Source organism: Salmo trutta, chromosome 26 (assembly GCF_901001165.1).
Source record: "Salmo trutta chromosome 26, fSalTru1.1, whole genome shotgun sequence".
NCBI lineage: Eukaryota > Metazoa > Chordata > Actinopteri > Salmoniformes > Salmonidae > Salmo > Salmo trutta.
In genome coordinates, this window is record NC_042982.1 from 852,633 (window position 1) to 996,811 (window position 144,179).

The 144,179-nt window shown below is 42.4% G+C and overlaps 2 protein-coding genes, 1 long non-coding RNA gene and 3 other non-coding genes across 8 annotated transcripts in view; all 6 read left to right on the top strand.

Moving 5' to 3' along the window:
• Positions 1-9,616: 9,616 nt before the first annotated feature.
• atg16l1 (ATG16 autophagy related 16-like 1 (S. cerevisiae)) lies at positions 9,617-72,959 on the top strand. Of its 3 annotated transcripts, XM_029714291.1 has the most exons (20): positions 9,617-9,927; positions 15,055-15,166; positions 15,290-15,383; positions 15,761-15,866; positions 28,542-28,615; positions 38,424-38,675; positions 39,220-39,285; positions 39,746-39,832; positions 43,554-43,616; positions 43,897-43,941; positions 45,273-45,375; positions 52,165-52,270; positions 57,957-58,027; positions 60,901-60,972; positions 63,198-63,318; positions 63,527-63,632; positions 65,237-65,386; positions 65,766-65,813; positions 66,110-66,211; positions 69,912-72,959. In XM_029714291.1, exons 2-20 carry the CDS (start codon positions 15,061-15,063, stop codon positions 70,003-70,005), a joined length of 1,866 nt encoding a protein of 621 aa, XP_029570151.1. In that variant the 5' UTR covers positions 9,617-9,927; positions 15,055-15,060; the 3' UTR covers positions 70,006-72,959. The 3 variants fall into 3 exon arrangements, with proteins under 3 accessions (XP_029570151.1, XP_029570153.1, XP_029570154.1); XM_029714293.1 differs by lacking the exon at positions 43,897-43,941 and having other exon boundaries at positions 9,618-9,927; XM_029714294.1 differs by lacking the exons at positions 39,746-39,832; positions 43,554-43,616; positions 43,897-43,941 and having other exon boundaries at positions 9,618-9,927.
• Positions 45,499-45,767, top strand: LOC115164005 (small Cajal body-specific RNA 6). The gene has a single exon (XR_003869864.1).
• On the top strand, positions 52,319-52,586 carry LOC115164006 (small Cajal body-specific RNA 6). The gene has a single exon (XR_003869865.1).
• On the top strand, positions 62,717-62,981 carry LOC115164007 (small Cajal body-specific RNA 6). The gene has a single exon (XR_003869866.1).
• Positions 72,960-104,339: 31,380 nt separating the features above from the next.
• On the top strand, positions 104,340-108,918 carry LOC115163947 (uncharacterized). The gene is made up of 3 exons (XR_003869837.1): positions 104,340-104,914; positions 106,654-106,699; positions 108,839-108,918. It is a non-coding gene; the product is annotated as an uncharacterized LOC115163947 (long non-coding RNA).
• A 21,561-nt stretch (positions 108,919-130,479) lies between these two features.
• Positions 130,480-144,179, top strand: part of LOC115162854 (S-arrestin) — a 23,133-nt gene continuing 9,433 nt past the window's right edge. The window contains exons 1-8 of the mRNA XM_029714295.1: positions 130,480-130,557; positions 130,973-131,038; positions 131,274-131,334; positions 131,457-131,501; positions 131,735-131,934; positions 140,185-140,244; positions 140,319-140,386; positions 142,196-142,331. Coding sequence (XP_029570155.1) covers positions 130,991-131,038; positions 131,274-131,334; positions 131,457-131,501; positions 131,735-131,934; positions 140,185-140,244; positions 140,319-140,386; positions 142,196-142,331 — 618 coding nt within the window. The 5' untranslated portion in view covers positions 130,480-130,557; positions 130,973-130,990. The remainder of the gene's footprint in view (positions 130,558-130,972; positions 131,039-131,273; positions 131,335-131,456; positions 131,502-131,734; positions 131,935-140,184; positions 140,245-140,318; positions 140,387-142,195; positions 142,332-144,179) is intronic.

Sequence of the window (144,179 nt, forward strand, 5' to 3'; positions counted from 1 at the left end):
TTGAAGTTGGTGGTAGAAAAAGACCGGTTGGTTTTTTTCTTAGTATTTTCTTCTACCAGATCTATTGTGTTATATTCTCCTACATTCAATTCACATTTCCACAAACTTCAAAGTGTTTCCTTCCAAATGGTACCAAGAATATGCATATCGTTGCTTCAGGGCCTGAGCTACAGGCAGTTAGATTTGGGTATGTCATTTAGGTGAACATTTTAAAAAAGGGGGCTATCCCATAAAATTATTATAATATTATTTTTAATGCCTAAGCAAATTAATTTCCATGTGTCCTATCTGTGACTAGAGGTTGCCAAATTTAACCCAAGCTAGAAGAGTTATTAAAAGTCTTATTGAAACATATTTTAAGAACATTATTTAATTACCTTCAAATAACCTAGAATTTCCATTCTTAGAATGTTAATAAAACCCTTCAGGAAAACGTTCAGGGAACTATAGTAAAATGTTCTCAGAACCTCCTCGCAACCAAAAAATGTACGTTCCCAGAATAGGCTAAATTTTCACTTCCATTATCAGACGTTTAACCCTTTCCTGCAATGTCGCATTTTTGTGTGGACCGTGACCTCGGTGTGCATAATGAGACATTTGCTGGTGTCAAACCTTATATGAAAACATTAAATATATTTTAAAATCTGAGAAACATACAATAGCATCACGTCAATCAAATTGTAATCAGTCAAGAAAAAACACCTGTGAAAATGTGTATCTTAACGAAAATCAATGCTTTTCTCCCCAAAAAACAGCCATTTACCAAACGTTCTAATGATGAGAGAGAAAAACTGAGAATTTTGAGTCTTCCTTATTTTGAAAGCATTGATCATCTGAAATCAGAATACCTTTTTTCTCAAATTCTATGGAATGCTTTGCGATCAGATACTTTATTTGAATTGTATATTGAATACGCACCTCCACTAACATAAATTACAAATAGGATTTAGTCTTACATATGATAAGGAAAGACATAAACAAGTGATATAATATTAATAAAACAATAACTTTATTGTAAGAACAATCTTAGGGGAATACATTGTCTCATTCAAACCTGAAAATGAAAACATTGAAATCGCTATCATAACCAACTAACGGGACTTTGTCACGCCCTGACCTTAGAGAGTCTGTTTTATTGTCTATTTGGTTAGGTCAGGGTGTGACTTGGGTGGGCAAATCTATGTTTATATTTCTTTGTTGGCCTAATATGGTTCCCAATCAGAGGCAGCTGTTTATCGTTGTCTCTGATTGGGGATCATACTCAGGCAGCCCTTTTTCCCACCTGAGATTGTGGGATCTTGTTTTTGGTACTGTGCTGTATGCCCTACTGAACGTTACGTTTTCGTTTGTATTTGTTTTGTTTTCGATGTTCATTTAATACATTTAAAATGTACGCCTACCACGCTGCACCTTGGTCCGATCCTTCCCTCAACGAACGTAACAGAAGATCCCACCACAAACGGACTAAGCAGCATGGTCAGGAGGAGAGGACATGACGCAAACCCGAGAGGCAGACCCCCCCAAAATTTGGGGGGGCAGATGACGTGGGCGTTGGTGCTGAGGGGTGAGTCCGAGACCAAGGAGGAATTCTTGGATTGTTTGAGCGAGGAGTGGTTGGCAGTGGAGAGGGACGAAAGAGCTTGGAGGGGTTGGAGTCTGGAGCAAGACAGTTGCTTTGAGGAGTGTGTGACCTTTCAGGCACCATGTTTTGCGGAGATACGCAATGTGTCTCCAGTGCGCATCCACAGTCCGGTGCGTTCTGTGCCAGCTCCTCGCACTTGCCTTGCTAAAGTGAGTATCCAGCCAGGACGGGTTGTGCCGGCTCAGCGCTCCTGGTCTCCAGTACGCCTCCTCGGTCCAGGATATCCTGCGCCGGCTCTACGCACTGCGTCGCCAGTGCGCCTTCACAGCCCAGTGCGTCCTGTGCCAGCGTCCCGCACTTGCCGGGCTAAAGTGAGCATCCAACCAGGACGGGTTGTGCCAGCTCTACGCTCCAGACCCCCAGTACGCCTCCATGGCCCAGTATATCCTGTGCCAGCTCCGCGCACCCGGGCTCCAGTTCGTCTCCTCAGCCCGGTACGACCTGTGCCTGCTCCACGCACCCGGCCTCCAGTTCGTCTCCCCAGCCCGGTATGACCTGTGCCTGCTCCACGCACCTGGCCTCCAGTGCGTCTCTCCAGCCTGGTATGCCCTGGGCCTGCTCCACACACCTGGCCTCCAGTGCGTCTCTCTAGCCTGGTACGTCCTGTGCCTGCTCCACCCACCAAGCCTCTAGTGATGATCCATGGCACGAAGTCTGCAGTGAGGATCCATGGCCCGAAGCCTCCAGTGATGATCCATGGCCCGAAGCCTCCAGTGATGATCCATGGCCCGAAGCCTCCAGTGATGATCCATGGCCCGAAGCCTGCAGTGATGATCCATGGCCCGAAGCCTGCAGTGATCCATGGCACGAAGCCTCCAGTGATGATCCATGGCCCGAAGCCTTCAGTGATGATCCATGACCCGACGCTTGCAGTGATCCATGGCACAAAGCCTCCAGTGACGATCCATGGTCCAGAGTCTCCAGCGACGGTCTGCAGTCCGGAGCCTCCAGCGACGGTCTGCGGCCCGGAACCTCCAGCGACGGTCCCCGGTCAGGAGCCCCCAGCGAGGGTTCCCAGGCCGGAGCCTCCAGCAACGATCGGTGGTTCGGTTCCTCCAGCAGTGATCTACGGTCCGGAGTTCGATGTTCATTTAATAAATTTAAAATGTACGCCTACCACGCTGCACCTTGGTCCGATCCTTCCCTCAACGAACGTAACAGACTTCCCCGGGAGAGACCCCTACCGAAGAGGACTATGGTACATTCGTTTGTTGGAACCTTTACCGCTTGCTGATAGTAAAGAATGATTCATTTAAGTTTGACTTTGAGTCCCTGGTGGTAATTTCCACCACAATTTGCCTTCATGAACAGGTTTATTGATACTGCCTGCGGAGCTTTCCAATGACGGTCTGCGAGGAAAACTGGTGGCGCATTTTATGAAGTGTGAGGGAAATTCCTGTCTGCCCAAAAGACAATGAGGACCAAACCAGACCTTTACTGTGAGCTGCCCAGGAGACACATCATCCGCGAACAATTGGCAATTGGCGTCTTCCCTGTGGCTCAGTTGGTAGAGCATGGTGTTTGCAACGCCAGCATGGTGTGTGCAACGCCAGGGTTGTGGGTTTGATTCCCACGGGGGGCCATTACAAAAAAATATGCATGAAATGAAATGTATGCATTCACTACTGCTCTGAATAAGAGTGTCTGCTAAATGACTAAAATGTAAATGTAAACAATTGTGGAACAGAGCAACTACACTTCAGTAAGTTAATTTAAATTAATTTGTATACATTTTTTTAAAGAAATTATAAAACCAATAAAACTAAACATAAAAATGAAGGAAATAACGTCTATGTGGTCTGGGACTACTAGAAAGATACCATAGTCTCTGGGAGGCTAGAGTAGTCTGGGAATACTAAGTGAGGGTAGAGAAGCCCCACCAACAGCTGTCTATAGGCATTTCTTTAGGCATTTCACAAAATGTAGTACTATTTCTGGGACCACTGTAGTCTGGGACTAAGGTAGTCTGGGACTACTGAGTGGGTTTCGGAATAGTACTAAATTGTGTGAGTGTGATTGAAATAAAATAAAAAATGTAACCAATGTGGACATTACTTGTTAAGCTGAAATGTCCATAGTGGTCCCTTTATGGATCATTTGATAAAGATAAGATCAAAGTATTGTATGACTGTCTAAATGGTCTGGGGAAATAAAGTCTCAAACAAAGATTGACACATTTTCTATGCTTTTAAAACAGCTTTTAACTGAAAAAATATAATTGCCACATTAATCAGAGTCTTCATCAGAAATTAAATTAAATTAACCAGCCACTTTAGGGATGCCCCTTAGGGGAAACAAAATCTTTGGTACAGCAATGCCCACAGGTAAAAGTAGATTAACCTGGCCTAAACATTATGGTTGGTAGATACGAGAGCCACTATATCCACTTTTGGTTAAAGTATGGGACCTGATTTACCCCTAACCAATAAAACTATAAATGCTTATGGGATTTCCGCCACCGCGGTAATGCATTTTGAAACAAAACCCATGCCCTTTTAAATTGAACCAATGAATGTTGAACATGTAGAGACTTGTTAACTAAACTTAAGGCCCAGTCTATCCTGTCTCAGGTGCCAGACTTATTATGGACAGAACACTCCATCTACAGTGGACTGATCGGTAGTGCTAGCCTAGTTATAATACTCTAGTCTTGAGAACTACCTCAAAAAGTAAGCTCCCTCCAAAGTTTCTCTTCCCTTCTGATTTGGCTGATGTATTTTATAAATTTGGTGCATTACATGTTCATCTTAAAATAATAGTGTGAAGCTGAAAGTGAATACAGAAATTGGTAATAAATACATAGAGTAACATTGTTAGGGTAGATTAGAATGAAAACAATGCCTTCCAATAAGGAGGAAGTTATCATGTTTGTTTTGTTTTATTTTTAAACCTTGAAATAGGGGTAAAAGCAGGACATTGTTTGAGAGTCATGTGTATTAGCAGTAGTGATGGATAATGTTTTTTTCTGCTGGAAATTTTAGAAGGGTTTTAGTTGAAGGAAACAGATATGGAGACTTGTGAGAGGAACAAGGACATTGATAAAGAAGGTAAAGTGGAAAGATTAATTTACATTTACATTTACATTTAAGTCATTTAGCAGACGCTCTTATCCAGAGCGACTTACAAATTGGTGCATTCACCTATAATATCCAGTAGAACAAATTAATGGTACGATCTATCAGTTGATGTCAAATGTAATAAGTGTTGCCAGTATGTGAATGGTAATATGTTATTAGTGGCTTTCAGATATTTTAGTAATTTAAAAATGCTGAGATTTTAATACAAGGTCACATGACGAACAGAGGGATTGAGCCTTGGGACTGATATTAAATTAGAGCCCGCCATCTGGTGTTTGGGTTAGAGATAAGCTTCCTGTGGGCAAATAGATAAGCCGACAGTGAAAGTGAGTGGTACTCACTGAACTCAAGCAGACTGTAAGTGACACAGTGGGACATTTGAGACAGAGGTATGAATAATTGAATGAGAGATGTTTTTGACCATTTTCAATTATTATTACTCAATTCTATAGTTTGGGTAACACCAGTGATTTAAGTAAGAAGGTAATGTAATCTAAAACAATAATATCATTACATTACGTGGAACTGTGTCCAAAATTGAAGTAGATCCAAGTAAATGCTTTTAGTACTGAATATTGAGCTGATAAGCCAGCACCAACATTTTGAAAGACCTAGTAGAGTTGTTCAACAACAGGTTTCATATTATGACTAGTTGATGTCGCAGGGACAGTCCGTACAGAACATATGTCAATGCAACAGGTAAAAATGATAAGATTACAAGAAAGGGGCTCTGGGATTGTTTACATTAGAAGGTGCCTATTCCGCTTAATGGGACACTGTATCATCTGATGTGTCTCATGTATGATTCTGGATACGCATGGTTTTGTCAAGACATCATGCCCAAAGATGCAGTAAACTCGATTAAGAATTTTTAGGACTGATTAAAATGAAGAAAACTAAGTACATGTTTATTTTATTTATTCCAGGACTGATGGAATGTCCACTACCAAATTTTCTGATACGTTTACCAATGATTCTGTATCTCTCCCTTTGAAAGGCGTCCTGAGGCAGGAACAGTATAAAGGTACCCAGATCTGGCTGTTAAGGGAGCTCCAAAATTAAGTAAGGCCAGGCCATTTTGTTTGTTTTTACCCTACATTTTACCACACACGACAGCACCTACACACAACCCACCTGTTATGAATATTTGTTAGTGATGTTAATACTGTGTTTGATTTATTGTGTGGGGTCTTTTTATTTGGTTTTAGTGTTTTTTTTCATGGGTTAGAAAGGATGCACCTTAAAGGGCACACAAATAATATTTTATGAAGTATCTATTGTGCGAGTTTTGCTTGCACACATGTAAAGTCTTTTGATCAGAAATGTACTGAAAAACCCAATGTAAACCTGGTACACAAAATGTTTGAAATGTCTTTAAATAATGAGTCTGAGGTACAGGGAAATAAAGGGGAAAGAAACACTCACTTAATGGGGTTGAATGACCTCTGACCTCTGTTCTGACTTTCTGGTGAGGCCTGATCACCCTCACTAGAAAGGCTAGAGACATTGGGTGAGATTTAAATGTAGCGCTGATACATAGGAAGAAGTTTATCATTTATTAATAGTCCTGTGTGATTCGGGCCACGAGAAGGACAGAGAGCATTGCCCCTGAATGAGGGACACCTGTCTCTAGTCTATTTCACTATTTCTTGAATTACCTTTTGGGATACAATTATTTCCTTATGGAGTTATCAAGAGTTGTAATTCAAATTGTATTTGTTATTCTGATTCATAAATGTTTTATTTAGGCAAGTCGTCCAGGTCTTGAGGCAGCAAAGCATCCCCAAGCCATCACACTACCACCACCATGCTTGACTGTTGGTATGAGGTTCTTACTGTGGAATGCAAGGTTTGGTTGTCGCCAGGCATAATGGGACCCATGTTGTCCAAAATGTTGACTCAAGTTTGCCAAAAAGCACTCAGAAGAATGTTCTATGGACAGATGATTCAAAAGTATAACTTTATTTTACATGTTTTATGCTTTAGTGTTAAGATGTCCCTTCACTGTAACTAAGGGCCCTAGCCTGAACCATGAAAACAGCCCCAGACCATTATTCCTCCTCCACCAAACTTTACAGTTGGCACTATGCATTGGGGCAGGTAGCATTCTCCTGGCATCCGCCAAATCCAGATTCATCTGTTGGACTGCCAGATGGTGAAACGTGATTCATCACTCCAGCGAACACGTTTCCACTGCTCCAGAGTCCAATGGCTACAAGCTTTACACCACTCCAACTGACGCTTGGCATTGTGCATGGCGATCTTAGGCTTGTGTGCGGCTGCTCGGCCATGGAAACCTATTTCATGAAGCTCGCAACAAAAAGTTATTGTGCTGATGTTGCTTCCAGAGGCAGTTTAGTACTCGGTTTCAGCACTTGGCGGTCCTGTTCTTTGAGCTTGTGTGACCTACCACTTCGCGGCTAAGCCATTGTTGCTCCGACACATTTCCACTTTGCAATAACAGCACTTACATTTGACTGTGGCAGCTCTAGCAGTGCATAAACTTGACAAACTGACTTGTTGGAAAGGTGGCCTCCTATGACGGTGCCATGTTGAAAGTCTCTGAGCTCTTCAATAAGGCCATTCTACTGCCAATGTTTGTCTATGGTGATTGTATAGCTGTGTGCTCGATTTTATACATCTGTCAGCAACGGGTGTGGTTTAAATAGCCAAATCCACTAATTTGAAGGGGTGTCCACATACTTTTGTATATATACTGTATTAGCTACTTCTAGAATTGACCAATGGGAACACTTTTATTGGCATAGACAACACCGTTCAATCAAGAATTTCTAACCAGTGCACTTTTGATACACCCACTCCTTTTGACACACCCACTACTCCGAGACTAGTCCGGGATGCAGCTAGAGTACCTACCAAGGAGCATCGGTACATTGTGGAAAAGATGGCAGAAGCGGACACTGAAGTGGATTGTGAATCTAATGACGCTAGAATCAAGGAGAATTGGAGTATTGTTCAAAAGAATGGAAAATGGAGCACAGTGCTGAAAATGTCCCTTCGTATCTTGTACAAGCATGGTTTGTTAATGAGAAGCAGCTGATTGAAATACCAATCTTGAAGAACCAATTTGAGCTATCCAAACTGTTGGAGAGAGTAATGGGTGAAGTGAAGGCTGTGAGGATCATGAGAGGCGGACTGATCTGATTTTTGTAGTTCTGCGGATCAGAAGGAACATGTGTTGTGTCTCACCCGATTTGATAAGTTTGACGTATCGTATGTGTCTTTTCGGAACGGGTCACCCCTCAAGGGGTTAATATCTGGCGTCTCGTGGGAAGTCAATGTTGAAGACATGAAAAATATTAATTCCGGGAGTGATGATGCACGTTGGATGAATCGTGTGGTGAATGATGAAAAAGTGAAGAGTTTATCTGTTTAGTTTTTTGAAATGGAGTCTCTCCCTACTCAAGTGCAGTTGGGGTATATCAACTACAGAGTCAGAGCATTTATCCAAAGATCAATGCAGTGTGATCATTGTAAAGCTTTTGGTCATGTTTCAAGTGTTTGCAGAAGGAAGAAACTGAGATGTCCAAGTTGTGGAAAGAATCATATCATAGCTTCCCTGTGGCTCAGTTGGTAGAGCATGGTGTTTGCAACGCCAGCATGGTGTGTGCAATGTCAGGGTTGTGGGTTTGATTCCCACGGGGGGCCAGTACAAAAAAAATAAATGCATGAAATGTATGCATTCACTACTGTAAGTTGCTCTGGATAAGGGCGTCTGCTAAATGACTAAAATGTAAATATCATGTGTTATAAAAGTGATGAAAATGTAACATGTTGCAATTGTGGTGGGGACCATGAAGCCACGTCTTTTGAATGCCCGACAAGGGTGAAAGAAAATGACGTGGCCAAAGTTAAGGTTGTCCAGAGCATTTCATATGCAGCAGCTGTTAAAAGGGTTGAATGTTGCTCCTGGTATGTCCATGGTGGTGGATAGGCCTTCATTGCAGGCTGCAGGCAGTGGTGGATTTAGGTAGAGGCAACATGGGCAGCGGCACGGGGCGCCCGCACAAAACATTTCGGAATGGTGACATTTGCGTGATCTGTTTTCTATCGCTCTTTTGCACGTCACGTCAATGATATCATGTCACCATGTGGGACTGTGGGTCAATTTACCTTGTCAGAGTGGGCGCCCTGATTCTAGTTTGTGAACAAGACAGGCTACTGCCTGGGAAGGTCTCCCACTCAGAAGTACAAGATGGGGCGGGGGTAGGTTGACCTCAGGTCTCCCCACTGGAAGCCCGAGGTAGGGGGAGCGGGGGAATCTATCAAATAGCGCACCTCTAACTTTGTACAGTACTAACGCAATTAGTAAAATCAGTCACACTACGAAATGCTACCAAATAAACCACAATTCATTCATAGTTTCACAGACATATTGTTGTATTTTTTTCTGGTTTGTGCGGAATTGTTAGGAATAATATAAAACCAGTCTGCACACCACCAACGTGAATTGGTTTAGTCTTGACTCTTGGTTGACAGTGTTGGGGGATGGGTAATGTATTGATGCTCGAGTACCAAATCAACACAAATTAGTTTCTATTTGTCTTTGTTACTTATTTTTTATATTTATGAGTCTTATTTTTGCATATGTTTTTATATTTATATAGTTTTAAATGTTAAGATTATTTATTTGGGGGGGAGGGGGGGTTATATGGAATATTGTCACAAGCCGTACCACCCTCTCAGGCCCTACAGCCCGAGAAGGGAGATATGGAGATTTGAAAGAAGGAAGAATTGGGAGTTTTGTTTTGGTCAATTTACAATTTTTATTTGGATGGATTAAGTTCGTTTCTCTATCACGTATGGATTCGATTTTTTCCCCTTTCTTTTTTTAAACCCGTCCAGTTGGTGGCGCCAATACATATTTTTGGGATGTAGTCCGCCATAAAACCCACAGAAGAAGAAGTAGTACCTACACCTGGTTATTTGTGACCAAAATGTGCAATCCGAGATGATTTTCTGCTTATTTTATAAATAGTTTTGGCTCTCGGCTGATGAATGTCGACTGTCTTAATTCGCTACCGTTTGCTAGCTGGCTGTTAGGTATCACAAGCTAGCTATGTCGTTTAAATAGGAAAACTTTTTTCAAAACATCAACTAACGCCAATTTAGCACAAGTAAGCAGCTGAAAACTACTAAATGTCATGATCTGAGTGGATGTGGAACTACCTACGCTAGCTAGCGAACGTAAGTTAACATTTTCCATTCCTCTTGATGCTATCTATCACGCTAGCTAATGACTGCGTGTTTGAAAACATAGCTACATAGCTTGCAAGCTAGCTATCGTTAGCAGATAGACTGCTAGCTAGCTTGTCGTGCTATAGACGAAACGTACAACTTTGTAAAATTAAAACTATAAATATGTATCGTTAGCTAGCAAACATTAGCTACATAAACTAACGTTAGATATATTTAACTAGCTGGCTAATCGCTAGTTAATGTAGGAGGCATTTGTGGCGTAATTTTAGCTAGTTAACGTTAGCTTGCTAACAAGATCCTAGCTAGACCAGAGCGGGCTACCATAATCTTCAAAGTTGACAGGTTAATTAGCTGTTTATGATTGTGCATGACTGCGCAAGCAAGTACTAATCGGAAGGCTATGCCTTTCACCAACACCAATGACGTTGTTACTGCTCTGGCAAATGATTTAGCAAGCCGAGCTCCCTGCCATCCAGGACCTCTAATTTACCAGGCTGTGTTAGAGGAAGGCCCAACATTTTTTTCAGACTCAAGTCACCCAAGCCATAGACTGTTCTCTCTGCTACCTCATGGCAATTGGAACCAACAGTACCCTAACAGCTTCTACCCCCAAGCCATGAGACTGCTAAACAAGACTGCTAAATAGCGAATCAAATGGCTACCCGGACTGCCTGCATTTACCCTTTTTTGCACTATTTGACCTACTCTGCACACACACTGGACTCTACCCACACACTCGCACATACTGACCCAACCACACACACTACATGAGCCCGCACACATGCATACTGATGCCTCACACTTTCACACACGCTGCTGCTACTGTCTTATCTATGCAGTTGGGTAGTCACTTTAACCCTACCTAAACTCAGCAAAAAAAGAAACATCCTCTCACTGTCAACTGTTTATTTTCAGCAAACTTAACATGTGTAAATATTTGTATGAACATATGATACAACAACTGAGGCATAAACTGAACAAGTTCAATAGATATGTGACTAACAGAAATGTAATAATGTGTCCCTGAACAAAGGGAGGGGGGGGGGGGGTCAAAAGTAACAGTCAGTATCTGGTGTGGCCACCAGCTGCATTAAGTACTGCAGTACATCCCCTCTTGATGGACTGCACCACATTTGCCAGTTCTTGCTGTGAGATGTTACCCCACTCTTCCACCAAGGCACCTGCAAGTTCCTGGACATTCCTGGGGGGAATGGCCCTCGCCCTCCGATCTGACAGGTCCCAGACGTGCTCAAGGGGATTGAGATCCGGGGTCTTCGATGGCCATGGCAGAACACTGACATTCCTGTCTTGCAGGAAGTCATGCACAGAACGAGCAGTATGGCTGGTGGCATTGTCATGCTGGAGGGTCATGTCAGGATGAGCCTGCAGGAAGGGTACCACATGAGGTAGGAGGATGTCTTCCCTGCAACGCACAGCGTTGAGATTGGCTGCAATGACAAAAAGCTCAGTCTGATGATGCTGTGACACACCGCCCCAGACCAGGACAGACCCGCCACCTCCAAATCGATCCCGCTCCAGAGTACAGACCTCGGTGTAACGCTCATTCCTTCGACGATAAACGCGAATCCAACCATCACCCCTGTTGAGACAAAACCGTGAAGAGTGAAGAGCACTTTTTGCCAGTCCTGTCTGGTCCAGCGACTTTGTACCGATCCTTTGCAGGTGTTACTAGAGGTCGACCGATTATGATTTTCCAAGCCGATACCGATTTTGTTGGAGGACCAAAAAAAAGCAGATACAGATTAATCGGCCAATATTTTTTATATATATGCAATGATGACAATTACAACAATACTGAATGAATAATGAACACTTATTTTAACTTAATATAATACATAAATAAAAATCAATTTAGTCTCAAATAAATAATAAAACATGTAAAATTTGGTTTAAATAATGCAAAAACGCAGTGTTGGAGAAGAAAGTAAAAGTGCAATATGTGCCATGTAAAAAAAGCTCCCGTTGCTCAGAACATGAGAACATATGAAAGCTGGTGGTTCCTTTTAACGTGAGTCTTCAATATTCCCAGTTAAGAAGTTTTAGGTTGTAGTTATTATAGGACTGTTTCTCTCTCTACCATTTGTATTTCATATACTTTTGACTATTGGATGTTTTTATAGGCACTTCAGTATTGCCAGCCTAATCCCGGGAGTTGATAGGCTTGAAGTCATAAACAGCACTGTGCTTCAAGCATAGCTAAGTGCTGCTGGCAAATGCAGTAAAGTGCTGTTTGAATGAATACTTACCAGCCTGCTGCTGCCTATTTTTTATTTTTAACTGTTGGACAAGGACCCGTAAGTTACCATTTCTATGTTAGTCTACACCCGTTGTTTACGAAGCATGTGACAACTGTTTTTTAATCGTGCCTTCCAACCAAAGCAGTTTGGTTTTGAGAGATACAGGCTTTGAATTCAACCTTTGACCGTGGTAATATAGCTAGCTATAGCAAATATGATCTACTATATTGTCAAGATGGTCAAGTGACCGCTCTAACATTAGAAATGCATGTCCTCAAAGATGGGAGGCGAGATCAGGTGGGACCTTTCTAGACATTGAGAGGGCAGTTGAAGTCGGAAGTTTACATGCACCTTGGCCAAATACATTTATACTCAGTTTTTCACAATTCCTGACATTTAATCCTAGTAAAAATGCCCTTTCTTAGGTCAGTTAGGATCACCACTTTATTTTAAGAATGTGAAATATCCAAATAAAAGTAGTGATTTCTGCTTTTATTTATTTTATCACATTCCCAGTGGAAGTTTGGAAGTATGCTTGGTCATTGTCCATTTGGAAGACCCATTTACAACCAACCTTTAACTTCCTGACTGATGTCTTGATGTTGCTTTAATATATCTACATAATTTTCCTGCCTCATGATGCCATCTATTTTGTGAAGTGCACCAGTCCCTCCTGCAGCAAAGCACCCCCACAACATGATGCTGCTACCCCTGTGCTTCACGGTTGGGATGGGGTTCTTTGGCTTGCAAGCCTCCCCCTTTTTCCTCCAAACATAACAATGGTCATTATGGCCAAACAGTTCTATTTTTGTTTCATCAAACCAGAGGACATTTCTCCAAAAAGTACGTTCTTTGTCCCCATGTGCAGTTGCAAACCGTAGTCTGTCTTTTTAATGGTGGTTTTGGGGCAGTGGCTTCTTCCTTGCTGAGCGGTCTTTCAGGGTATGTCGATACAGGACTCGTTTTACTGTGGATATAGATGCTTTTGTACCTGTTTCCTCCATCTTCACAAGGTCATTTTGCTGTTCTGGGATTGATTTGCCCTTTTCACACAAGTACGTTCATCTCTAGGAGACAAAGCATCTCCTTCCTGAGCGGTATGACTGCTGTGTGGTCCCATGGTGTTTGTACAGATGAACGTGGCACCTTCTGGCGTTTGGAAATTGGATCAGGACATTTTATTTTTCCTGAGTTCTTGGCTGATTTATTTTGATTTGCCCATGATGTCTAGCAGAGAGGCACTGAGTTTGAAGGTAGACCTTGAAATATATCCACAGGTACACCTCCAGTTCACTCAAATGATGTCAATTAGCTTATCTGAAGCTTCTAAAGCCATAACATAATTTTCTGGAATTTTCCAAGCTGTTTAAAGGCACAGTCAACTTAGTGTATGTAAACTTCTGACCCACTGAAATTGTGATACAGTGAAATAATCTGTCTGCAAACAATTGTTGGACAAGTTACTTGTCATGCAGAAAGTAGATGTCCTAACTGACTTGCCAAAACTTTGGTTTGTTAACAAGAAATTTGTGCAGTGGTTGAAAAGTGAGTTTTAATGACTCCAACCTAAGTGTATGTTATCTTCCGACTTCAACTGTACCTGTTTGAACAACAGGCACAACTCTGATATAAGTACATTTTATTCCATTGACGAATTGCCACGTGAGTCCACAGTGCATTCTTAACCATTACTTAACTTCTATTAGATCAAATAGCAAATTGGCATTTCCGTTTTTTGTCGACTTAATTTGACACTCATTGACCGCCATACAAAAACTACTCAGTTCGTGGTCTTAATTTCGTGGACTGATTTTTGGGCTTAGTAAACCCTGTTGCTTCGCCTCTTTTTCTCTGGCTCTAGTCCGTTTATTTTTTAGTGTTAATTTTTTTTGTATTCCACCTAACATGCTGACCAGATGCGTCACTTGCGCGAGCGTTGAATTACATGCATGTGTACATTTATTTTGCACTCATTGCACCCACGCTACTCGTGGGCATCAGCGCGCGTCTGGGTGGCCCGGCGCTAAAATTGAAATCTGTTTTTTGTGACACGCAACGAGCTGCATGTCCGGCCTCTCCCATCTCCTCATTGGTTTTTAGGAGCATATACCCTCGTGGTTGATTTCTGGACCGCCATCACCTCTAATGCAGACAAGTTTTCTTACAACACCAATGCCCACTTCTAAATTATCCTCTAGGCACTCGAGTAGATCTGAAAGGATTGGAGCGGATAGGTATAAGCAAAAGATGATGGTCCACACTCCGGTAGGTTGTAGTAATGCTTTAGTTGTTTGCCAACCTCCGTATTAAGTCCAAAATAAGCCTGAAGGAGGAGAGATGACGAGAAACAAAATCGGTTTACTGTTTTATCTGTGGATTAATTGTCGGAATTGAGGACCTTGTGCATTTCAGGTAAAATAACAACCCAATGTTCATATCCCAGGACAAATTAGCTAGCAACAGCAAGCTAGTTAACTAAATTGCCATCAATCTTTAATGCTTTTTGACCTGTCCCCAAATTAATATAAGTCAGTTTGTTTTGATATTTCAACATGCATGTCCTGATCGTGTCTGGTGTGGGGGTATGAAATCAAAATGCGTGTGAGTGGTTTGGTCAGCATGTATGGCATTTTTGAAAGATTTCAGAATCAAATGGAACAAGAATTTATTCAATCAAGGATGACGCAGCTGTACTTGCCTTGCCCATTTATTCTTATTAGACTTGGCTTCACTTGATATATTATTACTTAATATTGGAAGCTTAGATGCTTTTGCCAGTAATTTCTCTTGAAATGGGTTCACGAGACAGAGTGTGACAGATGTATTAACTTCTTGGTGGGTGTGTGTGTGTGTGCAGGTGGTGATGGCAGAACGTCGTGTGGAGTGCTCATGGAAGAGGCACGTCGGAGAGCAGCTGAAGCAGAGGGACCGTGTGCAGAGGCAGGCCTTCGAGGAGATCATCCACCAATGTTAGAGCCACATACCATGTCTCAGTGCTCAAGATGCTATTGATTGACTGGTTTTTAGTTCTGCTGCCTGTGCAGTTATCCCAGAAAGTGTGTTTTTAAAGTACCTTTTTGTGTTTGTCTCAGATAACCGTCTCTTGGAGAAGTCCGACCTACAGGCTGTTCTTTCAGAGAGATACCAGTCGGACAAATATGACTTTCAGAACAGACATGACGGCAGGTAGGCCTCACCAGGATTTGACCTTTGAACTTGTTTGTGTGTGTTGCGAAGTCAAGCTACTACCATATTGCTTATACCTATCCACTCCCGTCCTTTCAGATCTACTCGAGTGCCTAGGGGATAGAGGTTAATTTAGAAGTGGTCATTGGTGTTATATGAACCGTTGTTTGCATTAGAGGGGATGGTGGTCCAGAAATTCCTTGCTTGTGAGAAAGTCTAAATGGGATCCTTGGGGCGTTCAAATCTTAGTCGCCTCATTGACGTTGAAACGGTTAGGTAAGGGTTATGGTTGGTTTAGGGTAGGGATTCCCCAAGAATCCCGGATAGCACTAACCTTGCTTGTGACCTTGTCTAACCATTTGTGTTTGGTTCCTCAGCCCGGGGGCGGACTCGAGTCGCAGCGACAACCTACAGCAGGAGATGGCCCAGATGCGAATCAGGCACCAGGAGGAGCTGACAGAGCTTCATAAGAAACGGGGCGAGGTTAGTGTGTTTATTTTTCCTGCCCGTCCAACGTCCAGCTCAAATCTTCCTCTGGAGAACTACACTGTTGGCTTTCGCGCCGACCCTAAACTGGCACAGTTGACTCAGCTTATTGAGGTTCTGGGGAGCAGCTAATTAGTACAACTGGGTGTGCTAGATTAGGGTTGGGGCGAAATCTGGAGGGTAGATCTCCAGAATGAGGGTTGGTCACCCCATGTCTGTGTCTGAAAATGTTACTAGATGCCAAATCCTTGCTTCCTCATTTCCTCTCAAAACCAACTGGCCCTGTTTTGAGGCAAAAATAGAACAGGTTTAAATTAACAAACCACTTCATACACAGAGCAAAAATATAAACTCAATAATCAACAATTTCAAAGATTTTACTGAGTTAACCTGTTAAGGCTAGGGGGCAGTATTTACACGGCCGGATAAAAAACGTACCCGATTTAATCTGGTTATTACTACTGCCCAGAAACTAGAAATATGCATATAATTATTGGCTTTGGATAGAAAACACCCTAAAGTTTCTAAAACTGTTTGAATGGTGTCTGTGAGTATAACAGAACTCATATGGCAGGCCAAAACCTGAGAAGATTCTGTACAGGAAGTGCTCTCTGACCATTCCTTGAGCTTCTTGACTCTGTTTATTGGAAACTTAGGATCTTTGCTGTAACGTGACACTTCCTACGGCTCCCATAGGCTCTCAGAACCCGGGAAAAAGCTGAATGATGTAATTCCAGCCCCTGGCTGAAAAACATTAGCGCCTTTGGTAGTGGTTTATCAGAGGACAATCAGACTGAGGCGCGTGCACGAGGCGACCCCATGTTTTTATTTTCTCTCTCTTTGTACTAAAACACAGATTCCCGGTCGGAATATTATCGCTTTTTTACGAGAAAAATTGCATAAAAATTGATTTTAAACAGCGGTTGACATGCTTCGAAGTACGGTAATGGAATATTTAGAATTTTTTTGTCACGAAACGCGTCACCCTTATTTACCCTTCGGATAGTGTCTTGAACGCACAAACAAAACAGAGGATATTTGAACATAACTATTTTAACCAAACCAACATTTGTTATTGAAGTAGAAGTCCTGGGAGTGCATTCTGACAAAGAACAGCAAAGGTAATAACATTTTTCTTATAGTAAATCTGACTTTGGTGAGGGCTAAACTTGGTGGGTGTCTAAATAGCTAGCCCTGTGATGCCGGGCTATCTACTTAGAATATTGCAAAATGTGCTTTCACCGAAAAGCTATTTTAAAATCGGACATAGCGAGTGCATAGAGGAGTTCTGTATCTATAATTCTTAAAATAATGTATGTTTTTTGTGAACGTTTATCGTGAGTAATGTAGTAAATTCACCGGAAGTTTGCGGGGGGTATGCTAGTTCTGAACGTCACATGCTAATGTAAAAAGCTGGTTTTTGATATAAATATGAACTTGATTGAACAAAACATGCATGTATTGTATAACATAATGTCCTAGGGGTGTCATCTGATGAAGATCATCAAAGGTTAGTGCTGCATTTAGCTGTGGTTTTGTTTTTTGTGACATATGCTAGCTTGAAAAATGGGTGTCTGATTATTTCTGGCTGGGTACTCTGCTGCCATAATCTGTTTTGCTTTCGTTGTAAAGCCTTTTTGAAATCGGACAGTGTGGTTAGATTAATGAGTCTTGTCTTTAAAATGGTGTAAAATAGTCATATGTTTGAGAAATTGAAGTAATAGCATTTCTAAGGTATTTGAATAACGCGCCACAGGATTCCACTGGCTGTTACGTAGGTGGGACGATTTCCTCCCACATATCCTAGAGAGGTTAAAGTTCATTATGGAATTCAGTCAATTGAATTAAATTCATTAGGCCCTAATCTATGGATTTCACATGACTGGGAATACAGATGGTTTAAGAAAATAAAAAGTAGGAGCGTGGATCAGAAAACCACTCTGTATCTGGAGTGACCACAATTTACTTCATGCAGCGTGACACATCTTCTTTGCATAGAGTTGATCAGGCTGTTGATTGTGGAATGTTGTCCCACTCCTCTTCAAAGGCTGTGCGAAGTTTCACGGTATTGGCAGGATCTGGAACACGCTGGTGTACACGTCGCTCCAGATCATCCCAAACATGCTCTGTGGGTGACATCAGGTGAGTATGCAGGCCATGGAAGAACTCGGACATTTTCAGCTTCCAGGAATTGTGTAGAGATCGTTACGACATGGGTCTGTGCATTATCGTGCTGAAACATGGTGATGGTGGCGGATGAATGGCACGACAATGGGCCTCAGATCTTGTCATGAGATCGCTGCATTCAAATTGCCATCGATAAAATGCAATTGTGTTCGTTGTTCGTAGCTAATGCCTGCAAATACCATAACCCCACCGCCACCATGGGGTACTCGTTGACGTCAGCAAACCGCTTGCCCACACGATGCCATACTTGCTGTCTGCCACCTGCCTGGTACAGTTAAAACTGGGATTCATCTTTGAAGAGCACACTTCGCCAGCGACGGTGAGCATTTGCCCACTGATGTTGGTTACGACACCGACCTGCAGACAGGTCCAGACCCTGGTGAGGACGATGATCACTCAGATCTTCCCTGAGACGGTTTCTGACAGTTTGTGCAGAAATTCTTTGTTTGTGCCAGATGTGGAGGTCCTGGGCAGGCATGGTTACACATGATCTGCGGTTGTGAGGCCAGTTGGACATACTGCCAAATTCACATTTTTATATATTTTTTGGGACATGAAAAGAAATACAAACAGATACATCCCTTATATACTTGTTGAAACACCTTAACAACAAAAGCAACATGCATATTTAACATTTAAGTCATTTAGCAGACGCTCTTATCCAGAGCGACTTACAAATTGGTGCATTCACCTTAAGATATCCAGTGGAACAACCACTTTACAATAGTGCATCTAAATCTTTTTTTTGGGGGGGGGGTTAGAAGGATTACTTTATCCTATCCCAGGTATAATATATATAAATGTACATACATTACCAGTCAAAAGTTTGGACACCTACTCATTCAAGGGTTTATCTTTTTTTAAACTATTTTCTACATTGTAGAATAATAGTGAAGATTATAACTATGACATAACACATGTAATCAGTGTTAAACAAATCAAAATATAATTGATATTCAGAGTAGCCACCCTTTGCCTTTATGACAGCTTTGCACACTCTTGGCATTTTCTCAACCAGCTTCATCTGGCTACTTTTCCAACAGTCTTGAAGGAGTTCGCTCATTTTATTTAACCTTCACTTAACTAGGCAAGTCCGCTAAGAACATTCTTATTTACAAAGACTGCCCATAGGCACTTGCTGCCCTGTGGGACTCCCAATCACGTCCAGATGTGAAACATCCTGCATATATGCTGAGCACTTGTTGGCTGCTTTTCCTTCACTCTGCGGTCCAACTTATCCCAAACCATCTCAATTGGGTTGAGGTCAGGGGATTGTGAAGGCCAGGTCATCTGATGCATCACTCATCACTCTCCTTGGTCAAATAGCCCTTACACAGCCTGGAGGTGTGTTGGGTCATTGTCCTGTTGGAAAACTAATGATAGTCCCACTAAGCCCAAACCAGATGGGAGGGGGTATCGCTGCAGAATGCTGTGGTAGCCATGCTGGGTAAGTTTGCCTTAAATTCTAAATAAATCACTGACCGTGTCAGTAGCAAAGCTCACCATCACATCACCTCCATGCTTCACGGTGGGAACTACACATGCAGAGATCATCTGTTCGCCTACTCTGCGTCTCAAAGACAGGGCGGTTGGAACCAAAAATCTCACATTTGGATTCATCAGATCAAAGGACAGATTCCCACCGGACCAATTTCCTTTGCTCGTGTTTCTTTTGAAACATACCAAACCCCTTTCGCCACAAAACAAACCTGGTCGAGTTTGGAGGATAAAAAGAGGTCTGTTACAAATAGGGCTCAGAAGAGAAGGGGCAGAAAGTCTAAAATGTTGACACAATTGTCTCCAGATCTTCAAAGTAGAGAGCACAATGGGGTTTCCAGTATAATTTCAAGGAAACAAGGACAGTGGGGCACAAGTAAGAGCAGAAAGGGAGGATAATTGGCAGGAGTGTGCTTCTAATGACCGCCAGTTGGTACTTGGAGCATTACACCAGACAATAATTTTGTGTATTGGCTTCCCAAAAGTAAAGCAAAAAATTCTTTGAAGTATTACTCTACGTATCCTAGGTGATTTGCCTGACCAGATAAAATGACAACCTATCCATCTTGGTATAAAATAATTTCGGCAGAATGATTGGATGACATTGAAAAAGGTATAGAAACCTAGGTAAAATGCTAATTTTAACAGATTGGATTCTGCCAGCTAAGGAGAGAGGCAGAGTCTGCTTTAACTTGTGTGACTGGACTTGCAAAGGCAGTGCTCCAGGGGGAATTTGCTTGGCAGCGGGGTTGATCGAAAACGTTCATTTTGTAACCAGAGTGATCCAAGTGTGTTTAATATGCTGTATGTTATTGACAGAGTTCACAGGGTTAGTGATTTATAATAGTAGATAATCTGCATACAGTGACACTTTTCTTCATTAGCTTGGTGGATTCCAGTGAATGATGAGGATTTTAAGGCCAAGGAAAGTGGTTCTATCGCAAGTGCAAACAGGAGCGGGGACATAAGGCACCCTTGACGGGTCCCTCTGGAGAGGGAATTATTTTCAATGTTGAGTCAGTGTGTACGCTATCCGTAGGAGTAGAATAGAGCAGATGTATCCATGAGATGAAATTGGACCCCAAATCTTCCCGAAATCTTAAATTAATAATCCCACTCCACCCGGTTGAAAGCCTTCTCCGCATCAAGAGAAACAATGATTTTGGCGTATAGGGAGAGAGTATAATGTTCAAAAGACGGTGTACATGGGAAAACAGTTGTGGGCCTTTGAAACCCGTTTGATCATCAGATATGACATCCTGAAGGCAGGGTTCCAACCGGCATGCTAGAACCTTAGCTAATAGTTTAACATCCGCAATCAAATGTGAAATGAGCCGATATCCACCACATTCCACTAGATCTTTATCTTGAGTATTAGGGAGATAGAGGCTTGAATTGGCATCGGGGGGGAGAGAGAGCCCTGTGCTATTGGGTCGGTGAACATATCTAATACTAATAGGGCAAGTTGATCGGATAATTAAAAAAAAATGGAAGGGCAAGCCATCAGGGCCTGCGGCCTTGCCACTTTGCGTTAACTTTAGACCCTTTTATCTCATCTAGATGCCGAGGGTTATCCAGAACTTTACTCATGTCCATAACTTAGATATCAGTGGATGGAATATCTAAAAAGTTGTCCATAGCTGTATTATCTGATGGTGGTTTGGATTTGTGGATGTTGGAATAAAATGACACAAGTTATATTAATATGAGGGATCACTTGTAATATTATGGGAAGAGTCATATACCTGAGAAATAAGATGAGATTTTAAGCGTTTTAAGTTGGTGTGCCAAAAGGCGGTTGGCCTTGTCACCATGTTCAAAGTACGTCCCCTTTGTTCGTTGCAACAGAAACTCTGCTTTCAGTGGAAAGCAGGTTAAATTGAGTTTGAAGTGTTAGCCTCTCTGCGTATAATTCAGGGAATGGTGAAGTTGTATATTGGAGGTCTATTGCCAGGATTGAGTCCAGTAGTTCTTGAAGTTTCAGTTCTTTGTTTCACCATAATGAGCATTGTAAGAAATTCTTTCCCCGTAATACACCTTTGGAACTCTCCCAAAGAAGAGATGGAGAGGTGTCGTCATGAATACACCTGTTGGTTGAAATAAAGTCACAAAATTCTTGTTAGACAATATGGTCCTGCTAAATCTCCAATTCTACAATTTTCTTGTGTTCGGAGTAAGAGTTTAGGCATAATGTGGGGGGGAATGGTCCGAAATTACTATAGTTGAATATTCTGTAGTCTTAACTGAGGGGAGAAAGGTTCTATCTAAAAAGTAGTCTGTGCACGAGTAGGCTTGATCAACATGAAAAAAGTAGAAGTACAATGTGACCGGGTGGTGAAAGCACCATGGATCAACACAACCCATTTGTGTCATGAATGTAGAAAGAGCTTTTGCCTTCCCGGAGGTCCCAGCCAACGATGAGGCGGTGGGTGTTAAGATTAGGGAGAGGCTAAAATATGTCATAAATCTAGTAAAAGGGATCATCACCAACTAAGGCCAACGTAAATCATGGTAGTTCAGAATCTCCATTAAAAAAAAAATGTAACACAGCAAGCAGACCCCAAATTTAAAAATGTGCATTTGGAAAATATTTAGATCCCTTTTTCCTAATTTCGTTAAAGCCTTATTCTAGAATGGATTAAATATTTTTTTCCCCCGTCATCAATCTACACACACTACCCCATAATGACAAGGTAAAAACAGAATTTTAGACCTGAAATATCACATTTTACATAAATATTCAGACCGTTTACTCAGAACTTTTTTGTTGAATCACCTTTGGCAGTGATTACACCCTTGAGTCCTGGGTATGACGCTACAGTCTTGGCACACCTGTATTTTGGGAGTTTCTCCCATTGTTATCTGCAGATCCTCAAGCTCTGTCAGGTTGGATGTGGAGCGTCACTGCACATCTATTTTCAGGTCTCTTCAGAGATGTTCGATTGGGTTCATGTCCGAGCTCTGGCTGGGCCACTCAAGGACTTAGAGACTTGTCCCGAAGCCACTCCTGCGTTGTCATGGCTGTGTGCTTAGGGTCATTGTCCTGTTGGAAGGTGAACCTTCGCCCCAGTCTAAGGTTCTGAGCACTCTGGAGCAGGTTCTCATCAAGGATCTCGCTGTACTTTGCTCTGTTCATCTTTGCCTTGACCCTGACTGGTCTCCCAGTCCCTGCGGCTGAAAAACTTCTTCACAGCATGTTGATGCCACCGCCATGCTTCACTGTGCCAGGTTTCCTCCAGACGTGACTCTTGGCATTCAGGCCAAAGAGTTACATTTTTGTTTCATCAGACCAGAAAATCTTTCATGGTCAGAGTCTTTAGGTGCCTTTTGGCAAACTCCCAAGTGGGCTGTCAAGTGTCTTTTACTGAGGAGCGACTTTCGTCTGGTCACTCTACCATAAAGGCCTGATTTGGTGGAGTTGTGTATTTATTTTCAAAATATTCTTACAACGCAGAGGACTAAAATTCAAGCGTACTAACGATCAATGGAAATAGTGGTTTGTCTGTAATAGGGGATTAATGATCAATGATTGGTCAGAGACATGGGAGGAATTTCAGTCCTGGAGTCATAGCTACATGGCAAGCTCTCATTGGTCCAAAATGTTTATGAACCTGAAATAGGATACTTGTTATTTGGCCGTTGGCCCAGTTTTATTGCAAGGAATTCTAATTGGTCAATCACAGGCTAGGGCTGGGTTATAAAACTACATCCTATCCCTTTGTTCTGTGGAGAGAAGCACAGGGGAGAATGAACATCTACCTCCCCGCATGATTTGTTGTCTTTGAATAAACCTATTTTCCTCCCCCTGATTTGCTTTGGGGTCTGTGTTATTGAAGAGTAACATCAACTGCTAAGAGTGCTTCAGAGATGGTTGTTCTTCTGGAAGGTTTTCCCATCTCCACAGAGGCATTCTGGAGCTCTGTCGGAGTGACTATCGGATTCTTGGTCACCTCCCTGACCAAGGCGCTTCTACACTGATTGCTCAGTTTGGCCGGGCAGCCAGCTCTAGGAAGAGTCTTGGTGTTTCCAACTTCTTCCATTTTTAAGAATGGAGGCCACTGTGTTCTTTGGGACCTTCAATGCTGCAGACATTTTTTTTATTTTTTGGTACCCTTCCCCAGATCTGTGCCTCGACACAATCCTGTCTCTGAGCTTTACGGACAGTTCCTTTGACCTCGTGGCTTGGTTTTTGCTCTGACATGCACTGACATGCACTATCAACCCTGGGACCTTTTATATAGACAGGTGTGTGCCTCACCAAATCATGTCCAATCAATTGAATTTACCACAGGTGGACTCCAATCAAGATGTCGAAACATCTCAAGGAGGATCAATGGAAACAGGATGCACCGGAGCTAAATTGAGTCTCATAGGAAAGGGTCTGAATACTTATGTAAGGTATTTCTGTTTATTTTTACTAAATTAGCTGAAATTTCTAAATTTGTTTTTGCTTTGCAATTATGGGGTATTGTGTGTAGATTGCTGAGGACTTTTTAAAAATGTAATCCGTTTTAGAGTAATGCTGTAACATAGCAATGTAGAAGTCAAGGCATCTGAATACTTTCCTAAAGGACCATTATCATGCACATGTCTTGAAACGGGGGCAGCAGGGGAAAATGCATGTCATCTAGGCGCTTACAGTGAATGGAGGACGCTTTTCCCGTGGTTAATTTTTATGCCAGCCAGGTAGGCTATAATCCTGTTGTAAAGATTAACCTGTTATGGCTAGGGGGCAGTATTTTCATGGCTGGATAAAAAAACGTACCCGATTTAATCTGATTATTACTCCTGCCCAGAAACTAGAATATGCATATAATTATTGGCTTTGGATAGAAAACACCCTAAAGTTTCTAAAACTGTTTGAATGGTGTCTGTGAGTATAACAGAACTCATATGGCAGGCAAAAAGCTGAGAAGATTCCAAACAGGAAGTACCCTCTCTGACCATTCCTTGAGCTTCTTGGCTCTGTTTAACAATGTGCTTTAATATTAGGAAATTCAAGAAATAAATAGTAGGGCTAGCCTATAGAAAGCTGATGGGATCCTCTTTTTAGTAGAGGCCATCACTCCTTTTTTCTCGCGCTATTGCATAGCCTATAGAAATGTGGTGCAAAATGAGCTCATAGGCTTTCATGAAGTGTTTGATTTTCGAACACATTTGTATTGATGTCAGTGATTGGAGGGAAAATAAAGTGCTGAGTACCAGGCAGTTAGCAAGTTTGGTAGGCTACTAATGACCATCAGCTTTGAGAAGCCTAATTACCATGATTAAACGTTCACGTGGAATTTGACTGCCTTCGTGACTCGTGACCTCTAGTGTGGTGGTAATATGGTTGCCGCAGCAGCCAGTGTGGAGTATTCAATGTAGGCCTACATTCCATGAGGCTTTTGGAAAAAAAACATGCTGGGCTTGACATTAACCTGTTTATGCACTCGCCCTTCAGACAAGGTGACTGAAAATGTTGTGGTTGTTTGATGCAAAAAACACTTTACAAAGTAAAATGCATTATTGTTCCCGTAACATTATTACAGAGAATCAGACATCTTATGCTACCCTCTGCCTATTGGCTACTTAGCTTACTCAAGCCTGTCTCAAAATACATCACTCATGACTCGCTTTTCAAAGATGTTTAGAAATGTACGCATTTTGTGCTCTTGTAGGAAGCATTCACTCCCCTATTGTTGACTACAAATTATCGTTAACTGGGCTAATAACTTGCAAATGATATTAACAAAATGTTCTCACTTGGCTACATGCAGCTCTCGCTTTGATCTCAAAACAAGCGCATCTGCTCACGACCACTCATGCTGTAAACAGTCCACCATGAAAAAAATCTACCAGATGCTTATTTTAACAGCCAAAATATTTTTTTGCCCCCCCTGCAATAAAAAAAAAACTGATGGCCATGCTTTTAATGTTTTTTTTTATTTAAAAAAATTATAATTTTTAAACAAATGTATTAGATGTAATGTGGTATATTGTGACCTAACATGCTGACCAGATCGAACGCGTCACGTGTGCGAGAATAAATGTTTACATGTTATTCAATCATTGCACCCGCACTGCTCGCGAGCGTCTGTGTAGCCAGGCACTAAAATAGAACTTGGTTCTAGATGCAAGTCCTGCCTCTCCCATCTCATTGGGTTTTTAGGAGCATATACCTACGTGGGTGATTGAAAGAAGAACTGAGGTACAGAATCCAGTCGGTTGTGATAACGCACCTTAAAGTTGGTTACCAACCGCCATATAAAGAATGAAGAAGCCTGAAGGAAGGAGGAGAGATGACTTGAAATGAATTCGGTTTATGGTTTTTAAACTGTGTATAAATTGTCAGCGTAGAGGATTTTGCCTTTCAGGTAAACTAACATCCCAATGTTTATATCCCAGGACAAATTAGCTAGCAACAGCAAGCTAGCTAGCTAAATTGGCATAAATGTTTAATGCTTTTTGACCTTTCCCCAAATTAATTTAATTGTTTCAGACTTTTTGATATTTCAACCTGTGTCCTGATCGCGTGTGGGTTGGCCAGACTGCGCAATGCATGCGGTCTGGTCAGCATGTAAGTCTTTTAACCAAAATATCAGCTTTACAGGGACTACGGTGGTCTGTAATACAGACTCGGTCAGGGAGAGTTTGAAAATGTGGGTGAAGACACTTGCCAGATGGTCTGCGCATGCTTTGAGTACACGGTAATTCGTCTGGCCCCGAGGCTTTGAATGTTGACCTGTTTAAAGGTCTTGCTCACATTGGCTATGGAGCGTGATCACAGTCGTCCGGAAAACCTGGTGCTCTCATGCATGCTTCAGTGTTGCTTGCCTCGAAGCGAGCATAAAAGGCTTTTTGCTCGTCTGGTAGGCTCGTGTCACTGGGCAGCTCGCGGCTGGCTTTCCCTTTTGTAGTCAGTAATATTTTTCAAGCCCTCCCACATCACACGAGTGTCAGAGCTGGTGTAGTAGGATGCAGTCTTAGTCCTATATTGACCCTGCCTGTTTGATAGTTCGTCTGAGGGCATAGCACGATTTCTTTTAAGCGTACGGATTTGTATTCCGCTCCTTGAAAGCGGCAGCTGTAGCCTTTAGCTCGATGCACATGTTGCCTGTAATCCATAGCTTCTGGTTGGGTTATGTGCGTACAGTCACTGTGGGGACGATGTCGTCGATACACTTATCGACCACTTCCGCATTGAGCGAGTCACTGGTACCTCCTGCTTTAGTTGGTGCTTGTAAGCAGGAATCGGGAGGATAGAATTAAGGTCAGATTTGTCAAATGGAGGTTGAATGATAGCTCTGTGTGTGGGGTAAAGGTGTTCTAGAGTTTTTTTAAATATTTATTTATATATAGATAGAGATTTTCTTTCTCTTTTCCTCTCTAGTTGCACGTGACATGCTGGTAGAAATGAGGTAAAACCGATTGAAGTTTCCTTGCATTGAAGTCCCCGGCCACTAGGAGCGCTGCTTCTGGATGAGCATTTTCTTGTTTGCTTATGTCCTTGTACAGCTCGCTGAGTGATCTTAGCATCGGTTTGTGGTGTTTAATTGATGGCTACGAATAATATAGATGAGAACTCTCTTAATAAATTGTCATCAGGCATTCTACCTCAGGCAAGCAATACCTCGAGACTTCTTCAGTATTAAACATCGAGCACCAGCAGTTATTGACAAATAACCCGCCCCTCGATTTACCAGACATAGCTGCTCAGTCCTGATGCACGGAGAAGCCAGCCAGCTCTATATTATCCGTGTCGTCGTTCAGCCACGTCTCGGTGACATGTAAGATATTAGTTAATATCTCATTGGTAGGAAAGTCTTTTTAGTTCTAGATCGTTCACATTTTACTCTTTAAAGATAAAATCTTTGTCCAGTTTGAGGTAAGTAATCGCTGTTCTGATGTCCATAAGCTCTTTTCAGTCATAAGCAGTAGCAGCAACTTTGTGTAGAAAATGAGTTACAAATAATGCGACAAAACAGAATGGCACAGGTGGTTAGGAGCCTGTAAAACCGCAGCCATCCTCTCCGGCGCCATTATATATAATTGATGTCTTCACTATTATTCTACAATGTAAAAATATAGAGAAACCCTGGAATAAGTAGGTGTGTCAACTTTTGACTGGTAATGTATATAATTGAGGCAGTCCAACTGAGTCAGAAGTTCCCAGTTATAAGCAGGGGTATGTGCTGCTCCACTGCTTATAAATTTAAGATTAACTATAAGAAATCTTAAGATGTCAAATTATATCATGCTTAGGGCTCCAGCTATGCATTTGGTTTGCTAACTTGCTAGCTAAGTGGCTAGATGTCAAGATCAAGTTTCTTGGTTACATCAAACATTCAACCCCCTTGGCTCAAGACCCCTGTTGCCTAACTTTGTTTTGTGTCAAAAAATAGAAATGGCGCCCCTTGTGTTTCAGTAATACTGTATACTCCGGTATGAAGTGATTATACGCAATGGCAACTGAAAAAGTGGGTATGTGGCGTACGCCTGTGTACACCCTCCACTAAATCACTGTGGATGGGGCAGGAGTGGGACAGAGGACAAGAATCAAAGGCTCCATTGTTTTTGACTTTGTCATTGGCCTCATTGCCTTAACTGACAAGACTTATGTAGCCCTGTCCCCAAAGATCCGGTGACTGATGGCTGGAAAATAAAGGATTGCTCATGATCATGAGTCATGATCGATCAAAAGTGTGAAATTTGTATAAGTCTCGTGTTAACCACGTAGCTAGCTGTGATTTCAAAGTAAGCTTGTTCCTCAAATGACTTTTTTTACCTGACAATATCTGAAGCGCATACTACTGTTGGTTAGCTACTTAATTTGATTCAAATATGTCTTAAAATGTCTGCGACTAGGTAATTTGGAGCAAGGTCTGGATTTAAGACCTTGGCTTTCCATTTGTTTATAATTGGGTTTGTTTTGTAACCAACTTGCCATCAGTTGTGAATGTTTTGACTGAATGTCTTTCTCTTCTCTCTTGCTCTGCTTTCATATAGCTGGCCCAGAGTGTGATTGAGCTGAACCACCAGATTCAGCAGAAGGACAAGGAGATTCAGTGCAATGAGGCCAAGTGAGTCTACTCTCTACATGTTATTGATCTCTGTGCCTGATTGGGCCTCTTTGTACTTTCCAACACTTCAGCTATATTGTTACCTACTGATGTCGTTCCCATGAACCAGAGGTATGGTTTCTTCCTGATATGATTTCTGACCATCCTATTCACTCTGAACAATGGTGTTTCATGAGCTGAAATTAACGACCCCATAAAATGTCCATATGCACAAAAAGCTTATTTCTTTCATTTAGTGCACAAATTTCTTTACATTCCAGTTAGTGAGCATTTCTCCTCTAACAAGATAATCCATCCACCTGACACGTGGCATATCAAGAAGTTGATTAAACAACATGATCATTATACTGATGCACCTTGTGCTGGTGACACAAGGCACCTGTAAAATGTGCAGTTTTGTAATAATGCCACAGATGTCAGAAGTTAAGGGAGCATGCAATTGGCATGCTGACTGCAGGAATGTCCACCAGAGCTGTTGCCAGATAATCGAGTGTTCATTTCTCTACCATAAATCTCTTCAATTTGGCAGTACGTCAAACCGGCCTCATAACAGACCACGTGTATGGCATCGTGTGGGCGAGCAGTTTTCTGTTGTGAACGGAGTGCCTCATGTTGGGGTTATGGTATAGGCATGAATAAGCTACAGCCAACAAACACAATTGCATTTTATCGATGGCAATTTCAATGCACAGAGAGACCGTGATGAGATCCTCATTGTCGTGCCATTCATCCACCACCATGTTTCAGCATGATAATGCACGGCCCCATGTCGCAAGGGTCTGTGCACTATTCCTGGAAGCTGAAACTGTCCCAGTTCTTCCATGGCCTGCATACTCACCAGACGTGTTACCCATTCAGGCTGTTTGGGATGCTCTGAATCAGGGGTTCTTAAACTTTTTCAGCCTTGGACCCAAAACAGAATTTCTAGTTTCCTGGGACCCAGGAAGACCTGCAACAAAATGTAAATATGGGTACATTACATTGCCCTTACGCCAAAAACAAATGCAATATAGACAACTAAAAACAATTAAATTTAAATACTCATAAATAGCTATTCATGTTTGATCCTCATTTTAAAAACGCTTACATATCTGTCTAGGTTTGAACTGTTGCTGTTAATTCAATAAAGTATTTTTATTCTGAACAGGAATAAACTGATTTGATCACGTCTAACAGAACACACAAGCTAAGTTTTTGATAGTGCAACCCTAAGTAACAATACTGATGTACAGTAGGCCTGAGCATTTTTCTTCTTACTTAAAAAAGTATAGGTTGGAACTGTGACTGTTAAAATACCATTTTTATTATGAACTGTAATCTGATCACATCACACGGATGTAGACCAGAAAACACAAACACGCAATCCTAATGAGAGTTGTTTGGCTGGTTGACGGTTTAAACAAGCAGGTCTATTCTGGCCGCCATTTTTGACTGCAACCCTGATGTCATATGCAGCGTTGATTCTGTACTTGTTAAGGGGTAAAAGCACTTATTTTTTCCACCCCCAATTTCATGATATCCAATTGGTAGTTAGTCTTGTCCCAACTCGGGAGAGACAAAGGGTTGAGAGCCATGCATTCTCCGAAACACATCCCTGCCAAGCCGCATTGCTTCTTGACACACTGCTCGCTTTACCTGGAAGCCAGCCGCACCATTGTCGGAGGAAACACCGTCCAGCTGTCGATTTGAAGTCCGTCCTGCCGCAAGTAGTCGCTAGAGCGTGATTGGACAAGGGAATCTCTCCCCTAGCCTGGGCAACGCTGGGCCAATTGTGCGCTGCCTCATGCGTCTCCCGGTCATGGCTGGCTGTGACACAGCCTGGGATCGAACCTGGGTCTGTAGCGATGCTGCAGACCCCGCTGCGCCACTCAGGAGGCCCTGTACTTGTTTTTTAAGTATGCAAGAGTTGAGAACACTGACTCGTATAGGTATGTGGTGCCAAACTGGATCAGAACATCTACTGCTATCTCAGTCAGGCTGGAGACTGCTTCCTGCTGTACCAGTAGATGAGCAACCCAGAACTGTGAGTGTTTGCCTCAAAGCTTCTTGCTTCAGTTTATTCCAGTTCAGAATAAAAATTATTACTTTTCTTTTAACAGCAACAGTTCCAACCTAGACGTGTTTTCAACAGTATCATGTACAGTAGGCCTGGATTTTTCATCTGTACTGTTACTTAGGGTTGCAGTATCAGTTTTTAGCTAGCTTGCTTTGGTTAACGTTAGCTAGCTAGCTGTTAGCTGTGTACAAGGTGATTGTTTGAAAGAGAAATTCACCGTATAGTAATCCCTTATTTCTGCTTACAGTACCATCACCTATTATAAAATTACAAAAATGCCTTGAGAGCTGACTTACTATTCCACTGTTGAAACACTTTCCTGAAGCCAGGCGTGCCACTTTCGTTTTAGAAATGTGTGTGACGTAACCTGGCGGGGGGGGGGGGGGGGGGGGTCCTCTCCCAGATTTTTTTTTGGGGGGGGCATCTAAAGCTCATTTCCTGCATTTATACACAATCCAATAAGCCATCTCTGTTTAGAATAAAAAGTAAGCAAAATACCCAGTCTAGCTAGGTAAGATATCATTATTAAATATGTTTAAGTGATTAATAAGACGGAACTCGATCAAAGGTAATTCGGTAATAAATATTGTTGCACCTTTAACCAATAGACAAATGAACCACTCTTGAAAAACTAGACTTGATTGTCTTTACTAAGACATCCTCTCTCAAATTTCAGCCAGACCGACCAGCAAGCCTGAGCCGCCTGCATGCCCGACCCCCATCAGTCTAGTCTATAACTCAACTCCATCCCAATACAATTTCCTTCCCAGTTCCCACCTTAAATTGTTTTAATTCCCAAGGAAAAGGTTACAATTTTATAAATAACCCAGATACTCCTCAAATATACATTTAACACACAAACAGCAATTTCTCCATATTAATCTCACAGGACAAATAGTAATGTACAACTATTTTTACTTGCATACTAGCTGGGTTGCCCCGTTCTGTCCCTAGGGGTTTACCACACTGCAGCGCCCCAACCCAACACACCCCACTCAGCTTTAGGGTCTTAGTGAAACATTAATTTACTAGTTTTGGGTGTGTTGGGCCAATGCCAGTGACAACCCACAGAACGGCAGACCGCCAGGACTGAGCAGCCCAGCTGCTAGGGATTGCCTAAATGGGTGTCTCCCCTGACGTGGGCATGTTTTCAAGAGGTCGACCAACTATGATTTTTCAACGCCGATACCGATTATTGGAGGACCAAAAAAAGCCGATACCGTTTAATCGGCCAATTTTTTAAAAAATAAATAAAATAATAATAAATACAACTTTTACATTTTTCTTTGTTTGTAATAATGACAATTACAACAATACTGAATGAACACTTATAAGTTAATATAATACATCAAAATCAATTTAGCCTCAAATAAATAATGAAACGTGTTCAATTTGCTTTAAATAATGCAAAAACAAAGTGTTGGAGAAGAAAGTAAAAGTGCAATATGTGCCATGTAAAAAAGCTAATGTTTAAGTTCCTTGCTCAGAACATGAGAACATGTTAAAAGGAACCACCAGCTTTCATATGAGTCTTCAATATTCCCAGGTAAGAAGTTTTAGTTTCTCTCTCTACGATTTGTATTTCATATACCTTTGGCTATTGGATGTTCTTATAGGCACTTTAGTATTGCCAGTCTAACAGTATAGCTTCCGTCCTTCTCCTCGCTCCTACCTGGGCTCGAACCAGGAACACATCGACAACAGCCACCCTCGAAGTAGCGTTACCCATGTAGAGCAAGGGGAACAACTACTCCAAGTCTCAGAGCGAGTGACGTTTGAAACGCTATTAGCGCGCACCTGGCTAACTAGCTAGCCATTTCACATTGGTTACACCAGCCTAATTTTGGGAGTTGACAGGCTTGAAGTCAAACAGTGCAATGCATTGCGAAGGGCTGCTGGCAAACACACAAAAGTGCTGTTTGAATGAACGCTTACGAGCCTGCTGCTGCCTACCATCGCTCAGACTGCTCTATCAAATCATAGACTTAATTATAACATAATAAAACACAGAAATACGAGCCTTAGTTTCCGGATTCGACCATATTAATGACCTATCATCTCAAACAAAACGTTTTTCCTGTCAGTGAAATACGGAACGGTTCCGTATTTTATCTAACGGGTGGCATCCCTAAGTCTAAATATTCCTGTTACATTGCACAACCTTCAGTGTTATGTCATAATTACGTACAATTCTGGCAAATTAGTTCGAGCCAGGCGGCCCAAACTGTTGAATATACCCTGACTCTGCGTGCAATGAACGCAAAATGACACATTCACCTGGTTAATATTGCCTGCTAACCTGGATTTCTTTTAGCTAAATATGCAGGTTTAAAAATATACTTCTGTGTATTGATTTTAAGAAAGGCATTGATGTTTATGGTTAGGTACAGTCGTGCAACGATTGTGCTTTTTTCGCAAATGCGCTTTTGTTAAATCATCCCCCGTTTGGCGAAGTCGGCTGTCTTTGTTAGGAAGAAATAGTCTTCACAGTTCAGCAACCAGCCAGGCGGCCAAACTGCTGCATATACCCTGACTCTGCAAGAGAAGTGACACATTTTCCCTAGTTAAAAGAAATTCATGTTAGCAGGCAATATTAACTAAATATGCAGGTTTAAAATAAATACTTGTGTATTGATTTTAAGAAAGGCATTGATGTTTATGGTTGGAGCAACGTGTACCTAAGCAATTATATGCAACGCAGGACAGGCTAAATAAAGTAGTAATATCATCAACCATGTGTAGTTAACTAGTGATTATGATTGATTGTTTTTTTATAAGAAGTTTAATGCTAGCTAGCAACTTACCTTGGCTTCTTACTGCATTCGCGTAACAGGCAGGTGGTTAGAGCGTTGGACTAGTTAACCGTAAGGTTGCAAGATTGAATCCCCGAGCTGACAAGGTAAAAATCTGTCGTTCTGCCCCTGAACAAGGCAGTTAACCCACCGTTCCTAGGCCGTCATTGAAAATAAGAATGTGTTCTTAACTGACTTGCCTAGTTAAATAAAGGTAAAAAAAAAACGGCTTTCAAAAATACCGATTTCCGATTTGTTATGAAATCGGCCATTCCGATTAATCGGTCGACGTCTAGTTTTCAATAGACTCCTTTATTTTCACTATATTCCATGTAAGGCATCCAGACCTTATAACAGTTGCCCAGTATACCCTTAATCTTGTAATAAATCAAAGCTAGTGATACTTAACTTGACATTTCGGGAGGATAACCAACCTTCCAGTTATTGGAGATGCATTACTTAGCTGTTATAAGTGCTTGGTTTCATAGTTTCTTCAGATAAGCAAACAAAACCAAGGAAAAGGGAGAATCTGTAGGCATGTTGAGATAAAATAACATACTCTTTGAAAGAATTCAGCCAGCCTTCACAAGACATAACATATGCAAATGTGTCCCCTTTTGTTTTACACCTCGGCAGAGGAATGACATTTCTGAGTCCATGTAATTCAGTTTCACTGGCATATAGTTCTTTCTATGGATGTTCTTAAATTACTGTAGTTTGTCTAAGATATGTTTGAATCCCCCGTCATGTTCATATCTTTTAACCCTTAATCATCATCAATGGCTTCTTCCAGGTATTCCTCACATTTTTGTTTTACTTGTTTTCTGTCATCAAAAACCAACCTTTATACAGTTTGGAAATCAACTTGAGGTTTGTCAGACCTGCCTTAACTTCTATGGGCTACGTGGGACGCTAGCGTGTGAAATATCAGGGCGGCAAATTCAAAAACAACAATGTTATAATTCAACTTTCTCAAACATACAACTATTTTACACCATTTTAAAGATACACTTCTCCTTGATGTAACCACATTGTCCGATTTCAAAAGGCTTTACAGCGAAAGCAAAACATTAGATTATGTTAGGAGAGTACATGGACAAAAATAATCACACAGCCATTTTCCAAGCAAGGACATGTCAATAAAACCCAAAACACAGCTAAATGAAGCACTAACCTTTGACGATCTTCATCAGATGACACTCCTAGGACATTATGTTACACAATACATGTATGTTTTGTTCGATAAAGTTAATATTTATATCCAAAAACGCCGTTTTACCTTGATGTGTGATGTTCAGAAAATGTATTCCCACCAAAACGTCCTGTGAATGTGCACATCAATTTACAAAAATTCTCATCATAAACGTTGACAAAATATATAACAATTATTTAAAGACTTATAGATAGCGGTTGCATCCAGGGGTAGTCTGTCAGATTTTAAAATAGCTTTACGGAGAAAGCACATTTTTCAATATTCTGAGTACATAGCTCAGCCATCACGGTGAGCTATACAGACACCCGCCAAGTTCGGGGCAACCTAAACTCAGAATTAGTATTAGAAATATTCTCTTACCTTTGCTGGTCTTCGTCAGAATGCACTCCCAGGACTGCTACTTCCACAAGAAATGTTTTTGTTCCAAATAATCCATATTAATGTCCAAATACCTCTGTTTTGTTCGTGCGTACAGATCACTTATCCAAAGGCATGACGCACGAGCGCAGAACCAGAGACAAAGTGAAAATGTTCCATTACCGTACTTAGAAGCATGTCAAACGCTGTTTAAAATCAATCTTTATGGTATTTTTTACGTAAAATTGCGTTAAACCGGACAATAGCGTATTCATTCAAGGAGAAAAAGAAGGAACAGCCTGACCGCCCATATCCAATCCCTTTGTTGCCAGGCAGTCCACTCAGAAACTGAGCTCCTATTATCTGCCCAGTGACAGGAGAATGCTCAAACCACTTTCTGAAGGCTTTAAACAGCCAATGGAAGCCTTAGGAAGTGCAACGTAACCCCACGGATACTGTAGTTTCGAAAGGGACTACAAAGAACTACAATTCTCAGATCCTACACTTCCTGGTTGACTTTTTCTCAGGTTTTTGCCTGCCATATGAGTTCTGTTATACTCACAGACACCATTCAAACAGGTTTAGAAACTTCAGAGTGTTTTCTATCCAAATCTACTAATAATATGCGTATTCTAGTTTCTGGGCCAGGGTAGTAGCCTGTTTTAAATTGGGTACGTTTTTCATCCGGCCGTGAAAATACTACCCCCTAGCCCAGACAGGTTAACATTGGACACGCCAAATGCCATTTTTTTTCTTCAGAGAGAATAAAGTATCTGCAAAAATTCACCTTAGCTCCGTCAGACTGGTCTTCCCTGACCCTGCTGAAACGTCACCATCTGATCCTCCTAAGATGAGGCATGACAAATAATTACCTTGGTAAATAACATTTTATACATCATATTATCCAATAATAGAATTGTTCAATTATTGAATTTACGATTATTCCCAGATCCCAGACTGTAGCTTTAAGCTTAAACTACTTTCCTCTAGCTACCCATCAATTCAAGATGGAACTTTGTATCATTCACTGATATTTTTAATATACAGAAGCCGTGGACTGGTCCTTCCCTGGCTGTCTGACCCTGCTGGTGAGCAGTGTTGTGCACTAGAGGGCTGCATTCCCGCGGGATGACTGCAGGTCCCGACGGATCATTGCGGCGCGGTCGGCATTTTTCACGCAGCAGGCAGTCACAGGCGACTTTGGGATGAAAATATTTTTGTTGTCCCGCAGACTATTTAGAAATGGTCCTCTCTGCTTTGTATGCATTATCCTACCTGTTGTATTAAAATATTTTTTTTGCATTCACCTACTCGATTCGCTGCTTCAACTTCAGTTGCCTACCTCTCCTAGTATGTGTGGTCTCACTGAAATAGAGTAGGCTAAATACATGTGGCAGTAACCTTAAATATGTTTACGACAGTGTCTGTAAATAGGATATTGATAATGGAAACAAGTGGAGGGCACTCAACCACCGTGAGGTTGAAGCGTGAAGTGAGCTGCGTCACATACGCCTAAAATAACATTGCGGGACTGCGGGTGGGTGTTGGACAGAAAGCCACCGGGTGGGGGAGGAGTTTGCATGAAAAGCTGTGGATGTGGGCGGGAGCGGGATAAAGAAATGGGTCCCACGCAGGCCTCTACTGTGCTCCATGACAGTGAAACCTGTATCATTATAGCTGTTTAAAATTGTCAGTGTGAAAGTAGGTAATTAGCTTGGGAAACCGACAGCTCAATAACATTACATTGCCATACAGGCCTATTAAACTGACATTGCACTGAAAAAACACAGATTCAATCGTTTGGCTGATGGTTTCATTGTTTGATTCCGGTCTAGTGGGATTGAGGCAAAAACAATAGCTAACCTTAGCCAACTTTTGGCCAGCTCTCTCTCTGACCTGGCTATTGTAGCTACTAGCTAGCGTATCTGATTTTCTCACCTCAGTCAAGAGGGGATGAAACATTAGCTAAAGTTACGTCAGTTACAATACTAGCTCAGCACTGTGAATAAACACTAGTTAACTTAAACAGCAATTACCTTGCCAGCTACATCAGTCAACTAAAGAGTTGCCAGTTTTTGCTCTACTTGCTTTTACAACTTGGTAAAAGAGCGCAACACATTCACACTGAACTATGCTCAACTCTCCCATGCTGGTCCAGCCAGCCTTCCTGGAGCTTTGCCTTCACACAGCATGTCAGCCTGCTCTGTGGTGTCCGCGAGGTCTTAAATCCAGCCGGTTGAACACTCCAAACAGCCTACCCAACCGCTCGGAGGCGTCCGCATGGTCCCAAAGCACACTGTTGCTACTTTGTGTATCACATTGCAATGATCAAACTGTGGGGGGGACAAAAATGCAATTTCAGAATGTGGGGGGGCCATGTCCCGTCCCCAGTGACAGTTGCGCACCTGCCTGAAGCATTCTACCCAGTTCTGAAAGAGGTCCCTGGGTTTACTGTCATGCTGTGGATGTTTGGTCAGGACGTGTCATTTTAATTTATTTGTTTTGAGACCCATTACTAAGCACTTCTCCACACAACACATTGTTGGCGCTCCTCGTTATTTGTCAATGTTTGTATGAAACCAAGAGCGAGAAACTCATCACTGTATTTGTTTCAAAACGATTGATCTGTCAGAACTTCTGGCTAGCTTGAGTCAATTCGATGACAGCGGTGAGTGATGGTGAGTGGGAATGACAAGTTAGTGGCAGACAGCCCATCTGCTGCTGAACGACAGCGCTGCGGCTAGTGGGTTGCGGAGTGATCTTCAAGAAAACTGCTGAAAGAAGATCCGGTAAACCACGAAGCACATCTCGCGTAGCTGCCAGGCTGAGCAGAGGCACCGCTGCCAAGCAGAGCACACTGAACAGGGAGCACAGTTGCACTTGGCCAAATCAATTCTAGTAATTAATGACATAATTATAAATTTACTCAAACACGTCGCGACCCATACTTTAAGGGTGTTCTGGATCAACGTGTACGACAGCATGTTCCAGTTCCCGCCAATATCCAGCAACGTTGCATAGCCATTGAAGAGGAGTGGGACATTCCACAGGCCTCAATCAAAGAGTTGCCAGTTGCCAGCCTGATCAACTCTATACGTGAGGCAAATGGTGGTCACACCAGATACTGACTGGTTTTCTGTTCCAAGCACCTACCTTTTATTAAGGTATCTGTGACCAACTGATGCATATCTGTATTCCCATTCATGTGAAATCCATAGATTAGGGCCTAATGAATTCATTTAAATTGACGGATTTGCTTATATGAACTGTAACTGACATCTTTTTAATGTTTTATATTTTTGTTCGGTATAGATTATTTGACATTGAAAATCGTCTTTCCTTCTTTTCCCCCTGATATGAATAAATGTTTCTGCCAATCTCATCTGCCAGGATGCAGGAGTACCAGCGGCAGATTGCCGAGCTGGAGGGAGAGTGCCGGGAGCTGCGTGGTCAGCTGCAGGACCTGGAGCAGGCCAACCAGACGCTGAAGGATGAGTACGATGCCCTGCAGATCACCTTCGGTGCCCTGGAGGAGAAGCTGCGGCGCACCACTGATGACAACCAGGAGTTGGTGTCGCGCTGGATGGCTGAGAAATCCCAAGAGGCCAACAAGCTCAATGCGGAAAACGAGAAAGACTGCAAGTGAGTGGGGTTGTCCTGATACCGGGTATCACGATACCAGGAAGTATCATGGCAACGAAACAAAATATGAAGCATATTCTATTTCTTGAGGAAAACAACCTTGTTGTCTCTGTCACATTTTGTTTATTCCAAGCTTTAGCACTCCATATTTTACATAAACCGAACCTACGAGTGAGTGAACCACGGCATCACAGCTTGACTCGGCTCTAATTGTATCATATCTTATTGTGGTAAGGGTGCATGGAGCAACTGGGTGGGTGGCTGGCTTGGAGCTGAGAAGGCTTGGAGACCCAGTTGTGGCTCAGGGATCGATCTTCTAGGTGCCCCCAAGTGGCCTGCATGCAATTTTACTACTTTTTGTATTTTAATCATGTAGCAGACACTCTTATCCGGAGCAACTAGCAGTCAATGGATTCAACTAAAGCAGGCAGGATGACCACATGTCACATTCATTTTTAAGTAAAACCTTCCAAATAAGTGTTTAGGTTGTGTAATCCAGTAATGGGTGCATTTTATCTAGTTATTTTCATGCTTTTTGTTCCAGGCGCAGACAAGCCAAGCTTCAGAAGGAGCTTGCAGACGCTGCAAAGGAGCCCCTGCCCATGGACCCGTGAGTATTATTTACCATAGAACCACAGAAGACTGCTCTGAGCAGAGGGATATACTACGAAGCAGGATAGAGTAGTCTGTGAGCTAAACTGGTCAATTCTTAACTCAACTCGGGGTGACTCACCTTTTTGTCAGGTACATTTCTATGGCAAGGAATGCATCAGCTTTAACCTTTTCCGTGGCAGGCTAACTCCACTTTATCCTGAATTAAGTGTTTGAGCGACGAGTTGAGGACCAATCAGATTTCCTTTACCGTCGCAAAGCCCTTCATTCTCGGTTCAATATTTGAGGAAGATGACTCATTTAAATATTTTATTAATCAGATGTAAACAACTTTAAATATTTAAATGCATATCACACTACACAGTTATGGCAAGAACGGATGCGAGGGATCAAGGAATTACAATTGAGACTCAGCCCAAGGATTGGTGGTTATGACTTTTCTGGTCTCCTGTTCTCAGGGATGACGACATCGAGGTTCTAGCTGAGGATTCTGGGAAAGGCACTAGAGAGGCCTCTCCCAACCGGCCGCTCAGCCGCACCCCCAGGTGGGAGTGTGACTCAAACATATTCTTAGTGAAACCCTGTCCAGAAACGGCCCCTATAGCCAATCCTACACACATTATGTAGATCTAAGAATTTGATAGATCTAAACAATATGGAAGTAGCTCCACCTTACCCTATGAAAGGCTTGGGTGAAATCTTCAATCGGCATATTGTTTATAACATACCTGGGTTCAAATTATTTGTTCTTAAATACATATTTTCTGTGCATTTGAGTATTTTCAAATGTGGCCCAAATCAACATTTTCAAATTAACTTACTATAAAAAGCCCACTATTCAGATAAAAAAAAAAAATCCAAGTACCATACGGACCTGGGTTGAAATGCATGGGAGTATTTATTTGTTGTATTAGAAAATACGCGGTGTATTTCCAAATACATTCCAATATTCAACTACTAAATATACTTCCCAAAAAAATAAAGGGAACACTTAAACAACACATCCTAGATCTGAATGAAATAAATAATCTTATTAAATACTTTTTTCTTTACATAGTTGAATGTGCTGACAACAAAATCACACAAATAATCAATGGAAATCCAATTTATTAACCCATGGAGGTCTGGATTTGGAGTCACACTCAAAATTAAAGTGGAAAACCACACTACAGGCTGATCCAACTTTGATGTAATGTCCTTAAAACAAGTCAAAATGAGGCTCAGTAGTGTGTGTGGCCTCCACGTGCCTGTATGACCTCCCTACAATGCCTGGGCATGCTCCTGATGAGGTGGCGGATGGTCTCCTGAGGGATCTCCTCCCAGACCTGGACTAAAGCATCCACCAACTCCTGGACAGTCTGTGGTGCAACGTGGCGTTGGTGGATGGAGCGAGACATGATGTCCCAGATGTGGTCAATTGGATTCAGGTCTGGGGAACGGGCGGGCCAGTCCATAGCATCAATGCCTTCCTCTTGCAGGAACTGCTGACACTCCAGCCACATGAGGTCTAGCATTGTCTTGCATTAGGAGGAACCCAGGGCCAACTGCACCAGCATATGGTCTCACAAGGGGTCTGAGGATCTCATCTCGGTACCTAATGGCAGTCAGGCTACCTCTGGCGAGCACATGGAGGCTGTGCAGCCCCCCAAAGAAATGCCACCCCACACCATGACTGACCCACCGCCAAACCCGTCATGCTGGAGGATGTTGCAGGCAGCAGAACGTTCTCCACGGCGTCTCCAGACTCTGTCACGTCTGTCACGTGCTCAGTGTGAACCTGCTTTCATCTGTGAAGAGCACAGGGCGCCAGTGGCGAATTTGCCAATCTTGGTGATCTCTGGCAAATGCCAAACGTCCTGCACGGTGTTGGGCTGTAAGCACAACCCCCACCTGTGGACGTCGGGCCCTCCTACCACCCTCACGGAGTCTGTTTCTGACCGTTTGAGCAGACACATGCACATTTGTGGCCTGCTGGAGGTCATTTTGCAGGGCTCTGGCATTGCTTCTCCTGCTCCTCCTTGCACAAAGGCAGAAGTAGCGGTCCTGCTGCTGGGTTGTTGCCCTCCTACGGCCTCCTCCACGTCTCCTGATGTACTGGCCTGTCTCCTGGTAGCGCCTCCATGCTCTGGACACTACGCTGACACACAGCAAACCTTCTTGCCACAGCTCGCATTGATGTGCCATCCTGGATGAGCTGCACTACCTGAGCCACTTGTGTGGGTTGTAGACTCCGTCTCATGCTACCACTAGAGTGAAAGCACCGCCAGCATTCAAAAGTGACCAAAACATTAGCCAGGAAGCATAGGAACTGAGAAGTGGTCTGTGGTCCCCACCTGCAGAACCACTCCTTTATTGGGGGTGTCTTGCTAATTGCCTATAATTTCCACCTGTTGTCTATTCCATTTGCACAACAGCATGTGAAATGTATTGTCAATCAGTGTTGCTTCCTAAGTGGACAGTTTGATTTCACAGAAGTGTGATTGACTTGGAGTTACATTGTGTTGTTTAAGTGTTCCCTTTATTTTTTTGAGCAGTGTATATAATCCAAATACTTGCAGTACCAGTCAAAAGTTTGGACACCTACTCATTCAAGGGTGTTTCTTTATTTGTACTGTTTTCTACATTGTAGAATAATAGTCAAGATATCAAAACTATGGAATCATGTAGTAACCAAAAGTGTCAAACAAATCAAAATATATTTGAGGTTCTTCAAAGTAGCCACCCTTTGCCTTAATTACAGCTTTGCACACTCTTGGCATTCTCTCAACCAGCTTCACCTGGAATGCTTTTTCATGTATTGAAGGAGTTCCCAGATATGCTGAGCACTTTGCTGCTTTTCCTTCACTCTGCGGTCCAACTTATCCCAAACCATCTCAATTGGGTTTAGGTCGGGTGATTGTGGAGGCCAGGTCATCTGATGCAGCACTCCATCACTCTCCTTGGTCAAATAGCCCTTATGCAGCCTGGAGGCGTGTTGGGTCATTGACCTGTTAAAAACAAATGATAGTCCCACTAAGCACAAACCAGATGGGATTATCGCTGCAGAATGCTGTGGTAGCCATGCTGGTTGTGTGCCTTGAATTCTATATAAATCTCTGACAGTGTCACCAGCAAAGCACCCCACCACCATCACACCACTTCCTCCATGCTTCACGGTGGGAACTACACATGCAGCGATCATCCTTTCACTAACTCTGCGTCTCACAAAGACACAGCGGTTGGAACCAAAAATCAAAAATTTGGACTCATCAGACCAAAGTTCAGATTGCCACCGGTCTAATTTCTATAGCTCGTGTTTCTTGGCCCAAGCAAGTCTCTTCTTGTTGGTGTCCTTCAGTTGTTTCTTTGCAGCAATTCGACCAAGAAGGCCTGACTCACTGTCTCCTCTGAACAGTTGATGTCTGTTACTTGAACTTGTAAAGCATTTATTTGGGCTGCAATTTCTGAGGGTGGTAACTCTAATGAACACACTCTCTGCTGCAAAGGTAGCTCTGGGTTTTCCTTTCCTGTGGCGATCCTCATGCGAGCCAGTTTTATCATAGCGTTGATGGTTTTTGTGACTGCAATTGAAGAAACATTCAAACTTCTTGAAGTGTTCCTGATTGACTGACCTTCATGTCTTAAAGTAATTATGGACTGTAATTTCTCTTTGCTTATTTGAGCAGTTCTTTCCATAATATGGACTTGGTCTTTTACCAAATAAGGCTATCTTCTGTATACCACCCATGCCTTGTCACAACACAACTGATTGGCTGAAACGCATTAAGAAGGAAAGAAATTCCACAAATGATCAAGGCACGCCTGCTAATTGAAATGCATTCCAATTGACTACCTCATGAAGCTGGTTGAGAGAATGCCAAGAGTGTGCAAAGCTGTCATCAAGGAAAAGGGTGGCCTCTTTGAACAATCTGAAATATAAAATGTTGATTTCACTTTTTGGTTACTACATGATTCCATGTGTTATTTCATGGTTTTGATGTCTTAACTATTATTCTACAGTGTAGAAAATAGTAAAAAAAAGAAAAGCCCTTGAATGAGTAGGTGTCTGGACTTTTGATTGGTGCTGTACTTCCAAATGTATCTTGAAAGTAATTGAAATACCCTAAATAGTTTTTCAACCAAAGTCTGATTTTATACTCAATATTTCAAATCTACACAAGGGCCTAGAAAGTTGGGGCTAGGGATGTTTCTGGACCGGGACGTATATTTGTGGCGGAGGTGTTGTGTCGCGTATGAAATAACCCTCTCTATGTTCCTCTCTCGTAGTAAACGTATCTCCGGACAGCCTCCTCAAAGCGGTCTGTTAGACTCAATCTCCAACATATTTGGGTACGTAGGCGTTTGCTTGGTTCTCTGTGTGGCGAGTCTGAAGTCTTCCGCTCTATGGGTGTCTGTCTGGTCGTCTGTCCTGGGTTGTGTTCATAAGGCACCAAACGGAAGAGTTGCAGAAAGTATTGCAACATTGTGCGTTAATGAATACACCCCTGGAAAGGGCTTTTTCGTTTTCTTTTGCATTACATTTTCAAACATTTTCCCTGATGTTACTGTGGATCCTTTGGGTGGGTGTGTCCATCCTGTTGATGGCTTCTCTCTGTCTGTCCGTCTGCAGCGTATCTGAGTCTGTGCAGCCCGGACTCCTTCCTCCAGACTCCAGGTGAAACGTCACTGTGGTGTCTGTAGGGCTCACAGCTGTGTGTGTGTGTGTGTGTGTGTGTGTTAGAGGAGGCATCTTGATGTAGCTACTAAAAATAATCCAGGATGATGGCACTTTTAAATTTGTCTTCTCAGTGAAAACAAATTAACACACTTGGTCAGATTATTAGTTTCCCACGTTGGATTTATCTAGGGCCAAATCTGGCAATGACAGTGGCACTTATCAACTGACCATCAAATCTTAAACTGATCGATTGATTTAAAAAGGGGTCTCGGACATAACTTTTGCTTTGTTAGTAATTCAATGGCTTTTTTGATCATATTTATGCAAATTCATAAATTCTGGAACTCTTGCTGAATGTTTCTTTTTCTTTTTATTGCTTGTTTTGAGTAAGACTAATTCCATCTGTGAATGGGGTAATTTGTTTGATAATTCCAAAGTGCTCCCTCTAAGTCTACCCTCATTAGGGTGCAAATATCACATACTGACATGCTTTTCAAAGCACCTGCATCTTTGTATGTGAACAAGCGTGGAGACTTTGGGGTGTTCCATAAAGCAGGATCATTAAGTTGGCAGTAAAATGTATGTATGTATGTATGTATGTATGTATGTATGTATGTATGTATGTATGTATGTATGTATGTATGTATACTTTTAATATGGGTTGTTAGATATGAAGTCTATTATACCATGGTAATTTTACGTCTTTCTCTTATCAGTTTGAGGCAGTATTACGTTTGTTAGCGAAGAGCGGTGCCGTTGTTGGCTTATTGTAAATAAGTAAAATGTTTAGCTCCATGATGGTTAGCTTGCTAGCTAAAGTTGTTTACAGTTGGCAACCGCTCCTACACTATTTAACTACTGTCACTTGGCTATAGCGTATTGGATATAGTATGTAACCTAGTTTGTTTGAAGGATTACTGTGTGGATTTACTCAGAAACTACCCTGCAAGTGTTGCGTTTTCCTTTCCGTTAGCATAAAAACAGACTAAAATGAAGTGAGACAGTTGTGAGTTGCTTCTGCATGTCTCGGTGGTTACCGTTTCAGCTATGCTACGCTTGCGGTCTAGTTTGGCCGTTAGCGGCAACTGATTTGGGATCCTAGAAATCCCTGGCTTCCATTTGCTTCCTGACAAGAGTTCCCTGACTACTTCCCACTTCCATCGCTCTGCTCTCTGACCATGCACTGGCTTCCATGGGACCATTGCATGTTGTGCTATGAGTTCTGTGAACATATGGTTGTATTTCGACTTCCCTCAATGCGTTTTGTTTTTGATTGTCTGCGTGTTTGAGGTGATTACTAGTTTGACGGCTCTCCTCTCTGTTGGCAGGCGTCGTCCTGGGAACTCGTACGGAACATCACTCGAAAACACGGAGACGACCTCCGGAGTGTGTGCCGATGTCCGCGTTCCCTCCACTGCCCTCCATGTATTTGTAAGTATCTTGGTTTCACTTTTCTACACACAGTGTTTTGAGATCAGGCCAGCTCTCTCACACATGCGGACATGCACACGTTTTTATGAAAGGCGGGAGCCTTTTTTTAGGTCCGGTGCTGAAGGTCGATGATGAGATGTAAAAGGTCTGATTGCCCAAGTCCCTTCCCATTGTCCCCTCTGCTCCCAGCAGCCCCTGCTCTACTCCCAGCATGCTCTAGTTGTGCATCGTTGGCCACAGGGGCTGCTGACAGAGAGGATGACCTCGCATCCTGTGTCTCTTTAAAAGACCAAGGTGTCACAGTGATGGACATCCAACATGACCAATCACCAAGGAGTGTCGGGTTGTGGGATTGGGATAGGTAGATGATCTCAAGTTTTCAAGCTGAGACCTAGACTTCAGAAAACGATGCAGAAGAGAAAGAAATGTGATCGGCAGCCTTGAGTCGGTCTTATGTAGCAAAATGTGAAATTGTGTTTTTTACATTGTCTCTGCTTTTATCCAGAGCTACAAAATGGCATGTCATACACTGGATTTGAGGAACAATGGGAAAGTAATTCTGCTTTGAAAGTTGATAACTTGTAACCCCACTTTTGAGAAAATGGCCCTTGACTGTTTTCGGACACCTACTGGAGAGCTTTGTGTACACCCATTCAGGATTGTTCACACCTTTTTAAGCCAGCCCCACTCATCTCTTTAAAGATTCACATGTGAGGTCATGTGCTAACAGTGAGTAGTGTAGTAAAGATTAAGACTAAGTGGTGAAAGTAGTAGCCTACAATGATGAACAATTCCAGGTGAACAAAGTGTCCAGATAAAAAATATTTTATAAATAGATGACACTTACCCAGACATGTCTAAATTGATGGTCCATGTGAAAGAAATGCTGTAACCCCCATCCAAACTCTTGCTAAGTGGCTGGATCTCTACAGAAGGTGTAATTGGTACAGTGAAATGGTTACTTGCATAGTAGCAATATCAAAAAGTGTCAATGTAAAGGAAAAAGTGTCAATGCCAGTAGAGAAATATTTTTTTTTATATACAGTATGTGCAAGAACAATATCAATAACCATATCAGTGATAGATGAGGTAGTTATATGCATACAATCAGGGGTAAAGTGGCTGAGGATAAAAATTGAAGAAAAAAAAGTTGTATCAGCAACGAATTATGGTGTGTAAGAGAGTCATGTTAATAGAGTCACTGCAGATAGTGCTGGTTACTGGGAACTTACCCCCAGTGATGAGCTGGTCTGTCTGAACCACGCATGAACAAGGGAATCTATATTCAGGGAGCCTGTTTATGTCCTGCCCTTGACTTTGGTGCAGGGCATGTGATGTCCATAGCCTCTGTCGCAAAACTCCCTGATCTTCTCAAAAGATACGCTTGTCTAGTTGTGTCCAGTCCAGGTGGTGCTTGTACAGGCGGAACATCTATGGGAGGAAGGATGTCAGCACTGCGCTGGTCCCGACTGAGTCCGAATGCTCCTTGGCGACAATGCCAAGCTCCAGAGCATCGAAGCTTTAAAACAGGAAATAACAAAAACAATGGAAGACGTTACAACCTTGCACAACATTAATTTTATTTAACCTTTAACTAGGCAAGTCAGTTAAGAACAAAATTCTTATTTACAATGACGGCATACCCCGGCCAAACCCGGAGCACTCTGGGCCAATTGTGTGCTGCTCTATGGGACTCCCAATCACGGCCGGATGTGACGCCGCCTGGATTCGCACCAGGTACTGCAGTGAAGCCTCTTGCACTGAGATGCAGTGTCTTAGACCGCTGCACCATTTGGGAGCCCCAAGCCAGCCCCACCCATCAATTCACCTCCCATTTTTAGATAAGAAGAATAACCTCATACAATTTGATAAATGATATTCACCTGTAGTGCTGGTACTGCTTTATCTGTGGCAGCGGCCTGAAGTATGGAGTTAGGTGTTGCCAGCCATAGATTTCCACCACCGTACCGTCCTACAGTCCAACCAGCTGTGGGATGTTGACTCCTGTCACAGTGCTGTCCTTCACAACACCAGCAATCTCGGACGAAGTGTTCACGCTGGTCTTTCTGAGGTGCTGCTTGATGAGGCCGAAGCATCAGTTGGGGGGCAAACTTGGTGTGGCCTGTGATCAGGAAGTAAAGGTCCAGAGCATGTGCATGGTCCGCCAGGCACAATACCAGAGCACAAACTTGTTCTTGTTTTGGCCATTGCAGTTATCACAATTCAGGTCCACACGTTTCCCCAACTCCGTAGAAATGGTGCATGCAGTTGACTGTGCTGCTGCCTTTGCTGGATGACATGCCTTCATCAATCAAGTAGTTGACTTGTTGTGGCATTCCTTCACAGCAGACACAGAACAAGCCACACTTGTGAGGATTTAAAAAGTAGATAAGACCTGGCTGCATAGGGTCAGAAGGATAGTGCACCTGCAAACAAAATAACAATTTGAATTAATCTTAATTGTTTTTCTCCTGTCAATCTGTCTTTACACTGATCAGTGAAAGGTATTTGCCTGCTTCCTGTGTGTGTGTCAGGTTCTAACTAGAGCCAACTCAGACGCTTAGTTAAGTTTATTCACCCACTGGGTCATACAGCTGCATAAGACAAACCTATTCACACAAGCACTGGTATTTAACCCTTTCTCCTATGCTCAGCCCCTGCTTACACATCTGAACAGCCAATACACGTCTGTTTTATGTTCTTCCTCACTTCATCTAACCTGACTTCTGCCCATATTCCTCACTCCTCCCCAACTCATGACGATCATGGTGACTTTACCAAACTGTCTCTTCTCCTCCCATAGGATCCCTGATGGCTAACAATAACATATCCTGGCAGAATATAAACGTAATATATTCCCCTCTCTCCCTCAGTGGTATGAATAAGTATATTTCATATTTTCAAGTTATGTCCTTAATTAGTATAAAGGAGGAAATGTTGCTTGTTGCGCAAAATCAAATCTGTAATGCATCCTGACATCTTTGCTTGGTGGTTCAATAGGGACCCCCAGAGACAACTGCAGGTCTTGACAGGTCTGTCCTGAGCTTGATGTGGGGCAACAATTTTCCCACATCTTCCTGAAGGAAGACAGCCCAACTACACATACCTCTGGAAAATACAGAAATAATGTGAGATCAGTAAAAGTAGTGCCAACCATGTTGGAGGTAAATTAATCAAAACGTATTGTTTATACTTTACCTACCAACTGTTTCGATTCCTTGTAGATGCCACACCACTGCTTTTGTCACATGAGATGGCAGCAGCTTTTCACCAAAGTGTTTGCCCTGGGTGGTCATCCTGGTAACACTATTGCATTATCCTCTACGTAGTTGTTAATGAAGTTCCCAACTCACTGCAAGTCCTCATGCTTCAGGTGTAACCTGTGCTTGCTTGGTGCAGCTCTCTTTTCGATGGGAGGCGTTAGACCAGGCCTGGGCAATTATTTTCCAAGGCCAACATTAGAATATATGTTTGCCATCGTGGGCCAGAATCTGACTGTTGACAGATATATCAACTGTAAATCCCATCCAGATATGCTACTTTTTTAACATGCACAGAAATAAACCACATCCACGTTTGCCTTTTGGTAGGTATTTTCACTATTAAACATGCAATGAACTACACGCAGGGAAAAGTACACTTCATTCAACATCACGGACAGAACTCTTAACGCGTATGCACAAAAACACGAGAGAGGGAGCTCAACATTACAGTTAAAATACTCAGTGTGAGGAGTGAAGTCTCTGATGGGCATTGACTAAAGCAGTGAAGTCTGGTATAGTTTCTCACATCGCTATGTGCAGGATTGCTGAGAGGTGAGTCAGTAAGATATTTGTGCCTTGACTTGTTATCTCATCACTGAACATGTCTGTTCACATACATAGGTTGACCCAAACAGTACAAACATCTTCTTAGCGTGACTCCTAATCTTTGGAAGGTTTTGTTCATCGAGAGATGCATAGAACCTTGTCAGTGACATTGTTTTGAATAGTTCTCCAATCGCTGCATCAGACTGAAGATCGATAAGCTCAAGTTGCAGGTCAGTGTGAGCGTTATCCACATTGAAGTCGGAGAGGAAACCAACATGTCATTTGCCAACACTTTGAAAATCCTAAAAACGACAAACTCACTATAGTGTCAGAAGGTGGGTGAGATTGTTGGCTTCAACTTGGCGGGTCAGGAGTCATTTTCCCTTGACGGCTTTGACAAGAATGTACATCTGATGTGCAAAAAGGCCCTTCCCTTGTAGTTTGGAATTCAGTTCATTCATGAGGGCCGTGATGTCCACGGTGAAGGCAAAATCAGCCAGCCATTCTTTATCTTGCAGTTGAGGGAAATCCACATTATCCTTTCATTTGCAAAAACTCAGCAATCTCTGACTTCAGGTCCCACACCCTTCTAAGCACCTTCCCCAAACTCAGCCATATCACGTTTGTGTGGTAGGGGAGATCTGCATGACCCGACTCTCTCTCCCATCAGTGAGACAAACTGCCTGTGGTTTAAAGAATCTGCTCTTATGAAGTTTACCGCTTTAGTGACTATCCACAACATGGGTCATTTGCAGAGCACCTTCTGATAAATAATGCAATGCAGGAAAATAATTTTCTCATCTGGGTTCAGCTCAGCTACTTGTATCCTTTTGAGAAGGCCAATGTTTTTTCCTGTCAAATTTGGGCACCCATCAGTGGTCACAGTGGATAACTTCTCAAAACTCAGTCCCAGCTTTGCCCAACACTTATTTACCACCTCCAATAAAACTTTCCCTGTTGTTGTGCTCTTCATTGACTGCACTGAAGTAAGCTCCTCTAATGTCAAAGTCTGGGGTTAGAATATCAATAACTGCGCTGTGTCAAAGGCACTGCTCTCATCCAAAGCCAAGGAGAAATCAGTGAAATCCTTTACCTTGTCTTTCAACTTCTCTATGATGTCCTCAACGCGCCGTGTCACTGTTCGTCTTGACAGGAAAACATTTTGAAATGGCTCTTTCTTGTCGGGGCAAAGTATTGCTGCAGAGTAAATTTAAACTTTAATGAATTCGCCCTGAGCGAATGGCTTGCTATGTTTAGCAATCTTGTGGGACAGTACATAGCTAGCTCACACAATTCTATCGTTTGCTGAATGCAGTTTTGTGAAAAGTCCTTGCTGCTTTAGCAACTCTGGATGCACTTGCCCTCTGCTCAGACGACATATGATATTTCTCTTCATGATATTTCTCTGCATGCTTCGTCTGGAAGTGTCGGGACAAGTTGTAGTCTTTCAAGTCAGCAATGCTCTCTTTGCACACTAAGCACACAGCTTTCCCTGATACCTCAATGAATAAATATTTCAATGTCCACTCTTGCTGGAACACCCTACATTCATTGTATACTTTCCTTTTTCTTTGAAATCATTAATTTTTGCACAATTTCTAACTAGCTACTATTTGTAACTGTGACGTGTGTCTCAGCCTGTCTGTCCTCATGCAGTTATTTATATGTGGCTTCAAAACAAATGTCGCACAAGTGGGGGGAGTTAAATTGTTACACAGGCGAGTATTCATTGGGCTTTTAATTTGAATAACAAATACGTTTTTCAAAACTTTACTATCGCAAATTCTTTGATCTGAGCATGATTCCGCGGGCCATGTTGAATCAGGTCGGGGGCCGGCCTTTGCCCTGCATTAGACCAATCTCCTTGTATAACTGGTGGAGGAGAGTCAGGCGTGTTCGACTGATACTGAAAGACAAATTCCAGATACAAATATTTTTGCGTTATTATACGGTAGATAGCTGTAATCACCATCAGACACACCTGAATAACTTGATGGGTCATGTAATCATCTGGCGAAGTGGAGTCTTTTGTTTACATGTAGCTAGCTAAACAATGAACCATGATCCCAAGCCATAGAGTACTAGCAACACAAGCCATAAGACTGCCGGACAATTAATAAAATCGCCAGGGGACAATTTACATTGACCCCCAACCTTTGTACGATGCTGCTACTCGCTGTTTATCTATGCATAGTCACTTCAAAACTGAAACTGTAGCTAGTCTCTTACCCGTATACATGGATGAACACTTCATGGCAGAATGCAACCCTTTTCAATAAATAATACGTCCTGTTTTGTTTGTACAGCTTGCTTGGCCTGTTGACAAGTCACTCTGGTTTAGAGCAGTAGCAACACATTTGCAGTTCTCCATGGCTAACATTACATCTTTCAAAACTGCAGTAGAAAGGATTATCTACACATAACGAGTTGGTCATATTATAGACAGAAGCGTGTTACACGTCAGACGAATCTGAAAATCATCTCTTGGCATGTCCAGCCCATTCATTATCTCAGCCAATCAAGGCTAGCGGGAAGGTTCCTGTCTTTTTCTGTGGCTAAACCAACAAGGCTCGTAATTTAACAATTTTATTCGTATTTACAGGTGGCATACAGGCACATGAAAAGTCATGTTCCAGAAGGCATTTCTGCAAAAACAAACTAGGCGACATACGGCCAGTTTCCTGAAGCTAGTCACACATGGCTTTTATGGACTTTCAAAGGAACTGTGGACCAATTGACAGTGTGTATGACATTTGTTTGTGGTTTAAAAACAACCTCCGTATCTTCAGCCGCCACCTGTATTTACTGTGAAAACCTATTTTATTTTTTATTAGCCACCAAATGGACGAATTCTGCAAATAAGACGTTTTCTGTCGCAAACCACTTTTTGAAAAATGTTCAGTTGCGTGTGTGCCTATATCAACACGAATGACCCTGATGACCTCTGGTCACCCACTGTGTGTGGCATTTGTCTGTTCAGGAAGCCCATGATGGGGAAGTGAATGCGGTGCGGTTCAGCCCAGGCTCCCGACTCCTGGCCACCGGAGGGATGGACCGCAGGGTCAAACTGTGGGAGGTGGTCTCAGGTATGTGTCGTCTTTGTATGAGGAAAGTGTGTGACTTGTTGATCTGGAGGTCAGTGATGAAATGTAAAAGGTCTGATTGCCCAAGTCCCTTCCCATTGTCCCCTTTGCTCCCAGCAGCCCTTGCTCTACTCCCAGCATGCTCTAGTTGTGCATCGTTGGCCACAGGGGCTGCTGACACAGAGGATGACCTCGCATCCTGTGTCTCTGAGACCAAGGCGTCACAGTGATGATGGACATCCAACATGACTAATCACGAAGGAGTATCAGGGTGTGGGTTTGGGATAGGTAGATGATCTCAAGTTTTCAACCTGAGACCTTCATGACAGGAGAATGATTAGAGTGCACCAAATGGGATTATGTCAATTAGGTATGTGACAATTTTATTCTTAGTCTTTCCATTAAAACGCAAAGGAAAAATCTTTAAATAGGCAAATCGGTTAAGAACAAATTGTTATTTACAATGACGGCCTACCCCGGCCAAACCTGGACGACGCTGGGCCAATTGTGCAACGCACTGTTACTCCCAATCACGGCCGGATGTGATACTGCCTGGATTCGAACCAGGGACTGTAGTGACATCTCTTGCACTGAGATGCAGTGCCTTAGACCACTGCGCCACTCGGGATCCCCTTTTCCAGCCAATGACTCAACATTCTAACAGTCCAATGAATACATTTCAATTATGTGATCCAAAGAATAATCATTTGGTTGTTTATGAAGATCACATTAGAATACTAAAATGTAAACTTTTTTTTTTTTAAACAATAATGGTATTCGTTTTTTACTTAAAGGCCCTCAACTCTGAACGTCGAAGCCAGTTACACTGCATTTTTTTTTCATTTTTCCCATATTATCAGGGACTGATTTAGACCCGGGACACTGTGTGTAATCTATTATAGGGTAGAACAGAAAGCCTATGAGATTTGGAGCCTGCTGGTTAAAACCTGTTAGGGACAGATGTTCCGCTAGCGGAACGCCTCACCAATATCCAATGGTATAGCGGGGCGCGAAATACAAACACCTCAAATGCTATAACTTCAATTTCTCAAACATATGACTATTTTACACCATTTTAAAGATAAGACTCGCGTTAATCTAACCACACTTTTCGATTTCAAAAAGGCTTTACAGCGAAAGCAAAACATTAGATTATGTCACAAAAACCAAAACCACAGCTAAATGCAGCACTAACCTTTGATGATCTTCATCAGATGACACTCCTAGGACATTATGTTATACAATACATGCATGTTTTGTTCAATCAAGTTCATATTTATATCAAAAACCATCTTTTTACATTTGCATGTTTTGTTCAGAACTAGCATACCCACCGCAAACTTCCCGTGAATTTACTAAATTGCTCACGATAAACGTTCACAAAAAACATAATTTTAAGAATTATAGATACAGAACTCCTTTATGCAATCGCGGTGTCAGATTTTAAAATAGCTTTTCGGTGAAAGCACATTTTGCAATATTCTGAGTACATAGCCCGGCCATCACGGATAGCTAATTTGACACCCACCAAGTTTGGCCCTCACCAAACTCAGATTTACTAAAAGAAAAATGTTATTACCTTTGCTGTTCTTCGTCAGAATGCACTCCCAGGACTTCTACTTCAACAACAAATGTTGTTTTGGTTCGAAATAATCCATAGTTATATCCAAGTAGCTCCGTTTTGTTCGTGCGTTCAAGTCACTATCCGAAGGGTGACGCGCCGGTGCATTTTGTGACAAAAAAATTCAAAATATTCCATTACCGTACTTCGAAGCATGTCAAACGCTGTTTAAAATACATTTTTATGCTATTTTTCTCGTAAAATAGCGATAATATTCCAACCGGGCGACGTTGTGTTCATTCAAACACTGAAAGAAAAAAAAAATGGAGACGTCTCATGAACGCACGCCTCAGTGTCATTGTTCTCAGCAGGACCACTCACAAAAACCCCTGCTGTTTTTCGCCCAGAGACTTGAGAGCTCTCATTCCACTTTCTGGCGCCTTCCTAGAGCCAATGGAAGCCTTAGAAAATGTCATGTTACAGCAGAGATGCTGTATTTGTGATAGAGATGCCCTAGAAGAACAAATTGTCAGACAGGGCACTTCCTGTATAGAATCGTCTCAGGTTTTGGCCTGCCATATGAGTTCTGTTATACTCAGACACCATTCAAACAGTTTTAGAAACTTTTGAGTTTTCTATCCAAATCGACTAATTATATGCATATTCTGGGCAGGAGAAGTAACCAGATTAAATCGGGTACTTTTTTTTTTTTATCCGGCTGTGAAAATACTGCCCCCTATTCCAAACAGGTTTTAAGTAAAAAAAAAAAAACGCTAGTTCAAGAGTTAAATCCATCACAAACAAATCCATTATTTTGTTTTGGCAGGTTTAAAGAAACATTTTGGAAATAAGAATGTGTAAAAAAAAAAACAATAGCATATTTTAAGTTACTAGTCTTTGCTTAATAGCCAGAGCAATGCTGCTGTGTGAGTGGTGCTGAATTCATGTACAGTGTGGATATTCTTGGGAAAAGTTATATTTGGAAATAGAGCTGCACCTTTTGAATTTGTTATTTGACAACTGTAAGTGTCACAAACTGCAGAATATGCTATTTCTGATACTATATATAAATCAAAACGTTTTACCGGCGTGGAGTCTTTCTGAAGCAGGATTTAATGGTGATGCTCCTTTCCCTGCATCTGTCAATTCCAAGCTGCGTCCATCTCTTCATGTACAATTTGACAACTGATAATATTGTCACTCATCAGACTATTGTCAATTTAATCTGGTCTTTAGGCTAACTCTTATGTGTGAAATTAGTTTCTGTATACTTTAAATGTGGTTTTGATGGGCCGGCTGCACAGGCTGGCTATCATTTGCTTCCCCTCACGCATCAACTCGGATAGAGTCAAGCATATGTTTTGCAATATTCTAAAGGCCTACTGCAATACGTAGCATGTTTTCCTTTCTCTTATAGTAAATAAAGCAGTACCCTAACTGCTGCTTTTCACAAATTAAAACAAGAGTATCTATTTACCCGTAAGGTGTGCGGTCAAATGATTTGCTTTAAACGTGAGCGCCAATGCTGATAAATAAGCATTCAGTTTGGCCTAATTTAAATTCAATTGTGAAGTAATGTGCACGATTATTGCCCATTAATCCATTTGACTCACCACCTGGATTTGGTTTTATGTAGCAAAATTTGAACTTATGATTTTTACATTGGATAAAAGTAGAGAATCAGAGCTACAAAATGGCATGTCATACACTGCATTTTTGAGGAACAATGGGAAAGTAATTCTGCTTTAAGTTAAACTTGTAAACTCACTTTTGAGAAAATGGTCTTTGAATGTTTTATCTAGTGAAGAGTTCGTTGTCTTCACCCATGCAGCATCGTTCACACCCTCTTAACCTTTAGCCCCACCTATCTCGTTTCGCTCTCGGAGCGTTCAGAGCGCACACTTGACGCTCTGGCAAATGATTTGTTTACCACTGGATAACATGAAAACAGCCTAACCTGCTCTGCTGGCAATTTCATTACGTTTTTTTGCTGACCTTTACTGACACCGGCCATATTCAACGGGTGTAATAATGTCATACATGTAAAGTTAACTGGCTGGCTCCCTAGCTAACGTTAGCTAGCTAGCTAACAGTACACTTTAGCTTAAGACATGTAGCTAGCTAAGTAAACAATGAACCTAGCTAGGTATACGGCGTGTAAGATCATACACGTAACGTTAGCTAACAAGCCAGCCAGGTATCGTTAGCTAGTTAAACAACAATGAACATAGTAACGACATGATTTGGCACTATCTTGCATGAATTTGCTGGGAGCTAACCAACCAGGTTCAATGTTAGAGCCTAATGTTAGCTAGCAAAGCAAACGGTTCTGGGATACCAATGTCATACACGTTAGCTAGGGAGCCAGCCAGCTAACAGTGCACTTTAGTTTGAAATGAAACCACTCTCAATTCGAAATGTGTAATATCTGAAAATGTAGCTAGCTAGACTATCTTACCCGTATACATCATCATGCATGATGGAAGCGTCTCCCCTTCACGGATGCCATGCCACGGTTGCCCTTAGTTTGAAGATGTGATCAGGAGACGCGGGTTTTCTCCGTCTCTTTAGCTATCATACTGTCAACTTGATCCTCCAGAAAGTGGAGAGCAATACCTATGCAGCTCCACTATACATTTAAAAAAAGCCGCTTTCAACGGGATTACCAACAGACTGACCAGCTCAAATGGACAGAAGCCTTCTATATGGCAGACCAATCCGAACTCCCCTCGTGGCATGTCCAGCCCACTCATTATCGCAGCTAACAATGGCTAGTGGGAGGAGTGCTATCTTTCTGTGGCTTAACCAACAAGGCTCGTAATTTCACAATTGTATTTATAGATGGCATACAGTTTAAGGCACATGAAAGTTCATATGTTCCAGTAGACATTTCTGCAAAAAAACAAACATTTTGATTTTTTTTATGTTCAAACGGCATACGCCTATAGTTTCCTGAAACCGGTCACATTTGTCATTCAGTGAGGTATTTTGCACCTGGCTGGGTACCAATGTCGTATAGCGCGTTGTCTTTGTGGGTTAAGTTGTGAATAGGTATGAAAATATTAACAAAATTCTCAGTACATTTCTGTTTGATTTAAAAATTCGAAAAAATAAGTAATGCAAAATAAAAACATTTTGGAAAAGCCAGGGAAGGACATTTTTTTTGGTAGGAATCGACTCCAAACATGAAATGTTTTTGGAACGGAGGAGACTGATTAGTTGCCGTACTTCTGAGACACACACACCTTTCATAGCGAGGGATGGCAAGAGGGGGGAGGGGCAAAGTATAGGCAGGTTGGCCACCAGGCAGACTGAGTCAGAACCATGCACTAGGCCCATCTATTGGCAATCAAAAGCTGTATTTTGCAATTTCTTTGCTTGCAATGTCTCTCAAATTCAGTAAAGCAGGGCCTATCATCAATGAATAGGCCAGGATATTCTACACGAAACAGACCAAAGACTGAACACATGTTCACATCATTAGCGAAGAGAAGGGCAGGCTAGCCAGCTGCACTGTGATACATTTTTTTGGGGGGGAGGGGAACAGCTTTCTGTCAGGGATTTTTCTTAAAATTAAGGATCCCAATTTCCGTTTAAACGTTCACACCCCTAATATCAATGCAGATTATTCACCATAGCTGCATAGAATGGCCCAATGCTTGTAATTTGAAATGGTTGCCTGTGTTCAGTTGGTGTGTATTCGAATGGGTACTCTTTTGTTCTGTGTTGTAGCAGTCTATCCTGGGTCTTGTTCATAGTCACCAAAAGAAAAAGGATTGAAGGGGGGGACTACCTGAGCTCGTCCAATAGGAAACGCAAATTTTATTTTTCCGTCGCGTGCTACAATTTAACACGGCCCAAACATCACCCCCTTTCAAATTGACTGCCATTTATTTGTCTCTAAGATTTGAGTAGAATGGTCAGGGACTTCCTAAGGCACTGATTAGATATGGGTCTGGGGTAAATTCCCTAGTAACCCAAAGGAAGCAAATGGATGGAAACGGCGATAAACTAACCTGAATTTGTCCCATAAGAAAAGCTTGTTATGATTGCTAAACGTTTTCTTATGCAACATTTTTTTGCTACGGTGTGCACTAATGAATATCCCTGTTTTCTTCCTGTATGCAGGTCGCTGTGAGCCGAAGGGTGCTCTGACTGGCAGCAACGCCGGGATCACCAGTATAGAGTTTGACAGTGCTGTGAGTGTCATCCTGATTAATCTCCTAGCCTGTCTAAAATGCACCCTATATCATGGATCATCAACTAGAAGGGGCCTAGTCTGAACCATGAAAACAGCCCCAGACCATTATTGCTCCTCTACCAAAATTTAGTTAGCACTATGCATTCGGGCAGGTAGCGTTCTACTGGCATCCGCCAAACCCTGATTTGTCCGTCGGACTGCCTGGCAGTGAAGCGTGATTAATCACTCCAGAGAATGTGTTTACACTGCTTCTGTTTTACACCACTCCAGCCGATGCTTGGCATTGTTCATGGTGATCTTAGGCTTGAATGCAGCAGCTCGGCCATGGAAACCCATTTTATGAAGATCCAGATGAACAGTTCTTGTGCTGACTTTGCTTCCAGCTTTAGCACTCGGCGGTCACTTTCTGTGAGCTTGTGTGGCTTAACACTTTGTGGTTGAGCCTTTGTTGCTCCTAGATGTTTCCACTTCACAATAACAGCACTTAGTTGACCGGGGCAGCTCTAGCAGGGCAGAAATATGGCGAACTGACTTGCTGGAAAGATGGCATGACGGTGCCATGTTGGAAGTCACTGAGCGCTCCAGTAAGGCCATTCTACTGACAATGTTTTTCTATGGAGATTGAGTGCATGGCTGTGTGCTTGATTTTATACACCTGTCAGCAACGGGTATGGCTGAAATGGCTGAATCCCCTAATTTGAAGGGGTGTCCACTTTTTGTATATAATGTACATTCTGAAAGCATTCAGACCCCTTGACGGTTTCCACATTTCGTTACAGTACAGCCTTAATCTAAAATTGATTTAAATATTTTCATCAATCTACACACAATACCCCGTAATGACAAAGTGAAGACAGGTTTTTAGACATTTTTGCAAATGTATTAAATAAGAAACATCTTATTTACATAAGTATTCAGACCCTTTACTATGAGACTCAAAATTGAGCTCAGGTGCATTCTGTTTCCATTGATCGTCCTTGATGTTTCTACAACTTGATTGGAGTCTACCTGTGGTAAACTCAATTGATTGGACATGATTTGGAAAGGCGCGCTCACACACCTGTGTGTAAATGTCCCACAGTTGACAGTGCATGTCAGAGCAAAAACCAAGCCATGAGGTCTTAGGCATTGTCGGGAGAGCTCAGCTCTCGGGAAGGGTATCAAACAATTTCTGCAGCATTGAAGGTCCACAAGAACACTGGCTTCCATTCTTAAATGGAAGAAGTTTGTAACCACCAAGACTCTTCCTAGAGCTGGCCGCCCGGTCAAACTGATCAGTTGGGGGAGAACGTGATCAAGAACCCGATGGTTACTCTGAGAGCTCCAGAGTTCCTCTGTGGAGATGGGAGAACCTTCCTGGACAATCTCTGCAGCGCTCCATCAATCAGGCCTTTTATGGTAGTGGCGGAAGCCACTCCTCAGTAAAAGGCACATTACAGCCCGCTTAGATTTTGCCAAATGTCACCTAAAGACTCTCAGACCATGAGAAACAAGATTCTCTGGTCTGATGAAACCAAGGTTGAACTCATTGGCCTGAATGTCGAGCACCACGTCTGGAGGAAACCTGGCACAATCACTAGGGTGACGTATGGTGGTGGGAGAATGCTGTGGGAATGTTTTTCAGCGGCAGAGACTGGGAGACTAGTCAGGATCCAGGGAAAGCTGAATGGAGCGAAGTACAGTGAGATCCTTTTTTTTTTTTTATCTGCTCAGGTCCTCAGACTGGGGCAAAGGTTCACCTTCCAACAGGACAACGACCCTAAGTATACAGTCAAGACAATGCAGGAGTGGCTTTGGGACAAGTCTCAATATCCTTGAGTGCCCAGCCAGAGCCCGAACCTGAACCCAATCGGACATCTCTGGAGACGGCTGAAAATAGCTGTGCATCGACGCTCCACATCCAACCTGACAGAGCTTGAAAGGATCTGCAGAGAAGAATGGGAGAAATTCCCCAAATACAGGTGTGCCAGGCTTGTAGAGTCATACCCAAGAAGACATGAGACTTTAATTGCTTCCAAAGTTGCTTCAACAAATTACTGAGTAAAGGGTCCTGAATACTTGTGTAAATGTGACATTTACTGTATTTTGCTTTGTCATTATGGGGTATTGTGTGTGTGGACTTGGGGTGGGGGGGGGGGGGCTGATTTGCTTGTGTTTTTAGTCATGTCCAACAATAATGAAAGTAAAAAGGACCCTGCCCTATAAAATGAAGCGCACTTTATAGGAAATAGGCTGCCATTTCAGGCAAGACCTAATTCCCCCTATTCAGGTCACAGGCAACCTCTGCCTTATGTTTTGTTACCTCTGCAGCAGGGTTGGGATAAATTACATTTCAGAAATTGAAGTTCTAAATGGAATTGACCCCAACCCTGCTCTGCAGCATGGCCAGTAATAGAAATCCGAGGGGAGACACTGGATCTGTCTCCGTTCATACGTACGTTAGTCACACGATATATGGCACCACTATCCCAATTTTGACAAACTTGTGAATTACACGTTTTTCTATAGGGATCTGGCATTTACAAACTTTGAACAAGCATATCTCCTTTCCCTTTTGAACTTGATATGTTTTCAATAATTGGCCCAAGGGCTGCATTATGCGTGGGGGATGACATGTTAACTGTTGCCTTGTTTGTTTTTTTGCTTGTGGATACTTGCACAGCAAGTTTAATGAGTCACGACTGTCCATCTTTGGTGTTTTGTGACCATGGTCTTTTCTGAAAATGTACTTTTTTTTGTCTTTGTGCTAGATTTCTTGTTTCTTTTTCAGTGGGCCTCAGTTCAGGTTTAGAAAATGTAATTGAATGACCTACGTCTGACTGCAATGATGCTCTTCCACTCCACTGTTTAACTGGGTGATGTGTGTCTCAGGGCTCCTACTTGCTGGCTGCATCCAATGACTTTGCCAGTAGGATCTGGACTGTGGATGACTACAGACTGAGGGTAAGTATGCCTCAGAAGGGCCCTTCTATACATCCAGAACAAATTATTATTTTATTTTTTTCTTCTCCGGCTCCCTCTTGAGTCATTTGTGTGTAATAATGATTTAATCAAACGGTGTGCTTAAAGCATAAGACAAGCTCAATACATACAGTGCATTAGGAAAGTATTCAGACCCCTTCACTTTTTCCACATGTCGTTACAGCCTTATTCTAAAATGGATTAAATTAAATATTTTCCTCATCAATCTACACAATGCCCTATAATGACAAAGCGAAAACAGGTTTTTAGAAATGTTTGCACATATATAAAACTAAGAGAAACCTTACATAAGTATTCAGACCCTTTGCTATGAGACTCGAAATTGAGCTCAGGTGCATCCTGTTTCCATTGATCATCCTTGATGTTGCTACAACTTGATTGGAGTCCACTTGTGGTAAATTCAATTGATTGGACATGATTTGGAAAGGCACACACCTGTCTGTATAAGGTCCCACAGTTGACAGTGCATGTCAGAGCAAAAACCAAGCCATGATCTTGAAGAAATTGTCCGTAGAGCTCTGAGACAGGATTACGTCGGCACAGTTCTGTGGAAAGGTACCAAACAATTTCTGCAGCATTGAAGGTCCCCAAGAACAGTGGCCTCCATCATTCGTAAAATGGAAGAAGTTTAGAACCACCAAGGTTCTTTCTATAGTTGGCCGCCCGGCCTAACTGAGCAATTTGGTGAGAAGGGCCTTGGTCAGAGGTGATCAAGAACCCGATGGTCAGTCTGACAGAGCTTCAGAGTTCCTCTGTGATGGGAGAACCTTCCAGAAGGACAACCATATCTGCAGCGGTCCACCAATCAGGCCTTTATGTTAGGGTGGCCAGACGGAAGACACTCTTCAGTAAAAGGCACATGACAGCCCGCTTGGAGTTTGCCAAAAGGCACCTAAAGGACACTTAGACTATGAGAAACAAGATTCTCAGGTCTGATGAAACCAATATTGAATTCTTTGGCCTGAATACCAAGCATCACGTCTGGAGGAAACCTGGCGCCGCTCATCACCTGGCCAATAGCATCCCTACAGTGAAGCGTGGTGGCAGCATCATGCTGTGTGGATGTTTTTCAGCAGCAGGGGCTGGGAGACTGGTCAGGATCGAGGGGAAGATGAACGGAGCAATGTAGAGATCCTTTATTGAAAAGCTGCTCCAGGGTGAAGGTTCACCTTCCAACAGGACAACGACCTTAAGCACTCAGCCAAGACAATGCAAGTGGCCCAGCCAGAGCCCGGTCTTGAACCCGATCGAACATCTCTGGAGAGACTTAAAAATTGCTGTGCAGCGATGCTCCCCATCCAACCTGACAGAGCTTGAGAGGATCTGCAGAGGAGAATGGGGAGAAACTCCCCAAATACAGGTGTGCCAAGCTTGTAGCGTCATAACCAAGAAGACTTGAGGCTGTAATCTCTGCCAAAAGTGCTTCAACAAAGTACTGAGTAAAGGGTCTGAATTCTTATAAGTGTGAGTTCAGTTTTTTTTAATACATTTGCAAAAATGTCTAACCTGTTTTTGCTTTGTCGTTATGAGGTATTGTGTTTGTAGATCAATTTTAGAATAAGGCTGTAATGTAACAAAATATGAAAAGTCAAGGGGTCTGAATACTTTCCGAATGCACTGTACATAAGAACATAAGCCCCTTTCGGAGCCTAAAATAACTTTGTTTTAGGCTGTGTTTGAGAGACGGCTGAAGTCCTATGCTGATGGTCAATGATGTAATGTAAAAGGTCTGATGACCAGTTCCACTGCCTGCTATCCATTGGCTCCTAACAGCCCCTGCTCTATTCCCAGCCTGCTCTAGTTGTGCATTGTTGGACACATGGGCTGCTGACATAGAGAATGACGTCACATCCTGTGTCTTTAAGAGGCCATGGAGTCACTGTGGTTCTGTTGGACGTCCGTCAATCACTAAGGAGTATCAGGATGTGGTATGGGGCTGGGCCGCTGATCTCAACTTTTGAACTGAGACCGCACCTGTGTTCTCAAACACAAAGGGCCATGAGTTTTCCTTCACCTTAAAGTGACTTGGTGAAAATCTCTTGGCAGAGTTACAGGCTCCAACTACGGCCCAGAGATTGTGCTGGACAAGGTGTGTTCACTAGGCACGAAATGGAAGAAAACGCTCAAACAGTGAAACACTATCTGAACTTGGCCAATAAACGCTTGTTTTCATTCGTTCCCCCCAGCACACGCTGACAGGCCACAGCGGCAAGGTCCTGGCAGCTCGCTTTCTCCTGGACAACGCTCGTATCGTCTCCGGGAGCTACGACAGGACTCTGAAACTGTGGGACCTGCGCAGCAAAGTCTGTAAGAGTTGACCTTTTTTCTTATCCCCTTTAGTGTTAGCATTTTGTTTATGTTCCTCCTTGTCTCTGGTTTCCCTTTAAAGGTTTTTTTTCATTTTTTTTCACCCACACAAAATGGCTTTTAAGATTTTAACGCAGATTCAATGTATGGTCTACTCATTGCGGATTAGTTTTACTTGTTAGGAACCCCCAGTCTGTTTCTTCCTCAGGCATGAAGACTGTGTTTGCTGGGTCCAGCTGTAATGACATAGTCTGCACAGAGCAGTGTGTCATGAGCGGCCATTTTGATAAGAAGGTGCGGTTCTGGGACATCAGGTGAGTGTGGAGAGAGAGTCCCCAATAGATGGGTTGTAGACGTCCAACTAACCTTAAAGGGGCAATCCACAGGTGAAACAATCAAGCGATTTCCCCGCCCCCATTTCGGTAAAATACTGCGGGATAGGGCTGGAGAAATAGGATTTACCATCCATGACATCAAAATTAGTTTTAACCATATTTTGAAGCTATATAGTGTTTTTGTACATTTAATTTGTTTACAAACATTGTAGTAAACAAGCTTATATTTGGGGTTCTGATGAGGCATTCAAATTATTTTCTTTAAGAATCAATAGGTACATATTATTAATTTCGAAGTCAGAAAATGGATGGCGCAACTGCAGATTGCCCCTTTAATCTGACCAAAACTGTAAACCTAACCATATCCCTAGTAATGTTTAATGTATGCTTCCCATTTGTTTTTAAAAATCTTCCATGAAATTAGCAGCAGCCGTACAGAAACTTTGCTAGGCAAATGCATTCTTCTCTTCTAGATGTGGAATTAAAGGGGAATTACACTCAAATTAAAATGTTCGTTTTTTTTGCCCAGACTTCAAAAGGTCGTCTGATTTAAGCCTTGACATGGACTTGTTTCTCTATAAATAATTGTAATTTTGAGCAGAAAAATACAAAATAATCAAAAACAAGGCAAAATAAAACTGAGAACAGAATTCGGGAAGATATGTAAGAGTTTGGGGAAAATGTACATTTTACAGTACCCCCTTAAGGCTATGATACAATAGCAATATCGCTGAGCAATGTTGCTGGAAATGGAGAGGGGTATGAGACACTGGTTCAATAATGAGCAACATGGACATGAAATAGATTTCATATGAAGCACAATTTCAAACATTTCCCAATTTTTTTAATTTTTTTTTATTTCCTCATCTCCTATAGCTTGTTGCGAGTTGACTCACAGCTGTACTGAGATTAATCAGCAAACAAGCAATAAAGTGTTGCCCCTGCTTAGTCCATCCACTGAACCTGCTGCTAGTCAACTCCATGGCAATGCAGACAAACATAACAACTATACATTTAGCAAAGTTCTAACTTCAGCTAGTTAAACATACAAAAAAAACTATCTAAAATGGAAAAATAAATGTAAATGGCTATAGCAAGCTAATAAGCTACGTGGCTAGCTAGCTAATTTAGCCAGTTTGTCCTCCTGACTTTGCTTAAATTCCTAACCGATTAGCATGCCCCTTACCATGGATTTTTTTGTAAGTTAAACATGGCAAACTTAAAAGGGGAACAAGTAGCTCTCATGCTGCTAAAGGGGAATATCCAAATAATGGAAGTGGAGAACCCAGCTGGGGAATTTCATACATACCCAGTGCATTTGTGTCGTGGGCAATGGTTGTATGGGCTCTTTGCCTAAAGGGTTGTTTTCTTGTCATGGCACTGGCTTTTTGTCCTGGGATGTATTCGCTAGGAACCAAGTGGAAGCATACATGCCTAAACTGGGAGGGACCTACATGAGTGTCCAATAAACTCATTTTGCTAGTGTGCTCTAATGAATGCCCCCCTCTCGTAACACTGTTATAATTATTTAGCTTGCGGCGTCTGGGTATTCATTTAATTTTTTTGTATAAAATTTTTTTTAGAGCGGAGAGTATTGTCCGTGAGCTGGAGCTCCTGGGCCGAGTCACATCTCTTGACCTGAACCACGACCGCACCGAGCTGCTCACCTGCTCCCGGGACGACCTGGTTAAGATCATCGACCTGCGCAGTAACGCGATCCGCCAGACCTTCAGGTACGGGGACATGTCAGTGCTCTAGGACTGTAGACTACACCTCACTCACTTGACTGCCACACACCAATTGCTGTGTCAAGCCACTGCTCAGGGTTTTCTTTATAATATATTTGTAGGTATGCAGAGCCTCACCCATATTGTCAATTAAGCAATCTGAGGTGATTGTGTTGGTAGTCAGAGATTCTCTTTATTCTTATTGATGAATATGTAGGCAATGGAATTGTCCTAATAGTGCAAACCCTGCATGTCTGGCACTCCAGGCGCAATCAAACACTCGAAGTATTTCAAAGGAAACCAAATACTATTTGAACCCAGGTCTGATGCGGATTAGTGGTGTTGGAGGTTTATGTTAAGTGTCAAGTCTCATCTCTCCTCCCAGTGCTCAGGGCTTCAAGTGTGGTGCTGACTGGACCCGAGTCACCTTCAGGTGAGTGACACGTTTTACACCAAGTTTGTCCTAAATGGCATCCTATTCCCTACATAGTGCACTACTTTTGACCAGAGCCCATTGGGCCTGGTCAAAGGTAGTTCACTGTAGGGAATAGATTGGACTGTGTCCCAAATGGCAATTATTGGTTTATAGTTTTACTAACATCGGTCGTGGTCAAATTCCCTACCTTTCTCCATGCAAGTGTGCACATGCTCACCTCTCCAACCACAGTCCCATGACTCTCCATTTGAGCCCCTTGTTTTGACCCTACCATTGCCTTGTGTACTCCTCAGTCCTGATGGCAGTTACGTGGCGGGGGGCTCTGCAGACGGCGCCTTGTATGTGTGGAACGTCCTGACGGGCAAGTTGGAGCGCACCCTGGACAAGAACCACTGGTCAGTTTTAACTTCTGGAGTAGGATCAAGTCTCCCTTCGACGCTGCTTTCAAGTCAGTTTTGCACTTTTTTTAAATGGTTTAAGGTTCAGGATTTGAGAGGGTAAGCCATAGACCTGGAAAGACAGCTGTAGTACCACAAAGCCTGTTTTAACTTGGGCAGTGCCATTGAGGACTTTTACCATTTTGAAGTAGTGAACTGGGTTGGACTTTGCAGTGTTTCCCATAGAATTCTAGCAGTAGTGGCAAGGGTTCGGGTAAGGATTAGTGGAGGGTTAACCACCTGGAGACACTTTTTTTTTTTGTATAAGGACTGTGAGAAAGTCAGTTCTGGCGAGTTTTTATTAGGACATTCTACTCAATAATGAATGAAAGTAGAATTATGTTGACACCGTCTTAAATATAATTAAATAGGCTGAAACATAGGGTTAACCATATACATACTCAATTGGGCTAATCATTAGCTAGATCCCAAACTCTAAACATGATCAACGTGTTTAATGTCCCCACAAAAAAACTTAACATAAACACAGTGAATGTGTTAGATTTATCCCCTGGTCTCACCTATGCACACAGTGAATTGTGGAGGCTAAATGCGCCTAAACCAAGCTCATATAGAGCGCTGATCGCTCCTTTTTAGGAGTTGAGAAAGAAAAGTAGTAGCCATGGAAAGCTGGGATTCCCTTTTTAACAAAATTGCTTTAAAAAATGTACTGCAATTGCATTAAGAAATGTGCATTGACTGCTTATCAGAATACATGTTTCTCTCCTTGTGGCACTTGCAACTTGAATGCACCTCAAGGAATATTTATTTCTCGCATAGAACACACACAACGACAAGCTGACTAGGGGCCAGCACAGAAAAATATGTATGAAATTGTATGAAAAGAATGCATTCACTACTGTAAGTCGCTCTGGATAAGAGCGTCTGCTAAATGACTAAAATGTAAATACCTAGGTAAACTATTCTACTATGGGGTTGTTGCTGTTCATTACTCTTGTTGGCAGAGAAAAAGTACACGTTGACAGTTCTAGACTCTTCAAAATTTATATTGGCTGATTCCACTGCTATGGGTTAAGGAAATATCACAGAATTTCATCCAGGTCGGCAGGAGGTATCAGCCAATATAAACTGGTTGGGTTGGGCGCTGAATGCTGATTTGGCTGAAAGCCATGCTATTACATTTACATTTTAGTCATTTAGCAGACGTTCTTATCCAGAGCGACTTACAGTAGTGAATGCATACATTTCATTTCATACTTTTTCTGTGCTGGCCCCCCGTGGGAATCGAACCCACAACCCTGGCATTGCAAACACCCTGCTCTACCAACTGAGCTACAGGGAAGGCTATACCACGGGTGTGACAAAATATCTATTTTTACTGTTCTAATTACGTTGGTAACCAGTTTTATAATAGCAATAAGGCACCTCGGGTTTGTGATATATGGCCAATATACCACGGCTCAGGGCTTTGTCCTAGCACTCCGCACTGCATCGTGCATAAGACCAGCCCTTAGCTGTGGTATATTGGCCGTATACCACATCCCCTCAGGCCTTATTGCTTAAATAGACAGTGCATTTGGAAAGTATTCAGACCCCTTGACTTTTTCCACATTTTGTTAGGTTACAGCCATATTCTAAAATTTAATAAATTGTTTTTTCCCCCTCATAAATCTTCACACAATACCTTACGATCACAAAGCAAAAACCGATTTCTAGATTTTTTGGGAAATTTATTAAAAAAAGAAACTGTAATTTTGCATAAGTATTAAGACCCTTTACTCAGTACTTTGTTGAAGCACATTTGGCAGTGATTAAACCCTTGATTGTTCTTTGGTATGGCGCTAAAAGCTTGGCACACCTGTATTTGGGAAGTTTCTCCCATTCTTCTCTGCAGATTCTCTCAAGCACTGTCAGGTTGGATGTGGAGCGTCGCTGCACAGCTATTTTAAGGTGTCTCCGGAGATGTTCAAGTCCGGGCTCTGGCTGAGACTTGTCCTTGCTTCGGGTCATTGTCCTGTTGGAAGGTGAACCTTCGCCCCAGTCTGAGGTCCTGTGCGCTCTGGAGCAGGTTTTCATCAAGGATCTCTCTGTACTCTCTGTGCTCCGTTCATCTTTCCCTCCATCCTGACTAGTCTCCCAGTCCCTGCTGCTGAAAAACATTCCCACAGCATGATGCTGCCACCCATGCTTCACCATAGGGATGGTGCCAGGTTTCCTCCAGACATGAAGCTTGACATTCAGGCCAAAGAGTTCAAGCTTGGTTTCATCAGACCTGAGAGTCTAGTTTCTCATGGTATGAGTGCCTTTTACTGAGGAGTGGCTTCCGTCTGCCCACTCTACCATAAAGGCCTGATTTGGTGGAGTGCTGCAGAGATGGTTGTCCTTCTGGAAGGTTCTCCCATCTCCACAGAGGAACTCTGGAGCTCTGTCAGAGTGACCATCGGGTTCTTGGTCAACTCCCTGACCAAGACCCTTCTCCCCTGATTGCTCAGTTTGTCTGGGCGGCTCTAGGTAGAGTCTTGGTTGTTTCAAACTTCTTCAATTTAAGAATGGAGGCTGCTGTGTTCTTAAACCTTAAATGCTGCAGAAATGTTTTGGTACCCTTCCCCAGATCAGTGCCTCGACACAATCATGTCTTGGAGCTCTACGGACAATTCCTTCGACCTCATGGCTTGGTTTTTGCTTTTACGTGCACTGTCAACTGTGGGACCTTATATAGACACGTGTGTGTGTGTGTGTGTGTGTGTGTGTGCCTTTCCAAATCATATCAAATCAATTAAGAAGGAAAGCAATTCCACAAATTAACTTTTAACAAGGCACACCTGTTAATTGAAATGCATTCCAGGTGACTACCTCACGAAGCTGGTTGAGAGAATGCCAAGAGTGGAAAGCTGTCATAAAAGCAAAGAGTGGCAACTTTGAAGAATCTTAAATATAAAATCTATGTTTCCAGATGTTATTTCATAGTTGTGATGTCTTCACTATTATTCTACAATGCAGAAAATAGTAAAAATAATGACTAGATGTACATTTGGGGCGGCAGGTGGTTAGAGCATTGGACTAGCGTTGGATCGAATCCCCAAGCTGACAAGGTAAAAATCGTTCTGCCCCTGAACAAGGCAGTTAACCCACTGTTCCTAGGCCGTCATTGAAAATAAGAATTTGTTCTTAACTGACTTGCCTAGTTTAAAGGTGTAAAAAAAAAAAAAAAAAAAAAAAAAGTATATCTATTTTTAGAATATCTAAAAACCTGTTTTCCCTTTGGCATTATGGGTTATTGTGTGCAGATTGATGAGGGAAAATGTAGTTAATCCATTTTAGATTAAGGCTGTAATGTAAAAAATGTGGACAAAGTCAAGGAGTATGAGTACTTTTCGAATGCTCTCTACTCGTCAGCAAACATTCAATAACTGCAGATGGCATTAAATCACCAACCTTGTGTTTTGCCTGTTCAGACAACACACTCCAGGTGGCAGTATGACCCCTTTGTTTGTTGACTGACTCATAGCAGAAGAGAAAGTACTTTAAAATGAAGTAAGCCATCAATGGCGCTGCCCATGCTGTCACATAAGGCATTATGGCGAGGATGCAAAGAAAGAAAAAGTGCCTATCTCTTTGGGGTAAGGTGTAACTTCTATCTGACACTCCCATTCTGCCATCCTGCTCAGTTTTGACTTTCTGTTGTCTCTTCTCTCAGCTCGGCCATCAACTCTGTGTCCTGGTCGCCATCGGGAGCCTACGTGGTCAGTGTGGAGAAGGGCAGCAAGGCCGTCCTCTGGTCTGATATGTGATTGGCTATGCTCTGGCCCTCTGCCATTGGGTGACTGGCTGTCTGTCTGGACTGTTCAATGGAGGCACAGACTGGACGGGGATTCCCTAGCCCCACCCTCTAACGGCCAACCACAGCATCACTTTGCCTCACTGGCATTGGGCCATTCTGTGCTCCGATGCGTTGGGGGGGTGGTTTTCTTGCCTAAAGGAAGGAGGTCATCCGGTGGCCCATGGGTGGCAGCAGAGCGTTAGTGTCCAGTTGAATGTGTCAGTGATGAGAGCCATGAAGGCGCAGTTTTCTCTTAAAGTTAAACAAAATTGTATATCCATTTGAAATTATATCCAACCGAGGCAAGGCGAGTGAGTTAAAATGTCTAACTAAGAGATGACATTATAAAACAGTTGTTGCCAAATTGCCACTATATACAGAGCTGGATTGTCTGTTTTTAAGGCTGCAATTGGACACATCGTTAGTTTCACAAGACCTTGGGGTGGGCAGAGGCTTTTAAAGTTGAAGTCTGTGTTTGTCTCCTGGGCCCACTTTTTCCAAACTTATCTGATCGTATTTCGGCAATTGGGTAGAATTAGTCCGTAGAAATAGAATTAATAGAACACGTGCATCATTGACTTGAATGGGGATGTCTGTTAGATTCATTCTATTTCTATGCATTTAATCTAATCAAATTGCTCAAATCAGATAACTTAGAAAAACTGGGCCCAGGTTTCAGTTTTAAATACAATTCCTTTTTTTTTTGGCCTTAAAAAAAATGCATGGCAACAATAACGGAAAGCACTGATTTTGTGCAGTTCGCGGTCTTTCTAATGTGTAGCAGTGTTTCCATTCACTTTGCACCACCTTGGCTGTGTCTGAAATGGCACAAGGTGGGTGGTTGGTTGTCTCAAACTGTCAAACTGTATGGGAGCATTGAGTTGTCAAGGGTCAAGTTAATACTGTAATGCAGTGCCCTTCAAGCCTTGTCCTGGCTACCCATAGGGTCTGTTATATAGCTCTGCACCACAAGTTTATAAGTAGTTGTACTGGGCTGGAACAAAAGCCTACACACCTCGTGGGTCCTCGGGACCAGGATTGAAGAACACTGCTGTAAGGAAGACATGTTGTGAACAAGAGTAAACACAATTCTCTATAACAAACTCATGTGCCAATCACAATGAACATGCCCTCCATGTAACATTTAAACAGGGAATACTCTGTTTGAGATGACAATTCTCTAGACAGTTGGAATGAACCCACACACTTGGCACATCTGCTTAATACTATTTATTCAGGTGTTCAGTGTTATGTCCTATCAGTCACTGTCAACATCAAAATAATGCAACGTTCCGGTCTTGGAGGGCCACAGCATGTGCTGGTCTTGAAATTCTGTTCTTGATCGGTCAATTATTAGACCCGTTTATTGGTCAGCTCACCTCGATTCCAGGGGTGAAATGCTGGGATGCATAGTTCAGGACATTGCAAGAAAGGTTTCGTTTAGAGCTGATATGATTCCCCACTATAAAAGCATGTACAGTATGTTCTAATCTACATAATGTATTTGTATCGGAACTTTTATGTAGGCCTAAAGCTGACCCCATCTTCCAAAGACGTTAAGCGGATACTGTGGTCCTCCATAGACTGGGGATTAGCTCCACTCCTTAACACGTGCATGTTGTTTTTGTTCCAGTCTTTTTCTTTTTCATTTCAATGGACTTGTTGACACACATGACATGTGTATCATGTTTACCTGATGCTGTTCTAAATATCAATGACTAGTATCTCGCTCACCACATGGGCAGGGAACCCCAGTCCCTCAAGGATAACTTGGTCCAATGGGATCTGCTGATAAAGGGCCAGGTTCAGTAGTGAAATATTGTTGGACATTGCAGGTAGAAATACCATAAATAGATTCAACATGATTCCTTTGTTCAATATGTCAGAGCCATGTTCTACATATTTCTATCTGAAAGTTCCACAACGTTGAGTCCTGAGGGGTACTACAAAGCAAGATCAATGCTTTAGCCAGTGAACTTGCCTAAATATTCTGAAAAAAATGATTTTCTTTAAGTAGACATGTTTGAGAATGCATGGTCTGACTAAACGAACAACCAAAATTACATATCTTAGTTTAGCTTTCCTAATGAACCAGAAAATCTGATTATTTCTGTTTATCAAAGTTAACTGGCTAACTCATTGATCTTGCTTTGTAATATACACTTCTGCTGAAAGCACCCAAATTTGCACTTGTAATTTTTCCCAGAGGGGAAAAGTTTAAGATAAAGTTTGAAGATCAATGGCGTCATGTTTTTGGCTTTGTTGGTCATGTTTTCCACTCAGACAATAACTGGTGCAAACACTGTAAATCTGGCCCAGAAAAGTGTTTTTCACTCATTAATAATGAAATGGTCACTATCTGAGATGTATGAATACATGCCCTGGAGGATACAAGGCACTGATAAGATCAAACAGGGGATTCTCTCAAGAGTGTTCTGTTGAAACAGGCCAGCATATCCTGCCCTCTTCAGGGTCATGTTCAGTAGGCACCAAATAGGAGAAAATGGACTGAAACATGGGAGGACTATCTGGACTTGTCCAATAAGACAGCTCATTTTCATTTCCCGTTTTATTTATTTTTTGTTCCATGCCCTTATGAACATGACCCAGGACTCCTTTCCCCACGGTTAACTCCAAGCTTCAGTCATCATGTACGGGCCAGGGGAAGGGGAGGTTGGTTTTGAAATATGCTTGGTAAACTGCTGATCAGCAGTCCTTTACCCCACCCCTCTGCGATCAGCAAAAAGATTGTAAAGCTTAAGTTATATTATGTATGTATATGAAACATTGTATTAATGTATGCACACTGAGAAAGTGTGGGGACATTTGTGTGTTATATAGTTTTTTGGGGTGAGGCAGATGGTAGCTTACTACAAATGACGTGTGTCAATAAAATTATCTTACTGTCGGTAATGTACACTATAACAAACTAGATAATTATTAGTCATATGAGAGATTCTATTTAGGCACATGGTCTTCTCAATACAATGAACAGATTTTCCACAAATTGTGTAATGGTTGCATGATCTTGGTTAACCCGTAACTAAAATATTCTGTGATTTTGTTCAGATGCTCGATTAGGTTCTGGGGATAAGCGTGTTAGAAATCAAGATTTCCTGTTTGCGAAGTCCTCACCCTCGCAAAAGGGAACTCTCAGCCTGTTTGTCATCCGTCGACGCAAAGCAGTTTGAGCACCGCCTTCACCCAATCCTGGCAGGTCCAAATAACCAGTGACGAAACCCAAGATCCGGCACTAATGCTGCTTGTTATCACGCATCCCATAGGATGGTGACAGATTCTACGGTACCAGTTATGTTTACCTAAATCTGTCCACTAGAGATTAATGGGTGCATAATATCAGAAGTAGTTGCATTCAGAAATATTGGATCCTTGAAAGTACAAATGCAATATTTACTATTTATTTCAATTAATGATATACCCATGGATTCTTGGTGAATATAACTTAAATTAAATGCCTCATGAGCTTAGTTTAACTGTCTAATGCAGGGCTGCCTAACCCTCCTGGAGATTCTACTGTCCTGTAGGTTTTCAGTCCTACCCTAATTTAGCATATCTGATTCAGATAGTTAAGGTCTTGTTGAGCAGCTAATTAGTAGAATCAGGTGTGTTAAATTAGGGTTGGACTGAAAACCCACGAAGGTAGATCTCCAGGAAGAGGGTTGGGCAGCCCTGGTCTAACCCTAGCATGGCACAACATAAGGTTGTATATTTAAAATAATACATATTTACAAAATATGCTTAACTACATGACCAAAAGTATGGGGACACTTGTTCGTCGAACATTTCATTCCAAAGTCATGGGCATTAATAGGGAGTTGGTCCCCCCCTTTGCTGCTATAACAGCCTCCACTCTTCTGGGAAGACTTTCCACTAGATGTTAGAACATTGCTCTGGGGACTTGCTTCCATTCAGCCACGAGCATTAGTGAGGTCAGGCACTGATGTTGGGAGATTAGGCCTGGCTTGCAGTCGCTGTTTCAATTCATCCCAAAGGTGTTCGATGGAGTTGAGGTTAGGGCTCTGCAGGCCAGTCAAATTCTTCCACAACAATCTCGACAAACCATTTCTGTATGGACCTCATTTTGTGCACGGGGCATTGTCATGCTAAAACAGGAAAGGGCTTTCCCCAATCTGTTGCCTCAAAGTTGGAAGCACAGAATCGTCTAGAATGTCATTGTATGCTGTAGCGTTAAGATGTCCCTTCACTGGAACTAAAGGGCCTAGCCCGAACCATGGAAAAACATCCCCAAACCATTATTCCTCTTCCACCAAACTTTACAGTTGACACTATGCACTAGGGCAGGTAGCGTTCTCCTGGCATCCTCAACTCATTCATCTGTCGGACTGCCAGATGGCGAAGCGGGATTCATCACTCCAGAGAACACGTTTCCAGAGTCCAATGGCGGTGAGTTTTACACCACTCCAGCCGAGGCTTGGCATTGCGCATGGTGATCTTAGGCTTGTGTGCGGCTACTCGGCCATGGAAACCCACTTCATGTAGCTCCCGATGAACAGTTTTTGTGCTTGCAGAGGCAGTTTGGAACTCTGAGTGTTACAACCGAGGACAGACGATTTTTATGCAGTCCCGTTCTGAGCTTGTGTGGCCTACCACTTCGCAGTTGAGCAATTGTTGCTCCTTGACGTTTCCACTTCACAATAACAGCACTTAGTTGACCGGGGAAGCTATAGCAGGGCATTCATTTGACGAACTGACTTGTTGGAAAGGTGGATTCCTATGATGGTGCCACGTTGAATGTCACTGAGCTCTGCAGTAAGGCCATTCTACTGCCAATTTTTGTCTATGGAGATTGTGTGGCTGTGTGCTCGATTTTTATAAACCTGTCAGCAACTGGTGTGGCTGAAATAGCCAAATCCACACATTTGAAGGGGTGTCCACGTACTTTTGTGTATATATAGTGTCATGTTGATCTCATGGTCTATATAAGGCCCTGCATCCATAGAATTGTTGTCCATTTCCTTTGTTGACACAAATTTGGGCCTGCATTAGGTCGTTGGAAAGTTTGATAATGTGTTTCAGAAAGGGGTAGTGTCTGTTTTAGACCTACTTTTAGAATAAATGGTGCCCTATGGTAATATACTGGCAGAACACAATGGCCATGTTGTAGCAAACAACAAAAGCTTGCTGTGTGAATTACGTATTAAATAAGTAGTAACATGCAGATGGGCTGCAGTATTCTGGATGAGTTGAGGTCTGGGGCTGTATGAGTAAAAGTGCTGATCTAGGAGAAGGTCCCCCCCATGTTCATGTAATCTTATTCATTGAGATCTTAAAAGGAAAAGCTGATCTTAAATCAGAACTCCTACTGTGAGATACTGGACACGTATGGCCACTGATGGCATAAGCTAACAGGAAGTTGCAGTTGAATTGCAGTGGTGACCCGCACCTGTGGGTTCATGCTCTACACACAACAGAATCAGCTAAGACTTTTCCTCAAGGGAAGTGTCTGTCGCAGAGAACGACAGTCTCGTCAGGTTTTGGCGTGGGCAGATTTTCCAGAGCGGAAGAGCATCTCCGTCCAGTTATGGTTGAACTTGAGGTGGTGGGCTGATAAATAAGCTGGGATGTGTGGTAGGGATAGATATGTCTCCTGTTTTCCGACTGTTCTTCCTGTTCTATTGGAAGTCTCCTAATAAGGTCAACTTACACATGAAAAGGAACGAGGCAAAAGCCCTAGCTGCTCTTGGGCCACCACACTGCTACCCTCCTGGGGTGGCTGGTAGCCTAGCGGTTAGAGAGGCAAGCCAGTGGCCAGGGGTTGCCAGTTCGAATCCTGGGTATGACGGGAAAAATCTGGCCTGCAGTGAGTTAGCAACTGTAGGTTCCTAGATTCCATTGCCTGTCGTTGTGCCCTTGGCCGCAGCAGCACCTCCAAAAACCTGTGTATAAGGGCTGCTTCCCAGGGTAAAGTATTCACTTCAAGGAGAATAATCCAATTTAAGGAAGATGCCTCAACTCTACAATGCATCAGTGAGTAAAGCGGGTGTACCGTAGCATCTGAGTGATGGGTGAATGTGTTTGTGAGATTGTGGAACAGGATTGGTGATTTCAAATTGTGATTTTGCTTGAGCCTGTGTAACCCCTCGATTCTTAACTTTGCAGGACTGATACCCTGACTACACGCAAGCGTTGCAAAATAAATTTAGAAATCTATTTCAATTATTGCACCCACACTGCTCGCCCGCACCAACGAGCATCTTTTTTGCCAAGGGCTAAAATAGAAGTCAGTTCTATTTGTGATGCAGATCGCGCTGCAAGTCCTGCCTATCCGATCTCATTTGTTTATAGAAGCAGGTACCCACGTGCCATCTCCTCATTGGTTATACCCACGTGGGTGACTGAAAGACGAACTAGGTCAATGGCGGTATTGCACCTAATTTATGAAAATTGCCAATCTAAATATAAAGTCAAGAGAAGGAAAAGCCCGGAAGGGGAAGAGATGACTAGAAACGATTCGGTTTTATGTGTGGATTAATTGTCGGAGTAGAGGACCTTGTGCATTTCAGGTAAAATAACAACTCAATGTTTATATCCCAGGACAAATTAGCTAGCAACAGCAAGCAAGCTAAGTAGGACAACTTGCTAGCTAAATTGCCATAAATGTTTAATGCTTTTCGACCTGTCCCCAAATTATAATTGGTTCAGAGTTTGTTTTGATATTTTAACCTGCTTGTCATGATTGCGTTGTGTGGGGGGACAAAATACATTAATGCACAATTTGCGCACGCGCGCAGCCGGTTTGGGTTCCGTAAGACGCGCACACACGGGATCTTCGTGTTCAGGTGAGTACCCCGTTTATTGTAGTCTGGCAATGAAGCACGCAACAGGTGTTAAAGTTAGAATCGGACCATTATGAATGTAGATTCCTCCAGCTCCTGTACATGAAAATATAATAGTTTCAACTTTGTCTTGACCACTCGTGGTAACGTTAACCATTTCACGCCTCATTAGTTAGCAAAGTAAACATTCAGAACGTTAGTTCAGATAGCATCCCGATACAAAATACATCAAGATACTGAGATATTCAAATCTGAGTCTGATCTTCACACAGTTTGATATAAATATATATTCATAAGGCACTTTATACAGTTAGACTAGACTTGTATGAGGATTATGACGTTATAGCACAAAAAGGAGCGCAGCTCAACTTTCTACGTACAGTCTCTGCCCTAATCATAAATGAAAGGGAACTCAAATGATGGCGGCAACGGTGAATTTGACACAAGACCAATACCAGTTTATACCAGGAAAGGGCGTAAGAACAATGCATAATGGCCTTGAAAAGAGACATCTTGGAACTTACTCCCTTTAGAATATAACATTTTCTCACACAATACAAATGCATGCAAAAACTGCTCTTGCTATATTCTCCCCTCCTTGAATTCGGCAAAATTTCAGAACATATTCAATAGAGTTTAAGTGCGACAGTTCATTTTTCCCCTCAGAGGTTACACATACATTGAAATCTACATTGCTCAACAATGTACTATGTCAAACCACAAGGCTGTTCCATAAGAATTCATGAGGGAAAGTGCTTATCATTAACCTTTCAGTGATTACATTAAATGTACATCTCTTCAAATCTCATATTCAATTCCTTCTCAAGTCACTTTTAAAATCTGACCTTTTGACCTTTAGGACTCAGAATAAAGAAAGCGATAATCTCTGTTCCCTAGGACCTGAAGCAATTAGCAGTGCTAATGCTGAATAGTGAACTGGCTCATGTTCTATACTTATTTGTTTGCTCGTGCAAAAGCTTCTGATTGCTCATCTTGTAAATAGGCTTATTCACATGTTTTAAGGATATGGCCTGCCCTGGACTTAACAATGTTTGTCATGAAAGTGACAGGATTCCAATACATGTGAGGCTCTGGATTCAGTATTACCTGCCCTCCAGGATACCTACAGCACCTGGTGTCACAGGAAGGCCAAAAAGATCATAAAGGACAACAACCACCCAAGCCACTGCCTGTTCACCCCGCAACCGTCCAGAAGGTGAGGTCAGTACAGGTGCATCAACAGCTTCTATCTCAAGGCCATCAGACTGTTAAACAGCCATCACTAACACAGAGAGGCTGCTGCCTACATACAGACTTGAAATCATTGGCCACTCTAACAAATAGATCACTAGTCACTTTATTAATGCCACTTTAATAATGTTTACATATCTTGATTTTTTTTCATCCCATATATGTACAGTTGAAGTTGGAAGTTTACATGCACTTAGGTTGGAGTCATTAACTCGTTTTTAAACCACTCCACAGATTTCTTGTTAACAAACTATAGTTTTGGCAAGTCGGTTAGGACATCTACTGTGTGCATGACACAAGTACATTTTCCAACAATTGTTCACAGATATATTATTTCACTTATAATTCACTATCACAATTCGTGTGTCAGAAGTTTACATACACTAAGTTGACTGTGCCTTTAAACAGCTTGGACAATTCCAGAAAATTGTCACAGCTTTAGAAGCTTCTGATAGGCTAATTTGAGTCAATTGGGGGTGTACCTGTGGATGTATTTCAAGGCCTACCTTCAAACTCAATGCCTCTTTTCTTGACATCATGGGAAAATCAAAAGATATCAGCCAAGACCTCAGAAATAATATTGTAGACCTCTACAAGTCTGGTTCATCCTTAGGTGCAATTTCCAAATGCCTGAAGGGACCACGTTCAACTGTACAGACAAGCACAAGCATTTCGCTACACTCACAAAAGCATCTGCTAACCATGTGTATGTGACCAATAAAATTTGATTTGATCTAGGCTTTGTGTGTTGCCTATACTATGTTCAGAATCCGTTCCACTATAAGCCACACTGGTGGACTTCTGTAGGACAAGCCGTGCTCTCTTCAGGATTGTCATCCTCTTCAGTCACGTCACTTCAACCCTGTTCATGATCAGGATTTCTACTGTCGAACTGGGTGGGTGGGTTCCTGGCTGCTGACCAAAACTTTGCTCCGTAACTCAAACCTGAGAAACGCAATGCTGTGTTTGGGTGGTTCTGTTCACTACTCTGAGTCTAGGCTGCTCATTGGAGACATTATCTCCATCCAAACGGGCTGCACTGGAGACTATCAAGGCACTCATCTTCACTTCCAGGCAAGACTAGAAAATTCACAAACAGCAGCAGGTTGTGATGGACTACTTTGGACTGGCCCGTGACAGAGTCGCTGATCTGGAAGGTGTTGGGATTTCTTTCCTCCACCGTATAGATGAACATCCTCCCATCTGTCTGCCAACTTCCTCAATCCTCTCTTGTTTGCTAGAAGAACTCTGTCACCTGGCTCGATGAGTGCACCTTTTACTCTCCTATTGTAAATATTTGCTTGGCGCTTCTGCTCACCACTGGTGTGTTTATCAGCGAAGACCATTGCCTCCTGGAGATCTTTCTTCAGGCCCTTCACATACTTCGGGACATCGCAATCTTCTCACACAACGTACTTGAACAATACGTCAACAGGCAGACTGGGGACTCTACCAAACATCCGGTAGAACGGGGGGAAACCAGTGGTCTCATGGGCAGTACCAGTCAAAAGTTTGGACACCTATTCCTTCCTGGGTTTTTGTTTATTTTTACTCTATTCTACATTGTAGAATAATTGTGAAGACAACACTATATGAAATAACACATGTAGTAACCAAAAAAGTGTTAAACAAATCAATATATTTTATATTTCAGATTCTTCAAAGTAGCCACCCTTTACCTTGATGACAGCTTTGCACACTCTTGGCATTCTCTCAAACAGCTTCATGAGGTAGTCACCTGGAATGCATTTCAATTAACAGGTGTGCCTTGTTAGTTTGTGGAATTTCTTTCCTTATTGCATTTGAGCCAATCAGTTTTTTTGTGACAAGGTAGGGATGGTATACAGAAGATGGCCCTATTTGGTAAACGACCAAGTCCATATTATGGCAAGAACCGCATTACTTTAAGACATGGTCAGTCAATCCGGGAAAATATCAAGAACTTTGAAGAAATGTTCAATCACTCAAATGTATTTATGAAGCCCATTTTACATCAGCCAACGTTTACAAAGTGCTAAATGGAAACCCAGCCTCAAACCCCAAAAAGTAAGCAATGCAGGTGTAGAAGCACGGTGGCTAGGAAAAACTCCCTAGGAAGAAACCTAGAAGAACCAGGCTCAGAGGTGGCCAGTCCTCTTCTGGCTGTGCTGGGTGGAGATTATAATAGTACATGGCCAAGATGTTCAAACGTTCATAGATGACCAGCAGGGTCAAATAATAATAATCAGTGGTTGTAGAGGGTGCAACAGGTCAGCACCTCAGGAGTAATTGTCTTTTGGCTTTTCGTAGCCGAGCATTCAGAGTTAGAGACAGTAGAAAACAGCAGGTCCGGGACAAGCTAGCACGTTCGGTGAAAGTTTCTTCAAGTGCAGTCACAAAAACCATCAAGTGCTATGATGGAACTGGCTCATGAGGACCGCCACAGGAAAGGAAGATCCAGAGTCGGGGGATACATTCATTAGTTACCAGCCTCAGAAATTGCCACTCCTAATAAATGCTTCAGAGTTCAAGTAACAGACACATCAAATGTTCAGAGGAGACAGGCCTTCATGGTCGAATTGCTGCCAAGAAACCACTGCTAAAGGCCACAAATAAGAGACTTGCTTGGGGCAAGAAACACGAGCAATGGACATTGTCAGTCTGAGTCTAAATTTGAGATTTGTGAGACGCAGTGTAGGTGAACGCTTGCGTAGTTCCCACCGTGAAGCATGGAGGAGGTGAGGGGGTGCTTTGCTTGTGACACTGTCTGTGATTTATTTAGAATTCAAGGCATGCTTAACCAGCATGGCTACCACAAGTCTGCAGCCATACAGCATCCCATATGTTTTGGGCTTAGTCCCACTATCTTTTGTTTTTCAACAGGACATTGACCCAACACACCTTCAGCCTGTGTAAGGGCTATTTGACCAAGAAGGAGAGGGATGGAATGCTGCATCAGATCTGGCCTCCACAATCACCTGACCTCAACCCAATTGGGATGAGTTGGACCGCAGAGTGAAGGAAAAGCAGTGCTCAGCATATGTGGGAGCTCATTCAAGACTGTTGGAAAGCATTCTCGGTGAAGCTGGTTCAGAATGCCAAGAGTGTGCAAAGCAGTCAAGGCAAAGGGTGGCTACTTTGAAGAAACTAGAATCTAAAATATATTTAGCTTTAACACTTTTTTTGGTTACTACATGATACCATATGTTTCATAGTTTTTATGTCTTTACTATTATTTTACAATGTAGTAAAAGTAAAAACCCTTGAATGATTAGGTGTCCAAACCTATGACTGGTACTGTACATGAATGTCAAGGTGTGCAGAATCTGAGGCCATGCCTGCTTCGCTCATGGTGGGAGTGCTCTGATCGTGTTCCCCAGAGTACGATTGAAACACTCAGATGACATTTCCCTTAGGATGTTATGGAGTACGAGACTTAACGCCTGAGATGTTGAGCAGGGCGGCTATCAACTCGCTCTCAAAGTTGGCACCTTGATCAGAATGGATTCTCTCAGGGAAACCATAGGCACAGAAATAGTTGTCTTGCTAGCTGCTTTGCGGTCTGTACAGTGGAAGGTATGAGCGAGCTTGGTAAAGTGATCTGTAACCACCTACACATCCATAGGTCTGTTCTTCAGCTGTCCAGAAGTGTATACAGACCAACTGCAACGGAGCCGTTGTCTTGATACTCTTGAGTGGCGCCAGGCCGTCTGGCTCTGGTGTTTAACCCATGACGCACTTGACATGGTTCCGCAAATCACGTTCCATAGTACTCCAATGGAATCTGTGCTTGACGAGGTGAAGTGTTCGCTCCTGGCCTTGGTGACCTGCCTCGTTATGGCATCCATGCAGGTCTTCCTCTCGCAGTGATTGGGGTAGTAGGTATATCTTTTTCCTAGTGATTGGGTCCTTAACCACTCTGTATAGGATTCTATCCTCCAGCACTCGCTTATCCCACTGTTTTTTAAGAGCTTCAGAGCATTCAGCGGCTCATTTCGTTGCTCCCGTCTGGATGTTTGGCGGCTGCGTTCCACATAGGAGATCACACGGGCTAACTCTGTTGCCTCGCTGCTTGGCTCCGAGGTAATTTTTAGGGATGGATGGCAATGCATCCTGGCCTATGTCGGTGACACTGGACATGGCTTGCCAAGGCTTTAGTTCTGATTCTGGCAGCGGTGTCCCAGTTGGCATGACTGTCAATGATGGCAGAGACTTCATCACTGCAAAATGAGCTCACTGAAAGTGCAGCTGTGAAGGCTCTCTCTCTTCCTGGTCTTCTAAGTGCACTAGCGAACATTGGACCACCTAAACATATCCTGGACTTTATCACCTGACAGCTTTTCTGGCTCACAGAAGATTCTCATATGGCACACGGGGTGGACACTCCAATGCTATTGCCTGTGAAAGGCTCTCTGCTGAACGTGTAAGCCACAACATTATTTGGCCCAGGGGCGTATTTGAGATCGACGTTTAAGCAGTCAGCTTTGCCACCCTACGCTGTTCACAGGCATCCAGATTATCAGCCAATGATGTGAAGGGATGCCCCTTTAGTCAGTGGCTAAACTTCTGACTGCCCACTTAACCTCTCTGGGCTACTCAACAGCCAGTTGAATCCCGTGGCGCGTTATTCAAATACCTTAGAAATGCTATTACTTCAATTTCTCAAACATATGACTATTTTACAGCATTTTAAAGACAAGACTCTCGTTAATCTAACCACACTGTCCGATTTCAAAAAGGCTTTACAACGAAAGCAAAACATTAGATTATGTCAGAGTACCCAGCCATAAATAATCAGACACCCATTTTTCAAGCTAGCATATAATCTCACATAAACCCAAACCACAGCTAAATGCAGCACTAACCTTTGATCTTCATCAGATGACAATCTTAGGACATTATGTTAAACAATACATGCATGTCTGTTCAATCAAGTTGATATTTATATCAAAAACCAGCTTTTTACATTAGCAGGTGACTAGCATGTGACTAGCATTCCCACCGAATTTACTAAATTACTCACGATAAACGTTCACAAAAAACATAATTATTTTAAGAATTATAGATGTAGAACTCCTCTATGCACTCTATGTCCGATTTTAAAATAGCTTTTCGGTGAAAGCACATTTTGCAATATTCTAAGTAGATAGCCCGGCATCACAGGGCTAGCTATTTAGACACCCAGCAAGTTTAGCACTCACCAAAGTCAGATTTACTATAAGAAAAATGTTATTACCTTTGCTGTCTTCGTCAGAATGCACTCCCAGGACTTCTACTTCAATAACAAATGTTGGTTTGGTCCCAAATAATCCATTGTTATATCCAAATAGCGGCGTTTTGTTCGTGCGTTCAAGACACTATCCGAAAGGGTAAATAAGGGTTACGAGCACGACACATTTCGCGACAAAAAAATTCTAAATATTCCATTACCGTACTTCGAAGCATGTCAACCGCTGTTTAAAATCAATTTTTATGCCATTTTTCTCTAAAAAAGCGATAGTATTCCGACCGGGAAATCGTTTTTCATTACAAAGAGTGAAAGTAAAAGCATGCTATCCCCTCATGCACGAGCCTCAGTCTGATGGCCCTCTGATAGAGCACTTGCCAAATGCGCTAGTGTGTTTCAGCCTGGGAATGGAATTACGTCATTCAGCTTTTTCCCGGGTTCTGAGAGCCTATGGGAGCCGTAGCAAGTGTCACGTCATGCCAGAGATCCCTTGTTTTTGTTAGAGATGATCAAGGAGGGCAAGAAATGGTCAGACAGGCCACTTCCTGTTTGGAATCTTCTCAGGTTTTTGCCTGCCAAATTAGTTCTGTTATACTCACAGATACCATTCAAACAGTTTTAGAAACTTTAGGGTGTTTTCTATCCAAAGCCAATAATTATATGCATATTCTAGTTACTGGGCAGGAGTAGTAACCAGATTAAATCGGGTACGTTTTTTATCCGGCCGTGCAAATACTGCCCCCTAGCCCCAACAGGTTAAGAGCTGGGAATTCAAGACTGCAAAATTGTTGCTCTGTTCAATGACTTGCTGGCGAACGCTGTAAGGTGTGCTCTGTCTTCACCTGGAGTTATTTGCCCAAGCACCCAAGCCATCTGTCAATGCATCGGATAGGACAAAGGGTCTGGATAAGTTAAGGTGGGCCAGGACAACATTAGCCAACAGGGCATCCTTGAGGCAATGCAGAGCCCTATCACAGTCGGGTCCAGTCTCCTGGGATAAGCTTCCTGTACGAGCTTCCACGCCGCTGTCTTTTAGCATGTTCTCTTTTGACCCAGTCGTCAGCTGAAAGAGAGGCCTAGCGGTAGTGGAACAGTTTGGGATGAAGCGTTGATACTGTCATTCCTGGGGTTAGTGATGTATCTTCTTGGGGCTCGATTCTGGACTTCAGGGAACATTGGGTCTGCTTTCCTTACATAAGCAATGCCCTCAACCCTAGCTGGGTCAGTGGACACACCAATGATTTCAACGACGTGGCCAAAGAAGTAGACAACGTCGGAGGTGACACTTAGGTGCAAGTTTGAGGTTATGCACACGCAGCTGCTCAAAGACCATCTCCAGGCATTGCATGCGTTCCTGTTAAGTTGGTGCGAAGATCAGGTCATTGAGGTAAGAGCAGAGACAGGAAGTTCTGATCCCTGAAGATATTCATCATGCGTATAAAACTGGCTTGGCTGTTGCAGAGGCCTTGAGGGAGACTGTTGTACTCGTGCAGACTAACAGGTGAGGAGAAGGCAGTAAGCCACTTATCGTCCTCATGAAGAGGGACGTTGTAGATTCCGAGGGTGAGGTCCATTGTACTGAACAGTGCAGTACCTCCCCAGGGCAGCAAGGCAGTCGGCCAGGTGTGGGAGAGGATGAGCATCTTTCACTGTCCGGGTGTTGAGCCAGCGAAAATCAGTATAGACGTGCAAGTCTCCGTTCTTCTTCCACACTAGGACAAGAGGTGAAGGAAAGTCACTTGTTGACTACCTGATGATCCCTCTCTCCTCCATTTCTGTAGGGCAGCCTGAATGGTCTTTCATCCGTCAGATAAATCCAATGGACGAAGACTTTTGCAGCACCACAGTTGCATTTGTCTTTCGAGAAGATGTTCACCGGACATGCTACCTGTCCCAGAACTGCTGTCCCAGACCTGCTGGAACCCTGACCTGTTTACCGGACGTGCTACCTGTCCCCAGACCTGCTGTTTTCAACTCTCTAGAGACAGCAGGAGCGGTAGAGATACTCTCAAAGATCGGCTATGAAAAAGCCAACTGACACTTACTCTTGAGTTGCTGACTTGTTGCACCCTCGACAACTACTATGAGTATTATTATTTGACCATGCTGGTCATTTATGAACATTTGAACATCTTGGCCATGTGCTGTTATAATCTCCACCCGGCACAACCAGAAGAGGACTGGCCACCCCTCATAGCCTGGTTCCTCTCTAGGTTTCTTCCTAGGTTCCTGCCTTTCTAGGGAGTTTTTCCTAGCCACCGTGCTTCTACACCTGCATTGCTTGCTGTTTGGGGTTTTAGGCTGGGTTTCTGTACAGCACTTTGACATATCAGCTGATGTAAGAAGGGGTATATTTGATTTGATGAGTATTTCAAGATGTTTTCACATTTCGTTCTTCCATTGGCCAGATATTTCACAGGAGTCCAGATCCAAGTCGCTGAGACCATGCTGCTTCATTGCTTCAGCAATGTTGGAAATCTGTGTGGGCTGCTCAGAGTAGACATGTTGGACTTCACACGTGCACAGTCTGCTGTTTCCACATACTCCAGAGCTATACATGGATACACATCAGCTACCTTGGCAATTCTCTGTTTTGTTACGGACTTTTTTCAGTGGGGTTTGACTTTCATAGGGACCCATCCATCCCCCCACAGTGGAGTTACGACACAGCCAACCAAGATATTTTGAGGGATGGAGCGAGACTTGGTAGGTTCGTCCAGGGGTTCCACGTGATTTTTCAGGGAGTTTACCCGAGACCAGGTGCTCATGTCAGACACCTCACCTTTCCACCGGACACCAGCGAGCATGGCAAGAAAGTCACCCCGTTCTGCGTCATCAGGGTTTTCTAGTACCAAGACATAGCCTTCACTGTAGTACACCCATTAACAACAACATGGGTATAAAACAAACTATCACTGCCATTTAAAAGCTGAGTGTACTGAACTATGACTTGAGAATGACTGGGAAAACCTCACTGACTGCTTCATACACTGTAGATCTGATGTCAGATCATGCTCTTCACCCTGTGAATCTCCTTCTCTGCTGTGGGTGAAGCCTACCCTGGGTGTGAGTGACAAGAACACGTTTAGGAGGAGACAGGCTATTCAGGACTTGTCTCAGCATGTCTGCCATTCTATCCATACTGCTCTGCATTGAGACACTCATTACTTCTCTGGGTCTGCTGGATGTTTTGTTTACATGTTTGCGACACTCACATGGCGCGTCTGATTGTGTGCTGTCACTCGCCACTGCAACGGCCTGCCTGGCGGTCGAGTGAGAGCTTACTGGGCCTGGATTTCAGCTCTGGTATTCATAGATTATCCCGCACCTCCTTCGCTGTTCAGCTGTCAACCATCTTGCTCTTAAACACAACAGACAGACAGCTCAGGGCAATTCCTCACAAACATCATGGCTACCTCCTTTTTCAGGTTTTCCATTCTCCTCCCTTTGCGTTGGAAACACTCATCTGCTATGTCAGCAACTTTATTTAGACGCACCCTGTAATCAACACGACTTTCATGGGCCTTGGGCAGAGTATTATAGACGTCTGAAAGAGGCATGCAGGAATATGAGAGATCACTGAAGTGTTGCTTGAGGATAGTATACATTGTGTCAGGGTGCTGTACAACGTCAAGAGATGGGTCACTGCGTAATCCTATTTTCACCACATATTTGCCTCTCCCCATCAGCCTACTCATTATCTCATCAGACTGGTCAGCAGCATGGACATCCTTCTTTCTCATATGTTGTCATCAGATCAACCCACTTATGGACAGAGTACTTGTCAGCTTCGTCACCACAGAAGTCTTGAGTCTGACTTGAGGACTATGTTCAACTGTGATAGATCTACAGTAGGGCTGTTGTCTGTGCTGCATTGCTGCTATCACTGGTACTACTCTGTGAAGGTGTTTATTCTCTATCAGACATCAACCTGGCTGTGACAGAATCACCAATGTGTGTCCCCAACTCTAATTAAAGCACCTAAATGCTTGAATGTATTCTCTGCCTTACGTGACTGATGGTAGGGAGTGGAGGTGCATGGGGCCTGTGCCACCTTTTCATACACATTATCACTAACGAACTCATCAGAAAATAACTGTTGACACAATATGTGAACCCACTGATCCTAGCACAATAACTGAGTGATAAGGAATGGGCCTACCCCTACTGTACCAACCAATGTTTTAGGGCGTACACAAACAGTTTGAAACACATTATCACTGTTCCCCTCTGCCATTTTGTTAATCATAAAAACACAGTACCAGAATTTAAAATACGAATAATCACACAATACAAATGACCACTGACGCTTGATGGTTGGACGTACGGCCAAATTCTCTAAAACAACATTGTAGAGAAATTAACATTGAATTCTCTGGCAACAGCTCTGGTGGACATTCCTGCAGTCATGACAATTGCACGCTCCCTCTCCTTGAGACACCTGTGATGTTACACAACTGCATCTTTTTGTCCCCAGCTTAAGGTGCACTTGTGTAATGATCATGCTGTTTAATCAGCTTCTTGATATGTCACACCTGTCAGGTGAATGGATTATCTTGACAAAGGTTAAAATTCTCACTAACAGGGATGTTCTAAATCAAGTAATTCGCCTGGATGTCGTAGCACTTGGTCACCTGGTGGCAGCTCAGGGTTTTGGGTGGCACGTTAAAAGCACGGGCAGCTGCCTTAATGCCCTGCCTGTTTTCAACAGCATTCAGGGTACAACGAAGCGCATCTTCACCATAGCCACCACGATCATTTTCTTGTAAACTCTCTAATCTGGAATAAGAAATGTATCTTAATGTTGGAGAAAGTCTCCTGAGTGGTGCAGCGGTCTAAGGCACTGCAGCGCTTGAGGCGTCACTACAGCCCCGGGTTAATCCCAGGCTGTTTCACAGCCGGCCGTGACCGGGAGACCCATGAGGTGATGCAAAATTTGCCCCAGCGCCGTCTGGGTTAGGGAAGGGTTTGGCCAGGGGGTCTTTACTTGGCTCATCGCAGTCTAGCGACTCGTTGTGGCGGGCCGGGCGCCCGCAGGCTGACTTCGGTGGTCAGTTGGAAGGTGTTTCCTCAGACACATTGGTGCAGCTGGCTTCCGGGTTAAGCGGGCATGTGTTAAGAAGCGCGGGTCATGTTTCGGAGGACACGTGACTTGACCTTTGCCTTTCCCGAACCTGTTGGGGAGTTGCAGTGATGAGACACGATCGCAATTGGATATCACGAAATTGTGGAGAAAAAGGGGGTAACGTGCAACAAAAAATAATATTGTGCCTATTTAATGCAACCCTTGCTGTTAGCAGATCGCAAAGCAGCATACAACAGAGCTAAAAGTTTGGAACAAGTTCACTTTCTCATCCATAGCCTAAAAACACACATCAAGTGCAAGTTAGCGATATAGCTCACATCTGAAGGCTGGGGTCATTTAGGATGTCTTCTACTGCGGATCTCTAAAATATCATAATGATTATGATCACACCTCAATTCAAATATTATGGCGAGACTATACTAAAGGTAGTTTCTAAACTTGGGAAGCAAGCTCTAGTTGGGCCCATCAGTGAAATAACTTGTTGTTAACTTGTTGAAATATCTTCACGGCTAGATAAAAAACCTCCAGGCTTCTGTCACAACTGTCAAATTATAGAAAAAAGAAACAATATTCTCTAGTAATACTAGTACCGTGTGAATAGGGCTATAGCCTTAACTCCTGCAGATTTAAGCATTTCTTGCAGTAAAATTATACACCAAATGTAGGCAAAATTTGGACTTGGGAACAGCAGTGGGGAAATATGATTTATTTCTTGCTGCTTCTTGAGAGAATGCAATGCTCAGTTAGAGCATCCACCATCTGTAGAGGTGCTGTCTTTATCATTAAAGCTGATTAGTATTTCAACCACATAAAATATGCATCGAAGCCGAACTGAACTGTTTTCCTTACAACCGGTAAAAGCAAGGGTTTATTTAGTATTTTAGGGCAACCTAGAATTACAAGAGACGCTACATATCTCTAATTAGAGACAAATTCACTAACAAATAGCCTACCAAAATGTTGAAATTATAAGTAGAAATATCTAAAGCAGGTGGAAGGAAAAAGTCCTGCACCCCCTGTTAAAGAAAATCATTCTGCAGTCTCGGACTGTAGCCTATATAGCAAATGTTCTATATTTGCGGGCAGGGTTGCACATTTTGGGGAATATTCAGAGGTGGAAACTTTCTGTGGGAATTAACGGGAAAATATGGGAATTAACTGAAATATATGCATATTAATACAATTTAAATGTAGATGTTTTTGCATTGGATACATTTACCATATCATATGGAGACAGAAACATAAACCTTTTACCTCATAAGTAGACATAATTGCAAATGATTAAATCCTTCCAATAGAAAAAAAATAACATTGTACGAATTGAGCTTTAATTAAATGAGTTTACTCTTCACATTGGAGGATTTCACTGAACAACAAAAGGGAATATTGAATGATCCCCAATGATCCATCGCATCTCCCAAAAACATTTTCAACATGCATCTGTAAAATTATAGTCTAGAAACTAAAGCTTTGGTTGTCTTCCTCTCAGGCTTCCATGACTTCTCCCTGGACCTCTTCAATGTCCACCTCTTGAACATCAGACTGAGGCCTCATCTTCACTGTCACTTTCCAACCTTGTTGAGGATGGCTCATTGTCAGGCTCAGAAAGCCTCAAATTTGCCTGCATGGCCTCCAATTTTTCAACCCTTGTATTGGTCAGCCTTTTGCATGCTTGTGTGTGTTCCCAAACAAGGACCAGTTGTGCTCTGAGGCGGTTGATGTTGGTGGGATTTGGAGGATGATGGAGCCAACAGGGAAAAGAGCCTCAGATCCACAAAGTCCCTTCCACCAGGTGGCTGATGAGATATGTTGGCACGACTGCCATATTGCACCTCCATCCCAAAGCCCTTGCTTGGAAGTGTACTTCGCCAGACTGCCAAGAACTTTGCACACATCCAGGCCAAGGTGGCGAGACACGGTAGTGATGACACCGTAAGCCTTATTGATCTCTGCCACAGACAGGATGCTCTTGCCAGTATACTTGGGGACTAACATACGCTGCGGCCTGTATGGGCTTCAGGCAGAAGTCTTCACGCTTTTTGATGTATTTCAGAACTACAGTTTCCTCTGCTTGGAGCAACAGTGAAGTGGGCAGGGCAGTACGGATTTCTTCTCTTACATCTGCAAGCAGAGTCTGAGCATCAAACAGGATGGCATTGTCTCCCTCAATCCGTGCAATGGCTACTGCTATAGGTTTCAGGAGTTTCAGGCTGCTTACCACGCTCTCCCAAAATACAGCATCCAGGCAGACTGTGATATGGCCATTTCTTGGAGAGACTCCTTCCTCTCCAGGAGACTGTCAAACATGGTGACAACACCACCCCAATGGGTGTTGCTGTGCAGCTTCAATGTGGTGCTCTTATTCTTCTCACTTTGCTTGGTGAGGTGGATTGCTGCTATAACATGATGACCCTTCACATACCTAACCAATTCCTTGGCTCTCTCTTGTAGAGTGTATCCATTGATTTCAGTGCCATGATGTCATTGAGGAGCAGATAAAATGCATGAGCAGCACAGACAATGGGTGTGATGTGAGGTTAGGAGAACTCCACTTTAGACCAAGCAGCCTTCATGTTTACGGCATTGTCTGTCACCAGTGCAAATACCTTCTGTGGTTCGTCATTGACTGCATTCAACTCATCTGCAATTTAGAGACCGGTGTGTCTGTTGTCCCTTGTGTCTATGCTCTTGCAGAATACTGGTTGAGGGGTGATGTAGTTAATTATTCCTTGCCCACAAACATTCGACCACCCATCAGAGATGATTGCAATAGTCTGCTTTCTCTGATTTGCTTGACCTTCACTTGAACTCTGTATACCAGCAAATGAGTAGATAAAGCATGTCTGGTTGGAGGGGTGTATGCTGGGCGAAGAACATTCAGAAATCTCTTCCAATCGACATTGCCTGTGAGCATCTGAGGTGAACCAGTTGCATACACAGCTCGAGCAAGACATTCATCAGCATTTCTCTGACTACGTTCCTCCTTTGAGTCAAAAAAACTTCTGGAAAACTTCTGATTACAGGAGGACCATGAGCGGCTGCTATCGATAAGGTGTCATTCATCATTTTCACCTCAAAGAATTAGAGGGACTTTTGTCAGTTGCTTGTTGTGCGCGTTGAGGGATCTTTATGCACTTGGCCAGATTCTGCATCTTTGTTGCGTTCTTCACATATGATTTGGCACAGTATTTGCAAATGTACACAGCTTTTCCTTCTACATTAGCTGCAGTGAAACGTCTCCCCACATCACATAGTGCCTGTGGCATTTTCCTGTAAAGATTAGGAAAAAAAGAGAAAAAAAACCCCCAAATACAATTCCATGTACAGATAAATAGTTAAGCAGTTAGATTAAACAACTCCTTTGTAAGAAATGTTTTAAAATGAAACGTGTATGGAAACCGGTGAATTAACACTCAGTTAGCAGGTTCAAGCAAGCTAAAATCCACATGGTAGCAAACATGAGCTAGCAGAAATTGTTAACAAGTTAGAAATGATTTAAACACACTTTGCTGTAGGCTACTATTTACTAGTTAACAAAAAATAATGTATGTCATATAAAACATTCCCTCCACCCAGTATTGTAATCAAAATTTGACAGAAAGCATGTAGTCCTTGGCTCGGACAGTGTAGTAGTGTGGGCTCAATAACATATCATTAGTGTGCAAGATCTTGAGAATCAGCTGTACATATGATGGAAGAGTGCACTGCATGTGATGGAAGAATGCACTGTGCATGCAGCGAGTTGCAATTCCATTGAATTGGGGATAGTTGAACCAAAATATGCCACATGACCTAGAATTGCCTTGTGTATCCCACAAAAAAGGTTCACTGTTATAAGAACTTTTTTCAAATGAATTTAAGCCCTGGAATTTGGCTTAAACTTCCCATGGAAAAATTCCGGAAATTTACCGGAAAGTTTCCGACCCTTTGCAACCCTATTTGCGGGTTAGGGTTAGGTGCAGGCCTCAGAATTTCACTTTATAACATATAGTCGGGCGGTTGCAGATGGGTTATTAGTAATTGCGCGCATGTGCGGGTGAACAAACTGCTGACCCGCTTACCACTACTTGACAACCAGCTTCCTAACTAATCAGTGACCTTAATTCATCGATCAAGTACAAGAGAGGAGTGAAAACCCACAGATACTCAGCCCTCCATGGAATGAGTTTGACACTTGTCATAAATTAAACAGAACTCAAATATTTCGGCACTGGTGAACATGACACTAGACCAATACCAGTTTATATCAGGAGAGGGAGTAAGAACAATGCATAAGAGCCTTCAATAGAGACATAACATCTTGACTTAGAATTTACTCCCTTAAGAATGAGAATATGTTTTGACGAACTTCATACAAATACAGTGCATTCCGATTCTATTCTGATCCCTCGACTTATTCTAAAATGTTTTCCCCCCTCATCAATCTACACACAATACTCCATGCTGACAAAACAAAAACATGATTTTAGAATTGCTGGCTAATTTAAATATATTTTTAAAACTATCACATTTACATAAGTATTCAGACACTTTACGCAGTACTTTGTTGAAGCACCTTTGTCAGCGATTACAGCCTCAAGTCTGCTTGGGTACGACGCTACAAGCTTGGCACACCTGTATTTGGGGAGATTCTCCCATTCTTCTCTGCAGATCCTCTCAACCTCTGTCAGGTTGGATGGGAAGCGTTGCTACAGTACACAGCTATTTTTAGGTCTCTCCAGAGATGTTCAAGTCCGGGCTCTGGCTGGGCCACTCAAGGACATTTGGAGACATGCCCAAAGCCACTCCTGCATTGTCTTAGCTGTGTGCTTAGGGTTGTCCCGTTGGAACATCAACCTTCACTCCAGTCTGAAGTCCTGAGTGCTCTGGAGTAGGTTTTCATCAAGGATCTCTCTGTACTTTGCTCCATTCATCTTTCTCTTGATCCTGACCAGTCTCCTAGTCCCTGCCTCTGGAAAAACATCCCCACAGCATGATGCTGCCACCACCATGCTTCACTGAAGGGATGGTGCCAGGTTTCCTCCAGACGTGATGCTTGGCTTTCAGCCAACGAGTTCAATCTTGGTTTCATCAGACCAAAGAATCTTGTTTCTCATGGTATGAGAGTCTTTAGGTGCCTTTTGGCGAAATCCAAGCGTGCTGTCGTGCCTTTTACTGAGGAGTGGCTTCCGTCTGGCCGCTCTACCATAGAGGCCTGATTGGTGGAGTTCTGCAGAGATGGTTGTCTTTCTGCAAGGTTCTCCCATCTCCACAGAGGCACTCTGGAGCTCTGTCAGAGTCACCATCGGGTTCTTGGTCACCTCCCTGACCAAGGCCCTTCTCACCCCAATTACTCAGTTTGGCTGGGCAGCCAAGCTCTAGGAAGAGTCTGGGTGGTTCTAAACTTCGATTTAAGAATGATGGTGGCCGCTGTGTTCTAGGGGACCTTCAATGATGCAGAAATTGTTTGGTACCCTTCCCCAGTTCTTGCCTCAATACAATCCTGTCTCAGCTCTACAGACAATTCCTTCGACCTCATGGCTTGGTTTTTGCTTAGACATGCACTGTCAACTGTGGGACCTTATATAGACAGGTGTGTGTGTGTGCCTTCCCAAATCATGTCCAATCAATTGAATTTACAACCGTTGGACTCCAATCCTGTTGTAGAAACATCTCAAGGATGATCAATACAAACAGGATGCACATGAGCTCAATTTCGAGACTCATAGCAATAGGTCTGAATACATATGTAAATAATGTATGTACAGTTGAAGTCGGAAGTTTACATACACCTTAGTCAAATACATTTAAACTCCGTTTTTCACAATTCCTGACATTTAATCCAAGTAACAATTCCTTGTCTTAGGTCTGTTAGGATCACCACTTTATTTTAAGAATTTCAAATGTCAGAATAATAGTAGTGATTTTTTTCAGCATTTGTTTCATTCATCACATTCCCAGTGGGTCAGAAGTTTACATACACTCAATTAGTATTTGGTAGCATTGCCTTTAAATTGTTTAACTTGGGTCAAATGTTTCGGGTAGCCTTCCACAAGCTTCCCACAATAAGTTGGGTGAATTTTGGCCCATTCCTCCTGACAGAGCTGGTGTAACTGAGTCAGGTTTGTAGGCGTCCTTTCTCCTGACTAATGTCTTGAGATGTTGCTGTATCCACATAATTTTCCTCTCTCCTGATGCCATCTATTTTGTGAAATGCACCAGTCCCTCCTGCAGCAAAGCACCCCCACAACATGATGCTGCCACCTCCGTGCTTCACGGTTGGGATGGTGTTCTTTGGCTTGCAAGCCTCCCCCTTTTTCCTCCAAACATAACAATGGTCATTATGGCCAAACAGTTCTATTTTTGTTTCATCAGACCAGAGGACATTTCTCCAAAAAGTACGATCTTTGTCCCCATGTGCAGTTGCAAACCGTAGTCTGGCTTTTTTTATGGCGGTGTTGGAGCAGTGGCTTCTTCCTTGCTGAGCGGCCTTTCAGGTTATGTCGATATAGAACTCGTTTTAATGTGGATATATATATTCACAAGGTCCTTTGCTGTTCTGGGATCGATTTGCAATTTTTGCACCAAAGTACGTTCATCTGTAGGAGACAGAACACGTCTCCTTCCTGAGAGGTATAACTGCTGCGTGGTCCCATGGTGTTTATACTTGCGTACTATTGTTTGTACACATGAACGTGGTACCTTCAGGCGTTTGGAAATTGCTCCCAAGGATGAACCAGACTTGTGAAGGTCTACAATTTTTTTTCCTGAGGTCTTGGATGATTTCTTTTGATTTTCCCATGATGTCAAGCAAAGTGGCACTGAGTTTGAAGGTAGGCCTTGAAATACATCCACAGGTACACCTCCAATTGACTCAAATGATGTCATTTAGCCTATCAGAAGCTTCTAAAGCCATGACATCATTTTCAGGAATTTTCCAAGCTGTTTAAAGGCACAGTCAACTTAGTGTATGTAAACTTCTGACCCACTGAAATTTTGATATTGAAATAATCTGTAAACAATTGTTGGAAAAATTACTTGTCATGCACAAAGTAGATGTCCTATCCAACTTGCCAAAACTCTAGTTTGTTAACAAGATATTTGTGGAGTGGTTGAAAAACGAGTTAACATAGGTGTTTTAAACTTCCGACATCAAATGAATCAACTTTAGGAGGCAGTCCTGGCGCTTGCTGGACTTTCTTGGGCGCCCTAAAGCCTTTTTCACAATAATTGAACCGCTCTCCTTGAAGTTCTTGATGATCTGATAAATGGTTGATTTAGTTGCAATCTTACTGGCAGCAATATCCTTGCCTGTGAAGCCCTTTTTGTGCAAAGCAATGATGATGACACGTGTTTCCTTCCAGGTAACAATGGTTGAGAGAGGAAGAACAATGATTGCAATCACCACCCTCCTTTTGAAGCCTCCAGTCTGTTATTCGAACTCAATCAGCATGACAGAGCGATCTCCAGCCTTGTCCTCGTCAACTCACACCTTTGTTTACGAGAGAATCACTAACATGATGTCAGCTGGTCCTTTTGTGGCAGGGCTGAAATGCATTAAATTATTTTTTGGGATTCAGTTCATTTGCATGGCAAAGAGGGACTTTGCAATTCATCTGATCACTCTTCATAACATTCTGGAGTATATGCAAATTGCCATCATACAAACTGAGGCAGCAGACTTTGTGAAAATTAATATTTGTCATTCTCAGAACTTTTGGCCACGACTGTAGTAATCATGTCCAAATACCTTGCCCAGAGGCCCTGACCTCCAGGAGGCCCCATTTGATTTTGTTATTCATTCTCACTCAAATATCATATTAACATGGCATAAGTCATTGTAAAATTGCAGGAAATTAGCTTTAAAACTGCAAAAATGTCTCCACCTCATGGCGAAATATGTAGAATTTCTGAAAATTAGCGGTATAACTGCAACAAAATTCTCTCTGCTCCATGGCAAAACGAGTGGTGCAGTGGTCTAAGACACTGCATCTCATTGCAAGAGGCGTCACTGCAGTACCTGGTTCAAATCCAGGCTGCATCACATCCGGCCATGATTGGGATATAGGGCAACGCACAATTGGACCAGCGTTGTCTGGGTTTGGCTGTCATTATAAATAAGAATGTGTTAACTTTTTTCTTTAACCTTTATTTAATAAAGGTTAAATAATAATCAATGCATGAAATAAAATTGCTACGTTTTCTCTTTGCCCCATGGCAAAATCTGTAGAGTAGCAGGAAATTAACTTAAAAAATATATTTTTTATCTTCCCCATCAAGGTGCTGTTTTGCCGCAAGGTGGGGGGGCCCCCCCAAACAAATCTCGCTTAGTGCCCCCAAAAGGCTAAAGCCCTGCTGGGAGTGGTCTGAGCGGGGAGGTGCTACTAGCTGTTATAGGACTTCAAAGATAGCTTCCGGAGGTGAATTCTCAATATTCGCAACCCAAGGTGATATCAAATATTAGCGATAGCATTATTTCTGTGCAACATAGACGTTCAGTTTTCTACCGACATTGCAGAACAATTCGTATGCTGTTATGAACGTTTTACCCTCTGAGAAATTGTGTTTTTACCTTTTTTTTTTTTTTACCTACCAGTTTTTATTTCAAAGAGCACCAGAACCTACACTAACCATGAGCCTCGCGGTCTGTATCGTCCATTCACAGAGCAGATATGTCACGTGATCTGTTAGCGACCACACTAGTTACCATAGCCACAAAGACATAAACCACTCTTTTTTTTCTGCAATTCAACTTCTTAAAATGTGATTTTAAAACTAACCTTAACCACACTGCTAACTTTATGCCAAAACCTAACCTCAAATGAAGACTAAAAAGGCAGGCCCCCGAGTGGCGCAGCGGTCTAAGGCTCTGCATTTGTGCTAGAGGTGTCCACTACATACCCAGGTTTGATACCGGGCTGTATCACAACCAGACATGATCGGGAGTCCCATAGGGCGGTGCACAATTGGCCCAGCGTTGTCCGGGTTAGGGGAGGGTTTGGCCGGTGTAGGCCGTCATTGTAAAATAAGAATTTGTTCTTAGCTGACTTGCATAGTTAAATAAAATGTTTTTACAATATAGCCACAGTCAAAATTGGCTATGTTAACTAGTGGAAACCCACATGATGTCCCGTATCTGCTCTATGATTGGACAATACAGACTGCTATGCTGTATGGGATGAGCAGTTTGTTTGCCAACTAACTCTGACTTTTCCTTCATATCACAGTTTTTTTTTTTATTGCAATTTCTTATTTTTTGAGTTAATGGTTTACCCTTGACATTTTTGTACCTATTCAATGTTTGAAACCACACAACCAGCATGTTGAAATTTGTATGGCAAAAATGAGTGGGTGTGTCAGTTCCGGAACCATAACCGTGGAAAGAGGGGCACGGCCATCGGAGCTCTATTGGCAGAGAGGTTTGGAACTCTCTTTCTTATTGATGTCACCAGGCAGGCAAAAACTCCAACCCACCAAAGCAAACTTTGGACATACCTACTCATTCAAGGGTTTTTCTTTATTTTTACAATTTTCTACAATGTAGAATAATAGTGAAGAAATCAAAACTATAAAATAACACACATGGAATCATGTAGTAACCAAAAAAGTGTTTGAGATTCTTCAAAGTAGCCACCCTTTGCCCTGATGACAGCTTTGCACACTGTAGCTTTGAACTACAGTTTCAGCCCTTTGCGCTTTAGTTGCTCTCTGATACTGGAGAATCCAAACTAATAAGCGGTTAAACAAATACTTAAGTGCTTTTTCAGAAGGATATTAGGACTTTTTCACAGGGGTATGGCAGGAATGTAAATCTATGGGGCAGGGGTAGGGCCCACCATGTCACCGAAGGTGTACTCTCCCTCAACTGGCACTAAAAAGTAATCTGCCAATTGTCCTTTCGCACGGGTCAGTGTTGAGCAGGTAGCCAGATAAGGTGCTGCTGGCCTCGTTGCTGGTATACATGCCATTGGTGATTGTGTACTTCACCATCAGCCACACATGGTCGCCTGTTCAGGTGTAGAACAACCTGGTGGGAGGCAGTGCCCAGCAGTGCCGGCTCAGTTGTCCTCACCACCCCCACAAAGTTGTGGAAGAGCCCCACTATCAGCACCTTCCCAAAGACCCATAATCTTTGCTGAAATACAGTACCAGTCAAACATTTGGACACCTACTCATTCAAGGGTTTTTCTGTATTTTTACTATTTTCTGCATTGTAGAATAATAGTGAAGACAAACTATGAAATAACACATGGAATCATGTAGTAACCAATGAAGTGTTAACCAAATCAAAATATAGTTTAGATTCTTCAAAGTAGCCACCCTTTGCTTTGAAGACAGCTTTGCACACTCTTAGCATTCTCTCAACCAACTTCATGAGGTAGTCACCTGGAATGCTTTTCAATTAACAGGTGTGAATTTCTTTCCACCTTAATGCATTTAACAATCAGTTGTGTTGTGACAAGGTAGGGGTGGTAAACAGAAGATGCCCTATTTGGTAAAAGACCAAGTCCATATTATGGCAAGCAGCTCAAATAAGAAAAGAGAAATGAGTCCATCCTGAAAATTTCAAGAACTTTCTTCAAGTACAGTTGCAAAAACGATCAAATGCTATGATGAAATTGGCTCTCATGAGGACTGCCACAGGAAAGGAAGACCCAGAGTTACCTCTGCTGCAGAGAATAAGTTCATTAGAGTTACCATCCACAGAAATTGCACCCCAAATAAATGCTTCAGAGTTCAAGAAACAGACACATCTCAACATCAACTGTTCAGAGGAGACTGTGTGAATCAGGTTTTCATGGTCAAATTGCTGCAAAGAAACCACTACTAGAGGACTCCAATAAGAAGAGACTTGCATGGGCCAAGAAACATGAGCAATGGATGTTAGACCAGTGGAAATCTGTCCTTTGGTCTGATGAGTCCAAATTTGAGATTTTTGGATCCAACTGCCGAGATGCAGAGTAGGTGAACGGATGATCTCCGCATGTGTGGTTCCCACTGTGAAGCGTGGCGGAGGAGGTGTGAGGGTGTGGGGATGCTTTGCTGGTGACACTGTCAGTGATTTATTTTGAATTCAAGGCACACTTAACCAGCATGCCTGCAGCGATACGCCATCCCATCTGGTTTGGGCTTAGTCCCACTATCATTTGTTTTTCTACAGGACAATGACCCAACACACCTCAAGGCTGTGTAAGGGCTATTTGACCAAGGAGGAGAGTGAAAAACTGCATCAGATGACCTGACCTCCACAATCATCTGACCTCGACCCAATTGAAATGGTTTTGGACCGCAGTGAAAGAAAAACAGCCAACAAGTACTCCAAGACTGTTGGGAAAGCATTCCAGGTGAAGCTGGTTGAGAGAATGTCCGGAGTATGCAAAGGGTGGCTACTTTGAAGAATCTCAAATATATTTTATACTTTTTTGTTTACTGCATGAGTCCATATGTATTATTTAATAGTTTTCTCTTCACTATTCTACAATGTAGAAAGCAGTAAATATAAACAAAAACCCTTGAATGAGTAGGTGTCCAAACTTTTGACTAATACTGTATATAAATAAGGTATTTCTGTTTTATAGTTTTAATACATTTGCAAAAAAATCCAAAAACCTGTTTTCGCTTTGTCATTATGATCTATTGTGTGTAGATTCATGAGGAAAAACATCTATTTAATCAATTTTAGAATAAGGCTGTAACGAGCAAAATGTGGAAAGTCAAGGGGTCTGAATACTTTCCGAATGCACTGTATATCACCATTCCGTTTGCATCCATTTCAGTTTTTCAACAGAATTGGCGGAATGAATACCCCTCTGGTCAAGTGTAAACACAGTTCACATTCATAGCAGCCACATTGTATTCCTTCTCACATCTATGCGCTCTCCTCCTCCTCACCTTTTCCATTAGTTTTGTGGACTTCAATGCACAACACATCAGCTTTATGTGACCAGGCAAAAAAAACATTCCAAGCCCAATCATATAACTGCTACACACAGTCTACATTGTCACCGTATTAGCTAAAGTAACGCCGTCGTCAACATAGCTAATAGAACTAATGCGTTTCTAAACCCGCAATAACTTTACAATGTATAGTCAGTAAGCAGTTTTGCAGTTACACCGGCAGGTCCTGGTGGCAATAATTTTGTAAAACCAAAAGCTTACCTTTACTTGGAAGAGTTCCAGTGTTGCATTTTGATAGTCATAGCCAGCTAGCTAACATAGCATCCCTCTGTTTGAGCAGGCTAAACTAGCTAGATTAATTTGCTAGCTAAGTGAAACTGGAAGTGGGGAAAAAAAGACACATTTGGCCCAGCATCATCCGGGTTAGGGGAGGGTTTGGCCGGCCGGGATGTCCTTGTCCCATCGCGCTATAGCGACTCCTTGTTCCGGGGTGGGCACATGCACGGTGTTTCCTCCAGCACATTGGTATGGTTGGCTTCCGGGTTAAGCGAGCAGTGTGTGTCAAGAAGCAGTGCGGCTTTGTAGGGTCTTGTTTCAGAGGACGTATGGCTCTTGACCTTCGCCTCTCCCGAGTCCGTACGGGAGTTGCAGCGATGGGACAAGACTGTAACTACCAATTGGCTATCACGATGTTGGGGGAGATTAAGGGGTAAAACGTTTTTTTTTTAACAGTTCAACTTGTCTTTCGCTCTCCTTTAAGCCAACTACTCACCACATTGTATGCACTGCAGTGCTAGCTAGCTGTAGCTTATGCTTTCAGTACTAGATTAATTATCTGATCCTTTGATTGGGTGGACATGTCAGTTCATACTGCAAGAGCTTTGATTAGGTTGGAGGACATCCTCCAGAAGTTGTCATAATTTCTGTATACTCTATGGATGGGGGTGAGAACCATGAGCCTCCTAGGTTATGTATTGAAGTCAATGTACCCAGAGGTCGACAGAAGCTAGCTGTCCTCCAGCTACAGCATGCTGCTACCCTACAGAGTGCTGTTGAGGCTACTGTAAACCTTCATTGCAAAACCGTGTGTTTTAATAAATTATTTGGTGATGTGATGTTTACTATAGTTTTATCTAAAAAGGATATGTTTTTAAATGTATAACTTATTTTTTTTATATATATTTTTTTCACTGAGGAGGATGGTCATCTCCTTCCTCATCTCGTGCTCCATACATAGCAAGAAACATTGGGTGTTTCTCAATCTGCATACTACCATGCTCCGAGTGCATTCTGCGACCACGTTCTCTTGGGTACGTTCTTGTGAGGACGAGAGTGTGGATAATGCATAAAACAATACATTTGAGAACACTCGCACTCCCCCTACTATATTACCTCACGCTTCACTTTCACTGAACCTTCTTCCAGCCATGACAATGGCAACAAAGCAAATGTTTTACTTCATAATTATCAGCTATAAATGGGAATCGTAATAATCTAGCTAGCCAGCTAGTTAAACAGGAAAAAATGACCTAAAACTAATGTTATGCAAGGTATGTCAATTCTCTGTGGGTAGCTAGCTAACAATTATTTGTGGCTATCTGGCTACCTAACAGTACTAGTAGCTAGCCAGTTAGACCTAATGACTTTTGGGCTTGTGATCTACGGTACGTAGGCAGGTAAACATGCCAAAACTAACACAGCATGTATTTATTAATGTATCAAGATAAAATATTGTAATCAGGCAACATGAGATGTGAATAGGCAATATTTAATTCCGAAGTTGGAGTGTATTTTCTCTCGCTTCAGCTCAAATAATGGTCTACTAGATTTAGTGACGATTGATTTCAAGAAATGTTGCATACTTTCCGTTGAAGCTTGCATCGATGCCTGCTTCAAAATATGTACAAACGGAGTACGCATTGGAGAAGTTCCCTCCGTGCTCCGTTTCGCATACTTTGATTTGGACTCATACTCCGACCCTCCCGTGCTCCAATTTGCGTGCTCAGAGCACGCATTTTGAGAAACAACCAATGTTTCCCCTTTTTGTTTATATCCCTTTTGTTTATATATTTGGACTGAGCCTCTGTTATCATGACGATGGAAGCTGGCTTCACTAGTGCTGCCATTAATTTCATAATGTACATTTTTATTTAGCCTTTAACTAGGCATTTATTTAATTAGCTTCTATGCTAGCGGACGTTAAACTAATTTAACTATGAAAACATGAACAGTTCATCAACATAACTATGCTCCTTAATTAAACTATGTGCTTTACAACTCACTCACCTTGGAAATCAAGTTTAAAACAATAAGTTTATATCTGGTTGCTCTTAGTACAGCTACAGATGTCTTGTCACCAGGATTGCCAGGTCTAGCTAAAATTTCTAGCCCAATGACTACTCAAAACCCACACAAGGCCTTTTTTTGCAGCATAAGAGGATTTGCCACATTTAGCCAATAAGATCTTTTTCCTTAACGTTATCGAGCGAATTAAGAAATCTCGACTTCTAAGAAGCAAAATTAGGTTTTCCATAAAATGAATATTTATTGCGAGCTAATGACTAATAAAGGAATTTTAATGTCACGAACATATAATTTGCCCTAATTAAACTTCAAAATACAAATGTTAGGCTATTTTCTGGCAATTGTGCCATTATTAGGTTAAGACTACAAACCATTATAAATGGCCTATTTGCGAGATTGTCATTTCAATAGGCATAGGCTAGCCCTACTAACTAAAATCTGGGTGTATGATTGTTATTCAACTTTGCCATGGTTTGTTTAGCTAGATTCAGGTAGTCTATAGGCCTACATCTGATTTCAGATTGCCTTACAGTAGCCTAGGCAAGATGTATGATGAACGATTTACCGGCTTGCTTAGTTCAAATTGACAGACTAATTTATTTAACATGAAGAGTGAGGTGATTTCGAGGTAAGAAGCTTCCGTTGTCCAATAGCCTGCTGGAATAGGCTACTGAGGATGGGGTCGTAATTTCAATCACTGACTCAAGTATTGAAATATGGATATGAACTCAATAGGCCTACGCTTGTCAACAGCCAGTTTTTTTTGTTTTTTTTTGCCTGTAGTCTAGTCTAATCTTACTGTACCTTAAATCGAATGCATTCTAACAGTTGATCGGAATTGCGATAGAACTGTGATCATGATCACAATTTATAACTTCCACAAAGCTACAACAACAAACTTAAGTTATAGGCTATTTATTAACCCATACAGTCTAAACCCTGTCTACGCTGGGGAGGGGGGTTCTACTAAACTAACGAATGCAAAAATCGTTTTCAGTTAATATTTCCCAACAATCAATTCTATTGAATCTGTTTTGCCTACGCTCTTGCCCGCATTTTACTACCTTTTCGTTACGGTACTTGTATCTTTGCTTTCACTGTCAGTTTTTTCGATTGTGAGTTTTACCAACAACAAAAAATCTGAAGTGCGGTGTTTAGAGGGAGGCGTAGACAATGAGTCTCCATTGGTCCACTAGTTTTAGAGTGACGATTCATCTTAACCCTATCAATGAACATGATATACAGGATTTTTTTCTATTGGCTACTTAACCAGATGGCCTGATGTCACCACTACGCTTCAAATCTGTGCCCGCATGTTTTGAACATGGCTAACCAGTTAGCAACACCTGCACTGAACTTTGGGCAACAGGTAATTCATATGTTTACCTAAACAGTTACATGGTTTGTCATTAAATGTATTAGATTGACACACTTCTAATATCCATACATTATTGACCCGTCACTGACAATTTTGAAATACGTTAGCTTAGTTGGCTGGCTTTGGTATCAGACTAGCTAGCCAAATGGAATGAATCGCAAGACTGCATGCCTGTAAAGTTACAGCTAGCCACTGCCAGCCGTAGTGAAAATTTTGTCCGTATGTTTGCCAAGGGTGTGTGTGAGAGAGAACAGCGGTAACCCTAAATACCTATTCCCGTAACGATACCTGAAGCCTAGACCCAATCTTGCCTGATACCAGCTGGTTGGTTGACATTTTGAAATTAAAATGTTCATATTACAATTTTCTTACAGGTGATGGGGAGGCACATTGTGGAGAGGCTCCTGTACAGATTGCAGCAGGCCATGCAACGCCTTCCTCTGGATCTTGATTACTTAGTTTGTCTGCACCAATATATTTATCAGCTCACTAGCAAATCAAGTAGACTTGCCTCGAGGTAGTGCAGTGTCTCTCCAAACTAGTCAATGCTGAAATGGAAGAAAGATGTGCCCCATCCATTGTTGAGTTGGATGGCGAAATGGGATGTCCTAAACAGCTGATTTGAAATGGATCTGCATGTACCTTGCATCACCAAACTGCTTGACATCTCAACACAAACTGACCCATGCAGAATACGGAATCGCAGTGAGGGGAACATACAGCCAAATGATAGACGAGGAGCTGTACAATCAAGATAAGTTCAGCACAATTAGGATGGTGAGAGGACGTCTAAAGCACTGGGTCATCGAGTCCAGTGGACCCGAGTGTGGGACTCAGGACATGGCGTAGATGCTGCAGGAATACAGGAAAGAATGGCACAACTTGGATGTGTTGTCAGAAGAACATACTCTGGGGTCCTTTTTCCCTCATACATGTGAACACCAACCACAAGTTGATCAGGTAAGCTTAGACCCGCTTCAGCTAGGGGGTACAAATTTAGTTATATAACTCATAGCCCATACAGTGGGGGGAAAAGTATTTGATCCCCTGCTGATTAAGTACGTTTGCCCACTTACAAAGAAATGATCAGTCTAATTTTAATAGTAGGTTTATTTGAACAGTGAGAGAAAGAATAACAACAAAAAAATCCAGAAAAACACATGTCAAAAATGTTATAAAATGATTTGCATTTTATTGAGGGAAATAAGTATTTGACCCCTCTGCAAAACATGACTTAGTACTTGGTGGCAAAAACCCTTGTTGGCAATCACAGAGGTCAGATGTTTCTTGTAGTTGGCCACCAGGTTTGCCCACATCTCAGGAGGGATTTTGTCCCACTCCTCTTTGCAGATCTTCTCCAAGTCATTAAGGTTTCGAGGCTGACGTATGGCAACTCAAACCTTCAGCTCCCTCCACAGATTTTCTATAGGATTAAGGTCTGGAGACTGGCTAGGCCACTCCAGGACCTTAATGTGCTTCTTCTTGAGCCACTCCTTTGTTGTCTTGGCTGTGTGTTTTGGGTCATTGTCATGCTGGAATACCCATCCATGACCCATTTTCAATGCCCTGGCTGAGGGAAGGAGGTTCTCACCCAAGATTTGACGGTACATGGCTCAGTCCATCGTCCATTTGATGCGGCGAAGTTGTTCTGTCCCCTTAGCAGAAAAACGCTCCCAAAGCATAATGTTTCCACCTCCATGTTTCACGGTGGAGATGGTGTTCTTGGGGTCATGGGCAGCGTTCCTCCTCCTCCAAACACGGCGAGTTGAGTTGATGTCAAAGAGCTCCATTTTGGTCTCATCTGACCACAACACTTTCACCAGTCGTCCTCTGAGTCATTCAGATGTTCATTGGCAAACTTCAGACGGGCATGTATATGTATTCTTAAGCAGGGTGACCTCGTGGGCACTGCAGGATTTCAGTCCTTCACGGCGTAGTGTGTTACCAATTGTTTCCTTGGTGACTATGGTCCCAGCTGCCTTGAGATCATTGACAAGATCCTACCGTGTAGTTCTGGGCTGATTCCTCACCGTTCTCATGATCATTGCAACTCCACAAGGTGAGATCTTGCATGGAGCCCCGGGCCGAGGGATATTGACAGTTCTTTTGTGTTTCTTCCATTTGCGAATAATCACACAAAATGTTGTCACATTCTCACCAAGCTGCTTGGCGATGGTCTTGTAGCCCATTCCAGCCTTGTGTAGGTCTACAATCTTGTCCCTGACATCCTTGGAGAGCTCTTTGGTCTTGGCCATGGTGGAGAGTTTGGAATCTGATTGATTGCTTCTGTGGACAGGTGTCTTTTTTACAGGTAATAAGCTGCGGTTAGGAGCACTCCCTTTAAGAGTGTGCTCCTAATCTCAGCTCGTTACCTGCATAAAAGACACCTGGGAGCCAGAAACCTTTCTGATTGAGAGGGGGTCAAATACTTATTTCCGTCATTAAAATGCAAATCAATTTATAACATTTTTGATATGCGTTGTTCTGGATATTTTTGTTATTCTGTCTCTCACTGTTCAAATAAACCTACTATTACAATTATAGATGAATTTCTTTGTCAGTGGGCAAACGTACAAAATCAGCAGGGGATCAAATACTTTTTTCCCCCACTGTACAATGCTACCTCTTTTTTTTCACATATTTTACCAAGTATACAATTTGGCAAGTATACAAAACTGTCCAAAACGGTCTTTCAACAGATATGGCTCTGTAATATTTGGTGGCATAGACGGCTTCTCAAGAAAGGTAACCGGTATTTGAAATTGTCTGACTCAATGTGGATAATCCAATGCTTTCTATTCAAAATGGGTTTGAATTATACAACAGCCCAGCTGTTTTTATATACATGTTATTTTTATGTATTACACAAGCAGTTTCATAATGATATCCTATAGATAATGTGCCTCGGTCCAACAACAAAGCATTAATTTCCCTGGGTTTCTTCCTGGAGTCTGTCGAAGCATGGCTTTCCATTATACACAGTATCATTCCCTCAATAGTAATGTGTGGAATCGGGCATTTGTTTGTATATGGACACCGTTGGTTGCTTTGTATATGGTCTTGAATAAGACCATATGCCAGGTCTGCCGGGGGCCTTGTCTATCCAGACATATATTTACAGTGCATTCAGAAAGTATTCGGACCCCTTTACTTTTTCCACATTTTGTTACGTGACAGCATTATTCTAGAATTGTTTAGAAAAACATTTGTTTAATCAACCTACACACAATACCCCATAATGACCAAGATAAAACTGAATTTTACATTATAGCAAATGTATTGCAATTAATAAACATAAGCATTCAGGTCATTTGCTATGAGACTTGAAATTGAGCCTCGGTGGATCCTGTTTCCATGATTCATCCTTGATGTTTGTACAACTTGATTGGAGTCCACCTGTGGTGAATTCAATTGATTGGTCATGATTTGGAAAAGCACACACCTGTAAGTTCTCACAGTTGACAGTGCATGTCAGAGCAAAATCCATGATTTCAAAGAAATTCTCCATAGAGCTCTGAGACAGGATTGTTTTGAGGCACAGATCTGGGGAAGGGTACCAAAAAATGTCTGCAGCGTTGAAGGTCCTCATGAACATAGCGGCCTCCATCATTCTTAAATGGAAGACGTTTTGAACCAGCAAGACTCTTCTTGGAGCTGGCTGCCTGGCCAAAATAAGCAATCAGGGGAGAAGGGTCTTGGTCAGGGAGGTTACCAAGAACCCTATGGTCACTCTGACAGAGCTCCAGATTTCCTGTGTGGAGAACCTTCTAGAAGGACACCCATCTCTGCAGCACTCCACCAATCAGCCCTTTACAACAACAAAAAATAATTTTCAAAAATGCATGAAATGAAATGTATGCATTCACTACTGTAAGTCGCTCTGGATAAGAGCGTCTGCTAAATGACTAAAATGTAAAATGTTTATGGTAGAGTGGCCAGAAGGAAGCCATACCTCAGTAAAAGGCACATGACAGCTTGCTTGGAGTTTGCCAAAAGGCACCTTACAGACTCTCAGACAATGAGAAACAAGATTCTCTGGTCTGATGAAACCAAGATTGAACTTTTTGGCCTGAATGTCAAACGTCACATATAGAGGAACCCTGGCACCATCCCTACGGTGAAGCAAGGTAGTGGCAGCATCATGCTACAGGGATTTGTTTCAGCGGCAGGGACTGGGAGACTAGTCAGGAGACTAGTCAAAGATGAACGGACCAAAAAACGGAGCGATCCTTGATGAAAACCTGCTCCAGAGTGCTCAGGACTTCAGACTGGGGCGAAGAATTACCTTCCAACAAGACAACGACCCTAAGCACACAGCCAAGACAACGCAGAAGTGGCTTCAGGACAAGTATCAATGTCCTTGTGTCCCAACCAGAGCCCGGATTGAACCCGATCTAACATCTCTGGAGAGACCTGAAAATAGCTGTGCAGCAACGCTCCACATCCAACCTGACAGAGCTTGAGAGCGATCTGCAGAGAAGAATTGGAGAAACTCCCTAAAAACAGATGTGCCAAGCTTGATGTGTCATACCCAACAAGACTCGAGGCTGTAATCACTGCAACAGGTGCTTCAACAAATGACTGAGTAAAGTGTCTGAATACTTATGTAAATGTGATATTTGTTTGCAAAAATTTCTCAACCTGTTTTTGCTTTGTCATTATGGGGTATTGTGTGTAAATTGAGGGGAAAAAAGAATTTAACGGTTTTAGAATAAGGCTGTCACAATTTTGGGGGGGGGGAAAGTCCAGGGGTCTGAATACTTTCCGAATGCTCTGTATGTTGACCTAGTTTAATACATCACATAGAGGAGAGTGATTGAATTACACCTTGAATTAGGATGAACAGTTGTCTTGATTATAATCCTTGTCTGTCAACATCTACAGTGAGAGCAGACCAAGGTGTGAAGAATGTGGACATCGCAAGATTTGTTTCATGTCCTTGGTTGTGGCAGGGGAAGCTTTTTCTCTGGTAAGTGTTCACAATCAAGTCATTTCCCACACTATTTGTGTGTGTGCTGAATACATAGATTATGACCACATTATTGAAATTTGACCTGTACTATACTTTCTAGAATATAGTTAGGCAGGTGGCCTACACCTAAATTATAGCCCCTGCACTGAGTAGAGAAGACGAGCTGTGCATATTCATGGTATCTAAATGCTTTGCAAAGGAGTGCTTTATTCAAACAAGGAGTGCCTTATAGACCACGTTTCCATTCAGTTTTTAGGCAAGTATTTTATTTTAACCTGTATTTAAATAGGCAAGTCAGTTAAGAACAAATTCTTATTTACAATGACGGCCGACCTCGGCCAAACCCTAACCTGGAAGACGCTGGGCCTATTGTGTGCCGCCCTATGGGACTCCCAATCACGGCCGCTTGTGATATATCCTGGAATCAAACCAGGGTCTGTAGTAACGCCTCTAGCACTGAGATGCAGTGCCTTAGACCACTGCGCCACTCGGAAGCACCCGATTTTTAAAGTCATACCATAAAAATGACAGCTGTTATGGAAACAGGAAGTTTTGGTATAATTTGATAACTGCCGACAGAATTTGTTCGTTGGACATGGTATGAACTTTTTGCCAGTAAAATTAATTATGAGCAAATACTGATATAATAATCATAGAATCTAAGTAAACTTAGTTACGCGATGATACAGTATGTTGTGTGGTCCTCCCACTATAACTCAGGAAACCATGCAGTTTATTAGGCTACAGATAAAGTTAAGAACTTAACATGGTGGTGAAAGTGCACAGTGCTCCTTTCCCATAAATATTTAGGGTATTTTTCTGGTGACATGATGATCGATGCTTTCCATTTGACAAATTCCCTGGACATCAATGGGACCCCTGACTACGCCGTCAGGTCCCTACTGGACTCCTGGTGTCGTGGGGGTCAGCTTCAGTACCTGGTGGACTGTGTGGTGTAATTTCTTCAAACAAAGTCTCTCGATTAGAATTTCCAATCATCTTTATTTAATGTCGATGAATTATTGCAATAATGAAACTGTCGACCCCACACTCTTGAATGTGTTGCCGAGAGCTTAACCTTTAATGAGAAACAGAGATCTTATATACACTGCTCAAAAAAGTAAAGGGAACACAATGTAACTCCAACTGTCCACTTAGGAAGCAACACTGATTGACAATACATTTCACATGCTGTTGTGCAAATGGAATAGACAACAGGTGGAAATTATAGGCAATTAGCAAGACACCCCCAATAAAGGAGTGGTTCTGCAGGTGGTGACCACAGACCACTTCTCAGTTCCTATGCTTCCTGGCTGATGTTTTGGTCACTTTTGAATGCTGGCGGTGCTTTCACTCTAGTGGTAGCATGAGACGGAGTCTACAACCCACACAAGTGGCTCAGGTAGTGCAGCTCATCCAGGATGGCACATCAATGCGAGCTGTGGCAAGAAGGTTTGCTGTGTCTGTCAGCGTAGTGTCCAGAGCATGGAGGCACTACCAGGAGACAGGCCAGTACATCAGACGTGGAGGAGGCCGTAGGAGGGCAACAACCCAGCAGCAGGACCGCTACCTCCGCCTTTGTGTCAGGAGGAGCAGGAGGAGCACTGCCAGAGCCCTGCAAAATGACCTCCAGCAGGCCACAAATGTGCATGTGTCTGCTCAAACGGTCAGAAACAGACTCCATGAGGGTGGTATGAGGGCCCGACGTCCACAGGTGGGGGTTGTGCTTACAGCCCAACACCGTGCAGGACGTTTGGCATTTGCCAGAGAACACCAAGATTGGCAAATTCGCCACTGGCGCCCTGTGCTCTTCACAGATGAAAGCAGGTTCACACTGAGCACATGTGACAGACGTGACAGAGTCTGGAGACGCCGTGGAGAACGTTCTGCTGCATGCAACATCATCCAGCATGACCGGGGTGTTCAGGCAAATGAGAAATAAGTGCACTCAGTCTATCCAGATGGACAAAGTTAGTTACTTCAAGGAGCAGTTCTCTCTCTTTCGGTCTAACCCCAGGAAGTTCTGGAAAACAGTTAAAGACCTGGAGAATAAACCCTCCTCCTTACAGCTACCCTTAAGGTTGATGATGTAGTTGTTACTGACAAGAAGCACATGGCTGAGCTCTTTAATCACCACTTCATTAAGTCAGGATTCCTATTTGACTTAGCCATGCCTCCTTGCCCGTCCAACATTTCCTCATCTCGCACCCCTTCTAATGCGACTAGCCCGAATGCTCCTCCCTCTTTTTCCACTGCCCTACTACAAAGTTTCTGCCTGCAGATGGTCACTGAGTCCGAGGTGCTAAAGGAGCTCCTTAAACTTGACCCCCAAAAAACATCTGGGTCAGATGGTTTAGACCCTTCTTTAAGGTTGCTGCCCCAATCATTGCCAAGCCTATCTTTGACCTTTTTAACCGGTCTCTCTGAGGATGTTTCCATTGCTTGGAAGGCAGCCACGGTTCGTCCTTTATTTAAAGGGGGAGATCAAGCTGATCCTAACTGTTATAGGCATATTTCTATGCCCTGCTTATCAAAAGTGTTGGAAAAACATGTCTATTACTGACTGGCTTTCTTGAGGTCTGTGGTATGCAATCTGGTTTCCTTTCAGGTTATGGATGTGTCACTGCAACCTTAAAGGTCCTCAATGATGTCACCATTGCCCTTGATTCTAAGCAATGTTGTGCTGCTATTTTTACTGACTTGGCCAAAGCTTTTGATACGGTAGACCATTCCATTCGTGTGGGCCGGCTAAGGAGTATTGGTGTCTCTGAGGGGTCTTTGGCCTGGTTTGCTAACTACCTCAGTGCAGTGTATAAAGTCAGAACATCTGCTGTCTCAGCCACTGCCTGTCACCAAGAGTGTACCCAAAGGATCGATCCTAGGCCCCACGCTCTTCTCAATTTACATCAACATCATAGCTCAGGCAGTAGGAAGCTCTCATCCATTTATATGCAGATGATAGTCTTGTACTCAGCTGGCCCCTCAGATTTTGTGTTAAATGCTCTACAACAAAGCTTTCTTAGTGTCAACAAGCTTTCTCTGCTCATAACCTTGTTCTGAACAGCTCCAAAACAAAGGTCATGTGGGTTGGTAAGAAGAATGCCCCTCTCCCCACAGGTGTGATTACTACCTCTGAGGGTTTAGAGCTTGAGGTAGTCACCTCATACAAGTACTTGGGAGTATGGCTAGACGGTCCTTCTCTCAGCACATATCAAAGCTGCAGGCTTTTATAGATCGGCAGGTAACAATGCTCTCGAGCGACTAGATGTTCTTTACCATTCGGCCATCAGATTTGCCACCAATGCTCCTTATAGGACACATCACTGCACTCTATACTCCTCTGTAAACTGGTCATCACTGTATACCTGTCGCAAGACCCACTGGTTGATGCTTATTTATAAAACCCTGTTAGGCCTCACTCCCCCCTATCTGAGAGATCTACTGCAGCCATCATCCTTCACATATAACACACGCTCTGCCAGTCACATTCTGTTAAAGGTCCCCAAAGCGCACACATCTTTGGGTCGCGCATTTTTTTTTCAGTTCGCTGCAGCTACCGACTGGAACGAGCTGTAACAAACACTCAAACTGGACAGTTTTATATCTTCATTCCAAGTCTCAATCATGGACACTCTTACTGATAGTTGTGGCTGCTTTGCATGATGTATTGTCTCTACCTTCTTGCCCTTTGCTGTTTTCTGTGCCCAATAATGTTTGTACCCTGTTTTGTGCTGCTGCCACGATGTATTGCTACCATGTTGTCATGCTGTATTGACATGTTGCTGCCATGCTATGTTGTTGTCTCTTGTTGTGATGTGTTTTGTACTATTTTTTGTTGTTGTTTTTATCCCTGCAGGAGGCCTTTTGCCTTTTGGTAGGCCGTCCTTATAAATAAGAATTTGTTCTTAACTGACTTGCCTAGTTAAATAAAGGTTACATAAAATACAAATTATTTCTAAAATGGGATTTGGTTTAAAACAATTACAGGTGCACCTTACCATCCTATACTATATTGTTGTAGTGCTTTTTGAGTCCACACAGTCCTGTGTGGGCTAGAGACCTTTCTCTTTCAAGCCTTAACTTGTCCTCACACTGTCTAGTTATACATCGGGTGCACACAGCTTTGGATGTCATCCGTCCACTTGCTCACACAGGTTTGGATGCTAATGTTAGTTTTCATCCGGTATACACAGATTTGGATGCTAACGTTAGATGGCAGCTTCCTCGGAACTCCATTTTCTCAACAACAAAAAATTCCAAGAATTGGTAGTCTCACCCTATTTATCTGTCTCTGTTCAGAACACCGTAACCACCTGCCTGACACCCTCCTTCAGATCTTAGGCAGGTCCCTGGCTTCTCCTTCAGTTGAGTGGGTTTCCTTGAGCCACTTGGTGTGGCCCCTATGCACGATTAAACCCAGGTCCTCAGGAGCAGCCAGCAGATGTTTGGTGTCCCATCTGGGGTGCCAAATATTGGTGGAAATTCTAATCGTGAGAGACTGTCATTTCTTCCAACAATCATCTTTATTTAATATTGATTAATGCAATAATGAAACTGTTGACCTCACACTCAAACTGATCTTATATAGGATACCTAAAAATGCTTAATCAGGGCTGGGTTCACCCTTCCCTTCCTGATCTGGGGGCAACCTAAGCCATATTGGGTGTATCTTCTGGTTATGTGCACAGGATGTTTTACCCCCAACCTGGCTTAGTTTCCCAGATGCCAGGATGAAGATGAGACAATAAGGGATTGTTCTAACTTTTCCAGGCTATCTCGGGTCACACACACACACCAAGTCATTGTCAATTGTCTGCTCAAGCTCCATATGCCCAACTCAGTCCCATAGACACACCTGCGAGTACTCATCAAAGCTATTCGATGCCTAAACAGTATAACATAATCTTGTAATTTTTCCTCTCACAACTGGGAGGGGTACGGCCCAGAGAAGCGCTGGTGGGTCCCGGTGGCACACCTGCTCTCCATTATTACACACACCTGGACTTCATCATCACCTTGATGACCTTTCCTTTATTTTGCCCTCAGTCATCAGGGGGTGTTGGTTTGCTTTCATGTTAAGTACGCATTTCCTGTTTTGATAATTTACCTTTCATCGTTATTAAACTCTCCTTCTGCACCTGCTTCCTGACTATACATGACACTAGGTTAGTGGAAAAGAGGTATAGGAGAGTTTTAAGTGTGCATCACTATGTATCAGAGAGAGTATGTCTATTAATCTTATTTTGTGTCTGCAACTGTGTAAAGTACCAAACTAAGAACTACCAACTTTGGATGCATAACAGTTTCGAAGGGTGTGAGTGCGAGAGGAAGTGAGAGCGCTATAATAATGAGAAAAGTAATACATCATTTACAGATTATTGGCTGAATTGATCAAACAGGGTAGACCCTATGATGGGTTGGTATAGACAGCAAAATGACACATTCCTGTATTCTGGGACCATTGATATGCATCTGGCCATCTCCTGGTTACTGGAGGAATGCAACGGTCTGTCCCTGAATCTCTGTCTGCTGATGTTGCCCCTGACCATGTAATTGATGTACCGGAGCTTGCTGATGCGGTGGCACTGGACTCTGACCCTGATTAATAATCTGGGTCAGCACAGAGGCTATGTGCAGCCAAAACCACCTCTGAATTCTCATTAGCTGGATATAGGGACAAGGGAAAAGCATTAACTGACTTGACCAAATTTTTATGTCTAGCTTAAATGGCTAGCTAGTCCAGAACATTTTGCTAAGGGTAATTCAGATACAATCAGATATGGATGACTAGTTCGAACATATGCTTTCAGTAAACCAAGTAGGGCGAAATGTGATTTCAATCTTATGTCTTGTCATGGTGGATACACGTAACGTCACCTAGCTAGCTAACTGGAGACCTTCATGATGGGACTAAAATCACAAAGGCCTATTTCGACGTGACTTGGTTTAATAACAACATACGGACAACCTTACGGCTGCCAGTGGCTAGTTATTCACTCCGTTTGGCTAGCTAGTCAGACAATTTAAGCCAGCCGACTAAACTATGTAGTTAAGTAACGTACTTCAAAATTGTCACTAGTCAATATACACTGGATAAAAATATAAACACATGTGAAGTGTTGTTCCCATGTTTCATGAGCTGAAATAAAAGATCTCAAATGTTCCATTCACACAAAAAGCTTACTTCTCTCAAATTTTGTGCACAAAGTTGTTTACATCCCTGTTAGAGAGCATTTCTCCTTTGCCAAGATAATCCATCCACCTGACATGTGGCATATTAACAACCTGATTAAACACCATGATCATTACACAGGTGCACCTTATGCTGGGGACAAAAGGCAACTCTATAATGTGCAGTTTTGTCACACAACACAATGCTACAGATGTATGACATTTTGAGAGAATGTGCAATTGGCATGCTGACTACAGGAATGTCCACTAGAGCTGTTGCCAGATAATTTCATGTTCATTTCTCTACCATAATCCGCCTCCAACGTTGTTTTAGAGAATTTGGCAGTATGTCCAACTGGCCTCACAACCGAAGACATCTATGGCGTTGTGTGGGCGAGCGGTTTGCTGATGTCAACATTGTGAACAGAGTGCCCCAGGGTGGGGTTATGGTATGGGCAGGCATCAGCTACAGACAACGAACCCAATTGCATTTCATCAATGGCAATTTGAACAAAAATACTGTGACGAGATTCTGAGGCCCATTTTTATCTGTGACCAAATCTGTATTTCCAGTCATGTGACATCCATAGATTAGGGCCTAATGAATTTATTTCAATTGACTGATCTTCTCATGTGAACTGTAACTTAGTAAAAAGCTATGAAATTGTTACATGTTGCGTTTTATATTTTTGTTCGGTATATTAAGTGTATCTTTATACAATACATTTCATGGTATCAAGCAAGACTGGGTCTAGGCTTCAGGTATTGTTATGGAAATAGCTATTTAGGGTTGTCGCTGTTTTATCTCTCACACGCTGGCTCGCTCACATTCTCACTGACTTGCTCGCTCAGGGCAAACATATGGACAATCGTTTCACTATGGCTGGCAGTGGCTAGCTGTCACATTACAGGCATGCAGTCTTGCGATTCATTCCATTTCCATTTGGCTAGCTAGTCTGACACCAAAGCCAGCCAACTAAGCTAACGTACTTTGTCAGTCACGGGTCAATAATGTACAGATATTAGAAGCGTGTCTATCTAATACAGTTAATGACAAACCATGTAACTACTTAGGTAAACATATGAATTACCTGTTGCCCAATGTTCGATACAGGTGTTGCTAACTGGTTAGTCATGTTCAGAACATGGGGCCACTGGGGGAAAGAGTTGGGCTGCGGTCCAAACCCTTACCCTTGCCTTATGCCCTAGGGGGAAATCCCCGTCGCCATCTTGGTGGGCGGTCCAAATGATTAGCCAAGCAAGGGAAGTTTGCAACATAAGCCCCTCGGCCCTTGTTTTTAGTCGGCTTTGCGAGTGTACAATTATGTTCTCTCCGGGGCCTGAAACGCCACATAATTCAAATTGCGACGATTGTACATCTGCTAAGAAAAGTCTGCGAAAACTTAAAAACAACATCAACGGAGAAGTCAACATACAAGTGTAAGTAAAAACGAATGCAAATAAGTTAGAAATTGTGCTACTTATGCAGATGACGGCACAAACGCGTATCGTAAAAATGTTTTTGCTTGGTTATCTTTTGGAAATTGTAGGGAAAACAAATGTTCCTTCAGAAGTTCCAGCTAGGCAGGCTAACATTAGTTAGCTAATTAATTTGCTAGCTATCATACAGTAGGTGTATATTAATCATGATATATTTAATATAAGTAGACATGCACTAATAATTGACTGTAGCGCATATAAAGCACCCACAAGTTACCGGTGGCTGAAAACACAATCATCGCGGGATGAACCACCCGGCCAAGGGCGATTCATTTAAAAATCATTCCTTCCTCCCTTGCCCTGCAAGTGTATACTCGTCAGAAGTCATGATACATCATCAGAAGTGTCCACTTAATTAGAGGGCTGAGGGGATAGGGTGTGTCTTAAGTTTTTGGACAGCAGCCTTGGTGTGTAGTGGTGATGTCAGACCGTCTGATTTAAAGTAGCCAATAGAAAACAATCCTGTATATCATGTTCATTGATTGGGTTAAGATGAACCGTCACTCCAAAACTAGTGGACCAATGGGGATTCATTGTCTACGCCTCCCTTTAGACCCCGCCCTTCACAAAAAAATGACTAAACTTGCAGTCGAAAATACTGACAGTGAAGGTAAAGAAACAGACATCGAAAGCAAAGATACAAGTAGCGTAACCAAAAGGTTGTACATTTATTTTAATTTAATTTTAATTTCACCTTTATTTAAACAGGTAGGCCAGTTGAGAACAAGTTCTCATTTACAACTGCGACCTGGCCAAGATAAAGCAAAGCAGTGCGACAAAAACAACACTGAGTTACACATAAACAAATGTACAGTCAATAACACAATAGAAAAATCTATGTACAGTGCGTGCAAATGTAGAAGATTAGGGAGGTTAGGCAATACAAAGGCCATAGAGGCGAAATAATTACAATTTAGCATTAACACTGGAGTGATAGATGTGCAGATGATGATGTGCAAGTAGAGAGTGTGGTGCAAAAGAGCAAGAAAAATAATATGGGGACGAGGTAGTTGGGTGTGCTATTTACAGATTGGCTGTGTACAGGTACAGTGATCGGTAAAGTTAGAGAAGGAGATATAAGTCTCCAGCTAAATAGATTTTTGCAATTCGTTCCAGTCATTGGCAGCAGAGAACTGGAAGGAAAGGCGGCCAAAGTAAGTGTTGGCTTTGGGGATGGCCAGTGAAATATACCTGCTGGAGCACCTGCTACGGGTGGGTGTTGCTATGGTGACCAGTGAGCTGAGAAGGCAGGGCTTTACCTAGCAAAGACTTATAGATGACCTGGAGCCAGTGGGTCTGGCGACAAATATGTAGCGAGGGCCAGCCAACAAGAGCATACATGTCGCAGTGGTGGGTAGTATATGGGACTATGGTGACAAAATGGATGGCACTGTGATAGACTAATAAATGTACAACCTTTCTAGTTTGCTGAGTAGAGTGTTGGAGGCTATTTTGTAAATGACATCGCTGAAGTCAAGGATCGGTAGGATAGTCAGTTTTATGAGGGTATGTTTGGCAGCATGAGTGAAGGAGGCTTTGTTGCGAAATAGGAAGCCGATTCTAGATTTAACTTTGGATTGGAGTAGAGTATTGATGCTAGTCGGGCGGGCCGGTGTGGGCAGCAATCGATTGAAGAGCATGCATTTAGTTTTACTAGCATTTAAAAGCAGTTGGAGGCCACGGAAGGAGTTTTGTATGGCATTGAAGCTTGTTTGGAGGTTTGTTAATACAGTGTCCAAAGAAGGGACAGATCTATACAGAATGGTGTCGTCTGCGTAGAGGTGGATCAGAGAATCACCAGCAGCAAGAGCGACATCATTGATATATACAGAGAAAAGAGTCGGCCCGAGAATTGAACCTTGTGGAGAAGGTATGGTGAGATTCGAAATGGTCGGTGATCTGTTTGTTAACTTGGCTTTTGAAGATTTTAGAAAGGCAGGATGGATATAGGTCTTTAACAGTTTGGGTCTACCGCGGCAGCTTTCCAATCTTTGGGGATCTCAGACGATATGAAAGGGAAGTTAAATAGGCTAGTAATAGGGGTTGCAACAATTTTGGCGGATAATTTTAGAAAGAGAGGGTCCAGATTGTCGAGCCCAGCTGATTTGTCGGAATCCAGATTTTACAGCTCTTTCAGAACATCAGCTGTCTGGATTTAGGTGACGGAGAAGCGGGGGGGGGGGCTTGGGCAAGTTGCTGCAGGGAGTACAGAGCTGTTGGCCGGGGTAGGGCCAGCCGTAGAAAAATGCTTATTGAAATGATTGATTATCGTAGATTTATCGGTGGTGACAGTGTTTCCTAGCCTCAGTGCAGTGGGCGTCTGGGAGGAGATGCTCTTATTCTCCATGGACTTTACAGTGTCCCAAGACTTTTTGGAATTAGTGCTACAGGATGCAAATTTCTGTTTGAAAAAGCTAGTCTTAGCTTTCTTAACTGACTGTGTATATTGGTTCCTGACTTCCCTGAAAAGTTGCATATCGCGGGGGCTATTCGATGCTAATGCAGAACACCACAGGATGTTTTTGTGCTGGTCAAGGGCAGTCAAGTCTGGGGTGAATCAAGGGCTATATCTGTTCTTAGTTATACATTTTTGGAATGGGGCATGCTTATTTAAGATGGTGAGGAAAGCACTTTTAAAGAGCAACCAGGCATCCTCTACTGACGGGATGAGGTCAATATCCTTCCAGGATACCCGGGCCAGGTCGATTAGAAAGACCTGCTCGCTGAAGGGTTTTAGGGAGCGTTGGACAGTGAGGAGGGGTGGTCATTTGATCGCAGGGGCCATTACGGATGCAGGCAATGAGGCCGTGATCGCTGAGATCCTGGTTGAAGACAGCAGAGGTTTATTTAGAGGGCAAATTGGTCAGGATGATATCTAAGAGGGTGCCCATGGTTACGGATTTAGGGTTGTACCTGGTAGGTTCCTTGATAATTTGTGTGAGATTGAGGGCATCTAGCTTAGATTGAAGGACGGACGGGGTGTTAAGCAAGTTTAGGTCACCAAACAGTACGAAGTCTGAAGATAGATGGGGGGCAATAAATTCACATATGGTGTCCAGGGCACAGCTGGGGGCTGAGGGGGTCTATCACAAGCTGCAACGGTGAGAGACTTGTTTCTGGAAAGGTGGATTTTTAAAAGTAGAAGCTCTAATTGTTTGGGCACAGACCTGGATAGTATGACAGAACTATGCAAGCTATGCATGAAGCCAAGGCTTTTATGGTTACAGAAGTCAAGAAATGAGAGCGCCTGGGGAATGGGAGTGGTGCTGGGGGTTGCAGGGCCTGGGTTAACCTCTACATAACCAGAGGAACAGAGGAGGAGTAGGATAAGGGTACGGCTAAAGGCTATAAGAACTGGTCGTCTAGTGCGTTCAGAACAGAGGGTAAAAGGACCAGATTTCTGGGCGTGGAAGAATAGATTCAATGCATTTTGCACTGACAAGGGTTTGGTAGGATGTGAGTACAGTGGAGGTAAACCTACGCATTGAGTGACAATGAGAGAGGTTTTGTCTCTAGAGGCACCAGTTAAGCCAGGTGAGGTCACCGCATGTGTGGGGGGTGGGACAAAAGGGCTATCTAAGGCATATTGTGCTGGTCTGGGGTCTCTATAGTGAAATAAGACAATAGTCACGATTCAGTAGTCGCTACTATGCTTGGCGAGTTGGAGACACGGCGATTCAGACAGCTCGCGGGCCGGGGCTAGCAGATGGGCCCGCGGCGATGTCGCAACGGAAGAGCCAATTGAAACCACCTCGGGCGATTATGTTGGCAGACCAGTCGTGATGGATCGGCGGGGCTCCATGTCGGCAGTCAAGGGTCCAGGCCAATTGGCAAAAGAGGTATTGTAGCCCAAGAATTAGCTGGTGGACCTCTTCGGCAAGCCTAGCTCGAGGCTAGCTCAAGGCTAACTGGTGCTTGCTTCGGGACAGAGACGTTAGACACGAGCAGCCACTCGGATTGCAGCTAGCTGCGATGATCCGGTGTAAAGGTGCAGATCTGTACCACATTGGGTGAGGCGGGTTGCAGGAGAGTATATTCAGTCCGTAGATGGAAAGTGAGATTAAAATATATACGAAAAAACGAAGAAAACTATATATAAAACGGTATTTACACAGGACGGGACAAGACAAAACACGCGTCCGACTGCTATGCCATCTTGGAACATCGGATGCAGGCAACAGCGTAGGCAAAATGGATTCAATAGGATTTCCCAAAGAAAGTGTAACTGAAAACGATTTTGCATTTGTTGCTTTTGATATAATTATTTCTGTTTACAATTCTATACATTTTGCTTTCAATTGTTTGGGTTTTGATTTCAACATCCATTATTTCACACTTCCTCGAAAATATCATCTTTACATTATTTACTTTATATTTTTCATGTTTACGATTAATTTTATTTTAAATTCAATACCTATGGCATGAAATTGGCCCCATACTTTCTCCTCTCAATTACGAGACTCCGCTGCATGCTGCAGCGCTCAGTCTCAACACACACACACCCTTCCGGCACTCCCCCTCCCCACCACTCACTCTCTCACTCACTCAGAAACAGGCTGCCTCACTGCCTGATAGTCAGCAGCAGCAGGTCACAGTGAAATATACATTTTTAAGAAAATGCTAGGGCGGCCACAGTGCAATTTAGAAATAGCCCAAACCCGCAACCCGCGACCAATACATTTTCATCCCCAACATTGTTTTGAAAGTAGCCAAATTTGTTAGAAAACCGGACATGGCAACCTTGCTTGTCACTCATTTAACTGACAAGCTAGCGCGATAACTATGGCAGTGAGAGCTTGTGAAGCAACCCACTAGAGCCCCCTCTGTTGGCCGAAACCAGCACATACCCACTTCTATAAATAAATGATTAGCTCGAAATTACAAAGTTGACGATATATCTCACACACACAGTGGCGATTTTAGCATGTACATTTTGGTGGGGTAACTCCCCCCAAAAATGTGGGATGCATGCTGGCGAAGCCACTACACTACACAACACTAAACAATACATTAATTGCACTATAACAGTGACAAACGGTGCCCATAAACTGTTTAAAGCCTACAGTAAAGCTGTCCCAACAGCAGAGTTTTCTTTTCAGTACCATGGAGTGAATCTTTACCACTGCGAAACAGTTCATTCAGCCTAATTTATTGCCTTTTAAAAAACAAAGCTGATATGGCTGACTTGCTTAAACAATTGTGGTTTCTACTGACAATTGAGATCAGTGGCGATTTTTAGCATGGAAATCTTGGTGGGGCAAAAAAAAAAGTGAAATGCATGCCAGCAAAGCCACTACACAACCAACACTAAACAATATAGGAATTGCACTATAACGGTGACAAATGGTGCAGACAAACTGTCAGGGCCTAAATAAAGCTGTCCCAACAGCAGTCCCAATATCTTACCAAAGCTACACCTGGCTATCAGCGGAGCCTTGTCTGGCAGAGAAACCGTTAATTCAACCTCATTTACTGCCTGTAAAAAAAAAAACACAGCTGATATATGGCTGACTTGCTTAAACAAATGTGGTTTCTAATGACAATTGAGATGTACAAACTATGGCATAAGGGGATGACAAGCTGATAAGAGGCAATCTGTAATTTTGATTAAGACAATGAGCCAGCAAATGTAGGACGGACGTAGTCAATATAACTATTTGTTTAGCACTTTGAAATGTACAGCGACAGAATTCAGAACATGGGCCGTTCTTACAGTGTACACCAAGTCAGAACTATAGGAGAAATAAAGGGGGCATATAAGCAGACAATGAAAGCGCTTACAATATTTGATGATTACATTTCTCTAGAACAGGTTATAGGCTACATGTGCACCACCAAGTCAGAACAGTTGGCAAAATTAAGAGGGGTAAATAGACCAAATTATTAGGGTGAGGCACATGGGCTACTAACATCTTACTACACAACTTACACTTAGTATTACTTTCTTAGCTACAGTATACATATCTCCCTGGCGTATTACATAATTTATGCAGCAGCATACAATACATTTTTGGACTCACCTTGTTGTGCTGTGCTCACTTGAACAGGAAGGTGGCGCGGCGGTCCTTCGTGGGCAAATTTTGTCATCAAAGTCTGGCATTCTCTGCATTTATGGTGCTTTCAAAACAACTGGGAACTCTGGGGGGAAAAAAACAAGGTAGGATCATGATGACGTCATTGATCTTCAGGTCATAGCTCTAGAAAGATGACAGATTTACAATTCAGAGTTGGATGTCCGTTCAAAACGGATTTTCCCAGTCAGAGCTCGTTTATTCCCGACTTCACAGTGTTGAACTCACTGAAGTCAAGTTTTTGCAGTTTCGAGTTAACAGTTGTTTTGAGAGCGGCATGCAGCACAAATCCTGCTTCATTGACAGCATGGCCAATGTTGAATGTTTATCAATTTAAACTTGGAAAAGAGCCCCTTAATCACAGATTTGGGACCACACAGACACTCCACTGAATAGCAGGATAGTGATTGCTTTGCAATGCTTGCAGTTAGCCACTGTCACTGATTCCTTCCATAACACTCATTGTTGAATTTGCGATTTCCAACTTGTTGTGTAATGTTTGTCCAATGGCCGATGAGCACCGATACGTTTTATCTTTAATTTCTCTTCATTATTTCTCTTCATATGACAAGGATTAAAAAGGATTTGCCTGTAGATTGTCGGATTGATTCATGATGATGACTGCTAGCTAAGATTTTGAAAGTCTGATGTTGACATGATCTGTCCAATCAAAGCTACTGTACACATAACGTGATTTGACATCATTTTATCTGTGGCAAATTACCTTGAGCCTTCTTGGATGGGCACTTCTAATATAACTCTATGGCAGCATTCAAGGGGCTAGAATTTTCTAGCTCTACCCTTAGACTTGGCGGCGATGTAGTGTCCTCATGAGTGACAGAATACTGAGCCAATCACGGCGCAGCGTTCCGTATTTTCTGCTGGCTTGCCCCACCACCACAGAAAGCACTAAGCTAGGCTGAAACGCCTGCATTTTGGAGCTGCCTTACTCAAGAAAACAAAAAAGAGACCATGTTTGTATGTGGCTTTTTTAACTCAATGATATATATTTTTTACATTCTTTGCAAACTGATATGTGACACGTATTAATGCCAAAATAACATGCAAAACAGAACCCCCCTCCCCTCCCTTCCACAAACTACCCGAAAACAGCTACCACAGACTACCACAAACAACCTAAAATAACTCCAAAATACCCATATAACAACAACAATCTACAACAATCAACCACATAATACCATAATCTGTAGTAGTTTCTAGTGGTATTTTGAGATTGTTTGTTGTAGTTTGTGGTATTTTGGGGGGGTTGTTTGTGGTAGTCTTGGGTAATTCGCAGGAATTCCCTTTTGTTACAAATTGTCTGTTTGATGTCACAAATAGTTTAATTCAGATATATTGGAGCTAAAGTGAATGTAATATATAATAATATATGCCATAACACATCCTGATGTTTGAAGTGTCATGCTCTACCAACTGAGCCACACAGTACCACATGAATGTGATTATACCACCAGACATTAAATACACAATCATACATTGAATATGGGAACAATGCATGCTCTTTCAGGTGCATGTGGGCAAATGCACGTCAGTATTGGCAGTATTAAATGCAGAAGGACTGTAACTCCCTCTGCCCATCTTTGTTTACCTACTGTATTAACAGTTAGTGTGTAGAATGGTCTGTGAGAGAAGAAATTGCAGCGATTCATCTCTGGTGATTAATATTCAAAGTGTAATCCCCTAGGCCCCTCTGCTGATGTCAGCCTGCAGACTGCTGAGTTTGACAACAAGGTCTTTACAGCTCAGAGTCAGGCAGGAGAGACTGCACGGTAGTACACCTGTACGGTGTCCATATTAGGACAATCCTAGTGAGATTGAAGCTGTCCTCATATGGACACCTTATTACAGACCTGACTGATTGACCAGTCCTCAGACAAAAACTAACCCCCCAGCTACAAATAGCCCAAGTTAACAAATGTAACTTAAGAAACAATAATTTGCTAGTAGCAGATGACATTCATATTCTGGCCATCACTGAAACTCACTTAGATAATACCTCTGATGGTACAGTGGTAGCAATACATGGTTATAACATCTACAGAATAGACAGAAATGCCAAAAGTGGAGGTGTTACCGTTTATATTCAGAACCACGTTCCTGTAATGCTTAGAGAGGATCTCATGTTAAATACTGTTGAAGTAATATGGCTACAGGTTCATCTGCTATAGACCACCAAGTGTGAACAGTCAGTATCTGGATAACGTGTGAAATGCTTGATAATGTATGTGCTATCAACAGAGAGGTATATTTTCTGGGTGATTTAAATATTGACTGGCTTTCACCAGGTTTCCCACTCAAGAAAAAGCTTAACTTTAACTAGTGCCTGCAACCTAGTTCAGGTTATCAGTCAACCTACCAGGGTAGTTACAAACAGTACAGGAATGAAATCATCAGAAATTTGCTTTAAAAAAGTATCCAAATCCATCGGATGTAGTGATCACAATACAGTAGCCATATCTAGGAAAACCAAAGTTCCAAAGGCTGTGCCTAATATAGTGTACTGTATAAGAGTTCATACAATAAGTTTTGTAGTGTATGTTGTTGATGTAAAACATATTTGTTGGTCTGTTGTGTGTAATAAGGAGCAACCAGACTCTGCACTTGACACGTTTATGAAATTGCTTATTCCAGTTACTAATAAGCATGCATCCATTAAGAAAATGACTGTAAAACCTGTTAAATCCCTGTAGATTGATGAGACAAAGGGAATGGCAAATAAGTCTGGCTGCACAACCGATTGGCAAACGTACTGCAAATTGAGACATCATGTGACTAAACTGAATAAAAATAAGAAACTATACTACAAAACAAGGATAAATTCCATAAAGAATGATAGTAAAAAGCATTGGAGCACCTTAAATTACATTTTGGGCAAAAAGGCAAACTCCGCTCCATCATTCATTGAATCAGATGGCACATTCATCACATAACCCACTGATATTGCCAATTACTTTATTGATTTTTTTCATTGGCAAGATTAGCAAACTTAGGCATGACATGCCAGCAACATACGCTGACACTACATATCCAAGTATAATTGATCAAATTATGAAAGGCAAGCATTGTAATTTTGAATTCCATAAAGTGAGAGTGGAAGAAGTGAAAGAATTATTGTTGTCTATCAACAATGACAAGCCACCGGAGTCTGACAACTTGGATGGAAAATTACTGAGGATAATAGCGGATGATATTGCCACTCCTATTTGCCATATTTTAATTCTAAGCCTACTACTAAGCCTTTACTTGCTCAAATAGCTGACCAATCAGCCTGTTACCAACCCTTAGTAAACTTTTGGGAAAATGTGTGTTTGTCCAGATACAATGCTATTTTACTAAAAAGAAATTGGCAACAGACTTTCAGCATGCTTAAAACCTATTTGGGACATCTGGGACGCTAGCGTCCCACCTGCGGTACACACTATCAAAAGCCAGTGAAATAGCAAGGCGGCAAATTCAAAACAACAAAAATCGCATAATTCAAATTTCTCAAGCATACAAGTATTATACACCATTTTAAAGATAAGATTCTCCTTAATCTAACCACAGTGTCCGATTTCAAAAAGGCTTTACAGCGGAAACATAACATTAGATTATGTTAGGACAGCGCCGAGACAAGAAAAACCACACAGCCATTTTCCAAGCAAGGAGAGGCGTCACAAAAACCAGAAATACAGCTAAAAGTAATCACTAACCTTTGATGATCTTCATCAGATGAAACTCCCAGGACTCAATGTTACAAAATACATGTATGTTTTGTTCGATAAAGTTCATATTTATATCCATTAACCCCATTTTACATTGATGCGTGATGTTCAGAAAATGTATTCCCACCAAAACCGCCGGTGAATGAGCACATCAATTTACAAAAATACTCATCATAAACGTTGATAAAATTTACAACAGTTATTGAAAGAATTATAGATATACTACTCCTTAATGCAACCGCTGTGTCCGATTTTAAATTAGCTTTTCGGGGAAAGCACATTTTTCAATATTCTGAGTACAGAGCTCAGCCATGAAAGCAAGCTATACAGTTACCTGCCAAGATATGGAGTCAACTAAAATCAGAATTAGTATTATAAATCTTCCCTTACCTTTGCTGATCTTCGTCGGAATGCACTCCCAGGACTCCCACTTCCACAAGAAATTGTATTTTTGTTCGAAAAACTCCATATTTATGTCCAAATACCTCCGTTTTGTTCACGTGTTCAGATCACTAATCCAAAGGCATAACGCGAGAGCGCAAAACCAGAGACGAAAAGTCAAACAGTTCCATTACCGCTCGTAGAAACATGTCACATGATGTTTATAATCAACCCTTAGGGTCTTTTTAACATAAAACTTAGATAATATTCCAACCGGACAATAGCGTATTCATTACAGAGGAAAAAGAAGGAGCGGCGCGCCAGCGTGCCTGCGCAGTAAACAACTCACTGCTCCCAGGCAGTCCACTGATTGACTGAGCTCCTATTCTCTGCCCAGTAACAGTAGACGCATGAAACAAGTTTCTAAAGGCTGTTGACAGCCAATGGAAGCCTTAGGAAGTGCAAAATAACCCCACAGACACTGTAGTTTGAATAGGGATTAGATAGAAAAACTACAAGTCACTTCCTGGTTGGAATTTTTTCTCAGGTTTTTGCCTGCCATATGAGTTCTGTTATACTCACAGGCATTAATTTGGGCACGTATTCATCTGAATTTCTGAATACTACCCCGTCACCAAGAAGTTAAAGGGAAGGACATTCAACAAGCACGGCACTTACACAAATGACTGATGATTGGCTGAGAGAAATTGATAATAAAAAGATTGTTAGACTTAAGTGCGGCTTATGGCATTATTGATCATAGTCTGCTGCTGTAAAAACATATGCGTTATGGCTTTACACCCCCTACTATATTGTGGATAAAGAGTCACTTATCTAACAGAACACAGAGGGTGTTCTTTAATGGTAGCCCCTCCAACATAATCCAGGTAGATTCAGGAATTCCCCAGGGCAGCTTTCTAGGCCCCTGACATTTTAAAATGTTTACTAATGACATGCCACTGGCCTTGAGTAAAGCCACTGTGTCTATGTATGCAGATGACTCAACACTATACACGTCAGCTACTACAGCGAGTTAAATCACTGCCACGCTTAACAAAGAGCTGCAGTTAGATTCAGAATGGGTGGCAAGAAATAAGTTAGTCCTAAATATTTCAAAAACTAAAAGCATTGTATTTGGGACAAATCATTCACTTAATCCTTAACCTCAACTAAATCTTGTAATAAATAATGTGGAAATTGAGCAAGTTGAGGTGACTAAACTGTTTGGAGTAACCCTGAATTGTAAACTGTCATAGTCAAAACATGGTGATACGACAGTAGCAAAGATGGGGAGAAGTCTGTCCATAATAAAGCACTGCTCTGCCTTTTTAACAACACTATCAACAAGTCAGGTCCTACAGACTCTAGTTTTGTTGCACCTGTTCAGTCGTGTGGTCAGATGCCACAAAGAGGGACTCAGGAAAATTGCAATTGTCTCAGAACATGGCAGCATGGCTGAACAGTAGAGCTAACATTAATACAATGCATGTTATTCTCTCATGGCTCAAAGTGGAGGAGAGATTGACTTCATCACTAATTGTTTTTGTAAGAAGTGTTGACATTAATGAAGGTGTCTGTTTAAACTACTAGCAGAAGCTCGGACACCCATGCATACCCCACAAGACATGCCACCCAAGGTCTCTTCACAATCACTAAGTCAAGAACAGACTATGGGAGGCGCACAGTACTACATAGTGAAATGGCTACATGGATCTCTTTTCCACATCAGGTAACTGATGCAAGCAATAGAATCAGTTTTTAAAAAAACATAAAAAAATACACCTTATGGAACAGCGGGGACTGAACAGACACACATACACATAAGACACACACTTCACACGTACACATGGATGTTATATTGTAAATATGTAATAGTGGAGTAGTGGCCTGAGGGAACACACTAAATGTATTGGGTAAAGTGTTATGAAATGTAATGGCATGTAATGTTTAAAATTGTATATAACTGCCTTAATGTTGCTGGACCCCAGCAAGAGTAGCTGCTGCCTTTTCAAGTCTTCCCATAGATTTTCAAGTAGATTTAAGTCAAAACTGTATCTCGCCCACTCAGGAACATTCACTGTCTTTTTGGTAAACAACTCTAGTGTAGATTTGGCGTTGTGTTTTAGGTTATTGTCCTACTGAACGGTGAATTCATTTCCCCAGACTGAACCAGGTTTTCCTCTAGGATTTTGTCTGTGCTTAGTTCCATTTAATTTCTTTTTTATCCTGAAAAACTCCCCAGTCCTTAGCAATTACAAGCATACCCATAACATGATGCAGCCACCACTATGCTTGAAAATATTTTTATTCTGGACAAAAAGTGAATAGATTTGCAACATTTTTTGCACTATTACTTTAGTGCCTTGTTGCAAACAGGATGCATGTTTTGGAATATTTGTGTTCTGTACAGGCTTCCTTCTTTCCACTCTGTCAAGTAGGTTAGTATGTGGAGTAACTACAATGTTGTTCATCCATCCTCAGTTCTCCTATCACAGCCATTAGTTGAACTCTGTAACTGTTTTAAAGTCACCATTGGCCTCATGGAGAAATCCCTGAGTGGTTTCCTTCCTCTCCGCCAACTAGGTTAGGAAGGACGCCTGTATCTTTGTAGTGAGTGGGTGTGTTGATACACCATCCAAAGTGTAATTAATCAGGGATATTCAATGTCTTTAAAAAAATGTATGCATCCACCCATCTTTGCGAGGCATTGGAAAACCTCCCTGATCTTTGTGGTTGAATTTGTGTTTTAAATTCACTGCTCGACTGAGGGACCTTACAGGTGTATATGTGGGGTAGAGAGATGAGGTAGTCATTAAAAAATCATGTTAAGCACTATTATTGCACACACTGTGAGTCCATGCAACTTATTATGTGACTTGTTAAGCACATTTTTACTCCTGAACTTATTTAGGCTTGCCATAAGACAGGGGTTGAATACATTGTGACTCGATACATTTCAGCTTTACATTTTTTATTTATTTGTAAAAAAAAATTAAAAACATAATTCCACTTAGACATTATGGGGTATTGTGTGTAGGGCAGTGAAAAAAAAACATCTTAAATTAATCAATTTTCAATTCAGGCTTTAACACAACACATTGTGGAAAAAGTCAAGGGGTGTGAATACTTTCTGAAGGCACTGTAGTAGTAGAGTGGCTCAAGCTCAGTCAGAGGTCGCGTTCCAGGCCGACTACATTGCAGTAGTTGCATTGCATCAACTAATGGTTGCATGCATGTCATCAACTGTGCAGTCGGGCATCAGATTACTAGCTGATGTGGTTAATGTATATGTTAAACACCTATCCAGGTGTTGTGAGATGTGGCATACCTCCGCAATGTAGTCAACCTGGAACGCTGCCAGTGTGTACGACCAGTCTGCTGGTTAGGCGTACTGTACATGTGTAAGGATTAGATCCTCGTGCTTCAGATCTTGGCCCTTAATCAAGCTGACGGAAAGGAGCTGACGATCCAATTAGTAACTAAACTCCTGCTTTATCCCGAGGGAGGCGTGACAGGGAGGACCTGAGGTGGGATGAAGTTGCCCCTAGAAACTGATCTATGGTCAGTTTGAACATTTTACTCCATAGTGGTTTAGAATAGGATTCATGGAGGGTGAACTTATCCTAGATCTGTACTTAAGGGCAATTTCTAGCTTGAGATGAGGCAGAGTCGAGGGGGGGGTCAGCAGCACCCACACAGATCATAAATGCAGCCACATTGTTGTGCATGGTACACTAGTGTTACCTGCAGCTGACCCCTACACGTCCAGGACCACAACTGCAGGTCAGTCAACCTGCCCAAGTGGCATTTCTACTGTATAGGTCAGGTGTGGGGAAGATAGGTGGTTAAGCATGTTTGTGTAGCAATTATAAGGTAGTTATGATACAATGCAGCAACTTCCCTAGATTGGTATTGAGAAAATAGCAATGCCAGGTGAAGAGGCAAACTATTAGTACAAAGAGAGAAAATTGAGTTGATGATATCATATGATGGGGTTTTTAGAACTAGAATGCTGGATGCTTTAACCTGTTTTCAGCAGCCATTTTGTGTTTTATTGCCATGACACTGATAGACTGAGTCAGATTTGTATCTATGCCTGCAGATATCGAATAAAGACGGCCGCCAATCAAACATCAGCCCTTATTTGATTCTATGTCAGTCAGCCGCATTTGTAGTGACAATGTAATTTCTTCTGTAGATTTCAGAGACAACAACCATGAGCCCTAAACATGTTATCTTCAAGAAACTCTCCCGTGATAAGTCGGTGAGTATCCCTCCTAAGGCCAGCATAGACAGTACCAGAGTTGTCTTAAAAAAAAAAGTATTCATTTTGTTTTTTTCCTATCCATCTGCCCGTGCTTGGCATCTATGTCCATGTTTTTTGCTCCTGTTTGTTTGTTTGTATTTGCAAGCAGTTGGTGACAACGACAACAACATAGACTATGTGCAGGGCCGTTTGTCATTACCATTGGTAAAGTCTCAGGTCTGATCTGTCATAGGTTGGGGTGTACATGGCCAAGAGGGACTTTGTGGATCACTGTGACTCTATCGACCCTGTTGGTGAGTGTGTGACCGAGAAACCAAACCATTTCAGGGAAGGGATGGCCTTGGTTCTATTTGGATGTTTTTGCCTTATGCTTTTGTCATGCTCACGGGCTATTTCTCTCCCCTGTATGAATCAGATGGCGTTGTGCTGATCGACCCTGTACAGGTCAAAGGAAAGAAAGGTTGGTTTTTCAACATTTGAACTCATGTCAGCTTTGTAAATTAGGAATGAAGAGGGGCCAGGAGTTTTTCCTGATCATGTGATTTCACTATAGGAAAATCCCTGTGCCCTAGTTATAGCCTATGAATAGGGCACCAAGTTTTTCCTAGTAAGGTTACGTTGTCCCTAGGAATGAATGTAACTGTCTATAAAAAAGCAGTGAAGACATTGTTGTTTACTACTTGTGCCCCATAGTGTTTGTCATGCTGTCCTGCACGTTCCGGTATGGCAGAGATGACATGGACGTGATGGGTGTGGCCTTCCGCAGGGACATCTTTCTGACCACCCGCCAGGTTTACCCCGAACTGCAGGACAAGGAAAGGAGCATACACACCAAGATGCAGGAGAAGCTACTGCGCAAGCTGGGAGACAATGCCATTCCCTTCTTCTTTGAGGTGACTGAGAGCAGACACATGCTTCGGGGTGAAGTGTACCCTAGGTACAGATCTAGGATCAGCTTCCCTTCCCAAAATCCTAACCTTAACCATTACTGGGGAAAATTCTAAACTGGCCCAAGATCACATCTAGGGGCAACTTCACCCTGCACCACAAACACACAGTACACAGAGGCGTCATGCCCATAGGGGGCACAGGGGCTCGTGCCCTCAGGTTTATCCTGTTTAAAAAATATTAAATATTAATGTTCCATTTTCTGTTGTTGTTTCTCTGTAATACTACTAACCACCTAGCACTTTTATGAAGTTGGCTTCAGCTAGCCCATTTACAGTTGAAGTTGGAAGTTTGCATACACCTTAGCCAAATACATTTAAACTCAATTTTTCACAATTCCTGACATTTAATCCTAGCAAAAATTCCCTGTCTTAGGTCAGTTAGGATCACCACTTTATTTGAAGAATGTGAAATGTAGTAGAGTGATTTAGTAGAGCGATTTAAGTGAGAATAATAGTAGTGATTTATTTCAGCTTTTATTTTTTTCATCACATACCCAGTGGGTCAGAAGTCTACATACACTCAATTAGTATTTGGTAGCATTGCCTTTAAATTGTTTAACTTGGGTCAAACATTTCGGGTAGCCTTCCATAAGCTTCCCACAATAAGTTGGGTGAATTTTGGCCCATTCCTCCTGACAGAGCTGGTGTAACTGAGCCAGGTTTGTAGGCGTCCTTGCTCGCACAAACTTTTTCAGTTCTGCCCACAAATCTTCTATAGGATTGAGGTCAGGGCTTTGTGATGGCCACTCCAATACCTTGACTTTGTTGTCCTTAAGCCATTTTGCCACAATGTCTAGGATTGATTTGCACTTTTTGCACCAAAGTACGCTCATCTCTAGGAGACAGAACTAGAACTCCTTCCTGAGCAGTATGACGGCTGCGTGGCCCCATGGTGTTTATACTTGCGTACTATTGTTTGTACAGATGAACGTGGAACATTCAGGCGTTTGGAAATTGCTCCCAAGTATGGACCAGACTTGTGGAGGTCTACATTTTTTTTCTGAGGTCTTGGCTGATTTCTTTTGATTTTCCCATGATGTTTTGCAAAGAGGCTCTGAGTCTGAAGGTAGGCCTTGAAATACATCCACAGGTACACCTCCAATTGACTCAAATTATGTCAATTAGCCTATCAGAAGCTTCTAAAGCCATTAAATCATTTTCTGGAATTTTCCAAGCTGTTTAAAGGCACAGTCAACTTAGTGTATGTAAACTTCTGACCCACTGGAATTGTGGTACTGTGAATTATAAGTGAATATAATCCGTCTGCAAACAATTGTTGTAAAAATGCAAAAAAGCACAAAGTAGATGTCCTAACCGACTTGCCAAAACTATGGTTTGTTATTAACAAGAAATTTGTGGAGTGGTTGAAAAATGAGTTTTAATGACTCCAACATAAGTGTATGTAAACTTCCGACTTCAACTGTAGGTTCCCAATCTCCCAACCTCATAACTAGCTACCAAGAAACCATTTCAGGCTATCAATCAAGTTAGAGTAGCTAGCTTGTCTAACTACCTTAGCTGGCATGCCAGCTGGCAAGGTTGGTAGGCTTTAGAAAATAAATGTTCTGAATAAGACTCACATTCCTTTCGATCTTTTACCCAGATTTGAGCAGATATGCAGAAAAAGTATATATATTATTTTTTACATAGAATTACGCATAATGATTATGGCTCTAGATTATAGGAAAAAGCTGTTTCAGGTTTTTGAAAAATGCTAAATACTCAAATGTACAGACAGGGGGGGCTTGCCCCCTTGAGACCACTCCCCAGCCATCCTCATGTACTTTGTGCTCCCTCAGATGTTTGGGGTGCATAATGCTCCTAATATTACACATGATGCCAGAAATAAATGTGCATTTTACCTCTACTACATTTAGCATCAGTAACCTGTACGGATTCCCTAACGCCCAGCAGTATTTCCTGACCACATGACCTGATCAGGAAAGACATCGGGCCCAGGAAAGACCTAGAGCTTTTCCTGGTCAGGTCAGATGCTCAGAAAAAAGTCCTAATAAGGAAGATTACAATAAACTGTAGCAAATAGTGGATGTAACATTGCAACATACTGACAATAGTCCATACAGTATGTATATCTTCAATTGACCAGTTTCTCACAGCAGGATAACAATCCCCCAACAACAGGAAATGTGAATTATTATGTGGATTATAATGAATGGACATTTTTTGGTTGATTTTTCTGACGTTTAAAAGTGGAAATTACAAACTTTAGAAGCATTTTTAAAGCTTGAATACATTACAATTAGCATTTCCTGCTACACAGGGAAATGATCTGATCCAACAGAGTGATCAGATTAAGTTAGTACATCTGGAAGTAGTGGATGTGACACTGACAGTAGTAAGTAGTGATGTGACACTGTAACAGACTGGCTGTAGTAAGTAGTGATGTGACACTGTAACAGACCAACTGTAGTAAGTAGTGATGTGACACTGTAACAGACTGACAGTAGTAAGTAGTGACGTGACACTGTAACAGACTCACAGTAGTAAGTAGTGGATGTGACGTTCTAATATTCTGACAGTAGGGCCCAGGAAAGTGATGTGACACTGTAACAGACTCACAGTAGTAAGTAGTGGATCTAACGTTCTAATATTCTGACAGTAGTAAGTAGTGATGTGAAACTGTAACACACTGACAGTAGTAAGTAGTGATGTGACACTGTAACAGACTGACAGTAGTAAGTAGTGGGTGTGACACGGTAACAGACTGACAGTGGTAAGTAAGTGATGTGACACTGTAACAGACCAACTGTAGTAAGTAGTGATGTGACACTGTAACAGACTGACTGTAGTAAGTAGTGGGTGTGACACTGTAACAGACTGACAGTGGTAAGTAGTGATGTGACACTGTACAGACTGACAGTAGTAAGTAGTGGGTGTGACACTGTAACAGACTGACAGTAGTAAGTAGTGGGTGTGACACTGTAACAGACTGACAGTAGTAAGTAGTGGATGTGACACTATAACAGACTGACAGTTTCTAAGTAGTGGGTGTGACACTGTAACAGACTGACAGTTTCTAAGCAGTGGGTGTGACACTGTAACAGACTGACAGTAGTAAGTAGTGATGTGACACTGTAACAGACTGACAGTAGTAAGTAGTGATGTGACACTGTAACAGACTGACAGTAGTAAGTAGTGATGTGACACTGTAACAGACTGACAGTTGTAAGTAGTGGGTGTGACACTGTAACAGACTGACAGTTTCTAAGTAGTGGGTGTGACACTGTAACAGACTCACAGTTTCTAAGTAGTGGGTGTGACACTGTAACAGACTGACAGTTTCTAAGTAGTGGGTGTGACACTGTAACAGACTCACAGTTTCTAAGTAGTGGGTGTGACACTGTAACAGACTGACAGTAGTAAGTAGTGGGTGTGAAACTGTAACAGACTGAACGTTTCTAGGTAGTGATGTGACACTAACAGACTGACAGTTTCTAAGTAGTGGGTGTGACACTGTAACAGACTGACAGTTGTAAGTAGTGGTGTGACACTGTAACAGACTCACAGTTTCTAAGTAGTGGGTGTGAAACTGTAACAGACTGACAGTTGCAAGTAGTGATGTGACACTGTAACAGACCAACTGTAGTAAGTAGTGCTGTGACACTGTAACAGACTCACAGTAGTAAGTAGTGGATGTAGCGTTCTAATAATCTGACAGTAGTAAGTAGTGGGTGTGACACTGTAACAGACTGACAGTGGTAAGTAGTGATGTGACACTAACACAATGACAGTAGTAAGTAGTGGGTGTGACACTGTAACAGACTGACAGTGGTAAGTAGAGATGTGACACTGTAACAGACCAACTGTAGTACGTAGTGATGTGACACTGTAACAGACCAACTGTAGTAAGTAGTGATGTGACACTGTAACACACTGACAGTAGTAAGTAGTGATGTGACACGGTAACAGACTGACAGTGGTAAGTAGTGATGTGACACTGTAACAGACCAACTGTAGTAAGTAGTGATGTGACACTGTAACAGACTGACTGTAGTAAGTAGTGGGTGTGACACGGTAACAGACTGACAGTGGTAAGTAGTGATGTGACACTGTAACACACTGACAGTTGTAAGTAGTGATGTGACACTGTAACAGACTCACAGTAGTAAGTAGTGGATGTAACGTTCTAATAATCTGACAGTAGTAAGTAGTGGGTGTGACACTGTAACACGCTGACAGTAGTAAGTAGCGATGTGACACTGTTACAAACTGACAGTAGTAAGTAGTGGGTGTGACACTGTAACAGACTGACAGTTTCTAAGTAGTGGGTGTGAAACTGTAACAGACTGACAGTAGTAAGTAGTGGGTGTGACACTGTAACAGACTGACAGTTTCTAAGTAGTGGGTGTGACACTGTAACAGACTGACAGTGGTAAGTAGTGATGTGACACTGTAACACACTGACAGTTGTAAGTAGTGATGTGACACTGTAACAGACTCACAGTAGTAAGTAGTGGATGTAACGTTCTAATAATCTGACAGTAGTAAGTAGTGGGTGTGACACTGTAACACGCTGACAGTAGTAAGTAGCGATGTGACACTGTTACAAACTGACAGTAGTAAGTAGTGGGTGTGAAACTGTAACAGACTGACAGTAGTAAGTAGTGGGTGTGACACTGTAACAGACTGACAGTTTCTAAGTAGTGGGTGTGACACTGTAACAGACTGACAGTAGTAAGTAGTGATGTGACACTGTAACAGACTGACAGTTTCTAAGTAGTGGGTGTGACACTGTAACAGACTGACAGTAGTAAGTAGTGGGTGTGACACTGTAACAGACTGACAGTAGTAAGTAGTGGGTGTGACACTGTAACAGACTGACAGTTTCTAAGTAGTGGGTGTGAAACTGTAACAGACTGACAGTAGTAAGTAGTGATGTGACACTGTAACAGACTGACAGTAGTAAGTAGTGATGTGACACTGTAACAGACTGACAGTAGTAAGTAGTGATGTGACACTGTAACAGACTGACATTAGTAAGTAGTGGGTGTGACACTGTAACAGACTGACAGTTGTAAGTAGTGGGTGTGACACTGTAACAGACTGACAGTTGTAAGTAGTGGGTGTGACACTATAACAGACTGACAGTTTCTAAGTAGTGGGTGTGACACTGTAACAGACTCACAGTTTCTAAGTAGTGGGTGTGACACTGTAACAGACTCACAGTTTCTAAGTAGTGATGTGACACTGTAACAGACTGACAGTAGTAAGTAGTGATGTGACACTGTAACAGACTGACAGTAGTAAGTAGTGATGTGACACTGTAACAGACTGACATTAGTAAGTAGTGGGTGTGACACTGTAACAGACTGACAGTTGTAAGTAGTGGGTGTGACACTGTAACAGACTGACAGTTGTAAGTAGTGGGTGTGACACTATAACAGACTGACAGTTTCTAAGTAGTGGGTGTGACACTGTAACAGACTCACAGTTTCTAAGTAGTGGGTGTGACACTGTAACAGACTCACAGTAGTAAGTAGTGGATGTAACGTTCTAATAATCTGACAGTAGTAAGTAGTGGGTGTGACACTGTAACATACTGACAGTGGTAAGTAGTGATGTGACACTGTAACAGACTGAACGTTTCTAAGTAGTGATGTGACACTGTAACAGACTCACAGTAGTAAGTAGTGGATGTAACGTTCTAATAATCTGACAGTAGTAAGTAGTGGGTGTGACACTGTAACATACTGACAGTGGTAAGTAGTGATGTGACACTGTAACAGACTTACAGTGTCACACCCACTACTTACTACTGTAAGTCTGTTACAGTGTCACATCACTACTTACCACTGTCAGTCTGTTACAGTGTCACATCACTACTTACTACTGTAACAGGCTGACAGTAGTAAGTAGTGGGTGTGACACTAACAGACTGACAGTGGTAAGTAGTGATGTGACACTGTAACAGACCAACTGTAGTAAGTAGTGATGTGACACTGTAACACACTGACAGTAGTAAGTAGTGATGTGACACGGTAACAGACTGACAGTGGTAAGTAGTGATGTGACACTGTAACAGACTGACTGTAGTAAGTAGTGGGTGTGACACGGTAACAGACTGACAGTGGTAAGTAGTGATGTGACACTAACAGACTGACAGTTGTAAGCAGTGATGTGACACTGTAACAGACTCACAGTAGTAAGTAGTGGATGTAACGTTCTAATAATCTGACAGTAGTAAGTAGTGGGTGTGACACTGTAACAGACTGACAGTTTCTAAGTAGTGGGTGTGACACTGTAACAGACTGACAGTTTCTAAGTAGTGGGTGTGACACTGTAATAGACTGACAGTAGTAAGTAGTGGGTGTGACACTGTAACGGACTGACAGTAGTAAGTCGTGTTGTGACACTGTAACAGACTAAAAGTAGTAATTAGTGGGTATGACATTGTAACAGACTGAAAGTTTCTAAGTAGTGATGTGACACTGTAACAGACTGACAGTTTCTAAGTAGTGGGTGTGACACTGTAACAGACTGACAGTTGTAAGTAGTGGTGTGACACTGTAACAGACTCACCGTTTCTAAGTAGTGGGTGTGAAACTGTAACAGACTGACAGTTTCTAAGTAGTGATGTGACACTGTAACAGACTGACAGTAGTAAGTAGTGGGTGTGACACTGTACCAGACTGACAGTTTCTAAGTAGTGATGTGACACTGTAACAGACTGACAGTAGTAAGTAGTGAGTGTGACACTGTAACAGACTGACAGTTTCTAAGTAGTGATGTGACACTGTAACAGACTGACAGTAGTAAGTAGTGGGTGTGACACTGTAACAGACTGACAGTAGTAAGTCGTGATGTGACACTGTAACAGACTGACAGTAGTAAGTAGTGGGTGTGACACTTTAACAGACTGACAGTTGTAAGTAGTGGTGTGACACTGTAACAGACTCACAGTTTCTAACTAGGAATGTGACACTGTAACAGACTGACAGTAGTAAGTAGTGATGTGACACTGTAACACACTGACAGTTTCTAAGTAGTGGGTGTGACACTGTAACAGACTGACAGTTGTAAGTAGTGGTGTGACACTGTAACAGACTCACAGTTTCTAAGTAGTGGGTGTGAAACTGTAACAGACTGACAGTTGTAAGTAGTGGGTGTGACACTGTAACAGACTGACAGTAGTAAGTAGTGATGTGACACTGTAACAGACTCACAGTTTCTAAGTAGTGGGTGTGACACTGTAACAGACTGACAGTAGTAAGTAGTGGGTGTGACACTGTAACAGACTGACAGTTGTAGGTAGTGGGTGTAACACTGTAACAGACTGACAGTTGTAAGTAGTGGGTGTGACACTGTAACAGACTGACAGTAGTAAGTAGTGGGTGTGACACTGTAACAGACTGACAGTTGTAAGTAGTGGTGTGACACTGTAACAGACTCACAGTTTCTAAGTAGTGGGTGTGACACTGTAACAGACTGACAGTAGTAAGTAGTGGGTGTGACACTGTAACAGACTGACAGTTGTAGGTAGTGGGTGTGACACTGTAACAGACTGACAGTTGTAAGTAGTGGGTGTGACACTGTAACAGACTGACAGTAGTAAGTAGTGGGTGTGACACTGTAACAGACTGACAGTAGTAAGTAGTGGTGTGACACTGTAACAGACTGACAGTTGTAAGTAGTGGTGTGACACTTTAACAGACTGACAGTTTCTAAGTAGTGGGTGTGACACTGTAACAGACTGACAGTAGTAAGTAGTGGGTGTGACACTGTAACAGACTGACAGTAGTAAGTAGTGATGTGACACTGTAACAGACTGACAGTAGTAAGTAGTGATGTGACACTGTAACAGACTGACAGTAGTAAGTAGTGATGTGACACTGTAACAGACTGACAGTAGTAAGTAGTGGGTGTGACACTGTAACAGACTGACAGTAGTAAGTAGTGATGTGACACTGTAACAGACTCACAGTAGTAAGTAGTGACGTGACACTGTAACAGACTGGCAGTAGTAAGCAGTGATGTGACACTGTAACAGACTGACAGTAGTAAGCAGTGGTGTGACACTGTAACAAAGTAAGAAGTAGTAAGAAGTGATGTGACACTGTAACAGACTCATAGTAGTAAGAAGTGATGTGACACTGTAACAGACTGACATATTACTTTGTGGGTGTGACATTGTTCTGCCGAAGTTTACAGGATGATGTCTTCTGTGTCTTTCAGTTCCCAGACAACCTGCCGTGCTCTGTGTGTCTGCAGCCGGCTCCATCCGATGTGGGCAAGGTGAGTAACACAGCCAGCAGCTCAATTCATGTGCACTGTATGGTATTCTAAATTCTAAACCTCTCTCTTCACAGCGCTGCGCTGTCGAGTTCGAAGTAAAGGCTTTCTGTGCCGAGAACCAAGACGAGAAAATCGAAAAGCGGTATGTTCAGACTCACAAACAAACAACTTGACACACCAACCAAAGTACAGTCCACTTCTGGATACTGTTTTTTTTCATGTATTTAACCTTTACTAGGCAAGTCAAATTTGTTATTTACAATTACGGCCTACACCGGCCAAATCCGGACGACGCTGGGCCAATTGTGTGCCGCCCTATGGGACTCCCAATCACGTCCGGTTGTGATACAGTTAAGTTTCAGCAAGCTTAACATGTGTAAATATTTGTTTGAACATAACAAGATTCAACAACTGAGACCTAAACTGAACAAGTTCTACAGACATGTGACCAACAGAAATGGAATAATGTGTCCCTGAACAAAGGGGGGGTCAAAATCAAAAGTAACAGTCAGTATCTGGTGTGGCCACCAGCTGCATTAAGTACTGCAGTGCATCTCCTCCTCATGGACTGCACCAGATTTGCCAGTTCTTACTGTGAGATGTTACCCCACTCGTCCACCAAGGTACCTGCAAGTTCCCAGACATTTCTGGGGGGAATGGCCCTAGCCCTCACCCTCCGATCCAACAGGTCCCAGACGTGCTCAATGGATTGAGATCCGGGCTCCTCACTGGCCATGGCAGAACACTGACATTCCTGTCTTGCAGAAAATCAAGCACAGAACGAGCAGTATGGCTGGTGGCATTGTCATGCTGGAGGGTCATGTCAGGATGAGCCTGCAGGAAGGGTACCACATGAGGGAGGAGGATCTCTTCCTACAGGCACAGCGTTGAGATTGCCTGCAATGACAACAAGCTCAGTCCGATGATGCTGTGACACACCGCCCCAGACCATGACGGACCATACACCTCCAAATCGATCCTTCTCCAGAGTACAGGCCTCGGTGTAACTCTCATTCCTTTGATGATAAAAGCTAATCCGACCATCACCCCTGGTGAGACAAAATCCGCGACTTGTCAGTGAAGAGCACTTTTTGCCAGTCCTGTCTGGTCACGCGACGGTGGGTTTGTGCCCATAGGCGACGTTGTTGCCGGTGATGTCTGGTGAATACCTGCCTTACAGCAGGCCTACAAGCCCTCAATCCAGCCTCTCTCAGCCTATTGCAGACAGTCTGAGCACTGATGGAGGGATTGTGCGTTCCTGGTGTAACTCGGGCAGTTGTTGTTGCCATCCTGTACCTGTCCTGCAGGTGTTATGTTCGGATGCACCGATCCTGTGCAGGTGTTGTTACACGTGGTCTGCCACTGCGAGGATGATCAGCTGTCTGTCCTGTCTCCCTGTAGCATTGTGTTAGGCATCTCACAGTACAGACTTTGCAATTTATTGCCCTGGCCACATCTGCAGTCCTCATGCCTCCTTGCAGCATGCCTAAGGCACATTCACGCAGATGAGAAGGGACCCTGGGTATCTTTCTTTTGGTGTTTTCCAGAGTCAGTAGAAAGGTCTCTTTAGTGTCCTAAGTTTTCATAACTGTGACCTTAATTGCCTACCGTCTGTAAGCTGTTAGTGTCTTAATGACCGTTCCACAGGTGCATGTTCATTAATTGTTTATGGTTCATTGAACAAGCATGGGAAACAGTGTTTAAACCCTTTACAATTAAGATCTGTGAAGTTATTTGGATTTTTACTAATTATCTTTGAAAGACAGGGTCCTGAAAAAGGGACGCTTCTTTGTTTGCTGAGTTTATATTGTCTTTAGTTACTCTGGATATTTGTGTATTCTGGTTTACTGCACTACAGGTCCAAGTCATTGCATTTCAGAATCTAGTGTTATACTGCATGACAATTCTTCAAGCCACCAGGCAACTGACTGTTGCTCTTTGCCTCCCATAGGAGCTTTGTGCGTCTGGCCATCCGTAAGATCCAGTACGCTCCGGGGGATAGTAAGACCATCCCGTCCTCAGAGATCACCTGTGAGTTCCTCATGTCGGACAAACCCCTGCATATGCAGGTCAGCCTGGAGAAAGAGGTGAGTGTCCTTCAGAGAAACCAATCAGTCAGCATCAGTTCCTCACCATGGGCTAGAATTGTAGAAGAAAAACTTTTGAACATAGGGGAGTGACAGCAGGCCTGGAAAGGCAAGATTTAAAATGTTAATATTTTACATACAGATCTCATATTACTGTATTGTTTCATAAAAAATATATACATATACAGTTGAAGTCTGAAGTTTACATACACTTAGGTTAGAGTCATTAAAACTTGTTTTTCAACCACTTCACAAATTTCTTGTTAACAAACTATAGTTTTGGCAAGTCGGTTAGGACATCTACTTTGTGCATGACACAAGTCATTTTTCCAACAATTGTTTACAGATTATTTCACTTATAATTCACTGTATCACAATTCCAGTGTGTCAGAAGTTTTCATACACTAAGTTGAAAAAAAATTGTAGACCTCCACAAGTCTGTGAAAAACTGAGTTTAAATGTATTTGGCTAAGGTGTATGTAAACTTCCGACTTCAACTGTAGTACCAGTCAAAAGTTTGGACACTATTTTCTACATTATAGAATAATAGTGAAGACATCAAAACTATTAAATGACATTTTATATTCTTCAAAGTAGCCACCCTTTGCCTTGATGACAGCTTTGCACACTCTTGGCATTCACTCAATCAGCATCATGAGGAAGTCACCTGGAAATCATTTCAATTAACAGGTGTGCCTTGTTAAAAGTTAATTTGTGGAATTTCTTTCCTTCTTAATGCGTTTGAGCCAATCAGTTGTGTTGTGACGAGGTAGGGGTGGTTACCTCTGCTGCAGAGGATAATTAAGTTCATTAGAGTTAACTGCACCTCAGATTGCAGCACAAATAAATTCTTCACAAAGTTCAACTAACAGACACATCTCAACATCAACTGTTCAGAGGAGACTGCGTGAATCAGGCCTTCATGGTCGTATTGTTGCAAAGAAACCACTACTAAAGGACACCAATAAGAAGAAGAGACTTGCTTGGGCCATGAAACACGAGCAATGGACATTAGACCGGTGAAAATATGTCCTATTGTGTGATGAGTTTTTGGTTCCAACTGCCGTGTCTTTGTGAGATGCAGAGTAGGTCAACAGATGATCTCCACATGTGTGGTTCCCACCGTGAAGCATGGATGAAGAGGTGTTATGGTGTGGGGGTGCTTTGCAGGCACACTTATCAGCATTGCTTCTGTTACGCCCCTGAAAAAGGGGAGAAATAATCACGAGAGTGATACGGTATTGTTTCCTCAATGAGAACTTTTACTGTAATCATTTTACCAAAGTAACACATTTTACAAAAGTAACACATTTTACAAAACAACAGATCTACAGGAAAGAGCTAGTGTTGTAGGGTACAAGGCTTATTCAAGTCACAACAGTATACACTGTAATTCACTGAAACATACACTAATTTCAATATAACTTTCAAGCACAAAGCTTTAACTCAGTAAACCATAACTCAATTTATCAACAGTCAATAAAGTGTTTGAAAAACCATTATACAAATAACACCGCAAAATATCGTATTAGCAACGCACATGTTCATTCACGATTGACATAAAATGGCAGCTACTCTCAGAACGAAGCTAGCCTTAGCTGCAACCGAGCAGGGCTCATATTACTCTGCAAACGTAACTCTTAACTTCCTCAAGATGTTACTAAGACACACCTTAAACACTCTTGACATGTTAGCGAGTTATTACATTTAAATGACTCTGTTTTATCATCAATAACGTACCTGAAAAAGGGGAGAAATAATCACGAGAGTGATACGGTATTGTTTCCTCAATGAGAACTTTTACTGTAATGAGGAAAAGACCGCGATTTCCCCGCGAACTTGGGTGGA

Coding starts and splice junctions, on each gene's coding strand:
- atg16l1 (XM_029714291.1), top strand. CDS start 15,061: ATGGCAGAACGTCGTGTGGAGTGCTCATGGAAGAGGCACGTCGGAGAG. Junction 39,286..39,745: donor GAGCCCCTGCCCATGGACCC/GTGAGTATTATT, acceptor TCCTGTTCTCAG/GGATGACGACATCGAGGTTC. Junction 39,833..43,553: donor CCGCTCAGCCGCACCCCCAG/GTGGGAGTGTGA, acceptor CCTCTCTCGTAG/TAAACGTATCTCCGGACAGC.